Source organism: Nyctibius grandis, chromosome 2 (assembly GCF_013368605.1).
Source record: "Nyctibius grandis isolate bNycGra1 chromosome 2, bNycGra1.pri, whole genome shotgun sequence".
NCBI classification, from domain to species: Eukaryota; Metazoa; Chordata; class Aves; order Nyctibiiformes; family Nyctibiidae; genus Nyctibius; species Nyctibius grandis.
The window spans coordinates 124,709,160-124,842,456 of NC_090659.1; the positions used below are offsets into that span (position 1 = coordinate 124,709,160).

Here is a 133,297-nt window from a genome sequence, read left to right on the forward strand (position 1 = left end):
GTTCTGCAAGTCCCTTTTTAAGAGAGACATGAAAAATACACCAAGACAGACAGCTCACAAGATACCTTGCAGGAGCTGAAGGCTGGTTGCTGCAATTACCTCTGGCACTGGCATGCAGACTGTGTGCCACCGCTGGCAGGTAGACACATGACGGAAAGCCAGAGCCCTGCTGCCAAAAGGCCAAAAATCAATAATTAGAACAAGTGTTAGATTTATTCCCCATCTCACCTCTGCTCAGCCAAGGAAACTACATTTAGTTTCGCCTAAATAAACAGCCTGAACTTGTTTCAGTTACCGTGAGTAATCAATATAGGCGCTCAGCATCAGGTTGAGGGCTGCTGCCCCCCTCTCCTGCAAGAGCTGGCTGGCTGTCCAGGCTCAGAGGCACAGCAGAAAACACAGGTTACATTCTCCTCCACCAGCGCCCTTGGGGGAGTGCTTCCCCCACGCAAGGGCATAAAGCATCTGCTTGCTGTAGCTGGGGAAAGCAGTGTCACTTCACATGGGCTACTCAAGCCAATTCAAGGCTCAATGGGCCCGTGTCAATGAAACCCTTGTAACACCTGACTACTGGAAAGCATTATTTCTTTTAATTTTTTTTTTTGATGGCCAGTGCTTTAGTGGCCATCAAACAAGCCAGTGCAACGCAGAAAGGACCTTTCTGTCCCTGCTAAAAGCAAGACAGAATCACAGAATCAACCAGGTTGGAAGAGACCTCTGGGATCATCGAGTCCAACCATTGCCCTGACACCACCATGGCAACTAGACCATGGCACTAAGTGCCATGTCCAGGCTTTTCTTAAACACCTCCAGAGATGGTGACTCCACCACCTCCCTGGGCAGCCCCTTCCAATGGCTAATAACCCTTTCTGAAAAGAAATGCTTCCTAATGTCCAACCTGAACCTCCCCTGGCGAAGCTTGAGGCTGTGTCCTCTTGTCCTATCACTAGTTGCCCAGGAGAAGAGGCCGACTCCCACTTCACTACAACCTCCCTTCCAGACCAGAACAGATACGGCTGGTTCTACAAGTTGGAAATTCAGAATTTCAAGTACGGTTTTATCAAAACAACCCATGAAAAGTAACATCATAAAGTTAGATTGAAGAGTCCAACAGGTTAAATATCAAGAACATAGAATGGTTTTGGTTGGAAGAGACCTTAAAGATCATCTAGTTCCAACCCCCCTGCCATGGGCAGGGACACCTTTCCACTAGAAAAGATAGTCAAGGCAATACATACAGGAGAAATTTCATCATCAGCAGAGCTGATGTTGGACAATCAGTTACTTAGTGGAAAGAAGGTTTTCATATTATTTAATGAAAAATTGTAAAACAATGTTGCATTTTGCCACATATCAAATAAGCTGACATCAAAATAACCAGCAATTAAAAGAAGTTTTAGCTAGAATTTTTTTTTTCCTGGAAAATTATAGTCCTTTTTTCTGCTGGGGTTAAGACCACCTTGTCTGCAGACAGGAGGGGCTCACAGCTGCCCAAAGATACCAGCTAAACCACATTAATTCAGAGGACACAGAGCATGTGCAAACACTTCCATCGGAAAAAGGTCAAAACCCAGAAAGCGAGGTGAAATACCCTCTTTGGCCATTTCACAGAATCAACAGAATCAACCAGGTTGGAAGAGACCTCTGGGATCATCGAGTCCAACCATTGCCCTGACACCACCATGTCAACTAGACCATGGCACTAAGTGCCATGTCCAGTCTTTTCTTAAACACCTCCAGAGATGGTGACTCCACCACCTCCCTGGGCAGCCCCTTCTAACGTCTAATGACCCTTGCTGAGAAGAAATGCTTCCTAATGTCCAACCTGAACCTCCCCTGGTGAAGCTTGAGGCTGTGTCCTCTTGTCCTATCGCTAGTTGCCCGGGAGAAGAGGCTGACTCCCACTTCACTACAACCTCCCTTCAGGTAGTTGTAGACTGCAATAAGGTCACCTCTGAGCCTCCTCTTCTCCAAAGGTGACAAATGAGGTAGAGAAGAGCCCAAGGTTTATCTAGAACAAGTCCACTCTCAAGCAGCACCTTCAGCTACATTTCAATACAAACCTTCTCCATTCAGAGCTTATTCTTAACTTTAACACACATTTCAATAACGTCGTTCCACGTTGCAAAACAGCTTAAAGCAAAGTTTCTCTCCTGTATCTTCCCACTTCAGCTCCAGGATTATACAGTTGGTGTCTTGGCATTTTACTCTCTGTTGACAGACAGATTGAGTGGGAGAAAAGAAAAGAAAAATAATAATAATAATAATAATAAAAAAAAACAAAACAAAAAGCCTGTTGCACTGATGGTGCCTGGCGAGTGCCTGTAGCTCTCCACATCACACTGCTTCATATCGTGGACAGCATCCTCCCAGGACTTGTGCAGCAGACTCCACTTCAAGGAGAACATCAGCTTTTTAGGTGGACATATGTTGCTTATTATCTCAGATCACAGAAGGTGCTGGATGAGTAGCAATGCCTCCCTGATCAGGGAACACGGCGTTTCCACTATCCATAAAAGCTCTGCAAATCCAGCTGTCTCCCAGCCCCACTGTACACTGTTTTTCCAGCTGCGTGCCATCTTTTTGGTAGGAGCTGCCATAGCATCTTGTGTGAATGAGGATTTGGAACCAACAAGGCAGTCAGGTCTTTTAGCAAATCCCCTCGCCCAAATATTCACAAATGGATCAATATGGGCTTGATGAACCACAAGCTTTTGTGGCTGGGGAGGACACATTGTGGTTCAAATCAGGCTTGTGAAGAAAATAAACACAAAGGAGCCGTTAAGAGAAGACACACAAGTTGAGAGATACTAATCATTTTTATTTTATAAATACAGATGAGCTTTCCCGCAATTACCAACACAGCTTTAATGTGTCATTTACTATGGGACATTCTGGTTTTGCTTATTTTAAATAAGCTGGTCAAGCAAGGATAAGCCAATGCTGTTGTGCTTGCTATAAAAATAGAGTGGGATGTGATCTTCCAAAACTAATATTCTCAAAAATCTTAGGAATTCCTAGTGAGGGGAAAAGATTGCAATGAAATATTTTCTCACTTGAAGACATTTGCAGACATTTAAGTGTCACAGCTGTGCAGGAACTGAAAGGCTCTCGACAGTTTAAAGCACACTGTGATATATCACCTCACCTTCAAGCCGATTTGTTTCTCTCCCACTACACTATTTTCAAAGTAATTTACAGGGGGGAAAAAATAATCACAAAAAAGAAAGCCATGATGTGGCTGCAGTCTGTACAATCCCCCATCCTCACAGAAACGAGAAGCTGGCCAATGCTCTAATTAGCCCTACGATGCTGTCCCCCTTCACACCACCTTCGATATAGAAAGTGATGAAAGTAGAAGAGAAACATGGGGACAATTTAAGGCCTACTAAAGATACATCCATAGAAAGCCCATCAAAGAAGCTTTGTGTGACAGATGCAGAAATCAACCATTGTGTTTGACACATTAACAATTACAGGGCTCAAACAGGAACAGCAACACAACATCAGCGAGGAAAACTAGACTTCATTTGGTCGGGTGCAACCTGAGAAGATGTGCAACTAATGGAAAAAAAAAACCAGTCCTGCTGATGCTCTACAAACCTAATTTCACATGTCACTTAATTGCACTGAGATGCTCCGTGTTTGCCTACGAAACATAGCGACTTCACAACTACTCTTTGGGTTGCTTTGAAAAGTCACCATCACACACAAGCTAATGCCTTTCTGTTAGGACAAACAGGCGGCCTGTGCTGCTTCGAGCGTGCCAGAGCCCATCCCACAGGGTGCATGACTGACTCAGAATTCCCTAATTTCACCTAAAATTATACTGCCATCAGAAGAGGGTGATACAGTGACAGGACAGCGTACCTTATGCTCACTTCATCAATAACTGCTACGCTTTCAGGTTCTCAGGATGCCAAAGCACAGTGTAGATTTCCTACCTATCTCTTCTCAAAGATGATGACAGTGCTTTAAGCTGCTGCAGCATTTCCTTTAGGGAAGTTTTTCATGAGGTTGGAACAGAGGAGCTTATTTGGGGAAGAAGGTACTCATGAATGTAGAGAGCAGCTCTGCAGAGAAGGACCTGGGTGTTCTGGTGGACAAGTTCACCATGAGCCAGCAACGTGCCCTTGGGGCCAGGAAGGCCAATGGTATCCTGGGGTGCATGAGGAAGAGTGTGGGCAGCAGGTCGAGGGAGGTTCTCCTCCCCCTCTACACAGCCCTGGTGAGGCCACACCTGGAGTAACTGTGTGCAGTTCTGGGCCCCCCAGTTCAAGAAAGACAGGGAAATACTGGAGAGAGTCCAGCAAAGGGCTACAGAGATGATCAGAGGGCTGGAGCATCTCTCTCATGAGGAGAGGCTGAGGGAGCTGGGGCTGTTCAGCCTGGAGAAGAGCAGACTGAGGGGGGATCTTATCAACACTTACAAATACCTTAGGGGTGGGTGTCAAGAGGAGGGGACCAGACTCTTCTCAGTGGTGCCCAGTGACAGGACATGGGGCAATGGGCACAAGCTGAAACATGGGACGTTCCATCTGAATATGAGGAGGAACTTCTTTACTGTGAGGGTGCCAGAGCCCTGGCACAGGCTGCCCAGGGAGGGTGGGGAGTCTCCTTCTCTGGAGATATTCATAATCCGCCTGGACGCAACCCTTGCAACATGTTCTAGGTGACCCTGCTTTGGCAGGGGGTTGGACTGGATGATCTCCAGAGGTCCCTTCCAACCCTTAACCATTCTGTGATTCTGTGAATGTGTCCAACTTCATGCCCAAGTTTGCACCTGGAATTACGTTCAATGCCTTACAGAATTAAGTCTCTGTTTCTGAGTACCTCCAGCTAGCACATCATATTGGGACAGACCAAAAATAATCAGTCGCTGTAGAAAGGCTCGATCCAACAGCTCAGTTGCAGACACAACCGTTAAAAGCTAACAGAAGAAATGTGAATATAATTTTAATACAATCATTAAGGTGTTACCTGGAAAGAATGCATATTCTAGAACAGTGCTATTACGTATATTGGTTCTCACACACACATCTTGTTCTGACAACAGATAGTTGAGATTATACATATCCACATTTTAAACAGTTAATTTAGGCTAGCCTTATGGTGAAGTTAGGAAGAAGACTATGTCATTGGTTCAAAAGAAAGCATAGGTCAGGGAGGGGAAAAAAAAGCCAGGCATGATGAAGTGTTTTTTATTCTGCTATATATTTTTATATTTGAGAGCTCCCAACCGAGCCCAAACTCTTGGGTATACAATATAGAAAGCAAGAGCAATGAAACCCAAACTGAAACAAATACCAGGAATCACAAAGCAGGCTGCAAATTGCTTTCCCATTAGTGCAGCTGAACGTGTGCCAGTGGTAACCTACCTAACAGCAAACCGCACCTCCAGCGAACCGCCGAAGCTTCCTCCTTTAAAGCACAGATGGGTGAAAGGATATTAATTTAGGTGAATAATGTTGTGAAGATGTGCTTCACAGCACGCCGGCCCTGTTAGCCACCTCGGAGGGTGGCAGCTGGACCCCGCTTGGGTAGTGCGTTCATTAGGTCTACTGATGAGGTCTGCGCCCAACTGAAGCGGGGAAAGGTCAGGCTGAGATTTTTATGAGAAACCTTAGAGGGGATTTAGTCCTCAAGGCTTCTGCTGGTAGGAACAGTGAGTATGGAGGGAAGGAGGGGAAAAAAAATGTCATTTCTGATTAATCAGGTGCAAGAAACTGCAGCTATCACACAGGTGCTCATTCTCTGGCAAGTTTACACCACCAACCAAAGACCCATCAGTGCAAACTAGAACTTCAAAGGCTACAGCCAAGAGAAAGCTGTCCAATTATAAGGAATTCATGGTATTTCTGTAACACTGGCCACATTGCTCAAGAAAACACAGGAGTACATGGGAGAAGGTAAAGAGGTCTTATCATAAATGTATTTTTAAATTAAACTTTTTTTTTTTCTTCTGGAAAGATTAAAATAAATTTAACTCTAAATAATAATTAAGAAATTAACAATATTCATAGAAGGGTCTGTTCAGCACTAGAAGTTGTTTCCAGGAAACACTTTATAAATGGATTCTGATGCCTAAAAAAAATTTCCAACAGATTATAAATACCAGACATAAGAGGACTGGAAGCAGAATCAAAATTTACCTGGGCTGTGAATATACCATGATCCTGTGTTATCATGCTCAAGTCCATTTGTCTAACACCACAGGAATAGCTTTAGCTTTTTTATTTTTTTTTTTTTTATAATTAATATAAAGAATAAGTGCAATTTTATCTCTATTCCAGATCACTGGTTTCACCTCAATGTCTGCTATCAAATCCCTGTCCAAGCTCACTTGTCCGAGCTTTTACGCGGTCTGCGGAAGCTGGACATGTTCTCATTCAGTGCATAGATCCTTCGAGAGAACTCCTCAAACTCCCCTAGGACTTGTTCATCGCACTCCACTGCCACAGCATGCTCCACCGGGATGGAGTTAAAGTCTTCTAGCTGATCTCCCGTGCTGAACCCCGTCGCCTCCATCCCCATGATCTCCTCCGCTTGCTCCACGGTGCAGCAAAGGACAGGACCGAGCGAGGGACGAAACTCACAGGGTTGCTCGTTGCTTGCAGTGCCAGAGCACTCCCCAGGCAGTAACGCCCCGTTTATTGCACTAGTATGTCCTAGGAAAGACTCCTGCCGCTCTTGGGTATTGCTTAGGCTCCCGCTTTCTCCATTTAAACTGCTGCACAAGTTCTCGCCTGTCTTGGTATTTCCTTTCGAGGAGTCCATAGAGGTATCCAAGGAGGACGATATCGATTCAGGTTTTTTATCTGACTCTCCTCCATGGGCTGTGAGGGCAACAGGCTGCGTTAAAGCAGAGTTGTAACTAGGAGGAGGAGTTTTGTACTGTAGTCTTTCGTTTCCCGTGTTGGCTCGTTTTCGGAGTCCTTTATCTGGAGAAGGAAGCCCACTGGAAAAGCCAATATCCAACCTGCCGAAGCTAGAGCTCTGTCTCTTTGGCACGGGAATTGCACTGGATGTATGGTGTCGATCACTATAAAAGAAGGAAAGGATAAATCACAGCTGGCAGGCGTGCTCACGAGAAATACAGATGTTTAACCAAAGGCTGAAGCAATTATTTTATCACAACTCCGGGCTCCGTTTGGCCAAACTACTTGTAACCTAAAGTGCTAAAACCCCAAATGTGTTTAATGCTGTACGAACTACAGAAGACACCCCAGAGGACAGCTTTCCTGAAAACTGGTAAGATCGTGTAGGAACATTTACAAAGCTCCATGGTTTGAAGAGTCAATCACCCAAGAAACCACCACATTATGTTAATTCGTACTGTTAACACCATTTTATAGGACCAAGCTGTACTTGATGAATTATTACTGTTGACCGTATATTTATGTATTTATGGCCTGTACTGGGCCATCATAAACTCTTCAAAAGTGAGTAATAATGGTCGAATCCTCTATGAGTGACTTCTTCCAACACGATTTCCCTGACAGTTGCACATAGGAGAAAAAACACCCTAACTTTGTTATTTACAGAGGATTATTTTTGCCAGATCTTCTGCTTTTCTGTGCCAATCATTCCAAAACTTTTTGGACAAACTTCAACTTCAGTTTCTTGAGGAACATGAACTAATCAAGCTTAATTTACAAGTTTGATTTTAGTATTTAATACTGTTCCACAGACCACTTACACTGTCTCAGGGTCTCTAATTTGGAACATCCGCTTTATGTCATCTGGGGGGTGTTATGTGAATTTTCCTTCATCGGCTTAATCCTTATCCAAATATAATCACCATCCTATATGCAAATAGTATGTTGTAGTTAACTTATGCAACCAGCTCATTTTCCTTCCAAATTTAAAAAAAAATAAATTAAAAATATAGCTATTACTGATCCACTGAATATAAAACTCCAAGATTCAACTGCTGTCAGTATGAGTCTCCTTCATTAACTCCATTTAAAAGAAACTCCTTCTACTCACGGCCTGATACATTTTGGGATCTGTCTTGCAGATCCTTTTCCACATTGTTGTTCTTTATTTGCTCCCCTTTGTAAATAGGATAAGCTATATCACAAAAAGCCCCTCTGTGAAAAATAAGCATCCCCATGGGAGGGCAGTGTGGAGTGCTACTGTTCTTTAATTTCCTCTCCCATCTTACCTCCTCCCAGGCTGCCCCTTAATACACATGTAGGGTTTCCTTCTCTTCCATAAAAACCTCACATTACCTTAAGGAAAAGTTGCTTTTCAGAATTTACAGTTGCGGAGAGTGAAGTAGAGAGATAAGGGCCACACGCGCAGCCAACAGCAAAAACATCAACTTTCTTCTCACATTTCAGCTGCTGTTTCAGACTGTTTTAATGCAAACTCTGCACAGCATTCACAGCTTTGTTTGCAAAGGTTTAGAGCATTCTTAACAGAGGTGACAAAACAGAAAGTAGTATGTACCACAGATGCTAGTAAGTGCTGTGTATGTGGCCTTGTAGACTAGGCCTCAAGTCCTTTACTGACCAGAGACTTTAAAATCCAGGGGAAGTTCAGGTTGGACATTAGGAAGAATTTCTTTTCAGAAAGGGTCATTAGACATTGGAAGGGGTTGCCCAGGGAGGTGGTGGAGTCACCATCTCTGGAGGTGTTTAAGAAAAGACTGGCCATGGCACTTAGTGCCATGGTCTAGTTGCCATGGTGGTGTCAGGGCAACGGTTGGACTCGATGATCCCAGAGGTCTCTTCCAACCTGGTTGATTCTGTGATTCTGTGAAATACTTTAACCATCCCCTACACAGCCAACCATTTATTTTTAGAATGATGTAATACAACAAACACAAGAATCTGAGGTGGGACACTTGTGAACTTATGCAATGTGAGCTGCAGACACATTGGGGATGGTCTGTTTTCCCCTCCTCTTCCCCCAGCTTAGTGCTTTCAGCCTTAATTCAGAAAATAAATGAACACTTGGTATTATGTATTTGATTAGATCATGTTTATCTTAAATCCTAGGTAAGAAACAAGTTGGGATCATATTACCTCTAGGTTTGCTGAATCTTCCTTAAGAAAAAGCACAGGAAATAAAACAGAGTGCTACGTTTTCAGCTTTAACAGCAAAGTGCAGCAAAACAAGGAGTTTTGTTCTGTATTATTAGAAACTTTACAATTAAATGGTAAGCTTTAGGAATTTACCCAAATTCCAAGATGTACATATATTCACAAAGCCAGATATCATTCAAGACACTTCTCTGGGTCCAACAGTGCATCACCCTATTTTACGTGAACTAATTCCTCACAGACAAGTGATAACTGATTACTATAGATCACTGTTCAAATTACAAGACACTTTGCAATTAAGTAGATGGTACTTTTCAGTACAAGCTATCTAAGGTTTTGCTGCCTTTCCCACTCCAGATATCGAGATGTTGCAGAGCTGAATTATCTCCCTTCTATTTGGACAGGATAACACATAACATGGTGATTTGCACGTCTTATCAAAGAGATGTGGCAAGATTCATGTCCCACCTTGAGGCACAGAAACAAAGACAAGCAGCAGCTGCGTGCAATGGAACTGGACAGGAAAGGCCTCCCTTCTCCCCTCTTCCTCACAAAACCGAGCCCAAAGCACAGGCTGGAACCAGTCTTGCTGCTAAGAGGAGCCTAAGCCTGCCACGAGTCTTGAGGAGCACAAAGGGGAGCCTCCAGGCAGGAGAGCTATGAGCTTTGTGCTACCAGGGCTTGGATATGTGCACTGTGGCGATCCATCACTTTGTGGCTCTAAATGCAGGAGGCTCAAAAGAGAGAGAGGCAAAAAGGAGACATGGGTTCTGTGCTCAGTCTAATATTTTAGACTGGGGAAAAAAAAACCTGTTGCTGAAGTCTGCTTTGTTTTGTTTGTACTGGCTCAAGATTGAAAGGGCAACACGCTTGCTTTTTGCAGCTCTAGAATGAGCTGTATAAAATGTGTTCCTAAGTCTGGACCTATTTGGCAAATCAGTTGTCTAATACGATTTCTCTTCTCCCGGGCAACTAGCGATAGGACAAGAGGACACAGCCTCAAGCTTCGCCAGGGGAGGGTCAGGTTGGACATTAGGAAGCATTTCTTCTCAGAAAGGGTCATTAGCCACTGGAATGGGCTGCCCAGGGAGGTGGTGGAGTCACCATCTCTGGAGGTGTTTAAGAAAAGCCTGGACATGGCACTTAGTGCCATGGTCTAGTTGCCATGGTGGTGTCAGGGCAATGATTGGACTTGATGATCCCAGAGGTCTCTTCCAACCTGGTTGATTCTGTGATTCTGTGATTTAAAATAGGGAGCACGTATGCAATTCAATAAAAAAGAACGCCATTCTCATACAAGCTCCTTTTCAAACTCACAGGCCACTTATCGCCATCCCTTTCCAAAAGAAATGGGCTGTTCCCGGAACTGATTCCAGTATTACATTCCCTTCCACAGTAATGATAAAAATAATTCTGCTTGGTTTATATGAAGATGTCAGGAATGAGTCAAATGGGAATGTATTCCTGCTGAACTGGAGCCCAGGAGGGCTGCAGATTCCATAGAAACAACCCCACACATTTGAAATAAAGAAAAAGCAAGACTAGGAATAATACGAGATGTCCAGTCAGAAAAGGATAACTCCTCCATCCCCCTGTGTACAACAGATGGCAGAGGCATAGATGTATCATGTCAGTTGTTCGGCAGACAGTTTGGGTCCAGATTCACCACAGGACTTCAGCAGCAACAACTGGAAGAGTCTACGTGCTAGCTGCAGAAGTTATGGTACAAGACACTTGTATCTTTGCAAAGTAGAGTTTGATGTCAAAGCATTGGATCTGCAACACCCCGTACAGCAGTGAGGGCTTCCTATCTCCTGATCTAGCCATAATAACAAGAAGGGTTTATAGGAAATTCTGCCATTTCTCTGGATTTTATTCAACCATCCATAGGTTGAAATAGGAATTTAAGAGATTAAAAACTAATTCAGGAAGAATTTCACGCTGTACCTTGTGGATTTAAGTACAGACAAGTGTTTCTCAAATAGTCACAAGGCTATCTACTCTTTAAACAAGATTTTAGTGACAAAAGCTCTTGCCTGAAATGTAAGCAGTCAGAAGAGGGTCCAGACAAGTTACAAACACAGTGGCCTGAACACCAGCCTATAGACAGGTTTGGAGTGGGTCCTCCTGTTGAATGTATCACAGAATCACAGAATCAACCAGGTTGGAAGAGACCTCTAGGATCATCGAGTCCAACCGTTGCCCTGACACCACCCTGTCAACTAGACCATGGCACTAAGTGCCATGGCCAGGCTCTTCTTAAACACCTCCAGAGGTGGTGACTCCACCACCTCCCTGGGCAGCCCCTTCCAATGCCTAATGACCCTTGCTGAGAAGAAATGCTTCCTAATGTTCAACCTGAACCTCCCCTGGCGAAGCTTGAGGCTGTGTCCTCTTGTCCTATCACTGGTTGCCTGCGAGAAGAGGCTGACTCCCACTCCGCTACAACCTCCCTTCAGGCAGTTGTAGACTGCAATAAGGTCACCTCTGAGCCTCCTCTTCTCCAGGCTAAACAATCCCAGCCCAGCATCACCTTGAATATTCACCTTGCAGCACAAGATGCAAGATCTCACATGAGGAAGAGCTATCTCAGATGAAGAGGATGTGCAGGGAAAGAAGAGCGGAAAGCAACCCTAGGCTTAATCCTAGCTCCTGAAGTTGCAGAGGCACACCGTCACGCCAAACACAAGTAATTCCTGGAGAGATCAAACCCAAGGCAAAGCCTCTTCACCATCTGAATGAGTAATACCCGCTAGTCTTATTTGTTGTGCTGGACTGTGCTTCAAACTTGCTCAAATTCATTTCTCTTAGATCAGACTCTTTAAAGGGCAAAGACTTAAGTATGGCGTAAGACTGCCTAATTGGCAAACCCCAAATTACCTTCAGCAAGGGCTGATCAGCCCCATTTAGGCACAACTGTAACTCTTCTATGCAACAGAACAAAGAAGCAGCCACAGAAGAAATTAAGTAAGCCAACGTGAAAACTGTGGTGTCTAATTAGCTCGAGAGAAGCAGCTTTACAAACTGTTCCGGTGGGCATGTAAATTTAAGTTCCTGCTAAAAAGAAACATGCCTAAATTCCTTTGTAAATCTAGGCCTTACAGGCAAGTGGGTGAGAAATTAATTAGTTTGCAGGGCCAGGAGAGTTTTTAAAGAGCTTGTTATGACAAGGCTATTCAAGCTAACACGTTATGTATGCCTGAACAATACCTCTTCAGTCCAGCAGCCAAAAAAAATCTTCCCTTCCTTCGTAAGTTGAACTGGCAGAATGATCTATACTAAGTGATCTAACAGCCCAAACGTAGCAGCAATACAAAGCTAATCTCCCTCGTCTACAAAATAACTTCCCAGTTAATAGAGTACATAAGGGCTGCCCCACAGGGCAGTAAAGCAGGAATGATCTTCATTTATCATACAAGCATTCAAGCTAATGAATTAGAACAAAAAGCACTTGCAGTCAGGTTCTTTAAACTACAAGCAATGAAATAGACCTTACTTAAGACTGAAAAAGCAGGTTTTAAGCTGCTGGAGACATATGCAGGCAGATTTCTCAAACGGTCCATTGCTGCCAATAAATATGCATGGGATGGGCTTAGCTTCAGTCAGGAATAAATACGGGGATAACAGCCCAAATCTGAGAAAGCAGGAATGAAGTCAATAGAATGGCTTAACTGCTTATCAAATGTTATCTAAGGCATTTAGATAAAAGCAAATATGCATGAAGGACTCTGGAGATCAGCCATCTGAGAATTCATCGCCTAGGCTCCTTCCACAGCCACTGGAGAAAGAAAACAAGCACTGGAGAGAAGGGTGGGTAACACCCTCTTGAGAGCCATTTATGATCAGTGGGATAATTGCCCTCTCAGGATGTCTCCTCTCGCCCACAGAGGCAACCTAGACAACTAGTTTAGGCTGAGTGACGAGTGTCTAGAAGGCAAACATGAGAAGATGAATAGCTCTCTACACTTTTAAGTACAACAATGGTCATAGTCTTGCAGGCAAGTAAAATAAAACTAAAATGGCTCTAGGTATAGTGGGTTAAGCAGTTAGGTCAAGGGGTCTTTGCCTGTTCCATCACCTCCCTCCAGGTGAGAATGAGAAGTCAAATTGAGGTTTTGGTTCAAAAGTAATGTTTACAGAGAGGCAGAGAGCTCAGAAATACTAGGTTGCTATTAATCTTCAAGAAAACAAGCAGCTGATGGAGGGTCTCTATTCCATTTGCATTTTCCTTTGCATGCCATTTGCATTCTATTGCATTTCCTGGTGAGACACTGGCCCAGGTTGCCCAGAGAAGCTGTGGCTGCCCCCTCCCTGGCAGTGTTCAAGGCCAGATTGGATGAGGCTTTGAGCAACCTGGTGTAGTGGAAGGTGTCCCTGCCCGTGGCAGGGGGGTTGGAACTAGATGATCTTTAAGGTCCCTTCCAACCCAAACCATTCTATGAGTCTATGACTCCTTGAGGAAAAGGCTGTACTGTTAACAGAATTCATAGCACTGCATCAAGGCGAAGTCCAGAGAAAGAGATGCTTTATCAGCTTCACTCATGGATTTAATAAAATATATATAAAAAAGCAAGTCATGTTAGAAAACTGTCATCCAATTGCCCAGAAACTTTAGACACTGTCAGATATTGTCACCAGTGAAAAGAGTTTGGCTTCCAGGAGCGTAGCCCTTTACTCTAAGGTACAACCTTGACCTGAATTACTAGGGTTGAGCTGGTTCCGCTTCCAGACACAATTACTTGGTCCATCTTCTGAGACAGCAAACAGATGTGGACACCTGTCCAGAAAAGAAAGGTCTGCAACTAGTGGAGCATAAAAGCTGATTTGATGAACTGTCATCAGGCCTTAATGACTTTTACTCATCAAGTTGGATCAGACTAGAACTGGTTACGTATAGGAGTACGTATAGTTCCTATGAGGAAGCGGGATTTCTAAATTCAAAAGAAAAAAAGAAAAGAAACCTCAGATTTATTGGACATTACAGATAAGAGAACTACATCATCACCAATCTCAATGTTTCAATTGCATCCAACTCTCAAAAGCCAATTCATAACAGTCTGACTTCAGCTGTAAGTTTTACTGGCAGCAAAACTACAAAGTAGCTGTTTTCTCCACAAAATATTAGTTTTCACTAGTTAATAATTAGTCCATTTGGGCATTCTTACAGACCTAAGGCATAAGACACAGACTCCGTGCTGTAAACAGGCGAGATAAAGTGATTGAAGTAGGACACAAGCATTTCTAAAGTTATTTTCTTAGTGAACAGATTCTGGCTGTAATCTGCAGTTTTGATAAAAAGAAAAAGTTTCTTCAGTCAGATTCACTTGTGATTATTTAATCTGTCTGCAAGGGGCTCGGAGAAAATGTAAAGCAGTATGAGAGACAGAATACAATTCACAGGCTCAAATATGTATCTTTTCCTCCCCACAAAACGTTTCCTCTGAGGAACATTACTGGATCACAGCTGGTCAAAATACTAAATCTTGATTGTCTGGCCAAAAGCCAAAATCCACAGCTACAGCTCTTTGGTATGAGAATACTTTTTTTTAAAAAAAAAACAAAAAACTTAAGCACCATTTGATCTTTTTTGTTGCAAACTATGACCTCATGGCAGCAAGAACGCTAAATGAAGGTGTTTAAGTTGGTTTATAGCCATCTGAAATGTTTGAAGCTCCAAGTGCAGCTCCGAGCCAATATCATGTCAACCGTGCTAGAAAGCAATAATAGTTTCTCACCTTCTTAGAGATTACTGGTTAAATAACGCACCATAGTGACAGGGCTGCAAAGGGAGGCTGCCAATATGAAGTTAAGGTGAAATTGCGTCTTTTGGCAGCTAAGAAATTCTGACACACGCTTTTTTTTTTGAAAAAAAATCTTCATAAATTAAGCTACCAGAGTTTTCTTAACTCAAACATGAAGTTCCAGCCTCCTCTTGAATGTAGCAGCATATGAATCAAGACATACCTTCGAAACACAAATTTAAGCTTTGGCATGCAAGTATTTTTGGGTAAAGCTTTTAAATGCAGGCTCCAAAGGACATCTCCCTGACTACAGACGAGACTTTCTAAAGGAGTATCTCATATTTGCCAGCATTAGATAAGCCTATTGTCTAATCTATTCACTAGGAATAAAAAAAATCTCCTTCTCACTGGACTGCTCAAATTTGCAGTGTGCTCTTTACTTGCCATTAATAATCGCAAATACTATCCCTCCAGTTACACAGAGTAAATTAAGCTGAAGAATAGGAGAGAAAATGAAAGAGTCTCTTGATTTAATGCAACTGTGATCTAAAGAGCCTGACTTGTGAAAGATAAACCTGAACATGCAAAAAGGAATAAAACATTGTTCAAAAGGTACAGGTGATGCATAAGTAAAGACTTGGTCTCTCTCAGAAGCTGGAATAAACTGCATACTCAAAAAGAATTTAAGAGAAAAACTGCACAGGACCTTTGCATCAGCAAAAGCTAATCTTAAAAAAGAGCTGCTTTTCTGGAAGCCAGTGAGACTCCAGGACTAAAGCACTGGAAACAGAGAGACTTATTCCCAAAAGCAAACAGAAAATATTTGGGGGATCACAACTGAGACAGTCTAAATCAACAACTTTGGCTCATCATCTTTCACCTTAAGAGTCAACATCCAGATTTAATATCAGAAAAATAAGCTTTTGCAGTTCTGTAGCCTCCATAACAGTGTGTGAGGGACCCAACAGATCTGTCTTGATTTTGTCTACGTACAGTACAAATAATATTTTGCAGTAGGGGTGAGGGGGAAGAAAAGTAAACACAGGAGAATATAGGTGCCAGGAGAGATATGAAGAGGGAAGCAGAGCTTGTAGACCTGCGAGCTTGCTGCAATAAATCACGCGTGTTGCGATGTGAAAACACGTATTAATCATTTAAGTGTCATGCCTGAGAAACCAAAACACAAACCTCACCAGGCAGAGGGATCCAGCAGCAACGCAATTAAACCTTGATGCAAAGGCACCGGACTCCGCAGACCTTCAGCAGGGCCAAGGGCTGCCCCAGAGCTCCAGGCAGAACAACGGAGTTCATGAAAGCCTGAAGCAGAGACTTAAAGACAAATTTGCTCTGATAGAAGTATGAAATAGGTGGGCTCTTCTACAAAAGCTGTGGGTTTTTTGTGCTTGTTTTTAATCTGAAGGGGTAAAAAACCCTATTTTGTACTCAAATCTGAACGGATGCTTATCAGAGAAAGAGGTTAAGCCTGAAATAACTACGTATTTCAGTTATATGGAATGAGCTGCTGGATGTGGTACATGTGGGCTCTGTCTGGCTACTCCCAACAGTCTTTTATGTCAGATTCAGTAACAGCTCGATTGCCCTGCAAGTGGGAGTTACCACGGTGCTTTGCCTTTACTTAGCCCAGCTCCCACTGAAGTCAGTAGCAAATCTGCTCAACTGACTGCAGCAATTTGGTCAACATTGATGCAATCTGCAAAATTCTTATCCCAGTCAGAGAAATCCTGTTGCTGGTTTCTTTAGTTCTTTGTTAGCAGTCTCAGCACTGAAGCTAAGAAAGATGTGGGGTACCCAAAAGCTACTAATTCTTGTTCACCTCTTAAACATGATTTCACTGTTCAAGAAATCTTCTCACTGAGGTAAATAATAAGAACATATTCATAAACAAGGAATCAATCGTAATTTTCAGAGACAGCATTTTCTGTGAATAGCAAAAGTATTTAAATAGCATGGAGGAGAAAAAAAAAAACACAGAACAAACAAAGAAAATGCTTACAAATCAGTAAGTTAATACCTTTAGAAAAGATTGTGCATTGTCTTGAAGGTTTCTCAGGCTTATCCAAGTGTGTAGGTTGCTGCGAGTGAGTGAGCACTTGCTGTGCTGACCACTGGCAACAATCAATTGTGGAACAACCAGCCTAAGAAAAATCTCTGCTGCTCACAGTCCTACTCTCTACTCTTGTCTCTTATCTAGGGGATTCAATTCCATTCCAGACTGCAGAGAAATATGTCTCTAGTCAAAAGCAAAAATGAGGACGATGCATGGCCTAGGAGTTAAAAGCAGTCCTGTTCAAAGAGAAACTAAGTACAGTCTAAGTATTGTTTTTTACTAGTGTGATCATGATTGGACAGAACTTAAATTCAACAAAACCCAGCTAAGTGCTAAGAAAGGAAACTGAAGATCAGCAACAACGAAACCAAACAATCGAGGCAGCGCCAGCAAATCTGTCATAAGACAAACCCATCACTGCCTCGCATGTTCCTGCTTTCATCCTGCAAGTAAGAATAACCTGGAAATACTTTAATGATTACAGTTTGTGGCAGAGGGTATCAGATGACTCACCTACAGAATCCTGAAAACAAAAAATTCCTTCATTTTAACAGCTGGTGGCTTTTATTCTTGTTTAAATACATGTAATCAGACATTTATCCACAAGACCACGGGCATCTGTACTCTGCTATGTATGGGCTCAACTGCAATGCCCAATTATGAAAGTCTAGCCAGTCTTCCCCTTGAGCTAGACTCCCTGTAAAGCCTAATTTCCATTTATATTATTAGGAAGTACTAAGAAGCATTGTTTAGAATCATTAGGCTTAAAAAATGTTAAAAATGAACAACTATTCATACAAGTTTTGGAAGTAAGAAGGAAATGAGGCATAAGCATTCATGGGGGGGAAGCAGGGAATGTGATACTCCCGGAGAACTCTGCTTAATATACCTACATGTTTTGAAATATTATCCAGCCAAAAAGTGTTTTGTCTTGTTAATGACTGTGTTTCACCTATAGGAAAAATACCCCTGGTTGTACGATGGCAAAACCTCTAAGGCATAACTAAAGCTTCCACTATCAGTTCCTCAAAGCTAGCACACACCAGAAGGGAAGAACAGATACTTAGCTTTCAAAACGATTCCCATTTAACATGGCCTCTCACTACAAGACAGACATTGAGGTGCTGCAGAGAGTCCAGAGAAGGGCAATGAAGCTGGTGAAGGGTCTGGAGCACAAGTGTGATGGGGAGCAGCTGAGGGACCTGGGGGTGGTTAGTCTGGAGAAAAGGAGGCTGAGGGGAGACCTTCTCACTCTCTACAACTGCCTGAAAGGAGGATGTAGCGAGGGGGGGTCGGTCTCTTCTCCCAGGTAACAAGCGATAGGACGAGAGGAACCGGCCTCAAGTTGTGCCAGGGGAGGTTTAGATTGGAGATCAGGGAAAATGTCTTCCCCCAAAGGGTTGTCAAGCACTGGAACAGGCTGCCCAGGGCAGTGGTGGAGTCACCATCCCTGGAGGGATTTAAAAGCCGTGTAGATGTGGTGCTGAGGGGCATGGGTTAGTGGTGGCCTTGGCAGTGCTGGGTTAATGGTTGGACTCGATGATCTTAAAGGTCCTCTCCAAACAAAATGATTCTGTGATTCTACAATTCTATGTCCCAGAGTCACCCCATCTCGGCTTATTCAAGACTGAAGGAGACATCCACAACCCGTACCCCAGCTGCTCTACTGATGAGTACACAGAAGTGCTACAGAAGTCACAGTTTAGGTATTTCGGCCCTTCATTTTCAGATTTGCTTAGGGGCTACGTGTCATTTAGGATTTTTACATCACAGTGATGGATAACACACAAAAACTCGTGCTAATATTTTCCGGATGAAGACAGCTTTTCTTTATGCATCTTGCTAGGGGATAAGAAGAAAAGCAAGGGGAATCTTTTCAGCTGTGCCTGAAATTACTGACAGAATAAAACTGCACAAGGGACCATGCTTCCTTTTCTCAGGGCCTGTTTACTTCCACTGTTTTGTTGGCTGAGTTGAATTTCCATCAAGCAACACTTTTTACAGTGTTGTTCAAAGATGATAGTTATTCTGCTCCTGGATTTGTCTTCCCTTGCCAAGATTCTCCTCCCAATATAAGCGATTTGGACACTAGATTAGAGTTCACGTGGATCTGCATTTCTGTGCAAGGAATGAAAGATAACAAAGGCAAAGAGCGACACAGAAATAGAATCCCAGAATCAACCAGGTTGGAAGAGCCCTCTGGGATCATCAAGTCCAACCGTTGCCCCGACACCACCGTGTCAACTAGACCATGGCACTAAGTGCCATGTCCAGTCTTTTCTTAAACACCTCCAGAGATGGTGACTCCACCACCTCCCTGGGCAGCCCCTTTCAATGGCTAATGACCCTTGCTGAGAAGAAATGCTTCCTAATGGCCAACCTGAACCTCCCCTGGCAAAGCTTGAGCCTGTGTCCTCTTGTCCTATCGCTAGTTGCCTGGGAGAAGAGGCCTGGTAAGAATAAGGGGTGCTAAGAGCTGTGGCATGACAACATCCCATAGGATTTTCATCACTGTTACCCACTGAAGTAGAATTTTTGTCGCAAAGGTCTGATACATTGAGCTGTGCTACTCTGAGGCACTAACTCTGTTTGAAGCCTGCTCTTATAATTTTAAAATGGAGCAATAACAAAAAACTTGCTGTTATTGCATGAAAGGATGTGTGATCACATACTGTCTTTACAACTGATGTGCTGTTCTTCCCTGCTCTGTGTATTGCAAGAAAAAATAAAAAGGAAGATACTTTTAGAGCTTAGCAACATTTTAGGACCCTACTGAAATACAGCAGTAAGAACAGTAAAATCCTTTAAAAGTTGCAGGAATGGGTACGTAAGAGAAGGCTGAATATCAGCAATCTGCCCACTGTTTTTCAACCCAAAACTATTTATCACACAACACTTTTTCTGCATTCACTTCAGGCACGTATTTCCCTCACTACAAAAACCCACCTTACGCTATGCTGCCTCTATAGCTCTCATGTGGAGCACGGTAAGATACTAGTCTGCATTATGCTAATAAAGGGCTTTGCTACTTCTGCTTGTGTTAATGTGTAAGGAATTCAGATATAATATGAATAGCCCCAGAAATGTTTAACTCCACTGTTAAATAAGGGCCAGTACCACAATGTTTAGTGTCATTTCACAACAGAATTAAAAACTAGTTTAAGCTTGGTTTTGAGTCTCCCCAGAAGCCATATACTAGCCCAAAAATATTAAGGTTTGGCTATTAGTGCTTCGTAGTTCATTGTCTTACTAGGAATGACTAGTTTCTGTTAGGAACACTGGAAGCACTCTTTCACCTCAATTTAGCATATTATGTGCCAGAAGATCAATTGAAGCAGCAAGGGAGCCCATATCCATCACCAGGGCACCACCAGAGCATCTGGCAGCAAAACCTGGTGGGCTTACCTCACACTGCATGATATTTTCAATTCTGTGGAGTATCCAGGGCATCTGCACGGGGCCAGGTATGACACAGGGACCACACAAGACCTGTGCTACTTTGGAGCAGTGAATAATTAACCCAGGGATCCTAAAATGGCACAATGCTATGTTTGGGTGGGATTCATGCACCCAAAGAATGAAGATGAGAATGCAGGACAAAATAATTGCTTAAGGTTGCATGAGCACACACAATTCTAAGACTATAAATTAAAAATATGAGAATACAAAGCATCTAACACCTGCAGAAATACACTTGCCAGTGAATTGTGCCTTCCACATTTACTAAAGTTTATCTCAGTGGGTTTAAGAAGAATTGGTAAAGCCTCATGCTCAAACAGCTGCTGCAAGAGAAGCCTACACTAAATTTAGTCTTATAGAAACCATTCTGCTTTAATTTTCTACACAGACAGTGAGGAGCAAGTCTGGATCCTCCAGAGTGAATCAGAGTAGAAGCACTCAAGATTTCCCTGGAAGGTTACTCTAACCTTCAGTTACTTATGAATGCAGCTTCCCATTTAGCAACAACACTCAACATGTAACAGCTATTTTCAGTAGCAGCAATTATACTCAACACAAATTGTGCTGATTATAATTCACAGATTCCCATGGAGCTCACCTGAATTACACATTTAAAGCAAATGGGAAGCCAGGTACTGACCAGGCTAAGACCTGCTCTCCTAAGGCTGTTACACCTTTCCTTCTGGATTAGCATGATACAGAAGGTGCATCTGCTACCAACCCTTAGATACAGTCTTAAGAGAATGATTAATTCACATCCCTTTAATGAAGAACACTGCTTTTCAAACAGTCTTCCCCCACCCTCACTGCTGCAAGAAGTGTTGTGGGCCCATCACGTGGATGATACTACAAAAGTAGACAAAAACAGTAGAAGACTGTGGACATCTTACATGGCCTGTAAGTGGCTGGAAAGCTGTCTGGCAGAAGAGGACCTGGGGGTGCTGGTCGATGGCTGGCTGAATATGAGCCAGCAGTGTGCCCAGGTGGCCAAGAAGGCCACCAGCATCCTGGCTTGTATCAGCACTAGTGTGGCCAGCAGGACTAGGGCAGGGATCGTCCCCCTCTACTCAGCACTGGTGAGGCCGCACCTCGAATCCTGGGTTCAGTTTTGGGCCCCTCGCTACAAGAAAGACCTTGAGGTGCTGGAGCGGGTCCAGAGAAGGGCAACGAAGGTGGTGAAGGGTCTGGAGCACAAGTGTGATGAGGAGCGGCTGAGGGACCTGGGAGTGTTTAGTGTGGAGAAAAGGAGGCTGAGGGGAGACCTTCTCACTCTCTACAACTGCCTGGAAGGAGGGTGTAGCGAGGTGGGGGTTGGCCTCTTCTCCCAAGGAATAAGCAATGGCACAAGAGGAAATGGCCTCAAGTTGTGCCAGGGGAGGTTTAGATTGGAGATCAGGGAAAATGTCTTCACCAAAAGGGTTGTCAAGCATTGGAACAGGCTGCCCAGGGCAGTGGTGGAGTCCCCATCCCTGGAGGGATTTAAAAGCCGTGTAGATGTGGTGCTGAGGGCCATGGGTTAGTGGTGGCCTTGGAGTACTGGGTTAACGGTTGACTCGATGATCTTAAAGGTCCTTTCCAATCAAAACGACTCTATGATTTTGGGGAAGTCACAATCTTCATCAAGCATGCTTCTCTCTTGTGAAGAGAAGCTGCTTGTTTGTGGAAAAATTTTTACAGCTGAATTTTTTCTAGCATCCACCTCTTTTTAATTATGAATAAATACTTACCATCTAACCATTAGCCCAAGCTCCATGAAGTTTTTCAGGTTAGGAAGAGTTTGCCTTAGATCTGGAGTACTCAGCCCATGTTGATATCTAAGCTACAAGAACAGAAAAAACTAAAATTAGCACATCTTTCCAAATCCCAGATTCCAATTAATATAACATTATGGTCAGTTAATTTATTAGGTTTTCAAAGGAAGTGCAGGATAATCGAACCGTTTCAAGAGATCTATTCCCATTAAGGAAATGTTCCATTTAATACTCATAACCTCGTATTAGCAAAACCCACCCAAGAACAGGGACAAAATAATCAGTCAGCCTGACTGATAAACCTCATTACACTTTTTCCATTTCCTACCTGTAACAGGAGAGCGGCCTCACAGCTTAATATAAATACAGCCATTAAGTGAAAAGACCAAATTTCAACACAATGTTCTGTATTCACCAATTCAAAACATTTATTTGTATGCAAGTGTCATCTGTCACCCTGAGTGTATCAACGTCTGCTGGAATCAGTAGTGGAATTATCACAGTAATATCAACTAGTGAAAATACACAGTCACACAACTGATCTCAGTCTGTGTTCCTTATACAGTTCACATCAACATTTAAACTGCTGCAATTATTCTCATAATTAAACCCAGCATTCAAATACAATGCCGTGTAGCTAAGAGAAAGGCTTTAAACATTGACTCACTTCAATCCAAGTATTAATTCCTACATGGGTGCAAACATAAATGAAAAGATTCAATACACTGACTCCATGCAAACTGCAATTTGCTTTTACCCTCAGATTATCAAATGAAGTACACGACATCACTGATGCTGCTGGTAATTATGAACTACTTATTTAAGAAGTCCTCAAACTAAAAATACCTCCGAAGAAAATGGCACATCACAGAATCAATCAACCAGGTTGGAAGAGCCCTCTGGGATCACCGAGTCCAACCATTGCCCTGACACCACCACGGCAACTAGACCAGGGCACTAAGTGCCATGTCCAGGCTTTTCTTAAAACACCTCCAGAGATGGTGACTCCACCACCTCCCTGGGCAGCCCCTTCCAATGGCTAATGACCCTTGCTGAGAAGAAATGCTTCCTAATGTCCAACCTGAACCTCCCCTGGTGAAGACTGAGGCTATGTCCTCGTCCTATCGCAAGTTGCCTGGGAGAAGAGGCCGACTCCCACTTCACTACAACCTCCCTTCAGGTAGTTGTAGACTGCACTAAGGTCACCTCTGAGCCTCCTCTTCTCCAGGCTAAACACCCCCAGCTCCCTCAGCCGTTCCTCGGCGGTCAGACCCTCCAGACCCTTCACCAGCTTGGTCACCCTCCTCTGGACTTGCTCCAACACCTCAACATCTTTCTTGAAGCGCGGGGCCCAGAACTATGGAAAGAAAAAAGTCTTTCTTTCAAGTTTCAATCTCAAAACTTCAGGGAAACTTTGCAGGGAAGTTTATCCCTTGTGTGGTTAAAATATGGAAAAAAAAAAATCCCTAAATTCCACTATCTTTAAGACTATTGGAATGAAGCAGCATCAACCTGATACGCAGCTCTCAGCGGACGTTAACAGCCTCTAAAAGTCGCAGGGGGCCTCCGATATACACATACAGTAACCACACACATTTGATACTGATAGAGCTACTTGCTGAAATATGGAACAATCCCACTCAAAGTTAAATTTGTTGTTTAGAATGACACACCCGTTTCTGTGATTCATGAAAGTAAGGTGTAGGCAAGCATCTTCTACGTTAGAAAGATTTCTGACTTCTCCCAAACAATGGACCAGTTTTTCAGAAGACAACTGAAATTGGGAATGATTTCTGTGCTTGTCTGAGTTTTAGAAAGAAGAATTGCTTTGGAAGAAAAACATCCTCAGTACTGCACTGTACAACAGGAGGCCATTTATTACACAGTTTATTATTTCCATATGGACACAGTCAAGTCATGTGGTGGGTTTGGATTCGTATTTTCTGCTACAATGACAGAACCTGGATTAAGACAACCTTAAAATATAAATTACTGAACGATCACCACATTCTCCTGATGGGATTACAGTGGATTTGGTTAACCAAAGAACTAGCCTGGGGCAAAAGAAATAAGAAAGAAAAGAAAACAAAATCAAAACCATTATATTTGTTCCTCCAACTACAATCAAATGTTCATAGAACACCCCTTTTGATAGTCATCCTTAAATTCTAAGATTTCAGAGCATGAAAAGAATTGGATTAAGGGATCTCTCCATTTCCTATAGCCAAGATCAGAGGAATGCATGCAAGACTTGTATCAAAACATGAGCAAACCCACTGTTTCTGCTAAAACACATTTTCATCTTTCAAACAGCAGAGAAGCATTGTAAGTAAAGTTAGGATGTAAGTTTTAGGAAACCTCTAGAAAAAAATATGATTTAACTTTATAAACTGCATTCTATTTTGGCTTTGTAATAGGTTAAAAACAAAGCCATGCTGCCTTATGTGTCTGTATCAATACAAGCTGACTGTGATGTATTTACAAAACAGTGTAATCCCAGAAACTCTTGAAAAACTCATCTGCCTTCTAGTGACAGAAAAAATATAATAAAAAAAAAAAAAATCAGTTGAAGCATCAGAGCCATGAGTTAGTTCCCAGGTTTTAGCCTGGTTCCAGAATTACCTTCCCATTAATGCAACAAGGTTAACTCCTACTTCACAATGGTCTGTAGTAGTCTCACATACCCCAAAAAAGAAATCTTTCGACTTCTACCCAATGATGGAACACCCTACACGCTCAGCACACAGCAAATGAGAGCATGGAAGGAGGAAAAAAAGAGATTTCTCTTTTACTTAAGAGAGCAGAACTTGGTGACCTTATTGTAGTCTACAACTACCTGAAGGGAGGTTGTAGTGAAGTGGGAGCTGGCCTCTTCTCCCAGGCAACTAGTGATAGGACAAGAGGACACAGCCTCAAGCTTCGCCAGGGGAGGTTCAGGTTGGACATTAGGAAGCATTTCTTCTCAGCAAGGGTCATTAGACATTGGAAGGGGCTGCCCAGGGAGGTGGTGGAGTCACCATCTCTGGAGGTGTTTAAGAAAAGACTGGACATGGCACTTAGTGCCATGGTCTAATTGACATGGTGGTGTCAGGGCAACGGTTGGACTCGATGATCCCAGAGGGCTCTTCCAACCTGACTGATTCTGTGACTCTGTGATTCTGTAACTCTTCCTCCTGCTCTTGTCCTCTACCAGTGCTGCATCATTAGTAAAGACTGTTCTTTTCCCCAGACTGTAATGCATTTCTTACACACCTTTCCTTAAGTTTATTATTTTTTAACAGCCAACACCACACGTACAGGGACAGTTACTCCACCTCATCCAATAAGCAGCAACACACTGAACAACGGTAATAACCATCACCTGTGACCTGTTACACAAGGATTCACACAAGCACCCTTTAACATCAAAATCAATTTTAAAAAGAGAAACATGTAGGGAGAGGACAGCTGCTCTGCCCATGAGAATTAAAAGGAATTTAAAGACAGAGCTTAGCATTATGGAAGATGCAAACAGAAAAGAGGCAAGAAGGGGTGCAGCGAAACATGAAGTCTGAAAACAAAACCAGAAAGAGGTGACCGTGCTGTCGTGATTCTCCAAAGAAACCGAGTTCACATTTCAATTGCTGCTATTAAACATCACCCAGCTCCACCCGCCCCACACTAAATTTCCAAACGAACAAGTACCATTTGCAAAAGCAGCATTTTCTTTACAAATTAGATTGCTCCTTCAGGATATTACAGAAGTGGCCATCCGAAGGAAACGTGCCTGTTTTAATTTGAGTGAACAAGTGTCCAGGATTTGTGTTCACATTTATGACTCTGTATTCTCCACGGGACTGTTAATCATTAATGATGTTCAAGTAATAAAATATTAATTGCCATTTCCTTACTAATATTTTGCTCCCATATACAGCTTTCTTTTCCCAAGTGCAGCATGAAATGTTGCTTAATTGAACAAAAGCACGTAGTAAACATGAACTGGAAAACAAATAAGCTGAAGACATCAGACACCAGACAGGAGCCTGAGTCTGCTCTCATACCAGTTACTAGCAACACTTACTCCACAGAAACAAGATGTAGCAGGTGAGATGCATCATATTTTATGAACAGTTCAAGTCAGAAAAACTTAAGGGATATTTAAGGGGGGAAAAAAAAAATCTCACTTTGTCATTTCTTTCAATTACACAGATTTATTCCTTTTACTCATCTCAAAGTGAAAGTTTCAACATTTTATTGCACTTTGTTGCTTTGGCTTCTGTGTTAACTGACATCATTCCAAGTTATTTAATTAGAGATGTAAAGAAATGGCTAGTAAACTGTAACTGGAAAAAAAAATATTCATGTTTCTACAAGATTTTAGAAAACAACTCTAGATTCATCCGATTTGATTACTCTCTCAGAAAACTTGTATCCCCCAAAATCTGACACTACAAATCCAGTGTGATAAACTTCAGAATTTCAGTATTATGAAAAGACTTTGAAAAGAGGACAGTATTTATAACTGCCTAGACTGCTTTTGTAAAATCTGAGTTTTCTGTTTGTCCTAAGACAATTTCAGAAAGTACCTGTACAGAAGAATGTGAAGAAAAATGAGATTAAATTTATATTAAGGCCACCTCTACCTCTATAGAAGACCAGTCCATCACCCTAGTAGGTATTTCACATTATACTTGTTATTTATTCCAACATCACAGAAAACCATAAGTGTTGAAATAAGCTGCATTTAAAACAATGGTTGTCAGAGTGAAAGGTAGATTTATTCTTAAAACTTGTATTAGCTTTCTAATAAAATGTTTAAATGCTTAATTTCCATTAGACTAAGAAAATTGTCCCAGCTAATACAACCACAGTATTAGCTGTAGGTGAGGCACCACAAACAAATTAAAGTTAACTCATAACAAGCTGAGCATAATTGTTTTAGATTCTTTAGGAAGAGGGAAAACACCCCCCAAACATTCAGTTGCTCCAGTTTCTACCTGCATTTCCTTCCATGCAACACTTTGAACGTCTACTGGAAGGAAGCTGGTGAAGGGTCTGGAGGGTCTAGTTGACAGGGTGGTGTCAGGGCAACGGTTGGACTCGATGATCCCAGAGGTCTCTTCCAACCTGGTTGATTCTGTGATTCTGTGTGATTCTGTGATTCTGTGACATGGCACTTAGTGCCATGGTCTAGTTGACATGGTGGTGTCAGGGCAATAGTTGGACTCGATGATCCCAGAGGTCTCTTCCAACCTGGTTGATTCTGTAATTCTGTAATTGAAGCTGTCTGTCCTCAGCAGTGAATCAAGTTGTCTGTCCTCAGCAGCGAATCAGCTCCACCCTGAGCTTCTCTAAACCACTCCTGCCATCCAAGCATCTTCCCGGTCATTTATTTTCTCAACTAGACTGTTACACTTTATTAAAATAATGTCAGACAACATAAAAGCTTACCACCTTCCTAAAGTAACAATTCCATGCTAAAACATTCATTCATTAAATCATGACAAGTGTAGCTACCTCATTTGTTAACTAATTAAGATACAAACCTGCAAAGGTTCAGTTACACTCCTACAAAGTCTGTAAGATAAGAAGTACTAGAACTATTAAAGATTTTCAAATAAGTTGGCTTAAAAGGAAACCATTTAGCTATCTTTCTGTTTCTGGGTAAGATCAGATTGCACCCAAGATCAAAATTAGGGCTTTTGCCACTAAGGGATTGCCTCTTAAGAAAAATAACGATATCCTGCATTTACGTGCAAAGAAGAATAGCCCATTTCCTACACTAATTCCTGTAGCAGTATTTAATGACTTATGGTATACAAGCATATACATTTACTTCCAGCCAGAAACCACAGAGTGCCTTGACTGGAATATCCTTTTTTTTTTTGGGAGTGCAGAATGACTCCAGTTCTGAACTCATCTGTTCCTCATTCACCATCCGTCTTGTTTTAAGACATGTGGAAGCAGTCTTACAGCTCAGACTATGTTAATAAAGTTCAAAACACCAGCACTTCAGTGCATGGTGTGCATAATACTGGAGTCTACACTGAAACCTTCGGCATCTTTGCACTTCCCTTAGTCTCTACTGCAGGCAACTGGTCCTTGATGTTGTAGCACTGTCTGTATCTACACGTGGACCCAACCCACTACTACACTATGCAAGCTCATGTACTGTTAGGGCAGTCAAGAGCAATTCTGAATGATTTTCAGTTCAATAAGGAGTTTTTCTTGATAGCATCAAGCATTTAAAAGGACATCTGCTCCACAAATGTGAAAAGCCACAAATGAAAATAGAAGCAAAAGTGTTCTTTCAATCAAGTCTGCAGTGTTGATTAGAACCCAAGCATTTACATAAGGTTTTCAGAGGATGTCAAATGCTGGGACACAAATATAAAATGCAAGTTTTAATAAAATGACATAGTTAATTGTTTTACAAGATCCTGGATGAGTTTTCAGAGTATGAAGGAGCGCTGGCTGGGATTCAGATGACTAAGCACTGCAACAATGAAAACAGAAAGTGTTGTTATAATGCCTGTTGCTATATAAACAACCTTGGGGGATCAGTGAAATAATGCCTGCTGCTATATAAACAGTTGTGTGTGTTTATACCTTTTGGGGGAAATTATAAAATTTTAGATTATTTGCACTCTTAACATGTTGCTTGCCTTTGTTTTATTAAACCTAGCTAGTTGTTCTAGCTCTGAACAGCTACGTGGGTTTCCTGAAAAAACCCTTAAGCTGCAACATCAGTGAAACACATTGTGGTATTAATTTGCTTTTTAGATAGCGTATCTCAAACCTAAACATTTAAAACTCATTTTTATTTTTCATATTGAAAAGACTGTCAGTATACATCTATCACAGTTTGGAAGTAAATCTAACCAAGGCTTTTGTTTTGTTTTTAAGCTTCTTGGGGAAGCAGGAGAGAAAGAAAAGCAACGTAGCAAGTATTGTGATTACAACAAGCCTTTAAGTCCTCAATCTTGCTTTCAGAAGGAGCAAACAGAAGACTGCCACAGTGGTGACAGCCCTCATCCAAACAAGGGGAAGTGCTCAAATACACAGCTATTTTTATGGAAAACCTGACTTGTATCTTGATATGCCAACGCCTGCCTCCCTCTCCCACGTGGATTTCAATGCTGTTCAGAGGTCCACCCTGAAAAGCAGATGTTTACTTTGCAATTCTTCTAAGAGTACTAAACTAACAAAAAAAACTAGTTACATCAACAGCCTTGAAGACCCGTGTCCTTCATTAATCCATTGGGCACACGCTTTAAGGTTCCTCAAGCTGACCCAGCATGCTTAAAAAAGCCTTCATGAAAACCATCTTACAGGACTCCCATCACAATTTTGATTTAGCAATAACAAATAAGGCACACAAACAGCAATCAAAGCAGTAACAGGAGATAACAACCCCATTTTATGCTGTCCCTTCAAAGGCTGCTTATAATCACTGTTACTTTTAAAACATGCTTAGTCTAAACCACCCTGATTTCCCCCCCACTTACAAGGTAGAGGCTGCTATCAATAAGATACTTTCCTCTTCTTTCACTTTGATCTGTAAGAGCAATAACTAACAGCTGAGATGCTGCAAAGTCACTGATCCAAGAAAGTCAATGCCACAGTTAGGAAATGCTGATCTCTGTTATGGCTAAGTGCCTGCACACATTAAGTTATCATGGAGCTCTAACCGATTCAGTTCTCACAAACTGCATCAAATTCACATGGTAACTTTTTCTCGCCCACTCGTTCTTGTTACTCCAAGCCCAGCTTGTCTCCTTTCCTCTCCTCTCAGGCTGGAGAAATTTAATTCACTTCCATCTGAAAGGCAGGGGAAATTCATGCGTGAAATCACAGGGGTGATTCAGCAGTGACCAGGGAAACTATATTCTCCTCTGATAACAGATCTAATTCCCTTCTACCTTCTTTAATTTGCCTTAAAATTATATTAAGCTACTTCTTCCCCTCACATCCACCAAAATACAAAGTCTGATCGTTATTCAAACACAGCAGCAGCCTGGATGCTAATGCTCAGCAACTTGTAATATTCTGCCAAACATTTACGAGGTAGTTTTCTTCTAATTTTTAAAACTGAAATGTGATAATAGGCAATATTTAATACTGGATTTTGGTTTCACAGCAGTGGTGTTTATTGGAGATAGACCACAAGAAAATAAGGAAACAGGAGTACGTGTTTGAGTACATGCAGAACACACTGTAGAACTAAACACGTAGATGAGCCAAAAGCCACGTTTCCTCCAGGATTCTCTCGCTCATATTCATGAAGCCCTTCCTGAGAGTAAACACAATATCCCTCCGGAGAGGTCTCAAACATCAGCTTTCATGGTTCGAGCCTGGTGTCCCAGTAAGGAGATGGGAAACCATTGTCAAAGACAAGCTCGGGGAAACAGCCACTTACATAAGTGAACTATTCCATAAAATGTGGTGGTTAGTGGGCTCGTTATAAAAATAACATATACGGGCCCCCTTGCCCATAAAGGTGCCTCTCATATACCACGACCATTTTACAGAAAGAACAGTAAAAAAAGCAATTTAGAAGACAGAGCAGTTACTGGCCTCAGAAAAGCTTCCCCCTTTCCCCAGTGAAGCACTCAAATAACTAAAACCATGTTTACTGTTCGGCTGTAGTCTTGCTGCATTAGAGCTTGAGGAGATGAAGCTATACAGCACAACCTTTCCAGGTTCAGGTCAGAACTTCTGAAAACACCTCGGTATCACAAAGTGATGTTTATTGGATTATAAGACATGGGCACACTTACTTCCTATGACCTCATTCATCCTGAGCTTTGGTATTAAAAATCATTACATCAGGCAGAGAACAAAAGGTCAGATGTGCAAAAGCCAGAAGGAGAAAGACAAGTAACGTTTTGTACCTACATCTTAAACATGACGTTTTCTTTATGTATTCAGCTCCCCAAGCGTAATTTTGCACTGCACGAGAACACCTGAAGCTTGTTTTTACCTACAGACACCAAAAAGGCAATAGTCTCAGGAGTACACAGGTAGGTACAGAGAATTCACCCACCTTGTCCTGGTTGGAAATCAGAGTGAATATGGCACAGAGCACAAACTCATCAGCCAGGCTGAAAGGCTACACGGCCATACCGGCGCTATTCCATCAGCTCGGGTGGCAGATGAACATCCACACTCAAGCCTGTGAACTTCTCTCTGCTAGTGATGAAGTTTCAGACTAGATATAAGGAAGAAATTTTTTATGCAGAGGGTGGTGAGACACTGGCACAGGTTGCCCAAAGAGATGGTAGATGCCCCATCCCTGGAAACATCCAAGGTCAGGTTGGATGGGGCTGTGAGCAACCTGATCTAGTTGCAGATGTCCCTGCTCACTGCAGGGGGGTTGGACTAGATGACCGTTAAAGGTCCCTTCCAACCTGAACTATTCTATGATCGCTCAATGACAGTTCAGAGGAAAATAATAAAGTTTCCAAATAAGTTTTTGGAAATTTGCATATGGTCCTAATTAATCCTCCTACATTCATTAACTTCATATTTCAATAAATCCACTCCAAAACCAGGCAATTTTCCCATTTGGCATCAGTTCAGCTTTACCTTGTACCTTAAGATGTTGCAGGAAAGGAACCTGCAGAATTATTTCAGCATGCACGAACAACCCACTCCATAAGGTATTGCAAACACAAAGTCTTTCAGCTATTTGTTCTTTTGTGCTATGTTGGGAAAGCCCTTGTTTCAAAAGGGGTAAAATTGAGCTTCTGGCAGTTTTTCTGAAGTATTCGTCCAGATTTATGAAACCTCTTCTTTCAAGTGAAAAGGCTCCTGCTTCAAGAAAGCATTACTCAAAGAGCAAGTGATTCAGTCCACGCCACAGGGCCTAAACATAGGAAGAATTCGGGGATTCTCAGCTCCCAGCCCCATGTTTCACCTAAGCTGAACTGCTTCCCAAGTATCCATTATGCTTTTAGTGGGCAAAAGAGATTGTCATAGAATCACAGAATGGTTTGGGTTGGAAGGGACCTTAAAGATCATCTAGTTCCAACCCCCCTGACACAGGCAGGGACACCTTCCTCCAGACCAGGTTGCTCCAAGCCCCATCCAACCTGGCCTTGAACACTGCCAGGGAGGGGGCAGCCACAGCTTCTCTGGGCAACCTGGGCCAGTGTCTCACCACCCTCACAGGAAAGAATTTCCTCCTAATATCTCATCTCAATCTCCTCTCTTTCAGTTTAAAACCGTTCCCCCTCGTCTTCTAGTCTTTCTAGTCCAAAAAAGACTAGATTTTGAATCAAATGAGAAAACCTCTCATTCAAGGAGTAAAGAAACAATAGTTTAACCTGTGCTGCTTCCTATTAGAATAACATCATCATTCAGCAAACAACAAATAGCACTAAGACACCCCAATAACGGAAATAATTTCCAGGTACTTCCAGTATCTGAAGGGCCTACAGGAAAGCGTGAGAGGGACTTTTCACAAGGGCATGGAGTGATAGGATGAGGGGGAACGGTTTTAAACTGAAAGAGGGGAGATTGAGATGGGATATTAGGAAGAAATTCTTGCCTGTGAGGGTGGTGAGACACTGGCCCAGGTTGCCCAGAGAAGCTGTGGCTGCCCCCTCCCTGGCAGTGTTCAAGGCCAGGTTGGATGGGGCTTGGAGCAACCTGGTCTAGTGGAAGGTGTCCCTGCCTGTGGCAGGGGGGTTGGAACTAGATGATCTTTAAGGTCCCTTCCAACCCAAACCATTCTGTGATTCTATGATTTCTCATACGATGGAGCATATTTGAAACTTAAAAGCTGAGGTCAGGGAGCATTAAACCAACATATATTCCTGAAAGCAACTAGCAACTTACATTGGCTAAATTGAACCAGAGTTTGTTCTTTTATATTTACACAATATTAACTTGAGAAATATACACAGGAATTACGCACAAGGTCAGAAAAGAAAGCTACAATAGCCCCTTCAGTATTTCAAGTCTCTTTAAAAACAAAATACTATTAAGCTCTGGATTTCCAAGCATTCTGGACTGATCAAAAAGTAAATGAGCCAATATATATCAGACACTTTTATTCCTTTTGCTCTAACTTGCTCTAAACTTCAACCACAGTATATAATAAGCCTGAACAGCATTTATGAATGATTAAGCAGCTGTGATACCCAAATCTTTCAAAGTAGAATTTGTGCCCTGATGTGCCAAATCCTATGCACAGGAGTACGAGAAAAATCCTGCCTCAGGGAGCCCAAAACATACATATTAAACTATACAACAGAAGAACAAAAGATGTGAGTGGATGGAGAAATGAAAATAAGAGAAGCTTAGCAAAAAAAAAAAGAAGTCACAGCTTGTCACTTGCTTGCTAATGACAGATAAAGAGTATTTTTTACGCATTAAAGCAAGAGAGGCTTCAGGAAACGCTCTGCATTATAGCATGGTTTTTTTTCCCCATTAAGAGATGGGAACATGGCAGAAAGTGTGAAAGCTCCTGAAGGAAGAGACAGGCTCACAACTGAGGTCCTTAAATTTCACAGGTGTTAACACTTTATTTCTGAAGGCCCAGCTTTGTCCCCAGAGCACACATCTTACTCATTAGGAACAAATTACACACTACATCTTTTTCCTACACTAACACGTTGTGCCATGGCTTGATAACAGACTTCCCACTTTCCTATCTCTTTCAGTTTCAAAATGTAGTGCTTATATATACACCACGAAGCAGTTTAGCTTGGCAAATCACCCGTGTTTATGTCAGCTTAACTAGATCAGGAATCCATTTTCCTTTTGATTACTAAATTTTGGTTCTATTTTAAACGCATACTCTTTTTTTTAAAAAAACCCTGAGTGGGCTGAAGAGTTAACGCACCGCGATGATGACAGCTACATCGTACACAAGTGATCTAACACACTGAGCATGCTGGCAGGGGGTGGTCCCCAAAGTTATTTGGGAGAAGTGATCTAGGCACGGCCGCTGGTGCCACCCCGCCTATTCCACCCAACCACGTTGTTCATGAACATGAACATGAGGTTCAACAAGAACAAGTGCCGGGTCTTACACTTCGTCCACAACAACCCCCTGCAGCGCTACAGGCTGGGGGGAGAGTGGTTAGAAAGCAGCCCAGTGGAAAGAGACCTGGGGGTGCTGATCGACAGCTGGCTAAACATGAGCCAGCAGTGTGCCCAGGTGGCCAAGAAGGCCAATGGCATCCTGGCCTCTATTAGGAATAGTGTAGCCAGCCGGTCTGGGGAAGTGATCGTCCCTCTGTACTCGGCACTGGTGAGGCCGCACCTTGAATCCTGTGTCCAGTTCTGGGCCCCGCACTTCAACAAAGATGTTGAGGTGTTGGGAGCGAGTCCAGAGGAGGGCGACCAAGCTGGTGAAGGGTCTGGAGGGTCTGACCTATGAGGAACGGCTGAGGGAGCTGGGGGTGTTTAGCCTGGAGAAGAGGAGGCTCAGAGGTGACCTTATTGCAGTCTACAACTACCTCAAGGGAGGTTGTAGTGAAGTGGGAGTCGGCCTCTTCTCCTGGGCAACTAGTGATAGGACAAGAGGACAGAGCCTCCAGCTTCGCCAGGGGAGGTTCAGGTTGGACATTAGGAAGAATTTCTTTACAGAAAGGGTTATTAGACATTGGAATGGGCTGCCCAGGGAGGTGGTAGAGTCACCATCTCTGGAGGTGTTTAAGAAAAGACTGGACATGGCACTTAGTACCATGGTCTAGTTGACATGGTGGTGTCAGGGCAATGGTTGAACTCGATGATCCCAGAGGGCTCTTCCAACCTGATTGATTCTGTGATTCTATGTGATTCAACCCACCCTGTCTACTCTGGACTCTTCTGCAACCAGAGCAAGAAGCACAGCCTCCAGCGCTGCCTGGGCTCAGGCTGCAGGTGCGGTGATCAGTACAGGCTGGAGAGCCAAGATCTGCTCCTCCGCAAGTTAACATTGGCCTTTGCTGATCAGTACAGATTGCCTACGGGCAAGGATAGGCAGGCTTTCATCTGAATGAAAAGGTGATTGTTGTTACAGCTAATCCAGTCTCATTTCAACCTATTTTATCTTGGCATGGGTGATAGGAAAGGAAAAAAAGAGAAAGCCTTCCAACAAGTTTGCAAAAAACATATGTAAATTCCCCAATTCTAAATGATCTGGCTAGGTATCAGCCCATTGCTGCCCTAGGAGACTTTCAGGAATGAAACATCTCCTAAAAGCTCTTGGCTCTATGGAGCTGTAGAAGGTACTTTGTGGTTTTTCAGGTGCAGTCCCTTCCTCTTAACATTAAAATGAATGCTTGGCACTTTACAAGATGAGGACTCGGCTCTGGCTTCAACCTGTGCTCTTTCAAGAACACTTTTCCCTACGCAGTTAAATTGGCCACAAATTCAGACAGTGCATTCTTTCTGAACTGTACATTTTATGATCTTAGTTTAGGGGCCTCATAAAAGATGTAGTGTGTAAGTCACAGCATCGTACGCTCAAAGGGTCATAACCACTGCATCTACACCGATACCCACAGAACTCTTAAAGACACTTCTGCTCCGTAGTGTTTATTGCCAAAACAAATTTCTAGTCCTAACATTTCTGCCATTCAACTTCCCATGGAAAAGTTTAATAGTTTCTATTATAAAGTTGATTTTCTCACATGTTAGATAGTCTAATAGAGCCAGGAACTGGACATCTTGCCCCATTTCATGTTTAAGAGCTGAATTTCAGTTCATTTTCTTACTTACGGCACTAGTACATAACCATTCAACTTTTATTCCATGCAGCTATTAGAAAGATATCAGTTTGACTGCAACTAAAATACATCCAGAAGTATTTTGCTTTTCTTCTGTGCTTCTGTGAATGTTACTTACCTCATGATTAGACAAATAACTGAAACAAAAAGTGCCATTCCCATGACAGCAGCGTTGGCTGATCAACGTCTCTAGCAGGTTTCATAAAGCACGTAAATGTTGTCTGCCACCATGTGGACACAGCGACTCTGGACACATGAAAGGATGGCTAGACACAAAGTTCCCTGCTTGGATCTCTAGTGCACTGATGTGAAAACAAACATCCTTGGGGGAGCTGACAAAAGCTTGTTTGAGTGATTTTTCTCGTGTCAAACAGCAAAGTTCATCTGTTGCTAATGACTGTCAGATGAAAGCAGAACTATTCTTTGGCCAGGGCTGAGCAAATCCTGCCAATGTGAACAGGAATATCAGACTAACATCACTCAACAGTTGTCTGACAAAACAAATCAAGGCTGAATCAGAAGTGAAGCCTTGCCTTGCAAGGCAATTGTGAGCACGCATTCAACATGAACACAAAAAAATCCCCTTAATTCATGCAGTGTGACAAATTAAAAAGATTTCACAAAACCTGGAAGTGATGTCTGACGAGGTATGCTCTGACTGCCACCGACTGCAGAGTCTCCCTGACAAACACCAGCAATGAACTGGGGTAAGACTAGACACATTCATAGAATCACAGAATGGGTTGGGTTGGAAGGGACCTTAAAGATCATCTAGTTCCAACCCCCCTATCACGGGCAGGGACACCTTCCACTAGACCAGGTTGCTCAAAGCCCCATCCAACAGAATCACAGAATCAACCAGGTTGGAAGGGACCTCTGGGATCATCAAGTCCAACCATTGCCCTGACACCACCATGGCAACTAGACCATGGCACTAAGTGCCATGGCCAGGCTTTTCTTAAACACCTCCAGAGATGGTGACTCCACCACCTCCCTGGGCAGCCCCTTCCAATGGCTAATGACCCTTCCTGAGAAGAAATGCTTCCTAATGTCCAACCTGAACCTCCCCTGGCCAAGCTTGAGGCTGTGTCCTCTTGTCCTATCACTAGTTGCCCGGGAGAAGAGGCCGACTCTCACTCCACTACAACCTCCCTTCAGGTAGTTGTAGACTGCAATAAGGTCACCTCTGAGCCTCCTCTTCTCCAGGCTAAACAACCCCAGCTCCCTCAGCCGTTCCTCATAGGTCAGACCCTCCAGACCCTTCCCCAGCTTGGTCACCCTTCTCTGGACTCGCTCCAACACCTCAACATCTTCACTTCTTAGCTTATCTCTAAGAAACCAAAGAGTTGTAGAACAGTCCAAATTATTTGATACCTGGTTTTGCAAGTCTCCTTTCAAGAGCCAGTAATTTAGATAAGCACAGCACACCACCATTTCTGAGGCCATGTCCACCGAAGCCAGAGGGAGGGAGCAACCAAGGTCACAGTAGCAACAAGACTAAAAGCAACAAGACCAGAAGACTAAACTATGATCACTCTCGCAGTGATCACAGTTCTGGCCTATGGTTCTATGGCGAAGCTGGGCTGAGACTCAGAATAAGAAATCCAGAAGATCAAGAGACAAATTAACTTCCACCCCCTTCGGTGGCCGACTGAAATACCAAACATCATTTGATATCAGGGTTGCAAATAAGTTGATTGTCCCATGCAAGAAAATAGTTGCAATAAATCCCCTTCTGACAAGGACCAGAAGAAACTAGTTCTACAGCTATAATGCATTATTTCCTCTTCAAGCAATCTTGCAACTGGACGAGGAACAGTGCCTGTCAAGTATCGTGCAAGAGACAACCCCTTGAATACCTAATGGAATTGGAAGTTTCAAGAACAAGACGGTCACGCTCTCTTCAATGGCTATACATCATATACACACGGGTTAGAAATAATGACCAATTCAGGAATGAAACCATGTAATATCATCTGGTATACGACTTGGGGGCAGCTATTCTCCAGGAGTGACAGCATGTGTGCTCATTAAGGACTCATCTCAAGCAGGATGGTCACTAAAATCATGGTTAATAAGATAATCTTTTCATATGTAATGAAGAACTTAGAAGGAAGTCAGGCCCAAGCAATCAAGGCTCTGGCAATGGAGGAAAAAGGTAGCAAAACAGACAGTAAAGCAGCAATAAAGTTTCTTTCTACAGGCCTGAGATCTGCAACTCAAAGCCACCACACTCTCACCACCTGCATCCTAAGGTTAAAAAAAAATTTTTACAGAACTGAGAGGAAAAAAACTTGGAGCACCAAGACCACTGGTGAGGGACTTGTGAGAGCTCAGCTTAGCAAGGTCCGTGTCTATGCCCTAGCATACCACATGCATTATACGTTCAGAGTGATGAGAACTCTCCAAGAGATGCCACCTTGCCCATGCTGTGTGTTTATCACCCACAAAAACACCTCACAACACTTCAGTGAGTTCCTAATACTCATCCACTATAACAGGAGATTTTCACGGTGTAATCTCAAGTCCTCTACTGTGAAAATCAATGCAAGAGTTCATGTCATTCTCCTACTAAAGCCTCATCTTCCTCAGATGCTCCATATACATCTACAACTTAGCAGCTGCAGAGTTTGTGGGGCCAGCTACCTACTGAATGATCTCCCAGTGCCTAATGCTTTTTGAGACCCAAGCAATTCACTCCCATTTTTAGCAACCGTATTGTGCTTCACCTTTGACAACGCTCTGGAACGACAGTGATTTTTTTTCTTGATATTATTAGACATAAGTCACTAATTTCCCTTTGAAAAAAATAACACGTTTGTATGTTCGTTAGAGTCAAAGAGCTGAAATCTTAACTGGAAATTTATGGTCTTACCTAACATTACCCAACTTAAAAAGCTACTCTGTGAACTTCGTGAGGGATTCAATTTTACAGATAGAAAATATGGGGATTGAAACAATTTGTGCTCACGTACAGATGGAAGCTATTATGAACTCTCAGAATTAAGACACATTGTTTTGACTTCGGAATGTAACAGCAAAGCAAGTTTCTCCAAATAAATGCTCTACCAAGCTAGCACTGAGCTGCTTCTAATTCCAGCTGAATTCTCCTGAGTGCAAGATGTGGTTTTCATTGTTATTATCCTGCTGTTTTACAAAACAGTACCACTTTATCTCTAGAAGAGTTTTTATTTCAGTAATTTTACTTAATATCAACCCTGTTTCTCTTCTTCCCCACTCACGTTTCTCCTTGCTACCAGAACTCCAGGTAATTGTTAAAAGAAAAAAAAGAAAAAAAAGAATATATAAAAATCTGTGAAACCAGGGAAGTTTATACAAATCCTTTCAAGTATTTCTTTAAGTTGATACAAGTTTTTCTAGGCTCTTCGTTTCTCACCCACAGTGATCAAGACTTGCATGAATGATTCAAGTAGCTGATGGAGACCCAAGCTCTTCTCTTAATGCCCCAGTAGAGTCAGCACTGCTCCTCCCAGACCCCTCCGATCTTCCCACAGCAGCCAGAGGGAATTAAGCAACTGATCCACATTTATTCACAATGGAATAATTTGCCCGCCTGGTTCTCTGAATTAAAGCCAACACCTTTGAGCCTTAAAAGGATTTCCACACAAGTTGTGATGGTCTAGAGATAAGGAGGAGGCAGCTACTCACTCTCCATCCAAACTTAATTATTTTGATGCATTCACATGAACTAAGCATATCTGGAAGCTTTTTTTCTTGAAACAACATTAAGATCTTCTAAAAGCTACTTAAATTCAACAGTTCCAGACTCCAAAGGAACACACAAAGGATTCAAACAATCTCAGGTTGTTAGATCAAGTCACCCCCTGAGTACAGAACTTTTGTGATGTGTTTCTGCTTGCTATCTACCTGTTCTGCTTTCACAATGGAATTTCCCCTGGGCAGAACTATAAAAAGCTGCAATATTTGACCAAGGATATCAAAACAAAGGTGACTACAACAGTTTATATGGACTTCAGTAACACTTTCCTGATTAAATAAGTAGTAGAAGACCCCAAAAAATTCCGATTTACTTTTATTATGTTTTTATATCCAACAGCACACAATCTCAAGCATTAACATATGAACCACTGGTGTTGTACAAACCACTTCAAAGTTTGGCCACTGACTACTCTAGCTTGTACCAGAACCAGTGACCCCATTTAAATTTGGAAACTTTTTTATACATATACATACTTAAAGTCTTCATTTACTTTTATGAGCTTAAACACACGCCAGCAATTTCAGAAATGAACTGCAAGGACTTGGAAGGCAACATCGGCAAGTGACCATGTGTTCAACTGTTCATAGTCCTTTAGAAATAGGACAAGAACAAAATCAGAACGAGAGATTTCGGTAGGTCCAACAGCGGCACCAACTCAGAGATGACAAGTTAAAAACATGAAAACAAGTGAAGTGCTGACAGTTCCTATACAAAAATACTACAAGCACAAGTGCCAACTAACCCAGACTACAAGAACTGGAAAGACTACTAACTTGGGCTCAATGAATCACAGAATCAATCAGGTTGGAAGAGGCCTCTGGGATCATCGAGTCCAACCATTGCCCTGACACCACCATGGCAACTAGACCAGGGCACTAAGTGCCATGGCCAGTCTTTTCTTAAACACCTCCAGACATGGTGACTCCACCACCTCCCTGGGCAGCCCCTTCCAATGGCTAATGACCCTTGCTGAGAAGAAATGCTTCCTAATGTCCAACCTGAACCTCCCCTGGCAAAGCTTGAGGCTGTGTCCTCTTGTCCTATCGCTAGTTGCCTGGGAGAAGAGGCCGACTCCCACTCCACTACAACCTCCCTTCAGGTAGTTGTAGACTGCACTAAGGTCACCTCTGAGCCTCTTCTTCTCCAGGCTAAACAACCCCAGCTTCCTCAGCCGTTCCTCATAGGTCAGACCCTCCAGACCCTTCACCAGCTTGGTTGCCCTCCTCTGGACTCGAAGAGTTCATAATTTCAGTCAAGGAAGAAGCACAGGGCGTTTGTATCCCATAACTGAACAGCAAACTCCAGAATAGGAACAAAACCATGAAAGGCTGAAAAGCAAAGCAAGCAGCATCACGACTCACAAGTTACGGAATGAACTAATGTATTTACATAAGTACAGATTACGGAAAGCATTGATTTGATAGTAATGGAGAGAGAAAACTATCAAAGCATTTGCAGAAAAGAGTATTTAATCCCTTTTTCTCACTAGTCCTCCCTATGAAAGTCAAGTGTGAACAGCAGGCTGCCATCATTAATACCAGCAACAAAGAGTCGCAGTCTAAGTTACATTAACAGCTCGATTAAGTGAATTTCCAAGATTAGCAGGACTTCATTAACTTAATCTGAAGATATTTTAGCCTTTAAGCAATTTCAGAGCCATTGGAGGTTATCTTCCAAAATACACTAAGCATGGGCAAGATACCAGAAGTCTGGAAAATTGTAAATGCAATCCAAACTTAAAAAAACAAACAACACAAAAACACCCAGAAGCTTTACTTCAATTTGGGATAGCAAAAGGGGAAAAAGTGGTGAAAGACAGAACTGGAAAAACAACCCAAGCAACTAGAAATTAAGCATAAAAAAAAATCAGATTTTTCAAGAATAAAACTGTCAGACCAATCTAATTTCAAGCCTTACAAACAGGTTAGAAACTGAAATGTCACATTTCTGTTGGAATTTAAATAAATCTCTTGGCACTTTATGGTATAATATGCTCACAAGCATGCTGGGGAAATGGGATATTGATGAAGTATGAATGAATGCAGATCAAGTAAGTACTCTTTGGGTGTAGTTAAACAATGGGTCACTGCTGTAAATGGAAGTGTTAGTGAAGCGGGGCTCCACCTGGGTCTAGGCTTTACCCCAGTTCTATTCAGTATTTTAATTAGGTGAGCAGGATAAAGAGTAGGCTGCGATGCAGCAAAAAGCCAAGTTCTCAACCTACCTTTCCCCATCTTCTAGAGCTATGTCACCAAATCAGAGACATGAATAAGAAGAAAAAGGAGTGCTTAAGGTACATTCAGAGCACACATGTAAAATATGAATGAGTCACCTGCACAAATTCAGAATGGATTACTTTGTTGCTGTGCAGAAGAGACTTGGGATTGCTGGTTGTGCTGAATCACAAAATTCACCGTGTTAGGCTGTTAAGAACACAAACCTACCCGAACATAAGGAAGTGAAAAAAAAATGACAAGACCCGTGAAGCATTTCTCCCACCCTACTCAATGTTTTGAAGGCAACTGTTGCACACTGTATCCAGCTTTGGGCACTGCCCTTCAAGAAAGATGTGGATTCAGATGGAAAATAGGAGACAACAAGAATGCTCAGAAATTAAGAGATGTGACTCATGAGATAACACTTTAAAAAGGAGAGGTTGACTTTCAATGCATAAAGGTTTGCAAAGGGGAAGAGACTTAAACAAGTATATTATTATAATAAGTGATTATGTGATTAAACAGAAGCAAGACAGATTTGAATTAGATGTCAGAGAAGAGTTTAATGGCCAAGACAGTCAAGCATTGGAACTAAGTGGTACTTAGATCACAGGCTTTCCTTCGGGGAAAGTCACACAAACATCTAGCAGGGATGGCATAAGAGCAGCTGACCCTGCCCTAGGACTAGTTAACAGTCTAAAAGGCCTCCCCAGGTCCCTTTCAGACCAGCTTTTGGAACATGTTCTGAATTCCATACCAAATGTGTTAGCAGCAGGTATTACTACCACCTCAAATACAAGTCTGTAAACTTGCAAACTCTCATGTGTTTGCCAAAGGATTATTTTTAAAATACATTAAGAGTAAGGAAGGATGATTATATTTTTTAAAAAAAAGAATCCTCTGAAGTCATGCATTTGCAAGATTTAAGATTTTCCAGCTTGTTGTATTTTCTTATCATAAGTACGGAGGTATAGTACTAGTTAAAGCAATAATACAGTAAAATTAAATACACGGCAATGAGAATGACTTGAATGGATCTCCAAGTATGATAGAATAAAAATAGCAGAAAACATTTACAATTTTCAAAACAGTGTGTATAGACTTAAAGCATTTACTATTTGAAAAGGAAAAGATTCATTATTAGCTGGCAAGCCCTTCTCGAAGCACCACAGAAAATCTGAAGCACAAAGCTGTAAAGTAAATGAAGACAAGATCTGAAGAACACCTCCACTAGATCACAAATGTTCACCATAGAGAACAGCATCACAGGACAGTAGATGTAGACTCATGCCATACCGACACGAGGCAGACAGTAGATATAAATAATAATAGAAAAAAACCTCAGTGTACCAACCTGTGCTATATTTTTGTTGAGAAGATATACTCCGTATTCAAACTGAAGCTTCTCCCCTCCTTTTGGATATAAAGGAAATCTGATGGGAAAGACAAAAAGGAAAAAAAATAGGCATTTAAGGTAAAATTATTCAGATGCTTCAGTAAACTTCAAAAAGCCACTGACTCCTATTCTGAAAAGGTAAAGACTTAAAAAGCCTCCCTTGCTGACTTCTCCCAGGAACCCCTTCCACAGGATGGACTTAGGAACCCTCTGCAACTCCAGTCAATCAGCCTTTTAAAAACTGACGTCAGAATTCAGCTAATGAATTACACTTTCTAACGTATTTTAGGTTTTGTAAAGATGCTTTATGACTCTCCCAGTGCTGCAACATTCCACTAAGTGAAGCATATTTTAAGCATATTTTAAGCAGTGTACAGAATACCAGATCCCACGTTATCCCTTTGTATTCAGCCATTCACATTTGGTTACCTCATTTCGAATCAGAAATAATCTTTTAAGAAAGGTGTTCTCTTTTGATTAAACTGTTATTTTGTGATTGAAAGTGCACAAATCTCTTCACCCACAGAAGACATTTGCAGGTTCATTCCCCAATGCACCAGAAGAACACTTAGAGGGTACAAGTGATTCCTTTCCTTTCAACAAGCTTCACACATGCACCAAAGGCTCAAGTCAGTTACAGCATCATAGGTCACTGCAGCCCGTGCAAATAAATATAATATATATTATATATAAATAAACATATATATGTTTATTTCTCCTACTTAATACATAAAGCATTTTTCACAATTTTAAATATCTAGATGTAGCAAGTGGCTTATAAGAAAGTACATGGCTTAGATCAGAGAACCAAAACCTGAGTCTCTAAAGTATTGAAACTGTTTGACAGTACATTAAAAAATATAATTTTATGCGTTATGTTCTAGGAATCTTTGCTCAAGTGAAGCAGTTCTCAAACAGTTTTAATATTTTTACGCTCCGTTTCTTAGGATTGTCTTTTGACTCTTCCTTCCCACCAGAGGTTATGGGGTCGTCACCGTCAATACAGTAATCTTAGTACAATCTAAAAATCTACGTTTATGGGAACTACACCATGAAACGAGCTTTTGCCTTTTCAAGAACCTTATGTTCTGTACCTCCTAATCAAGATGCTGAGCATATTATCTATACAAAACCCACATTACATCAGAAACCAAAGTCTCTCTCAAATATGAGATAACAAATACAGGAGAGATCGGTATCTACCAGAAACAACACATTCTGGAAGGGTGATTACCCAAAGTGCATTTTATCATCAATCAGCCCCACAGCAGAGGACATTTGCAACTTTTAAGGAGAATTATATAGCGCCATTAAAGCTGAAGGTTAACAGGTCATGATCACAGCAGATCAAATATTAAGATGTCAGCTTCAAGTTTTATGCTACTTTCAAACTCGCTAGGTCACTTCAAGTTGAGGAATATAAAAATCACTGTGAATAGTATATATCTAGCTCACCTTGCTTAATAGATCTATAAATCCAACTAGTTCCCCATGCAAGAAAAAAAAAAACCTAAGTGAACACATGCTACAAAAATTCCACGACACATTATCCTAAGTGTAAAATACAAATCAAAAGGAATTCATTTCAATATCTACAATTAAACTACCCAAACAGAGCAGGATTTAGATTTAAAGGATACCTTTACAATTAACAGTATTAAAACTCACTCAAGCTTGACAATAAAAGAACCATCAGGAACACAAGCCATGTTTCACTAGAAGATAGTATTTCATTAAGTCACTAGTAATGGGAAACATTTATTCTATTATTAGACACAGAACTCTTTGATATACGCAGTACAGAAAAGAGGGTAAAACCCGTTTTACAGTGCTCGCTACCATCTCCCACACACAGTTTCTTTCAAGGGGTAAAGATTAATCTTTTCTGTTTATCACCTTGGTACTGCTTCTTTGCTGATATTCACATTTCTGTCCTCTTAACTTCCACTAATTAATCTTGAAAGACTCTAAACTACATACACCCTCGTGTCAGCTTTCATAACGTAATCATTTACATGAAAGTCATGAAAAATGTCAGTGGATGTCTTTGTGTATGCACATTTATGACTCAGAGGAAAATATTCCCAACTTTTATGTCTCTTTCTTTGTGTTATCTTGCTTGCCCGTTAAGCCTGGTCACAAGCAATAAACTCAAGGAAGAGGAACGACGACATTTTATGTAGTAGTTCATTGAGTATAATTGAATGCAACTTTGCTGGCTCCCTATGTGCAATTCCTCTTGCCTGCTCCTCAGAAAAGCACGACTGTAAGCTAAATCTCTCACTTTGGCATGCTGCAAAAAGTCAAGTCTGCTGTGTAAGGTTTCAGTTATACTTGTTCAAAAAATACATTTCAAAACTACTATTTTAGTGTTTTTATCATCGCAAAGCACTCAATAAAATGCAAAATGGCATCCGCCTGCCCATTCTCCTCCAACATCTACCTTCCTTGTTTCCATTCTTGCTGATACGTTTGGAAAAAAAAAATCATTAAACTCCTTTAAAGCAGACCAGAGATACTTACTCTAAGGTGACAAATTCAAAGGAATAAATGTGATATGTTTAGTGGAAAGAAAAAAAACCCAAGCCACAAGTGTCTGTTGTGTAATCACCAGAAGAGATCATCTGAGAGAATCACAGAATCAATCAGGTTGGAAGAGACCTCTGGGATCATCGAGTCCAACCATTGCCCTGACACCACCATGGCAACTAGACCATGGCACTAAGTGCCATGGCCAGTCTTTTCTTAAACACCTCCAGAGATGGTGACTCCACCACCTCCCTGGGCAGCCCCTTCCAATGGCTAATGACCCTTGCTGAGAACAAATGCTTCCTAATGTCCAACCTGAACCTCCCCTGGCCAAGCTTGAGGCTGTGTCCTCTTGTCCTATCACTAGTTGCCTTGGGGAAGAGGCCGACTCCCACTTCACTACAACCTCCCTTCAGGTAATTGTAGACTACAGAGTACCAAGAAGTTACCAAGTAGTATGAAACTTGTTCTGAGTACACTCAGAAGCTGAGCTCTGGTCCTCCTCACAGCAGTTCACTTACACTCTGTAAGGAAACCTTACACCTACCATACTAGCAGGCAGTAATTATGAACAAAACACCTCCTGCTCTGTGAGGTTCAAAGCGTGCCCTTGTAAAAATACATTGCTATTTATCTTATGACTATGGAATATTAGTTTTCAACAATGTGTAGACTTCTTAAAACACAGCCCTAATACACCCTGAGTTTATAGTAGATATTTTATTCCTGTATATATAAAGAGCACACTGCTCAGCTGGCACAGAGCAGTTATAATTTTAACAGTGACTCACAAAGAACATCTTAGTTCAGAGAACATCAACTTGATGCAGGAAAAAAATCGCAACACTTAGTAACTTATAACAGGTTAACCTCACTTGGAGTTGTTTCGGCACCTCTTGTTTCCACTGTACTCACAGAATCAACCAGGTTGGAAGAGACCTCTGGGATCATCGAGTCCAACCGTTGCCCTGACACCACCCTGTCAACTAGACCATGGCACTAAGTGCCATGTCCAGGCTTTTCTTAAACCCCTCCAGAGATGGTGACTCCACCACCTCCCTGGGCAGCCCCTTCCAATGGCTAATGACCCTTGCTGAGAAGAAATGCTTCCTAATGTCCAACCTGAACCTCCCCTGGTGAAGCTTGAGGCTACTTAAGGCTATTCTTGCTTCACTTAAGACATCTGACATGTCAGCCATGATAAGAGCCTGTGCTGGGAAAAAGCACGAGGACTAGTAGTGATAAAGGGAATAACAAGCTAGCAGGCACGTGGAAAGGCAGTTTTAGGATCTATGACAACTGTGCCAAAGATGCTGAAATTAAACAAGTCCCACTCTGAATTCAGAAAGTGGAGAGCACTGTATAAAAGTGATCCAAACTGTACAGCACACTCACCTTAACGAGATGGTCAATATGTACCTTTAAGATCTAAGAGAACAAAAAGAGGATTCTCAGTCTTAAAAGCTTGTTTGTTTTTGCAAATTTTATGTATTGCTTATTTAATCCCGAAGGCCTGTGACAAATGCAAAGTTTTTATTAATTTCTTTGAGTCATGTGTTCTGTTTTATAGGACTCATTGGGATACATATCAGATGACCAGTGTTACCCAACTGTACCACACCACAGGAACAGAGGCAAATCCATAATAAACCACAAAAAATACACATGCACGGCGTTTGTAGACACGTAGCTCACCTCCCCTTTTATGGCATGTTACTTTGGACAACAGTTGTGTTCTTCTACTTGTGATACCACAAGGACAGAACAGTTTCTTTCACAGTGAACCAGAATAACATCATGCTTACAGCCTCAAAGGACACACAAGGCTTCCTCTAACATTACAGAGTCACAGAATCACAGAATCAATCAGGTTGGAAGAGACCTCGGGGATCATCGAGTCCAACCATTGCCCTGACACCACCATGGCAACTAGATCATGGCACTAAGTGCCATGTCCAGTCTTTTCTTAAACACCTCCAGAGATGGTGACTCCACCACCTCCCTGGGCAGCCCATTCCAATGTCTGATAACACTTTCTGAAAAGAAATTCTTCCTAATGTCCAACCTGAACCTCCCCTGGCAAAGGTTGAGGCTGTGTCCTCTTGAACGTTAGTATGTTCAAGACCCAAGTCTTCCCAGTCTCACAAGGAGAGGTTTTGATTGGCATCTCTCAGGAGTGACAGTAAAAAAAAAAAAAAAAAAAAAAATTAAAAAAATCATAGAAGTAGTTACAAGGCACTTCTAATCATCTCTGAATAATTTAATTTTAGCAGAGCTTAAAATAGAGATGGCAACTCATCTGCCCCCACCTTACCTCTCTCCCATCTCTCCTGCCTGGAGGGTTCCCAAGAATAAGCATCTCTTCTCTACCTGCAATCTTAATTCCAACAAGTCAACATCAACTGCCTTATTTCAACCTATCCTCTGTTAGTTACTGCCACACTTCCTAAGCAGACTTCAGCTGGATAAAGAACTCCTCAGCTTAAATGTGGTCCAAGAAAAACTGGCATGGAAGTTGGAAGGGAGCACACTATTAACAGCTAGGCAAGAAACTCTCCTCTTCCATCGAAGGCACCTAATGTTCAAATCAGATACTATTCTTAGCACTGAAATCCTGTGTTTAACACAGCTGGATGTCACTAACTATAAGCAGTTCTAAGAGCAAAGAAGGGGGTTTTGAAGTACATAGGGCAAGTGATTTTTAGTCTATTTACACATAAGGAGGTTTTGCTGATAGGCAATGAGTAAGCAAACAAGTACGAGCAGGTCAAGGCTTAGAGAACTGTTGATCTACATAACCAAATACATCTACTTGTAAGAAACTCAAGTGAGATCGACAAATCAAAGCGTGTACTCAAGTGGATACAGATTAGTGCAAGCATAAGAGGAAGAATCTCTGATTTCCTTGTAAACTGCCCAGGCAAACAGGGGTGGAAAAGGAAGAAATCCCAGCTAAAAGGAGTGGTTCAGTGAAGTGGCAACATTGGTGTTATTTTACACTGTAGACTCTATGTGAAAGTTTCTGGAGTACTAACCCTCATTAAACCCTCCCAAAAGAGCTGTGAAAAGGAAAAAGTGAGGCAGAGGTTACATGCTTTGTTCACAGTTACTCTGATGGGGAAAAGTAACCCCAAGTCAGCCTTTTAAATAAAAAACAGGGCTGAAAGTCTACCTCTTCCCCAAGCTGAAACGACAGAACCAGCACCCTACCATCAACAATGGGAATTAAGTTTTGAGTTCTTCAAGGATCTTGCAACACTTCACAAATGCTAAGTTTTAAAATAAATAGTCAGTTTGAACATTTGCATAGGAAATACCATTCTGGTGGGCATCAAGCTTACAGGTACCCAAATACACCATCAACAGGTCTCTTAGGGAGCTGTAACTTTGGAGTTAGTCTTCACTCTAATGATATTTTCTCTAACACAGGATTTGGTCAAGTAGAACACATCTCAGATGTAACAAACACGCGTACCTCTAAAATGGAAAAGCAAAGTATAATCTTACTACAGTAAATCATGTTTTAAGGTTACAAAGAATGTAGACAGGGTACTAAATTGTCAACTCTGGCTTAAAAGTCTTTTATTAAAAAGAGAAACCCAATATATGCATTTCCAGTCAATATGGAAAACTAATGGTGGCTGGTTGCCACCATTTCCATTCCAGCTGAATCATTAAGACACAAACAGCTAAACAGAAATATCAGAGTTAAACCAAGGCAGATTTCAATTTTCAGTTCAAGATGTAGTCTTGAATATAGCTAAAAACATTTGTGGTCTGGGAGCAGTATAGGACGAGCAGACAGAGTTTCAGTGAACGCCTTTGCCAGCTGCACCTGTCCAGGGGCCTGAAGACATTTCTGCAGGCAGTAGACTCTGACTCTATGACATCTCTGCAGCAATCTGATCCACAAGCTGCAGCGTGCCCCCTGAGACCACCAGCCGTGTGGCTGAAACTACCTGCTCATCCAGATACAAGCAGATCATCTTGTAATCATAAAGCTACAGGCACAAAGAAGTCTAATGTATCGTCTCTAAGGCAAGTTCAGACCAGCTGTGGTAACACTTCCCTCTAAATAAACTTCATCCCTCCTTGGGGTAGGAAGACTGTCTAAATTACTTCCCAGTGTTGTCTTCAGCCTTATTTTCTATGATTCAAGGCATAATGAAGGAGACTATGCTTATGTGCTGCTGAAAGGAAGTCTGAGAAATTTCAGTGGTAGATGGTAGAGAAAAGCCTCTTATAAGGATTTTTCTTTTTTATATTCACAGTTTAAGGTGACATGGAGGGTCTGACCTATGAGGAACGGCTGAGGGAGCTGGGGGTGTTTAGCCTGGAGAAGAGGAGGCTCAGAGGTGACCTTATTGCAGTCTACAACTACCTGAAGGGAGGTTGTAGTGGAGTGGGAGTCGGCCTCTTCTCCCAGGCAACTAGCGACAGGACAAGAGGACACAGCCTCAAGCTTTGCCAGGGAAGGTTCAGGTTGGACATTAGGAAGCATTTCTTCTCAGCAAGGGTCATTAGCCATTGGAAGGGGCTGCCCAGGGAGGTGGTGGAGTCACCATCTCTGGAGGGGTTTAAGAAAAGCCTGGACATGGCACTTAGTGCCCTGGTCTAGTTGACATTGTGGTGTCAGGGCAATGGTTGGACTCGATGATCCCAGAGGGCTCTTCCAACCTGATTGATTCTGTGAGATACCTACAGTTCAGATCAATAAGGTCTGGTGGGTTTCTCCCTTATAAGAAGTATTCATTATTCTCAATAAAAGAAAGGGTTTTAACCCATCTCTTACTGACCTTTGAATACATGGACTAAACCACTGGTTTCGATAAGACAGCATGGGCAGGAAGCTCACCACTACAGTGTCTCCAACCAAAACTGCTCACTAATACTCATGTATTTAAAAATCAGAAAACTGACTACAGAAAAAAGGTCTTTTAAAGATTGCTTATATTGCCCACACATATTGATTCTGGAAAACCAGAGGTCTGTTTCAAAGCTAAAAATGTGATTAGTCTAATTTCAGTTTCAAGCATTAGACCACCCTTTCTACAACTCATAAATAAACTGTGCTAAATATTCTACTAACCACTAAGAACTTCTCTTCACTGTCTTACCTTTTTCAGCTGACCTTAGACAAGTACTTATCAGCCATTAAGACCTCGTTTGATTTTATATCCTCAGCTAATCTTTAGGTATTTTATATAGTAAGTTCAGCGTTTGATGAACATGCAGTAAATCACCGCAGGACTCTTGGTTCAGTCAGATGGTAACTGTTAGGAAAAGCTGAAAGAATCCCTGTTCCATACATTTATTTCAGACTTCAAGTATCTCTTATGAATTCAAGTCCAAATACATTTACTGTTGTGTTCTGTGATTTATGAACTCCTCTGTATCCAGAAAAAAAAATCACACATGTACCAATATATTGGTGGCCAATTTTTATTGTCTATAACCGCCTGTCTTTAATACAAACTATTTTTAAGCTTAAGAAATTGCTTCATTTTTAACTGCTTTCACCTGCTTCTACTTTGGTATTAGACCATATGTTTTAGATCTTTTATTCTCTTCTCTGTTCAGGCTTCTGCCATATCCCAAATTATATTAAAGTCTCAAAGTTTAATCTCTACTTCAGAAATCTCTTTAGGGAAGAAGTCAGTACAATAATGATTTTTACACATCACATCTAACTGTTTTCCACAGGCTGAAGTGTGGCACAATTTAAATAGCACATTACATCCCATTTGGGAAACGAAAGTAAAATTCCAACTCTAGTTTGGAATTGTGTTAGATAACCTTAACTTTCAAAGTGATGCAAAAGTTCAAGGACCGCTAATATTTGTAGCTCTGCAAGCTAAAGTAACAGCAGGGACATCCATGTGCTCCATGTGCAAGCTGGAACACAGGAGGTTCACATAAATATGAGGACAATCTTCTTTACGGTGAGGGTGACCGAACACTGGAACAGGCTGCCCAGAGAGGTTGTGGAGTCTCCTTCTCTGGAGACATTCAAAACCCGCCTGGACGCGTTCCTGTGTGACATGATCTAGGTAATCCTGCTCCGGCAGGGGGATTGGACAAGATGATCTTTCGAGGTCCCTTCCAATCCCTAACATTCTGTGATTCTGTGATTCTGTGACATTCATGTTTTAAGAACACTTAATTATCCAGTAGTTAACTGAAGATCAGAAATTTAGTCCACCGAATAAATGAAGCTGATACACTATATTTTCACATCGCCGTTACTTGCAATACCTTTGATGGTGCAGTCACCATCTCTGGAGGTGTTTAAGAGAAGACTGGACATGGCACTTAGTGCCATGGTCTAGTTGACATGGTGGTGTCAGGGCAACGGTTGGACTCGATGATCCCAGAGGTCTCTTCCAACCTGATTGATTCTGGGATACTTCCTGCCCAACTGCATCCACCCAATCTGTCAGGGAACAAACCTGACATGGCTTTTTCCTTCACTTCTTATTTTCAAGGACAGTAAGCAGAAGGGCTGCAGGGAGATGACTGTAGAGCAGACTTGGCAGAATGCAGCTGAAACTCAATTATTCACTATTATACAGATAAAGAACTGATGTAATTTCTGTGACTGTAACAGTCACTGGTGTGATAGCAGAGTCATCCATCACATCTAGGGAACAACTGTGCCTCACGCAACACTACTAAAAAATAGGGCAGTTTAGAAAATTATGAATTTCAGGCTTAAGCCCATGGATAGGACACTCTATATGAGGATAGACCTAAATAGCCCAATCCACATAAGATAAGGACCTGAAAAAGTCACAAGTTATTGCTTGATATCATTGAAGTATGAGGAGTGCACAAGAACAAGGTTTAAATATTTACTGAAGTTTGAGTTATTTCAACCTCACCCCCTTTTGGGGGGCTGCAAGGGGGACAGGCAGGGGAGGAAGGAGCTAGTGTTTTCCCTCCAACCTAACCACATCCTGTTTGCTCATTGTAAAGGAATGTTGTATCCAGAGGAGAAAGCTGGCGTTATTCAAAAGTGCTGGGGCTTTTCTGAACGAGAAGAAAGCAAACCTTGAAAGCCTTGTAAGTGAGAAGGACTATCATTGTCCAGCCAGCTCACTTGGAATCACTATTTCCCAGGACACTTTGAATCAAGTACTAGGAAAAGTAAGCTGCTGAAGAGCCATAGGCACCAAAATAACCAGCACTTCCAGCCTCTTAGCACTCCACCAGAAGACCAAGGCACAAGAAGCTTTGGCTGCACAGCTTCATAACCTGTTTCCTTCTCAGATAAGCTACACTGTGGTTGTATTACAGAATCACAGAATAGAATCATAGAATCGTTTTGGTTGGAAAGGACCTTTAAGATCATCAAGTCCAACCGTTAACCCAGCACTACCAAGCCCACCACTAACCCACATGTCCCTCAGCACCACATCTACATGGCTTTTAAATCCCTCCAGGGATGGGGACTCCACCACTGCCCTGGGCAGCCTGTGCCAGTGCTTGACAACCCTTTCGGGGAAGACATTGTCCCTGATCTCCAATCTAAGCCTCCCCTGGCACAACTTGAGGCTGTTTCCTCTTGTCCCATCGCTTGTTACCTGGGAGAAGAGACTGACCCCCCCTCGCTACACCCTCCTTTCAGGCAGTTGTAGAGAGCGAGAAGGTCTCCCCTCAGCCTCCTTTTCTCCACACTAAACACCCCCAGATCCCTCAGCCGCTCCTCATCACACTTGTGCTCCAGACCTTTCACCACCTTCGCTGCCCTTCTCTGGACTCGCTCCAGCACCTCAAGGTCTTTCTTGGAGTGAGGGGCCCAAAACTGAACACAGGATTTGAGGTGCGGCCTCACCAGTGCCGAGTCCAGGGGGACGATCCCTGCCCTAGTCCTGCTGGCCACACTAGTGCTGATACAAGCCAGGATGCTGGTGGCCTTCTTGGCCACCTGGGCACACTGCTGGCTCATATTCAGCCGGCCATCAACCAACACCTTAGCTTCAGAGCAGAGACTGGCACAGATCTTAAGTTGCAGACCCAGGCAGCTGAGTGCTTCTTGGAAGGCACACAACTAAAATGCAACAGTATGAAACTGCCTTCACCACCAGACTTCTCAGTTACAGAGATACAACACAGAGCACTTCAGATCCTTTTCTGATCAAGCTACCAGTTGATTGCGGAGGCCACAAAACTGACCTAAGGGTGACTACTAGCCTATAAGAAACAGCTAACTAGTCTGACAACAATCAGCATGATCGGAAAAGTTTTAAACAAAAAAGTAAGACCCCCACCTGTTGAGAAACGCTGAAATCAAAAGGAAAGGCAGAAAAAAGGATTACAAGTGTGCACTTTGCTTTGTTAGAGATGAGATTAAGACATGAATATGAATCACAAATCACAAGTGAATTCAGATTTGATTACTATATGGTTTGTAGTTCCTACTTGAGAGAAAAAGCTATACTTGTAAAACAAACGTGATGACAAAAATACAGATTGCCAAGGGAAAAAAAGCATATCCTCATTGAAGCTTTACACAACACAAAGATAATTAGTTTACTGGGAAAGGAAAACATATTGGCAGTTGAACTTTATGAAATGTATTTTCAAAATGTCTATTTGAACAGCTCAACAAGAAGATAATCGAAAGCAGAAGCACTGCCATCTCTCTGTCAGGAAGTGTAACTGCTGTGATCTTGTTCTTGGAGAATGCACAATAGAATGGGCTGCCCAGGGAGGTGGTGGAGTCACCATCTCTGGAGGGGTTTAAGAAAAGACTGGACATGGCACTTAGTGCCATGGTCTAGTTGACAGGCTGGTGTCAGGGCAACGGTTGGACTCGATGATCCCAGAGGTCTCTTCCAACCTGGTTGATTCTGTGATTCTGTAATAGCTTCAATATGTACAGGCTGTACACAGGAGGAGACAGCCAGATTATGAAAGTCAGGCAGTTCTTGATAAGACAGTCATCAATTTATACAAGAGGGTATCATTCTACTAGTTCAGCAAGTAATGCTTTCAAACACCTCAAAAACACAGCTAGCAATCCACAGAGCAAGCATCACCGATGGCTTTTTGTAGATTGTACATTCCTGTGATATATTTCAGCTTGAAGTCAAAGCTTGCTACATACACGCTGTGATGGATACCATAACGCAAGGACTATCTGTAAGGACAGAGCATTCAGCCTCGCTATCAGGACTTTAAATCTCCCTGCCACTGAAGGATCATTTTTAACTAGAGGACATTTTATACAGGTCAAGTCCCTGCTTATTGAAAAATGAAGTAATGTTTTGAAAAATAATCTCATCAGGAGTATAGTGTTCCAATGGGAGTAAACTAAGACCAGTATGCCTTCACAGAAACATTTCTCAGCTGTAGATGTCTGGGGTCAGCGGTCTCATCTACTGCAGTAAACAAAATCTGCTTTCTCAGACTGGCCAGGAGCATGTAAAAGTTTCTAGTTCCCAGAAATAGTATTAACAGTACCTAAATTTATTAAAGAACACCTGATCTAATTCTTAATCTATGCACAGTAATATTTGCTGACCCAACGAAGGCAAAAGCATTATTTTGGTGATCAAGAATAAAATAACCCTGGATTCTAACTGAATATCCTCAAGAATGTGGAACATAAAAATACAGTTCAAGACAAGTTCATGGCAAAAAGCATTCTTTGAGCAATATAGTTGAACACTTAACACACACTCAATCTACCACAAAGAATCAGCTTTGCTTTGACAGCTATTAGATTTCTCAATAAACCATCTCCCTCCATCTGATTTAAGTTTGCCAAGATTTCTTCCCAAAGCTGCCATTTTATTATCTCAGCCGAAGTACCAAATATGAATAAAGACTTCGCAATTGAGTGGGAAGATGTTAATGTCAGTGAAAAGTTATTCTTCACTTGCTTGTGACACGATTTTTCAGATTGCCTTGTTGCAAGTGGCTGATCTGTTAGCAGGCACAAAGCAATAACCACCTTCAGTTGTAGTAATTCTACAACAGCTGAAACTCTGATTTTCCCATTCTTCGGAATAGGAGCAAGGCCACAGCAGTGAGGACAACTTTTAGACTACGCTCATTCAACAAGTGGTTTCCAAACGCTCCAAAATTATCCATATGCCTGTTCAGCAACACTTCACAGAATCACAGAATCAATCAGGTTGGAAGAGACCTCTGGGATCATCGAGTCCAACCATTTCCCTGACACCACCATGGCAACTAGACCAGGGCACTAAGGGCCATGTCCAGGCTTTTCTTAAACACCTCCAGAGATGGTGACTCCACCACCTCCCTGGGCAGCCCCTTCCAATGGCTAATGACCCTTGATGAGAAGAAATGCTTCCTAATGTCCAACCTGAACCTCCCCTGGCAAAGCTTGAGGCTGTGTCCTCTTGTCCTATCGCTAGTTGCCTGGGAGAAGAGGCCGACTCCCACTCCACTACAACCTCCCTTCAGGTAGTTGTAGACTGCAATAAGGTCACCTCTGAGCCTCCTCTTCTCCAGGCTAAACAACCCCAGCTCCCTCAGCCGTTCCTCATAGGTCAGACCCTCCAGACCCTTCACCAGCTTGGTCGCCCTCCTCTGGACTCGCTCCAACGCCTCAACATCTCTCTTGAAGTGCGGGGCCCACAACTGGACACAGGATTCAAGGTGCGGCCTCACCAGTGCCGAGTACAGAGGGACGATCACTTCCCCAGACCGGCTGGCTACACTATTCCTAATAGAGGCCAGGATGCCATTGGCCTTCTTGGCCACCTGGGCACGCTGCTGGCTCATGTTTAGCCGCCTGTCGATCAGCACCCCCAGGTCTCTTTCCACCGGGCCGCTTTCTAACCACTCTTCCCCCAGCCTGTAGCGCTGCAGGGGGTTGTTGTGGCGCAAGTGTAAGACCCGGCACTTGTTCTTGTTGAACCTCATGCCATTAGTCTCGGCCCATCTATCCAACCTGTCCAGATCCCTCTGTAGGGCCTTCCTACCCTCCAGCAGATCGACACTCCCACCCAGCTTAGTGTCATCAAAAAACTTATCAAAAACTTATCTCTACTTACTTGCAAATCCAGCTTGTCACGCTTAAAAGAACTGAAAGACAACACAGTTCATCGAGAAAGGTAATTTGGAAGCAGTCTTGTAGCAGAACTGGTTTTGATAAAAACTTTGCTTTACTCACAGGCCTGAGAAATGAAACTTTTTACATCAGAACTTATGCTGTCAGTAACTCAGACTGCCTGACTCAACACTGTGTGACATGTACACATGGGCTACAGCAATGAAATGAAACTGGCCTACAGCTATTTTCAAGTGCCTCTGCGATATAAGAGGTTGGATGCCCTCAGAGTTTGTTTCCAGATCAAGTCTGATGCCAGCAGATCTTCACAATCGTGGCTCAGAAATTCTACTTCTAGAACACCTACCTAAATTAAACATCAAGACAAAAAAATATTCTATGCTTCTATGAAATGATTAATAAATACAATCTTATGGCATGCTCAAAGTTCACAATAATGAGGAAGCTGAGCTCCAGAAAAATACAGTTTTGAGATATTTCCCCACTCACAGAAATAGTTTCTAGAGAATTACTTCAGGATCGGACTTATCACTTTTAGCTGCCAACACAACATACATTTTGATCCTGTGTTCTATGAGAACACAGTACAGCAACTGAGAGATAATTCCTAGTGACAAGAGAAGGTGTTCAGGCAGGACAAGGAGTAGCATAATTTGCAAACCCAAGCAGAACAGAAGTCATTCCAACTAGACAAGTCAGGGCACTAATCATGAAACTACCTACCATGGCTATTTGTGCCATTCCTACTCTTATGCTATAAAGTGATTTCTTCAAAAATGAAAAATGCAAATACTTTTGAAACAAATCCATGCAAGCTAACAAGTACCTCAACTGTTGCTCAATATTGTTATTTTATACAGAAATTCAAACAGCTAAAGCTATTTGTCCAGAAAAAAACAAAAATTAATTGTTCTCAATATTTAGTTCTCCTGAAGCTTGATTTCAGTCACAAGACAGAGCTCTGGCAATGAATCACAGAATCACCTAACCATTATGTGAAAATCACAGAGTGGTTGGGGTTGGAAGGGACCTCTGGAGATCATCTAGTACAACCCCCTGCCAAAGCAGGGTCACCCAGAGCACGTTGCACAGGGTTGTGTCCAGGTGTGTTTGAATATCTCTAGAGAAGGAGACTCCCCACCCTCCCTGGGCAGCCTGTGCCAGGGCTCTGGCACCTTCACAGCAAAGAAGTTTTTCCTCATATTCAGATGCAACTTCCCATGGTTCAGTTTGTGCCCGTTGCCCCTTGTCCTGTCACTGGGCACCACTGAGAAGAGTCTGGTCCCCTCCTCTTGACACCCACCCCTAAGGTATTTGTAAGCATTGATAAGATCCCCCCTCAGTCTGCTCTTCTCCAGGCTAAACAGACCCAGCTCCCTCAAACTCTCCTCATAAGAGAGATGCTCCAGCCCTCTGACCATCTCCATACCCCTCCGCTGGACTCTCTCCAGTAGTTCCTTGTCTTTCTTGAACTGGGGGGCCCAGAACTGCACACAGTTACTCCAGGTGTGGCCTCACTAGGGCAGTGTAGAGGGGGAGGAGAACCTCCCTCGACCTGCTGCCCACACTCCTCCTACTGAAAGTGGTCTAGTTCAATTCTTCAAGTGTCCCTGATACCTAAGCCTCTCCAAGTGTCCCTGATACCTAGGCCACAGGTAAATGGCAGCATGTGCAAATTCATTCCACCTTACACCATTTCACACAACTGTCTGGCTCCCAAGGCACATAAATCAGAAAACAGAACTGGAAAGAGGTCAGATGCCTTTGAATGCAGATGTCTAAGACTGCATCGCAGCTGTTTGTGCATCCTTCGGCCTGCTGGTGTCTGTATTTGTCAAATAGAGTGGAAGAAAAGACTTTAAATCTTTCTATAAACTATAAAATGCCAAGGAAACCTTTACAGTAGTTTACTGTTATCTCAGGTCAGCTAATGCCAAATATTACTGCAAAAAATACACCAGACTTGATCAGCCTTCTTCCATGACTGTCTAGGACCTGTTTGGTGTTTTTTATTCTATTCTTTTATTTTTAAACTTTATATGTACTTTTGTCCTTTATAACATTAGATGGCAACAAGTTCAATATTTAAACATACAACACAAGAAAAAAATAGCACCTCTTCAAGATCAGACAACTGAAACACCTGTCTGTGCTCCAGTAGCTATGCTTGAAAACTACAGTGTTCTTTTTGCCTTTTAAATACAAAAATCTTTTTAGATCATGTATTCTACTCCTTTATTTTTTTCCCCCAACCTGAAATATGATTTTGAGGTGATTACTTTCTTACAACTGTTATTTTTCTAAACATCCCTTAACACATTTTGATGGGAAGAACCTGTAGCATGAGCCAGAACATGCTGCATGTAGTATTTAATTTCTCTTTACTATTATTACAGAGAAACAACATTAGCAAAACTATTTCTTAAAACCATTTTTGTTTGCAAATTACCTAGCAGGTAAGTAAGAGTTCTTGAAAATCTTTTAAAAGACACAGTGTGAATGAGAATGCAAAAATATAACAGAAATTATTGCTCTGAATGTGCATTTCACTTGTCCAGATACATGTAGGGTACCAGAAAGGTGATTAAATATTATTTTTCTTGGAGGAGTATGCATATTTCCAAGCTACTAATGTGATTTGATTAAACGAGTATTCTATTCTTAAATATTCAACTGGCAGGTTGTAGAAGTGTCACGGGAAGTTTCAATTATAAAAAGCAGCAGCTGAGCATAGCTTTGAGTCAACAGAGATGCCAAAAGACTCCCAAACAGATGGTATAAGTGGGCTTTACTGTACTCACTTTAAAACAAAACACGGAGACTGATATTGTTTCAAAAGGTCACAGAACAGAATAAATCAGGTTGGAAGAGACCTCTGGGATCATCAAGTCCAACCGTTGCCCTGACACCACCATGGCAACTAGACCATGGCACTAAGTGCCATGTCCAGGCTTTTCTTAAACACCTCCAGAGATGGTGACTCCACCACCTCCCTGGGCAGCCCCTTCCAATGGCTAATGATCCTTGCTGAGAAGAAATGCTTCCTAATGTCTAACTTGAACCTCCCCTGGCAAAAAAACTGGAAGCTATTTATTTAAAAATCTGGGAGCAGACTAACAGAAGCATTAAATGCAGGGCTTGACAGATGCTGTCAGACCATATCATTAATAGTTTAATCTCAGCATTCTTAGTATGTTTAGGAGGACGTGATGAAGTGCTAGGTTTCAGTTCCGCAACAACAGTGCCAAGGAATTTAGGTGGTTTATTCAGCAAGCATGTTTGTTTGTCACTGGAGTGGGGAACAAGCTGCTGTCCTAAGTAGCTTAAATTTGGGAGTTATATATCCATCATTTGCTTTGAAATCTTTCAGACTCCAGAACTTTTCAGGAATTTCTTGCTTCTTATGTATTTGATGCACTCTGGAGATGTTGAAATACACCATCGCAGAAGTGCCTTCGTAAGACAGTTAGTGGAAACCATATTCTTGCCTTACCTTGGTGGTTCAGAAAGTCATAAAAGTAGATTTATGGGAGAAAGCTTGCAGCCTTTTAGTAGTACCAAAACTATTTTATGGAATACAAGAAGGAAACAGATGTTGAATAGATTATAAGCACTAATATCTCTACTATCTCTGCTTTGAGACCATTTACCACAGCATTCTCCTGGAGAAGCTGACTGCTCATGGCTTGGACAGGAATACTCTTCACTGGGTAAAAAACTGGCTGGATGGCCAGGCCCAAAAAGTTGTGGTCAATGGAGTTAAATCAAATTGGTGGCTGGTCACAACTGGTGTTCCCCAGGGTTCAAGTGTTGGGGCCAGTTCTTTTTAATATCTTTATCAATGATCTGGACGAGGGGATCAAGTGCTGCCTCAGTAAGTTCACAGACAACACCAAGCTGGGTGGGAGTGTTGATGTGCTGGAGGGCAGGAAGGCTCTGCAGAGGGGTCTGGACAGGCTGGATCGATGGGCTGAGGCCACTGTATGAGGTTCAACAAGGCCAAGTGTCGGGTCCTGCACTTGTTGCACAACAACCCCCCGCACCGCTACAGGCTGGGGGAGAGTGGCTGGAAAGTGCCTGGGGGAAAAGGACCTGGGGGTGTTGGTCGATGGCAGCTGAATATGAGCCAGCAGTGTGCCCAGGTGGCCAAGAAGGCCACCAGCACCCTGGCTTGTATCAGCACTAGTGTGGCCAGCAGGACTAGGGCAGGGATCGTCCCCCTGTACTTGGCACTGGTGAGGTCACACCTCGAATCCTGGGTGCAGTTTTGGGCCCCTCATGACAAGAAAGACCTTGAGGTGCTGGAGCGAGTCCAGAGAAGGGCAACGAAGGTGGTGAAGGGTCTGGAGCACAAGTGTGATGAGGAGCAGCTGAGGGAACTGGGGGTGTTTAGTCTGGAGAAAAGGAGGCTGAGGGGAGACCTTCTCGCTCTCTACAACTGCCTGGAAGGAGGGTGTAGCGAGGTGGGGGTTGGCCTCTTCTCCCAAGGAAGAAGTTGAGCCAGGGGAGGTTTAGACTGGAGATCAGGGAAAATGTCTTCACCAAAAGGGTTGTCAAGCATTGGAACAGGCTGCCCAGGGTAGTGGTGGAGTTACCATCCCTGGAGGGATTTAAAAGCCGTGTAGATGTGGTGCTGAGGGACAATGGGTTAGTGGTGGCCTTGGCAGTGCTGGGTTAACGGCTGGACTTGATGATCTTAAAGGTCTTTTCCAACCAAAAGGATTCTATGATTCTAGTACAAAGCTGCCCATATATTGTATGCTACTGGCAGGTATTCTATACCTCATTCTACCTTCAGTAATGTGGCCAGACAAGTGGTAAGTTCTCACCACAGCCTCCTATTTCTTTTGTACACTCTTAAGTTCCAATATAACAGTAACTGCAGCAGATAAAATTGAATACTTCTACCAGAACATTTGAGATTTAAGTGACCGGGATCATCCAAGTAAACAAATTTGAAACGAATAAAGTTTCCCAAACATAACTGAGATTCTGGAAGCTCTCAAAACATTTAACCATCTTATACTAAGGGCTTTTTAAAGCTAGCACAGAAACCTGAAAGTAAAATGAGACATTTACACAGTATAACATTAAAAACAAACACGTGTATTTATGAAATTGCTCTCGAGTGAAAACATCAGTGAAAACCTCAATGCACGATTTTTAGAAGCTCTTAATATGGATCTCAAGGTGACCCTACAGTCCGAAAGAAGAAAGTACGAAGCCAAGTAAAATGTTTAACCTAGTCAATAATCATGATGCTATGTGTTATAATAAAGACTGAGTATAGAGAAAACCTAACTGTAATTACTCAACAGTTTATATTGGAGTTTGAAAAGCTGCTAAAGGATGGAATCACAGAATCAGAATCAATCAGGTTGGAAGAGCCCTCTGGGATCATCGAGTCCAACCGTTGCCCTGACACCACCATGGCAACTAGACCATGGCACTAAGTGCCATGTCCAGTCTTTTCTTAAACACCTCCAGAGATGGTGACTCCACCACCTCCCTGGGCAGCCCCTTTCAATGGCTAATGACCCTTGCTGAGAAGAAATGCTTCCTCATGTCCAACCTGAACCTCCCCTGGCCAAGCTTGAGGCTGTGTCCTCTTGTCCTATCGCTAGTTGCCTGGGAGAAGAGGCCGACTCCCACTCCGCTACACCCTCCCTTCAGGTAGTTGTAGACTGCACTAAGGTCACCTCTGAGACTCCTCTTCTCCAGGCTAAACACCCCCAGCTCCCTCAGCCGTTCCTTGTAGGTCAGACCCTCCAGACCCTTCACCAGCTTGGTTGCCCTCCTCTGGACTTGCTCCAACACCTCAACATATTTCTTGAAGTGAGGGGCCCAGATAGATTCCTGAAATAAAGAAATTTAATAATGCCTGTTAATTGCTATGTTAAATACGGTTAGGAACAGGTGAGAAACACGAGCTATTATTTTAGAAAGAAAACTGCAAGTTAAGACATTTGAGGTTTTCTATAGCAACTGAAATCCTCTGAGAGTCGGTAAGATTGACTCTCCAATAGCTGGGAAGAGAAGATCTCAGGCAGGAGCTAATCCTGAAAAAATCTTGCAGAATACAGGTAAATGACCCAACAGGGATTCATGTACTTAGCTAAGCTTTCTCCTTTTCAGAAATCTGTTGTGAAATTAAGTATTAAGTCATGAGAGTTTGGAAGGCTATAGCCTGAAGGACTAAACCTTTAAATCTGTCTCAGACAACAGGAAATTGGTTAAATCTTTATACACCCACACACAGGCAGTCAACTCCTCAGAAATTTGTTTTGCAGATAAAAATGTTCTAGTTTGCCACCCTTCTGAAAGTGATGTACAGGAAGGAGTATGAACATATGCTTAGAGACCTAAACTGAAGCAAAACAGATAAATGTTCTATTAAGTTACCCAGGAAGTGTTTGGACAAGTTATTATAACGGTACCAAAATTAATTTGCAAGACATAATCACTCTAGTCATATTTTATTGTGACAAAACAGGAAGATCTCAGCAAGTTTAACTCTTAAGGCAAGTTACCTCTGCTGTCCTGCCACATGTCACTGAGCTTCAAAAAGAAATCAGACATTTCCAAGCATCCCAATCCTCTCAATCATGCAGAGTAGAACCTTTCCACCTTGATTGGGACTGTTAGGAATTAGTATTAAAACATTATAATACTTTGACTGCATACTTCTAAAGAGAAAAGGCTTTTTACAAGCTTCATGTCATGCACACACAGGATCAGAGCAGAGCAGCTGGTCTCCCACAGCTGGTCAGTGTTGCATTCCTTGGAGTTCTGCGGTTGTAGGCTACTAAGTGAAGCTTAACCAATAATTGCCACTATTTTCATATTAGAGCACACAGGTGCAAAGAGAGTGGGAAAACAGGCAAGTGCCAAAACGCTGGAGAAGGCATTCAGCGAGTGAATTTAAGGACAGCAAGATCGTTTCCTAGTAGCACAACAATAACAATAGTATAGCTACATGTTGAAAGACAACGATTACAGGACAAATGAAAAACTCCTCATTGAATATTAAGTTGATTTATAGTAGGTAACAGTTTACAGTGCTCTTTTTCAATTGATTAAAATCCTCTGCATTAAAGCAAGCGATTTATTTTCTCATGTTTATCAACCACTACCCCAGTACTGGCAGTAACTCCTCAGTGAAGCTACACTTGCTATCTGCAGTTTATTCCCATATAGCCAGTAGCAAAAAAACAAAGGCAAGTTTTCCAATCAGCAGCCAAAACTTACCTATAAGACACACTATTTACATTTTTCTATCATTATTAGAAGCCTAATCAATGGTATATATGCCAACGGACCTAGAATGACAAAGCTGGACCAGCTACTGTGTTAGGTCACAGAATTCCAACACGAGAAACTCAAACAACTGTCCCATGGCTACTGAAAGCAGTGACAAATAACTTCAAAATCTGTGTCACTTCACAGAATCAATCAGGTTGGAAGAGACCTCTGGGATCATCGAGTCCAACCATTGCCCTGACACCACCATGGCAACTAGACCATGGCACTAAGTGCCATGTCCAGGCTTTTCTTAAACACCTCCAGAGATGGTGACTCCACCACCTCCCTGGGCAGCCCCTTCCAATGGCTAATGACCCTTGCTGAGAAGAAATGCTTCCTAATGTCCAACCTGAACCTCCCCTGGCAAAGCTTGAGGCTGTGTCCTCTTGTCCTATCACTAGTTGCCCAGGAGAAGAGGCCGACTCCCACTCCGCTACAACCTCCCTTCAGGTAGTTGTAGACTGCACTAAGGTCACCTCTGAGCCTCCTCTTCTCCAGGCTAAACACCCCCAGCTCCCTCAGCCATTCCTCATAGGTCAGACCCTCCAGACCCTTCACCAGCTTGGTCGCCCTCCTCTGGACTCACTCCAACACCTCAACATCTTTCTTGAAGTGCAGGGCCCAGAACTGGACACAGGATTCAAGGTGCGGCCTCACCAGTGCAGAGCACAGAGCGACTGGTACTTCAGACTACTCAAACTGTTCAAGGTTTTTTTTTTGTTGTTGTTTTCAAGAAAGTACGTAGGCATATTTACAACATACTTACTCTCGCTCTTTCTCCGTCAGTTTGTCATTGATATTGTCTTTGATTGTAGACCGGGAGCCCTTGTGAATGATAGGATACCTGAGTGGCACTTGTAAGAAGTAGGATATCATCGAAACCAAGTGAGCGGTGTAGCCCAGGGCAACGGCAATGCTTCCGTCATCTTTTGCTGTCAAAACCAAAAAGATTCCGTTATTTAATCAACTGGATCTCAGCACAAGTTCACCCTTATTGCTTAGAGAATAATATAACTAACGAAGCTGTCATAAGTTATAACTTAAGAATAGATTAAGTCTGAAATAAATTTAGACTGCTTTACAATTTTTTGCAGTTCACTATATTTGCCTCTTTCATTAAAGAGCAATGCAAAGTGGGTGATGACTTTTCTCCTTCCAATTTTACACTCAAAGCTAAAAGTTACTCTTCTCAACATTTGGCTGGGTGGGGGAGGGTAAAGAAGAGATGGGAATTTTGTTTCACTTTTCCCAAGATAAAATTCAAATTTTAAACTTTCTACATTTCTCTAGATGTAGCTGACATATCTGACCGGGGTCAGGGAAAAGCTGCATTCCTCCCTAACTTTATTCACTAGGGAGATCAGCTGGAGAGACACCGACCCCAGGGTATGAACTCTGTTCTCTGCCAATAACTGGAACAACTTAGATTAACCCATTGCTTTAAAGTATCATTTTAAATTTGACATTTAAGGTTTCAACCTTAAAGATTCACCTGCTGGGAATACACACAGATCTTGCGATTCAAATTACATCCTTTAGCCGTGTAAGGGCTTTTCCTTTCTGTTTTCTCTATTTTTCTTCTTTGTAAGTGAACAGATCACAGAAATCACAGAATCAACCAGTTTGGAAGAGCCCTCTGGGATCATCAAGTCCAACCGTTGCCCTGACACCACCATGTCAACTAGACCATGGCACTAAGGGCCATGTCCAGGCTTTTCTTAAACACATCCAGAGATGGTGACTCCACCACCTCCCTGGGCAGCCCCTTCCAATGCCTAATGACCCTTGCTGAGAAGAAATGCTTCCTAATGTCCAACCTGAACCTCCCCTGGCAAAGCTTGAGGCTGTGTCCTCTTGTCCTATCACTAGTTGCCCCGGAGAAGAGGCTGACTCCTACTCCACTACAACCTCCCTTCAGGTAGTTGTAGACTGCACTAAGGTCACCTCTGAGCCTCCTCTTCTCCAGGCTAGAACACACCAGTACAAACAACATGACAGAGTTATCTCCTCTAAGGCACAAGGGAGTCCCAGGAAATCAACTAAACAGAGGATCTTCTAAGAAAGCTTATGATGATATGCAATGACAACTATGAAATTATACTGAGCTCTATTAGAACGTGTCAGGGCAATGGTTGGACTCGATGATCCCAGAGGTCTCTTCCAACCTGATTGATTCTGTGATTCTTGTGACATGATATAAGGACTTAAAAGTTGCACCCCTTTCAAAAAGGATTTTGTAAAAAGTCCTCAACATTTGCAGTAAAACTGGCTTTTCAGGGAATAAAATTTTTTGGTACTCCAGATGCCTTTTTTAAATATTATTATCTACTAAGAGTCTGAAGTAAGATACATATCAGACAGCTAGTTTTCACGTTTGACTAAGCTGAATATTCCTCCTCGTAATATAATATTTCTAGACACTTCAATATAGAATTAGTAATTCTTTTGTAAGGAATGAACAACAGTAAACTGAAAACAGGTCAAAAGGTGCACGCCGCTGATTTCTCAAGAATTACCAACCTGAGCTCATTACCACACTTAATGCAATCAGGAAAACAAAGCAATAGACTGATTTTTGCCATATTGACAAATTAATTTGCTTTAAAGATTATTCCTCCATTATTCTAGCATCCATTACACATGTTGTTAGCACAAGTTAATACCTATGGGACGGCTTTGAAGAGTTAGACAATTGATTGAGGTTTTTGCCCAAGAAACCACATGCCTTGCAGAGGGAGCAAGTACTAGGAGCAAGAAATTCTCAAGGGGATTTCAATCAAGTTCCAATTCACGTCAAACATCTGTAGATGAATGCATGTAGTTACCTGTACAACTGTTACACAGACAGGCATATTATATATTTCCTTCTGCAACAGAAGCTGAGTTGTAGAATACTCCATACTGTCAGGCAGCTTTGAAGCCCTACTTATGCAAGATATTTATCTGGCAACTACAGCAAACTGAGTAGGGATTCGTGAATATCACCCCATCAAGATTTATGGGCTGAAAGTAGCCACAATGGAACTTTAGGTCAGATACAAATATTTTCCAGAATCAGTAACTTTGGAAGGCACCTCTGGAAATTGCATAGTCCTAGCCCCCTGCTCAGAGCAGGGTCAGCTACAGCAGGTTGCCCAGGACTGTGTCCAGTTGGGTTTTGAGCATCCCCAAGGACAGAGACTCCACAGCCTCTCTGGGCAACCTGTTCCAGAGTTTCAGTATTTAGTCTTAGAATACAGAGGTACTTTTCTAAGAGTCAACAGTCACTTCCTTCATACTAGCTAGGAAGTAGGAATAAATAATGTTTAAGTTTTCTTCTAGTCTAGATCTTTCCAGTCAGAAATTTGGATCCTAAGCCATTGCTATCAGTTAATTTTATGAAGTTTAGAAGCAGCGTGAACTGTAACAACTGAATTAAGAATATCCAGCTACCTTGAAAGTCTTCAGAATTAGGAAGCTTGACTCCACAAACAAAGTAATCCTTTTGATCATTCTGTAAGTTTAAAATCAACAATGGAAAGTGAGAATGAAACAATAACATCCAGAAAATAGAAACCTGCACAAAATCTGATGACAACAAAGTATTTTTTGTAAAGAAAAACCGAAACACTCAATTAAACCCAGAGTGACTTTGACATAGTATTTTAGTCCATATTTCATATAATTCAGAAATTAATGATTTTTTTTTTAAATTAAGAGGTTCATCTTAATCAATTCATTATATAAAGGTTCTGGAGCTCACTATTTTGACATCTATTTATGAGCACTCTGTTAAAAGTTCAGCTAACCTACTGTCAGGGTTACTTTATATAACTGTAAACAAAATGGAAAGTATCCATTAAATTATAGCTACAGTTATTCTACTTTTATACTGGAGACTATTTGAGAGATGCTGGTGCAAGTCCTTTCCCTGCAAGATTTGCAATCTAAGGACCAGACCCAAGAAAAAGCTGCAAAAAGCAGCATGAGTGAAAAGCAAGTTTCATCATGAATAAAACAAGGTATTTGCTCACAGAGTAATAAATAGGAAGTTCATTTCACATCAAGTAGATTTTTAGAACGTTAAAAACATACCAGATCAATAGGGTAGATATAGGATAGCTCCGACAGCAATTGCTTGCATCGAATAGTCTGCTGGGCGTTTGTCTTCAAAAACAGTTCTCTTCGGGGAAAGAGATCCCAAAACCATTAGTTTCTCCAAAAGCTTTAAGTAAAGATATCAAGCTCTCGTATCTCTTCTGCATCTTCCCAAGTATCACCCTCCCCTCCCCAAAAACCCTAGGTAATTCCACCAAAAAAAATACATAAGACAATGCTAACTTTTCATTTCAGTTGTACCTCATATTACAGGCATATTTTGACTACAACAATTAAGTATTACAAAGCTGTGTTTCACCAAAACAGACCTAGAAGTCCTATCACAGCCAACACATGCAACCAAGCATCTGTTTTCTTCTCTTCTAGACTTGCCACTGTTAATTATCACTTCAGATACCTACAAATTGTAGCAGGGGTGTCTTAACAGAAGTTTTGAGGCCACATTAGGAAGAATTTGGTGCCAGGAGTCCCACTTCAAATGTCCTACTCTCAAGCCTGTATTTCCTTTGCAGCTGCAGAAAAAGCATAGGTCCTTTTACCTCTTAGCAGTGCATTCCTTTCTTAATTCATGCAGGGATTCGTTATGCTCTTGAAGTTTCTGGCATTCAGTCTCAAATGCATTTTCTAAACAAGATGAGGAATCGGGGAAAAAATTAGTATCAAATATTTTCTTAGTTACCTGTAGTTTTAAAAGTAGATACTGACACAAGTGTTGGCAATAATCCTCCATTTACTCTTAGATGCCTGTTTTTCACGTTATGCTGCCAAACTGGGGAACGACAGTGTGGAAGGAACACAACTCATCACACACTACACACCATTCACCAGCCAAATACAACCAACAGAACCTCATTCTCCTTTAACACCTGTCTCCCTCATGTCCACAGCAGTGGAGTAATTCAGTCAAGGCATCTCAATACTTGCACAAGAATTAAGTGAATGGCAAAAACCTCATTTTCAGTAGTGACTAATTATTTTAGACTCAACTAGGTATTAAAAAAAAAAAGTCCTGCAACAAGAACAAACATCCGTGTAGCTTCGGTCTCTGGTGAGCTCCAAAGAGACAATGATGCAGCATTTTACTATAGGTCATTTTCTCAGTAAAACAAAACGCCGAGACGACTGAGCACTTCACCTTTCACTTATGTAATAAGCTATTAAGAGGGTTTTTGTCTTCTAACACTTCAAATGGGATCCTAATCACAGGTACAACAACAGCCCTCATGACATTATAATGTGCCTACATCAAGCCACTGGTTACTGAATTACAGTGCAGCTCTTCTGATTTTCTCATAACATTTTAATTAAGCACAGATTTAAGATTGCTTTAGAGAAGTGTCATATTAAGAAGTTATTTAGAGACAGTACACCAGGAACTGCTGTGCAGAATTCAGTATAACACAGATGGTGAAGAGATTATACCTGGCTACAAACTTTAGATAAAGAAAAACACAAGCACATTAGAGCCAGACCAAAGAGCAAAACAGCACCTTCATTTTGGTCACCATGATCATAAGCTAGGCTACTACTCGTCTGATCAGTGGATTATGAATATCTGCAAGAGAAGCAGTAACAATCCTACACTTACCTCTGTCATGCAAAGTATTTTTTTCCTTATGCAACAAGGCTACTTCTTGACCAAGGGCCTTCTTCTGCCTCTCCAGTTCATTACGTAGCACCAGGATCTTCAACTGTAAACATTCACTCTCCTTTTTCTATAGGAAGAAAAACAGATTTAAAAAAAAAAAACACAAAACAAAACAAAAACTTTTCTGCACACAATCAGTTCCATAAAAGGGGTGATAGGAGGGAGAGGAAAAATAGGACAAGCCTAGTGTCTGCAAGACTAACAGCTGAGCTCAGATTACCCCAGGCAATAGATCACCAAAGACCCTAATCATCTGGCTGCTTTGGAAGGAGAGAAACTCAGCTGTGTCCCACAGTGCTTGTTCCTCCTGTGAAACGCATCTCCTCTCCTGTGCTCAGTGATGCAACCTGTCCCAGGGCAGAAATTAAGAGAGGAAGAAGAGGTGGGAGGAAGTTTCTGCACGACAATTACGTAGAGACTAATAGCAGAGCGCCAGCAGCACGATGAGCACTCATTCCCTGGCAAAGGGTTCAGCAGCAAGAGGGAAGATAAGCAATGAGGAGTCTATACTAAATTAAGGCAGGGAGATGGAAAAAGGTTGGAAATGTCCGAGCTGCACTATTAGATCCAATTCCCAGCTTCAGGGTGATGAGAAAAAAAAGGATACAAAAGGAAGGAAGACTAGGAGGGAGCAGATTACGTCATTACACACAGTTATATTGGAAGGATCCAGTCTTTAAAAGTTCTAGGATTTGTCCTGTACCTACTCTAAATCAATTCCTGTGCTTAAAAAGAATCTGTTTTTTGATTTGATGCACTGTCTTCACTAAGAAATTGTGCTGCCATGTGCATAGTAAAGCAGAATTTTCTACGATAAGTGGGTTTTTTTTTGTTTTAAGGAAGGAATATCTACCATGTTTAATATATACTTGCAGAGAATAACTGAAGACAGATTCAAAACGGAAAAGAGAAGTTACATCCCTTCAGTCCAGTCATACCCCTGACAAAGTTCAAAACCTGAAGGGGCAGTCGGGCATACTTGTGAGCAAGTCTTGTGTAAGTACTACCAGACGCTGTCACTTTGGATAACTCTGCCAGCTTTCACTTTTTCAAGCAGTTAATGGAAATAATGTTACTTCAGCGCCAGCTGACTGAACAACAGTCGGCTCTTGCTGAATGCTTCCCTCCACTTTGCATTTGCTTCAGTTACACACGTATGCTCAGCCTTCTGGTTCAAGACTGCATAACTCAATATTAAGGAATGAAACTGTACGTTCACACCCTTACAAAGGGGAATGGAAGCCCAACAAGAGTTTCCACTATTGAACAAAGGAAAAGAAAAAATAGGTAATTGTTTCCTTATACCATAGACCATGGTTGCTAAGAAGTTGCATCACATGCACAATCATTGTCATTTTTGGTTTTAGTGCTCTTCGTATAGTTTTGCTCGCACATATTTATAAAGGAAAAGCCTTTGCATGGAGGGACAAGGATACCCATAACTGAAATAAAAGATAGTTAAAAACCTTTTAACAGCCAAGATACTAGCAGAAGGCAAAGAAGTTCTGGGTTGGAGTCACTCACAGGAGATGTTTTATTGCCCCTTAAGGGAACAGACTTCTTTGCTTCTTTGTCTACAATGCAGCCCTATAATTAGAGTGGGTAAACAAACTCCAACCAGTTTGACACTTCTGGAAATAAGATGAGTACTCTCAATCCAGAATCTACCTTACAGCAATAAAGTAACTTCACAACACAAGTTTGCACTTTCCTATACAAGGCACCAGACAGGTGCCAGTGAGTACCAATACAATGAAGTCACCACAAGCCACTCTTGTGCTGTCAACTTACTGCTTTGAATGGAGCTCAGCCTTTCTGGGTAGAAGGTAGAAACTAGTGCCAGTACACTTTTTTTGGAGAGGGGAAAAGGACAGACAAAACAACCTGTCAAAAGCTATTGCAACTTCTAATACAAATCCTGTTTAAAATGAATGTGTCACTTGAGTGACAGCTTTTGCATGAGTTCTGTTCACCCAAAGGGAGCAGGGGTGCAAGAAGATACAGCCAGTAGACTCATCTCACTCTAAAACCACCATAGGTTCCTGTCATGATTTATCTAAATCATTAAAAGTTTGGTTTTCCTGATAGACCTCTTTCATGTGCTGTGCAATGTTTATGCTTTTATAGTATAAAAGCAATTATACAAAATAAAGGTAAAAATAGGATAAGCAATCTATCAATTCATCTGGGTAACCCACACAAATCTTAAATCCACTACATTACACTTCTCAGATGAGCTCCCATTTGAAATGACAGGTTTAAATAAAGATTTCAAGTTCATGTGTTAAAAAAAACAAGCTTATGGTCAAGACATCAGCCAGATGCTTCAGCAAGCCTGTAGAACACGGTTTTAAATAATCAAACTTACCAGTTCGTTGCTTGTAGATGTACATCTCAGCTTTTCTTCGATCTCCCTTCCTATCTTCTGAACAGTTACCTGAGTCTGTTTAATTGCACACTGGGCTCTGTGAAGCCTGTAAGGAGAAGTTACAGCTGTACTAAAGGTTCCCCACACGTCTCCTAACGATGAATGTGCCAACCGCCTCAAAGCCAGCAGCAGTAATGTGAATTCAGATTGACAGCTTCTATTAAATAAAACATTAAAAGAGGAATCATAACTTGCAGTTTATCAATGAGTACCCAAAGCAAACTGGGAAGTCTCTAAATTGATCAAGTACCAAACGTCCTTTTCAGTTGTTAAATTCAACAGATGCCAATAAGGCAAAGCTGTAGGTGAGAGAGAAGGTAATTACATAGATATCATCTAACAATTAAGTAATAACACTATTAATATCAAGCTAGATACACACGACAGTTACAGTGAGCGTTGTTAACACAGGCCAGCTTTCAAAAAGTGCAAGTATCCTTTAGATAACACACAGGTACCCATGTCAAGAGCACAAACTACCCTTTAGTATCTCGAAATATGCTATGGGCCATTCTGTAAAAAAAAAAAACAAAAAAAAAACAAAAAAAAACAAACCATGGGTTTCTTACTGAACCATGTTTGAAGCGTGAAAAGATGATGGTGATGATGTGTTTCTGATCATTAGCCCTGGCTTCAGGGTGAAGAGTGAAAACTGATTATTTGCCACATTTATTGAAAAAAAAAATAAATCAGGCAGAGGAAAGCAATGGCAAAAACAGGTCTAAGAGAGGCATTAACATCTTTCTTAAAATTAACATGGCGTGAAAATTAACATATTTTCTGACCTACGAGGAATGGCTGAGGGAGCTGGGGTTGTTTAGCCTGGAGAAGAGGAGGCTCCGAGGTGACCTTATTGCAGTCTACAACTACCTGAAGGGAGGTTGTAGTGAAGTGGGAGTCAGCCTCTTCTCCCAGGCAACTAGCGATAGGACAAGAGGACACAGCCTCAAGCTTCGCCAGGGGAGGTTCAGGTTGGACATTAGGAAGAATTTCTTCTCAGCAAAGGTCATTAGCCATTGGAAGGGGCTGCCCAGGGAGGTGGTGGAGTCACCAGCTCTGGAGGGGTTTAAGAAAAGACTGGACATGGCACTTAGTGCCATGGTCTAGTTGACATGGTGGTGTCAGGGCAACGGTTGGACTCGATGATCCCAGAGGGCTCTTCCAACCTGGTTGATTCTGTGATTCTGTGATATTTCTTAGAAAAAAAATGATAGCTGGTCTGCAGACATACACAAGCCATGCAAACCGAGGCTTACTTTTCCCATTCATAGTTTCACTACTAATGGCTTCTCCTTCTGTAAGGATATTCTTCAGGCAGCCTTGCTACTGGGATAAGCATTTAACTCGACTAAGGTCTAGTCAGAACAGCAAAAACGTGGTCAGATAACCTACTGTACGACATCAGTGCTCTGCCAGGCAAACACAGTGGAAAGACCAAGCCTGTTTCAACGCATGCTTTAATGACCATCTCTGCTTTGCCAAAATTAAAAATCTCTGCCTCTTCATAGGAATGCTTAATTTTACTAAAGCAAGGCTACAAATTTGCTGTGAGCCAAGGACCAAAGCACTAGAGCATATAAAAGAGGCTACTCAGCTCCTTCCTTTTACATTCTCTAATCTCTTCCAGGTTTACAAGCAATTGAGGCATTGCTATTTAAAGTTTTTGGCTAACAGTTTTTAATGGTCTGTATGCAGTTAGACCAAGACAACCAGGCTACATGCTCCAAGTATGAGTAACCACAAAGCATTACTCCTTCTCACACCATCTCCCCTCAGCATCCCATCTCAACCCAACAGCACACATTACATACTGGTTAATCAGTGTGAGGACAGTGCCTAAACCACAGAATCACAGAATCAATCAGGTTGAAAGAGACCTCTGGGATCATCGAGTCCAACCATTGCCCTCACACCACCATGTCAACTAGACCATGGCACTAAGTGCCATGTCCAGTCTTTTCTTAAAACATCTCCAGAGATGGTGACTCCACCACCTCCCTGGGCAGCCCCTTCCAATGGCTAATGACCCTTGCTGAGAAGAAATGCTTCCTAATGTCCAACCTGAACCTCTCCTGGCGAAGCTTGAGGCTGTGTCCTCTTGTCCTATCGCTAGTTGCCTGGGAGAAGAGGCCGACTCCCACTTCACTACAACCTCCCTTCAGGTAGTTGTAGACTGCAATAAGGTCACCTCTGAGCCTCCTCTTCTCCAGGCTAAATAACCCCAGCTCCCTCAGTCGTTCCTTGTAGGTCAGACCCTCCAGACCCTTCACCAGCTTGGTCGCCCTCCTCTGGACTCGTCATCAGTCACCTTTAGTTCCTTCACACTATCGCCTCTCCTAAGCAACACTCTGTAGTAGATTTTTGTTTGAAATTATACTAAGTGATTCCTTTGGTTTCTTTAGAGCTCCTCATAGCACACACAGCCTAGGAGCTTTTTGGGGGTAGCTGTACCCAATCTAAATCATATATCAAGCAGCATGGCTCTGGTGGCTGCTAAAGGCTTCTGGGGGTGGAAAAAGACCTTGGTCACCCCAGGGCTTGATCTCACAGCCCTAATGGAGTAAAGACCTCCCAGAAAAAACACTTATTTCCTAGTGGGAACTACTACTTCTACCTCCCACCTTCCCAAATGCATCTTGAGGCTGTTGGCTGTGTAACATATGGTTACATGGGTCAAAGTCAAGGTTTGCTGACCACCCTGAACCTCATTCAGAGCTCTGCTGTCACACCATACAGCAGGGTCTAAGTTTCCTACTTCAACAGTTTCCAGTCTGTCCCTTTCCAAAAGTCTGGAACATTTTCTTTCCAGACATAAGCAAGCCTTACCCAAAGCTAAAACTTACAGGTGAAGAGTATTAACTGAGTGACATTTGCCTTCCCCTTTCTCTCCCCTTCATCTAATTTTATGCTGGAAGAACATTCTTGATTTAGTTTGTTAAGGGATTAAGAAAGAAATTCTACAAGTCTTCATGTCACATCACGTAGGTAGCAAAATCTGACTGCTGAAAAGTGTTTTACTCTTTGAAAAAGTATTTATGAAACTGATAGATTGTTAGAAGGGTGATTTGCCATATGAATTCCTCACAGTGATACTCAGCCAACAACCTACAAATTTTATAACAGCTTCAAGTTCTTCTGCCTGTGCCCAAGTATAAGGAACAAACATCTCTTCAGACTGACTTCTGAAACCATCTTAAGACCTTAGGACACTTCTTCAATTTGGAGAATCTATATCTAAAAGTATATTCCTAACCTATAAAAACTGCTATACAGAATAATTCAGCAATCAAGTCTGGTTTTAATAAGAAATGGTTTTCTTTTTAAGCCAAACATCATCCAGTCATTTCTTGCAATATAAAAAAAACCACTACAGTTAAACTTGGCTGCCTTTGATGCCAAATAGTGCCATTGACATTGAATCCACTGGTATCAGTAAGTTTTCTTTCTTGCAATCCCAGTATGTTCACTGTTGTTCCGAGAACTTTAAAATGGTAACAGTAAGATCATGACCACATCCGAAGTTAAGCCTTCCAAGATTTAAAATTTTAGGGACTTCATGTCACAAAAGCAGCAACTATCAACAGAAATCTCCTTTCCCCAGCCAAAAAAAAAGCCCCCACTGCACCCACACGGAAATTTTTGGTCATCCAACGACGGGAATACAAACTAAGCCAGAAGAACATCAGCATGGAAATTTTGTCCATCATTTCTGCATGCACAAGGCAGATTTCAGCGGAGGCAATTATGATTGCACCAATGAATGGAGATCAGCAAGTTGAGGCCATAAATCTGGATTAAAAATTATACATAATGAATGGAGAGAAACTTCAATGCTAATTGACTGCATGTTGTTTCCATTTCTAGTCTGAATGCAAGTCCAACGCTACAGCCTAAAGTTAGCACAATTTGTCCTTCAAGTACAATCTGGCTTGGTTTAGTAATTGACACGATGAGCCAACTGATGGCATAATCTATGTGCTATCAGTCAATGCAGGATTCTTCCCAGATTGTTCAAGAAGGTTTTTTATTATTTATTATTAAAATTAGCACTTCCATAGCACTTTAAGAGCTAATTCAGGGCTTTAAGAGGCCACTGGCCTGCTACCAAATTTCCTTTGGCAGTCAGGAAAGCCAAGCTAGTTACAGCAGAGACTCAAGCCTTTTTAAAGAGAGAGCTTAGCCAACAGTGTCGTCACCCTGTGTCTGCAGGCTGTTCTGGTGTCCCTGCCGCAGCTCACAGCCATTGTCAGCCAGCAGCAGGGTAATATGAACGTTAAGTGTGACAGATTTACTGCTCTTGCTTGGGACCCTGAGAGCTGCTGTGCAATTGTCCAGCATCAGGTGAGTTGCATTCTGCTGCCTGGGAAAGAACTGGAAAGCGAAGCAGACATTAAAATTCCTTACCACCCTAACATACTTTGGAGGTGGAGATCCATGAAGCTGGATGTGTTTAGGAAAAGACTGGACATGGCACTTAGTGCCATGGTCAGTTGACAGGGTGGTTCAGGGCAACGGTTGGACTCGATGATCCCAGAGGGCTCTTCCAACCTGGTTGATTCTGTGATTCTGTGTTGTTCCACTTCCATTCTCATACCACCTGTTTTCTGAGATGAGGCAGACTAAGAGGAAACAAAATACTCTCCCCTTCCTTTGCAAGTTTAAAAGACAGTGGGATAGGTACAAAAACATAAGCTATGTACTGTAAGCTAAGACCAACAAAAGTTGCATCTCTAATTGATCTAGGAAGAACCAGCAGGCAGAAATTCAACATCTCTCCTCTTCACTTGCTAGCTCCCCAGTTGCTGAAACACAGGCTATTTGGGGTAGTTCTTCAAGGCTTTTCAAGTCTGAAATAAAATTGTTTCCTCTTCCTCCCCCCCGCAAAAAAACCCTACTTTCTACCTTGGCTGTAACATTTGAAACAATTCTAGCATACATTGTTCTGTCAATCAATTCAACGTGGGTACCGACTTGGAGGAAAAAAAAAAGTTGCCAACTTTTGGACTTCTTCACCATGACATGATTTCTTTGCAATAACATCCTTGTTTGCAAGATCAGTTTCCCTGACTTCCCAACACTGCACAACACAGCAGTCCAACATAACTTGACTTTACAACTTGGGAATGTGCTGTAACAACACATTTGCTCTCTTTCAGTTTGCAGGACGTTTGGGGCAGTGTTTGAAGGTTCAGCTGAAGCACGTTCCTTTAAGACACGCTGCAGTATCCTGCAACTGAGATATCCCTCTTGGTCATGAATTAGTCTAGTGATTTACTGGTTTATACAGCAAGTTCACTCCTGGCTGCAAGCTTTAAAAAAACTGAAAGCTGGAGGATAGTGACAGTTGTGCCTTTTAAGCCAATATATGCTTATATTTACATTAATGAAAGAGTCTCGACTTTATTAGACATTTGATACACAATTTTGTAGTTCTATCATACACTCCAAATATCTATTTGCTTCTATCAGACACATCTGGATTTTTCATGTACAGAACTTTAAGCCATAAATACATCAATTAATTATAGCAGTCACATAATAGAGCTACTTCTCACAAGAGAAATAAATGCCTACGGTCTTATTTGCCAGAACAACCTTAGTTTAAAATGAGACTAAATTTAAACTGAGAATTACTACCAGGGATTTAGAAAATAGAATAGAACACTTTGGCACTAAGCGAGATGTAGGATCCTGGAACTAAAATATCCAAAACTACTATTAAAGTAAAAAATAATCCAAGATTTTCCTATTAAATACAAAAAATGGAACACATACTGCTTTATATCAGTCCAGAAATTAGATTATGGGGAGTGCCAGCCAGCTATAACATATTTTTTACACAGCCCTTTAAACCATCATTTGTACATCTGCTTTCCCACAAGAAAAACTTTTCTAATTTATAATCATACACTCCCTTTCCCAATTTCCTCGGAAACCTATACCTACAATTTGTCAAAAGCAGATGCAGGGCGAGAGAAGACAGTAGGGAGTAAGAAGAGAATAAAATGCAGTCTGACCTCTTCATTTATGGCATTAAACCTCTACAAGAGCCAGTGCTGTAAGGAACTCAAACAAGACAGTGCTGTTGAAAAACAGGCACTTTCCATCATTCTTTCAAACAGTTTCGAATCGACTTACACATGTGAGACTCAAATGAAGTTTCTGAATAATGAAGTCCATGTGGACACTGCAACACTGGATACTTTGAGCTATTGGAGGAAAAAAAAAAAGGAAAAACCACGTCTACGAGACTGGCAGCAGGGGAGATGCTGGTCTCCAGCGTGAGGAACATCTAAAGGAGCTAGATAGTATATAGATCACCTTCAATACACACGGGGCATGAACAGAAGAGGAGAGTCTTAATGTGAAGCACAATTTTTTTCCAGAAATGAAGTCACAAAACCTGAGATGTCTGTAGTCCTCTTCTTCCAATTCATTCACTCCAGCACTGGGATGGATTTACGGCTTGATTTTTTATTCAAAGAACAAATGTATTTGTGGCAAATAACAGAGGAATTGGGGGTTTTTTTTGTTCTTTATAGCAGTGCTTATCAGATTGTGATTACAGAAACCTTGCTGCCAGGGCAACAGACAGAAGCACATTCAAGATGCTGAACACAGCAGAAAGGTGAATTACATACAAATACAAATTTCCAAAGGGCATAAATATGTAAAGATGACTCCTACCAGGACAGTGACACTGGTATAATCCAACAGCCTTTTGCTGACACGTAACTTGCCAACAAATCTTAATAGAAGATTCAATTCTCGCTCTGAGACCGTGAGCGAGGCTAAGACTGGAGCTGGCTGCACAATGGAAAAGGAAGATGAATAAATTCAGGTTGAATGAATTACAGGCTCCACCCAAACAGGGAAACAGCTGCTCTCCAGTTGATTGTGTTCTTCCCATCGCAGCCCACACAACTGATAAGGTGTTTGTGACAACTGAGCACAGCCCTTACCCACTGGAGGGAGAAGGAGGATAACAGCAGTCAATATTCAGGTGACTCATTTTTTCAAGCTGCATATGCTGCCCTTTTTCCTGGAAGCCATCCCCAAACTCAAACCAAAGTTTACTTCCAAGAGAACTAGAATTCTGCAGCTGCGTTCGAGAAGCGAGATCTCCCACCAGACAAAGGGATGGTCGTAACGCTCACAGGAGCATTCTGCATCTTCTCAGTCACTGGTGCGTTCCCCATCCTGCCCTGTTTTCAATTATCAAAGAGATTAGAGCATTTTCCCTGATGTGAGATCTTTAATCCATTGTATTTGTTCTCAGTCAAAATGCAGTATTGACTTTCCCTGGTGTGATTAGGTATTTCTGTGCATTCAGGATTCATGACTGCATTCACTGAAATCTCTGCCAAGGCTGAAAGATAAAGCATTGGCAGCACCATTCGTATGGCCATAGCCAGGACAAAGTTGTAACAAAAAAAAAAAAAAAAAAAAAAGAGTCCTCATGCCACTCCTGGAGACAAGAAGACTGAGAGGGGAACTTATCGATACTTACAAATACCTTAGGGGCAGGTGTCAAGGGGATGGGGCCAGACTCTTCTCAGTGGTGCCCAGTGACAGGACAAGGGGCAACGGGCACAAACTGAAACATGGGAAGTTCCATCTGAATATGAGGGAAAACTTTACTGTGAGGGTGCCAGAGCCCTGGCACAGGCTGCACAGTGAGGGGGGGAGTCTGCTTCTCTGCAGATATTCAAAACCTGCCTGGACCCAACCCTGTACAACTTGCTCTGGGTGACCCTGCTTTGGCAGGGGGTTGAATTGGATGATCTTTGAGGTCCCTTCCAACCCCAACCAGTCTGTGATTCACTTTTCATAAAATCCTCGTTCTTAAAAGACTTTCAGGTATCTGTTAGAAAACTCATAGAATCACAGGATGGTTTGGGTTGGAAGGGACCTCAAAGATCGTCTAGTTCCAACCCCCTGCCATGGGCAGGGACACCTTCCACTACACCAGGTTGCTCCAAGCCCCATCCAAACTGGCCTTGAACACTGCCAGGGAGGGGGCAGCCACAGCTTCTCTGGGCAACCTGGGCCAGTGGCTCACCACCCTCACAGACAAGAATTTCTTACTCAGATCTCATCTCAATCTCCCCTCTTTCAGTTTAAAACCATTCCCCCTCATCCTGTCACTCCATGCCCTTGTAAAAAGTCCCTCTCCAGCTTTCCTGTAGCCCCTTCAGGTACTAGAAGGTGCTAGAAGGTCTCCCCGGAGCCTTCTCTTCTCCAGGCTGAACAGCCCCAACTCTCTCAGCCTGTCTCCAGAGCAGAGGGGCTCCAGCTCTCTCATCATCTTCGTGGCCTCCTCTGGACTCGCTCCAACAGCTCCGTGTCCTTCTTCTGTTGGGGGCCCCAGAGCTAGACGCAGCACTGCAGGGGGGGTCTCCCGAGAGCGGAGCAGAGGGGCAGAATCCCCTCCCTCGCCCTGCTGGCCACGCTGCTGGGGATGCAGCCCAGGACACCGTTGGCTTTCTGGGCTGCAAGCGCACGTTGCCGGCTCATGGTGAGCTTCTCATCAACCATCACCCCAAGTCCTTCTCCTCAGGGCTGCTCTCCATCCATTCTCTGCCCAGCCTGTGTTTGTGCTTGGGATTGCCCCGACCCACGTGCAGGACCTTGCACTTGGCCTTGTTGAACTCCATGCGGTTCGCACAGGCCCAGCTCTCCAGCCTCTCCAGGTCCCTCTGGATGCCATCCCTTCCCTCCAGCGTGTCACCGCACCACATAGCTCGGTGTCATCCCAAACTCGCTGAGGGCGCGCTCAATCCCACTGTCCGTGTCGCCGACAAAGATGTTAAACAGGACCGGTCCCAATCCCGACCCCTGAGGAACGCCACTCGTCACTGGTGTCCACTTGGACATCGAGCCCTTGACTGTAACTCTTTGAGTGTGACCATCCAGCCAGTTCTTTATCCACCGAGTGGTCCATCAATCAAGTCCATGTCTCTCCAATTTAGAGACAAGGATGTCGTGCGGGACGGTGTCAAATGCTTTGCACAAGTCCAGGTAGATGACATCAGTCTCTCTTCCCCTATCCACCAGCGCTGTAACCCCATCGTAAAAGGCCACCAAATTTGTCAGGCACGATTTGCCCTTAGTGAAGCCATGTTGGCTGTCACCAACCACCTCCTTAATTTCTGTGTGCCTCAGTATAGTTTCCAGGAGGAAAATTATTTAGCTAAGCATCAAAAATTATTTAGCTAAGTGACATGCTCCGTTTTTCATCAACTCTAATAAAGCCAGAAAAAAAGAGGACGGGGTTATGACTTCTAATCTAATTGAACATTGCTTCACTGATACGGTCTTTCACATGCCGACTCAAATAAAGAAGAATAAAGCTATTTTTGAAGTTCTGCACAGCTCTGTGTAATCACTCTTCTAAACTGTGCTCTCAAACCAAATTTGACCAAGAGCTAGCAACGTGCTTATCACGCTTAAAATCTGCCACTGTAGAGGTGTTTTATTCCATGTGGCATATTAGGGAAGCTGAAGATAAGAGCAGCAGCAGAGCACTAACCCTGCAGTTAAGTTAACAGACAAAAAAACCCACCTCTCTCTTATGCTTCATGGACTGTTTCAACTTGCTATGACCCATGCTGCTCTCTTCTACAGATTTTGGCATAAGTCAGGCTTGTAAATTGACTCTTCTGATGACTGATTAGCCTCAGTTTCCATATAGCTTAGCACCACACAAGTAAAATGCCTGGGAACAAATCTGTCCAAAAGTCTGATCCACAGATCAAAATCCCTACGGAACCTCACAAAAAAACCTCAGTTTCCATCACCATCACTGCTTCCCAGGAAGACACCACCCCACAATTCCAGCCCACGTGGTTTTTAGGCCAAGAGAGATGACACTTGTTATACTTTTCATCCATTTCTGTACTGCTTATTAAAGCATACAGAGGCACTCGAGAGGTCCAATTACAGTTCATATTTATTTATGCTGGCCTTAGGCCACCTGGGTTTTCATCTCCAAAGCCAAGGGGATGCCTGCCTTGTCTTGGCTGCCTATATAGCACAAAGAGCCAAGTCTTCCAGGTGGAAATCTTTCCTAGTTACAAACATCAAGCCCAGCCATCACAGAAAAACAACCACACTTATCACTAGCAAAGGGAAGTTTTAGCAGAGGAACTTACTGATTTAAGAGCACAAGTCAGGCTAGGAGGAATCCCACTACCCATTCCACACCCGAGACGGCCTATTCCCACGTCTGCTGGGAGGGGGGGATGGCAGCAGCAGTAGCAACATTAAATTCTGAAAGTCTGCAACTTGAGCCAGCAACTTGATTGTTAAGATACTCACAGGAAATGCTAGAACAAGGAACTGCAAGAGCATCAGGCTATTAGTGACAGCCTTTTCCTGCCACCTTCACAGGATGTGGCACTGCTCCTACTGCAGGAACATCCATAACTACAGCATTTACAGAGGTTTTGGTTGCGGCAATGACTTGGGATCCTTCTCTGAGGAAAGAGCAGCGAAGGAAAAAGCTAGAAACAAAAGACTTAACTGTCAGTGCACACTTTAAAATGAAAAAAAAAATCTTTTGTACCTTTCCTTATCTCTAAATATCACACAGAATCACAGAATCAATCAGGTTGCAAGAGACCTCGGGGATCATCGAGTCCAACCATTGCCCTCACACCACCATGGCAACTAGACCATGGCACTAAGGGCCATGTCCAGTCTTTTCTTAAACACATCCAGAGATGGTGACTCCACCACCTCCCTGGGCAGCCCCTTCCAATGGCTAATGACCCTTTCTGAGAAGAAATGCTTCTTAATGTCCAACCTGAACCTCCCCTGGAGAAGCCTGAGGCTGTGTCCTCTTGTCCTATTGCTAGTTGCCTGGGAGAAGAGGCCGACTCCCACTCTACCCTTCAGGTAGTTGTCGAATATGATATGCATCTACCAGCATCCTAAAGGGAAGAGCGTAGCAAAGAACAACTCTCTATTTCCATGCAGTCAGAACTGCAGAGGCTGAAGGTTGAATCCTACCTACTGCACAGCTCCACAGAGTTCACTTTGCATGGAGATGAGGATGGAAATAGAGGAACTCCAGGGAAGTTCAAAAGACAGTACAGCTTTATGTGGCTTACCTCTGCCTGTGTTATAAGATGCTGCACAACAGAGAGCAGCTGACAGCACGTTTTCTTCCTGCTTTCCCTCCTTATCACCCCACCAAACATTTGGAAGCCTAAAGCTTGGAATTGCTGCTTGCAGCAACTATACAATAGCAAAGTCTGACTGAGCTACTGGCTGTCAAAACAGGACACTCTGGCATTGTTCAAGACTGACTTGTCTTGTGCTTCTCCTTAGCTATAAACAGGTCAATGTACCCCAAGATATACCTTAGCACAAAGCAGTTTAAGCCCATAAAAACTTAGCTCACTCCATCATTCCCCACTCAAAGAGCTTATGAAAACCAGCTTCAAGTTTAGCATAATTTCCATGTGTTAAAAATAGCTGCCCAAAGGCAGTTACTACATTTGGCATGTGCAATTCCACTCTCTCTGTAGTCTCAGAGAAACTACTCTGAGCTCCTAATGATTTTTTCAACACTACAAGTGCTCACGTTGACGGTGTACTTTTGTCTCTATTTCTAGTTTCAGTGGTCAGCTTGTGGAAGTTCTGTTCATTCAGTAAGACTGCTAATAAAGACAGAAGAATTTAAACACACAACCAATGTATTTGTTAAAAAGTTTCTTTCCTAAGGTGGGCAGAGCTAAACAAAAGCTGATTTTATATTGTGTCCTATGTTCTAGTCTTGGTCACTTAAAATAGCTGATATTAGCAACCTCTCAAGGTTTCACACTGCAGAGAAACACTACCTACATTTGTATTCTTAAATAATAACTCTTCAGTGCTACGACATGTGCTCCTCTTTAAATAAACACTTATATTACAAATGGCAAATCCTGAAACAAAGCCTGTCACCTGAAGCATACCCCTGGCCTATGATTATAACACAGCCTCAAGCTTCGCCAGGGCAGGTTCAGGTTGGACATTAGGAAGCATTTCTTTTCAGCAAGGGTCATTAGACATTGGAAGGGGCTGCCCAAGGAGGTGGTGGAGTCACCAGCTCTGGAGGTGTTTAAGAAAAGACTGGACATGGCACTTAGTGCCATGGTCTAGTTGCCACGGTGGTGTCAGGTCAATGGTTGGACTCTATGATCCCTGAGGTCTCTTCCAACCTGGTTGATTCTGTGATTCTGTAATAAGAAATCTGAAGACAATGGCATATTTTAAGCCATTGGGACATGAGACGATGTCTAGTAACTAATATTTCTACTTGTCATGTATCAACACACCCAATGTTCAACAGTGCCTAACCTAGAAAGTAGTAATTAGTTGCTAGTTCAGAAGTTGAGCTCTGGTCCTCCTCAGAGCAGTATCTTGTCACTGGCAATCACTGAACCTGGGCCATCATTGCTGTGATGTGAAATACAGGGAAATTGTTCACTTAATGCTATGGTTTGAAAAGTCATGTTTACCTGTCCAGGGCACTGCAGCCAGATTTATTTGCTTACCACCAGAACTGTGAGAACCTGTTGTTTTTAATGAAGGCACAGACTGTGTGGTCTCTGGAGTTGCTTTAGTTTTCAAGATTTAATCCACTAGATCAGACGCACATGTGGCAGCAGCAGAGGAAGCCCTATAACACCTAGAAGTATTATTTAAATCAACTTCAGACAGATTAGATATAGCAAGATTACAGCAGTTGCCTGGAGCCAGTGTTTTCCTCATCTCCAGCACTCTGTACCAGTATCAGATTTTGTTGTTCTTAAAAAACAGTATTTTTTTAAACAAAAATACAACCAAAATGTTTTCAATCTGCACTAACTAGCTGGCCAAATAACACAAATGTGCCATCCCATCACTGAAGGAATGGTTAAACCATATAGAAAGAGGTTTTGACAGGAGAGAGAAAAATATAGGAAGAAAAACTTCAAAGGGGCGGGTTTCACTAGTTCTTAGAGCACTTTTTGTCTCCAGGCAGAATTTGAGAGGATTTCAGGTACTTACATATCTAAAGGCACAAAAACTATCAGCATGCCAATTGCTCTAAGTGTCACAATACCATGAAAAGCTGTTGTAGAATACAAGATATTCCATATTCTGTTTAGGAACTCAATTAAAATTTTAACATACAGGATTTTAAGCCCTTTCTTTAGTGATTGCCAGCACATCCCATCTTCCCAACACCACTTAATGCTGAAAGGTCTATTTTTCAAAGTGTAAAGAAAAGAAAGGATAGAAAACTAAGAGAATACTAAATATAAATCTATTCCCATTAGTGCTGCAAACGTGCTGAGAGCTTGATTATGGAGACATGTCCAGAACATGACCTCAGACGTATTTGGCCCATCCTGAGTGTTATGTGAAAGGTGAAACGTGTTACTCCATAACCTATTACTACCAGCTACATAATATTTAGAAAGCCTTTAAGTGACCTCTTTTCAGGAAATCTGACAATATGGCCAAGGGACAAAAAACCTCCAAATTTTAGCTTTACAGTTGGGGTGGTTAATTTTTGTTAGTTAGCCTTTTTAAAACAAATGGCTGGGAGAACATTCGTCACTTCCATATGGCATAAATAACTTATTAGCACCACTACATTTGCCCGAGGATCTTGTCCCTGCCCCAAAACAAGAAGGCTCATGAGCTACAGAGGTGCAGAGAACTTCCTTGTGTAAAGCTGAGCTGTCTGGGTACTTAAACTTTTCCTCCTGCTTAATTAACTTGTAAATCCATGCAATTAAGCATCTGAGCACACAGGCACTATTTTAATCCAACACTCAAAAAATTTTCTACTGTTCACACACTCTGGCATTCCTAATTAACTTTTTTAATCAACATAATTTGAGCCAAGCACGTGCTTTTCATTAGGGCCTATTCACAAGCTTCAGGTTGAACATTAGGAAGAATTTCTTCTCAGCAAGGGTCATTAGACATTGGAAGGGGCTGCCCAGGGAGGTGGTGGAGTCACCATCTCTGGAGGTGTTTAAGAAAAGACTGGGCATGGCACTTAAGTGCCATGGTCTAGTTGACATGGTGGTGTCAGGGCAATGGTTGGACTCGATGAGCCCAGAGGGCTCTTCCAACCTGACCGATTCTGTGATTCATAATTTTTAGCTATTCACTTCTGAGAAATAAAAAAAAAAAAAAAAATTCTTTCCCAAAATGCAGTTTTGATAGCAGAGACCAACCATAGAAGTTCTCATTTTGCAGATTTTCAAGAGTTAAGGGTTGAACTAGAACATGCTCTCTCCATCTTTACACTGTACAGCTGATCACAGTGGCTAATCCACACCTGGCAGCATGGTACCATCAGAGTAACTGGGATGCAGATACCACCATCATCAGGACTTGCTTCCTCTTTTTGGAGGAGTTTAAACAAAGCCAGTACAAGCTGTTCTTCATATTCATGTGTCGTGAAAACATTAGGAAACCACATGTGCAGCTTGTGAATTTTTACTACAGACAAATATCATATCATGAGAAAGTCTTCAAAATGTGGGATTTATGTGACCAGATGCAAACCTTTACGGTGTAGACACCTCCCTATTCTCTTTATAGCCAATGGACAGGAGCAGGCAGACAGCAATTCATTTCCTCCCAAAGTACATGTCCTGTCAAATGAATCACAACTCAAATTATGCCCATCTCTCTTCTGGTTATAAGTGGAACATGCTCTCACAAAAACTATCTTTGGAAAAAGTTCACAGGCTAGTTCCTCAAGCCTGGGCTCCTGGCAGAGGTGGCAAACCAGACTGCTTGGTGGGAGAAAAAGGACACATGACAAAACGAGACTAGAGATTATTTTAAAAGAAATAAACACTATCACCAGTCTTTGAGGCTAGATATCAAAGGTAAGCAGCAGTAGAGAAAGTGTTCCTGTAAAAAAGCAGAGTTAACATGAGAGGGAGTAGAAAGGATTCAGGACTACATGGAGGACTTTGCCTCGGTTCCCAAAGAACTTTCCTGGCTAGGAAGGAAACAGACAATAATAGCACCTGGGTATGGTCACAAATTATAACTCCTGACTTTTGCTTCAACTAGACAATGCAATATATTCTCCTTGATAAGATACATAGAATCAACTGAAATATAATCAGCAGCAGGCGTGGTGCTGAGGACTGGAAAAAAACTGTTCCTTTTAGGACAAAGCAAAAAGAAAGGAGGATGTCTTAGCTCAGAGGCAAGGCTAAACAGGAGCTACGCCCAACAGCATGCCTAGAAATTGTGAGAGACAGTGCCTGGACTCTCACCTTCCCAAGACTGAGCAAAGCACCTGGCTCCAGTAGTAATCAGGTTTCAAACCAGCACTGGTGAGCATCCAGCAAGGGGAGCTTTATCAAAGCTGACATCTTCATTTCTTGTCAGCTTTATGACAGACAGTCAGACAGGTTCAGAACAAGGACCCCAGTTCAGATTAGACAGGGTTAGACAGGGCTCCAGTTGGTCAAGTTCATGACCAGCCGGTATAACAGTGAGTGTTTTTTTCTGGAGCGTGCTTCATACTACAAAAGTGCAAAGGAAATGTGAAAAAAAACATGAACAAAGCAATCGGGATGACCGGCACACATTTTCTTCTTTCTATTTAACAAAGACTTAATGTTGGGTAGTATAAGAGCTCTTTTCTAATGAACTGTGCCAGAATGGAACCAGAACTTCATAACAGGCCCCCTGGTTGTTTTCTACTAAAAGTACAAAGACAGACATTTAGAAAGCAGCCTTTACTTTAAATATGCTTTACAGAATCAAGAAACAGCATACTTAAATTTTAAGAGAGCTTATAAAATAAAGACTTCTGAACAAGCAACCTCGAGTTAACTTTTCCTACCACTTTCTTCACTGTAGAATATAGAGCTGAAGCTTCACACAGGCAACAGTGACACCTACTGCTAACACCATCAAATGGCTTCAACTTTTACAACTGATAAAAAAAACAAATGCATTTTTCCAAAGACACTTGAAAGTCTATTAAACATTTCCTTCTTGAAGGTTTCCTTTGTAGCACATCTACTGCTATCACTGCAGAACTGAAGTTATCAACCTGTCTTGTAGAACGCCTTTTAGATACAAATTCCTCAAAACCAACCTACTGACAGTGTTTAAACCTCTATTATATTTCCCCACAGCTAACATTAACTATTATAATTAAAGCAGATCTGAAAAAGGCCTTTTTGTTTACCTTCACACCAGCATTTTGTGTTTTTCACCACCAGAGGCACCTAAGTAACCACCCAAGAGTGCAGTTACCATACCTTTCTTACACCATACATGTGTTGGAATAACTGAGTTCTGACTATGCAGTGCCTCTTTTCTGGATTACAAGGGAGAATTATGCAAAAGGTAAATTCAATTCAGTGGTTCAACACTAAAACAACACACTCAGGTGTGTAGCTGTTTTATTTCAACTACAGCATCTTTCTACCAAGTTAAGTTTTGGCAAGTTGCCTTTTTTCCAATTGCTCTAATTTATTTAAATAGATTTTATTTTTGTTGAGGAGAAGAGAGTAGGAGCTTTCCACAGAAGCTCTCTAACAGAGAAGCTCCATGATTTCAACATTTGCAGGGCAAGTCCGTGGGCTAGCTCCACAGCCAGCTCTAGTTCAGAGCGCTCAAGCATCCACATAGCAGAAGCCTAGAGACCACCAAGGAACGTACATCAAGGCCCATCTCCCCGCTACCAGCAGTAAATCAGCACTACCAAGGTATGTCCCCTGCGTGTTCCAGTCCAGAAGGGTTTTTTATATTTGGAAAGGCTCCTTCCACACATGCTAAAGAAGTTACAATAGCTACACAGAATATTCTCAAAAGCCTTACCTAAGCAAAGAGAAGACATCGTAAGAGTTACGAACACAGTTCTGATCCACCTGGAGAAGACTATTCTTCAGGGTACCTGAGTGATCCTTAAGGCAAAGAAAGAATGTTAATTTAAGAATCAAAAATTTTTCCATCTTGACTAAAAGCATGCACTTTTGATAGGAGAACAAATTATCTTGCATTTAATGTATTTTAGATCTGTCTTCATACAGTTTTATGTACAGTAGGTAGAAACAATTTAGGCGGTAATAACACAAGTCCAAGTCTGGCCTACAACAAAACTTACCTATAAAGACGTTAATGACCTATCCTTTTATCTGTATTCTAGACACAGAGTGTTTTCTTGAACTTTAGCATCCACTACTGCACAACTTTTATGCACAGAAATACTCAAGGATGCAATTTACAGTACTGCCATTCTTCAGCTTGAGATCTGAGAGCCTGTTCAGTGATGTGCTAGAGATGCACAAGACCATCACATAAAGGTCTATTCTTTATCCATGCTGTAATATGTTTAAAAGATCAAAGCAATCTTACTTTTGAATGATGTGAACAAGTTTCTGGCAGTTACAAAAAAATGTATGTCATTCTTAAGAGATCAAAGTGTATATTCTGCACAAGAGGCATCAAAACAGTGACAGAAAAACAGCCATTCTTCATGCTGCAAAGGTCAGTTACGGAGCTTTTCCGTATCAGGCACAGTCACACAAATTCCTAGAGTTCAGAACTGTTTCTCCACATGATAAAGCAAATTCTAAGGAGGTCAAACCACCTGGCAGCATTGTCAGAAACGTTATGGATTGTAGGAAAAAAGGCACTTATTTTAGTGTATGAAGTAGCCCCAGCTGGTACACGTGATCAGTTAATTCTCCAACAGTGATCCAGATGTACTCCGAGTACCACCATTCCTGCCTACGAATTCTTTCCTGCCTCAACTGTTTCCATATAGATGTTGAAATGCAGCTACGTGTCAACACCTACCGACACAACTGTGTTAGCCACCAATGTGCAGCAGACATTCCTTTCCACCAAAAATAAGGTTCCACCTAAATAATTGTGAGACCTACGCACTACGTTATGCATCATATTGCAACAGAGGCACCATTATCAGCAGCTGTCTCAGCTCCTCATTTCCATTCTCAAGATGTTGGATCCTACATGCTGAAATCCATACACGTATCCCCTGAAAAAATACCAAAATAAAGACATCTTAATGACTAAATGAATCACAGGATGGTTTGGGTTGGAAGGGACCTTAAAGACCATCTAGTTCCAAGCCCCCTGCCATGGGCAGGGACACCTTCCATGTGTCAGCTTCCACCAGACCAGCTGGTTCCAAGCCTCATCCAACCTGGCCTTGAACACTGCCAGGGAGGGGGCAGCCACAGCTTCTCTGGGCAACCTGGGCCAGGGTCTCACCACCCTCATAGGAAAGAATTTCTTGCTAATCTCTCATCTAAATCTACCCTCTTTGAGTTTAAAACCATTCACCCTCATCCTATCACTCCATGCTCTTGTAAAAAGCTCCTCTCCAGCTTTCCTGTAGGCCCCCCTCAGGTACTGGAAGGCTGCTAGAAGGTTTCCCCAAGCGTTCTCTTCTCCAGGCTGAACAGCCCCAACTCTCTCAGCCTGTCTCCATAGCAGAGGGGCTCCAGCTCTCTCATCATCGTGGCCTCCTCTGGACTCGCTCCAACAGCTCCATGTCCTTCTTCTGTTGGGGACCCCAGAGCTGGACGCAGCACTGCAGGGGGGGTCTCACGAGAGCAGAGCAGAGGGGCAGAATCCCCTCCCTTGACCTGCTGGCCATGCTGCTGGGGATGCAGCCCAGGACACCGTTGGCTTTCTGGGCCAAAATGAACTAGGGCAGTGGAAAACTGAAAACACACAGCTATCGGCATCACCATTTTACATCATGAAGTTGATGTCGTTTCAAGAAACACTGTTGTCTTCAGAAAGTGAAGTGTAAAATTTTTCAGAGAACAAGTGGAGTGGCCTAGAATAACCAGTTTCAGGAGGGAAAGAATTTGGAGCAGCAACATATTTTAGTCTTTTCTTTTTCCCCTGTACTACAGTGTGTTGAAAGGAAATTCCCAAAGTCAGACACTAGTGGTCTATACAAACTGTTCTACCCTGAGGAAGCTTGCAATGGAAGGGTTTCAGACTTAGTTATTAAATAAGTTTGCCCTTTGAAAGGGGAGTTTGTCTACTTCTCTGCCACTGCATTCCTTAGATTCAGGCACGTGTATTTGTAAACACACAATAAGGCTTTGCTTGTGTGAAGTGGCCAGGATATGGCCAGTTGAAGCTGTGACAACAAACAAAAGCATATGTGGGGAAAGACTCTACCTGCATTGATGGAGATCACACATTGAGGAGAGAGAGAGATGCAGCTTTCCAAAGATAAGGGTCCTTCCTGCTTGATGGCTAAAAAAGTAGCTACAATTTAGTGTACCTGAAGAATATAACTTATTCTTCTGTTCCCCCATATCCTTGACCACAGCCAAATACTCTGAGTTATGGAGAGTTGTATAGACTAGTTCTGGTTTTATTTCTTCACGAAGACAACAGAAAGCCTGCCATTAACTAAAAGTTATACTTGCTTCCCTAAATGCACTTTCTGAAACGATATCACTGGAAGAGCAAGGGCAAGTCTTATCACGTAGTAGCACCAAGCATAAAATGGTTGAAAGAAAATTTAAAAGCCAAGAAGGCACTGAGGAAACCAGAGAAGGAGAAATCTGTGTTTAGGAAAGCCAATATAGCAGTCAGAACTGATTTTGTTGAACCTGGGTAGAAAGTGGTTTCACACACAAGCGTGCAGTCTCAGACAAAACTAAGTAGATTCATAAAACTGCTAAAGGACTGGGAATACTTTAAGTCCAGGCTTCAAAAAGATCTCTGAAGCTCTCATCTATCTTATTCAAACATGAGTCCAGTTCAAGGAAATTCACTGTATGATTATTAGAGAGGATGAAACAGAGAGGAACAAGTACTTCAGTGGTTCCATGCCAGAAAGGAAACAGGAAAATAAACTGGACATGTTTGTGACAAAAGAAGCAGAATCCTGCCGAAATCTTCTATCAAAATTACTTCATAATTTACTACAAAATAATAATAAAACCAACTTGAAATAAAACAGAAGTTGGAGGTACAATTATGTGAAAGTCAAATGTAATTAAGAACAAACCAGCTATGTTGGCAGAACACACTTGTATTTACACTGAGAAGAAAAGCTGTAAACGCTAGAAGACGAGTTACATGACCACTGTCCAACAGAATCACAGGATGTTAGGGATTGGAAGGGACCTCGAAAGATCATCCAGTCCAATCCCCTGCCGGAGCAGGATTACCTAGATCATGTCACGCAGGAACGCGTCCAGGCGGGTTTTGAATGTCTCCAGAGAAGGAGACTCCACAGCCTCTCTGGGCAGCCTGTGCCAGTGTTCGGTCACCCTCACTGCAAAGAAGTTTTTCCTCATATTTATGTGGAACCTCCTGTGTTCCAGCTTGCACCCATTGCCCCTTGTCCTGTCAAGGGATGTCACTGAGAAGAGCCTGGCTCCATCCTCATGACACTTGCCCTTTACATATTTATAAACATTAATGAGGTCACCCCTCAGTCTCCTCTTCTCCAAGCTAAAGAGACCCAGCTCCCTCAGCCTCTCCTCAGAAGGGAGATGTTCCACTCCCTTAATCATCTTCGTGGCTCTGCGCTGGACTCTCTCTAGCAGTTCCCTGTCCTTCTTGAACCGAGGGGCCCAAAACTGGACACAATATTCCAGATGCGGCCTCACCAGGGCAGAGTAGAGGGGGAGGAGAACCTCTCTCGACCTGCTGACCACACCCCTTCTAATACACCCCAGGATGCCATTGGCCTTCTTGGCCACAAGGGCACACTGCTGGCTCATGGTCATCCTGTTGTCCACTAGGACCCCCAGGTCCCTTTCCCCTACACTGGTCTCCAACAGCTCTGCCCCCAACTTGTACTGGTACATGGGGTTGTTCTTGCCCAGGTGCAGGACTCTACACTTGCCCTTGTTATATTTCATTACATTTCTCCCCGCCCAACTCTCCAGCCTGTCCAGGTCTCTCTGACATCTACAGATGTCAGACATCTACACTAAAGCAGTAACACCCTTCAGGGCTCAGAAGGCACACACAAAGGCTTTGGAAACCTCATTTCCCATCTTTTTTCTTGCCATGAGCTAAGTATCCATTGCAGCAAGAAAATTGCAACTTGAATATTACCCAAAGAAAACGTTCATTTTTTTTCATTGCATATTAGCAACAGCCAAATTGCTGCTGGACAGAAGAGATGGAAGAAAGGTAAAATTCCAACTACCTAAATATTGCCAAGGATACAGAATTTAAAGGCTTTCTGACATTCAATAGAAAAAAAAGTGAAGAGTCATTAACAACAATAAAGAGGCCCTGGGTATGGTTCTTTTATTCTGTTAAGACAATAATTGCTATACTATAATTCCTTGCTTGCTTAGAATTTCTCCACCAGTATTACTGCTAGTTTTCTGCTCTGCTCCTTTATATGACAGGAGTTTCCTACAAAGCAAGTATTTCGAGAAGAAACCTGCATTTTGAAGGTTTCCTTAAATACAAGTGGGCTTGAAGGTTCTAAAACAGCAGCTAAAGTGCTGTAAGCTTCCAGTGCATCGATTTTAAATTAAACAATTTAGCAATCAGAATATTCCTATTTGAGCATGCTGCTCTTGCTGGTTTTGTTTACCAGGGAAATACCCGTTTGATCAATAAATCTACAATTTTCATCAATAAAAACAACAGTTGTGACAGTCCCTAATGTTCCCATCCTACTTCAGTTTAATCTGCTACAATAGCTTTTAGGCTCCCCCCTCTCTTTTCACAGGTTAAGTTCACAGGGCAGAAAAATGGGAATTTGTATTTAGTTCCAGATGGATCAAGCAATGCTCAGAAGTAAATCTACAGTGTGTTTGGAAACTCTGAGTTCACGAAATATTGCCAGAATGGTTTAGTCAGCTTCCAATAATTTTCTTATTTTGGCTCATAAGTGATCTTAATTAATGACAAAGACATTTAATACACTAATAAAGTGCACTTTATTGTAAGATTTATTAAATCTACTTTGGAAATTTAATTTGTAGTCCAAAGAATTATTGAAGTAACAAGGGTTATTTGGAGCAATGGGGAAAAAAAAAAAAAAAATATAAGAGTACCATACCTTAACTTTGGTCATACTGAGATGTGCAGAAATAGAGGACACTTCCAAGATGGACTGAAGTGTCTTTGTACACGAGGTTTTCATTAGACTGCAAAATGGTATTTGTACACATCTATTTTCACAATGAGGTTTCATATGTGTCAGTGCAAAGAAACTAAAACTGCTATTGCATCCCTGTATTATCTCAAAAATTGAGGCTTATGACTAAGATGTGTTGAAGTATTATGAAGATCCATCACCACCATCCATAAAGAAAAAAGCACCCCAAGAGATCAGAAAATACCCACGGAACCAAGCACAAAAGCTATTGTATTGCAGTTTCCACGGGATCAGAGCCACACAGCTAACACCAAAATCCCTTCCTACCAAAGATTTCAGGTGGCACTTAAATAATATTTAGTATAATCACCAAAGTGGGACTGTATAATATAATATATTATATTTAGACTATTCAGCACTGACATGAAAATTATAAAGCAAGACCAACTAAGAGCAGAAATACCCCTCAGGTGCACATAGTTTCTGAAGGTTACAGGAAGAGTTTGCTTGTGCCAACTAGTTTGGCTTGAATGGCAGATAAATCACTTAAATACAGGAGGTATGTGCTATACAAGAAGAGATTTAGGTCAAGGAACTGACAAAGAAAGCAACTGGAAGCTACAGAGCAGGGTGACAAAATAAATTTCTAGCTTTTTCAGCCAGAAAGAGCTGAATAAATTATAGGGAAGGAGAAAGGAGATTATTTGTGCTCTACATACATAGGCTACGACTGTATTTGCACTTTGCTACAGAGCATGCACAAGAACCAAAACCAAGAGGTACTTTTAAACCTTATGAGCCAGGAAGCAAGTCCATCAGAAAAGGGGATAGCATTGCCATCACTGAATTCAGGCCCAAATTATTAATACTGAAATCATGAAAAACTAGAATTGCATCCTGCTTCAGGAAAACTGAGTTAACAGCACCAGAAAGCAGAGTCTGAGCTGTGCACCAAACCATCTACAATTTGAAAGATGATCATCAAAATATCAAACACAGTTTGGAGGCTTGCATACAGCCAGAGAGTTTTGCACCCTTGCTCCACTCTCCCCGTGGCTACCCGTGTTGCTGACTAGAAAGTCATTTTCAAATCCCCACAAGACTGGACTTGTTGGTTGTGGCTAATGTGGAAACTGTAGCTGTGTGTCAAGAGTCGTGTTCTCAGCCAGGGAATCCTTATCCAACCTATCTATACCACAGTAGTGCCACCAGCAATTTGGGATTAAAAAAATACCTGTCAACTGCGCTATTTACAATAGGTAAGTTTAAACTTTTTCGTCATTGATCAGCATTGCCATATAATTAATTTGTCTGCGGTCATAATATTGGCAGAACAAGCACAAATACTACAGCAGAGTCTTTGGAAAAAAAAAATCATGGGGTGAAACAGTTGCAACACAGAGCAAATAAATAGCTTCCCATTTAGAAGCTACAAACTCTGGTTTTAAGGGTGAGAACCAAATGAGTCTTAACAGCCACATTATTTTCAAAACGTTCTATGTTTGAATGAAGTGTCTGTCTCAAAGAATGAGGTCAAGGCTCATTTTCAGTAACCAGGTTTTTTTTGGACTTAAAATGCTATGCTTTAAGTCTTCCCAGAACAGCTCAGATGTCGGTGCAACAGAGGCGAGATAACAGTTCTTACCTGTCATGTCAAAAAAGTATTTCTTCTCAAAACTAAGCATTTTAATGTTCTGAGCATCCCAGTGTGAAAAGGAGTTGAATTTCAGCTTGCCACCAGTATTAACAAGCCAGAACAAATACGAGACACCCTTACCTTCTGTTCAAATGAAGCTCCGTAATAACCATCATTGAGACCAAAAATAATCTCATTCGGGTTTCTTGCATGTATCTGTAAGAAAACAAATCATTTTATGGTCAGCTTATTTTGACTTTACACTGCAAATGAGCATAAACTGCTCTGTTTGATAGTCAAATGCAGTTTTTCAGCACCTGTAATTCCAGACACACATGAAATCTAAGAGAAAACTGAATTTAACCATAGAAAACGCATTCGCTTCACAGCTTTAATAACAGCCACTGAGCATGTTGAGACATTCTACCTTGAAATCAGAAACACTGGCCAGAGTATCTTTCCTATTGTTGCATTTCCAGATGACAAAAATAACTGAGAGACCAGGAAACTATTCAAAGAGATAAGTCTCAAGAACAATTAGCTGTCACATGATATTACCTAAAATTATACTTGTGTTCACTGTATTTGTGTTCACTGTTACAGCTAATATCCTGCTATTAATATAAAGAACATTATTTCAAATAAAACAATGCACTAGAGCATATTATTTCGGGAGCTATTCCTTCTGTCCAGTAAAAACAAATGGAAAGAAAGCTGCAATATGAAGGGTACTGAGTTTGGCTATGATGGAGCTTCCATACTATATAACATCATGCTCAGCAGTAAAAAACAGGGGTCAGTCTTTGCAAGGTAGCTGTTGCTCGGGGACTAGCTGAGCTGGGAGGTAGCGAGTGACTACCTTCACATCACTTCTGTGTTGTTCTCCTCCCTTGCTTTGTTTAATTTTGTTTTAATTTTTTTTTTTTGCTTTCAGTTATTAAACTGTCTTTATCTCAACCTACGAGTTTTTCCTCACTTTTGCTCTTCTGACTCTCTCCCACCCCACCAGTGCAGGGGGTACTGGCCAAAATAAATGCACCATGTGAAGCTACAGCAGTCATTCCCTATAAAGCTTTCTTCCCAAGTTTTGAAACATCCCAATTAAAAAAAAAAAAAAAAAAAATCATGGTTTTAAAGTGAGAAACAAACTATGATCTATTCTAAATAGAAACTATCAATTAATCAAAAAGTTAATCTTCCTTGGACTGAAGATCTTTGATGGGATGTCATTACCATGAGAATGGATTAAAACTGTAATACACACAAACATTATGACCTATGTTCATTTAACTATAGGCACAATCATATCACTATTTCCTTGAATCAAGGCATTTCAATCTAAAGCACCAAGTGCTAGCAGTATCATTTAAGAGGCTCAGTCAACAAAGGCAGCTTAAAATATTCAGCTCGTCAAGATTTAAATCTCTGAAGGTAACATGAATCTCTTCAATCAAACTTCAAAATACACCCTACAAATGCATTCATTTCCTTTCTTAGCATTCCATATTTTGTTCATCCAGATGTTTTGTTTCCATAAGAAAAAACTGTTTTCTCATTACCTGCTGGCCCAAGTACTTTAGCCCATCTAGATTGACCTTCCATTCAATCAAAAGCTGGAAGTGCTCCTTCTTGCCACCCCAGATCCTCACAACAAAACAAGAGACAGAGGTATCAAGACGATCAGGCATTATTCCAAAGTCCAGACTCCTCCATGTTGGATTCTGTAGGTATTCAAAGAGGGATAAAAACAACTCAAACAAGTTGAAAGTAGTCCTAAAATCTAGTGACAAATCAGAAAGTAGCAAAGTCCATGTCAAAGATTAAAAAAACCTTAAGAACAATGAACACCAGCCATTTCAGGGTTTACACAGAGATGAAGCCAACAGCCTCTGCTGCTTCCTTATTCTGTTTTCTAGAGAGAATTCCTAGGTTAAAAGCTACATGCTGTAAAGTATTTCAGAAACTCAAAGTGGGCTCTGCTTCCTTCCCTTACAAGATGCTAAAGAATCTACTAATTAAATTTAGCCAAATCAGGAACTTAAAAAGTGGAAGTAACATTCCTTTCCAAGTTATAATTCAGCTTCTGAAAACTAGGGTATAGCTTACATTGCAAAAGCTAAATTTAAAACGTTGATCTATTCCCCAATAATTAAGCTTGCATAATTTATTGGCAGGTTTGTTCACATTCTTCTTGACTGATGCTGATGGCAATCCTCAAATGTTGTCACTAAGAGCTCCTCTTCACTCCAACAGATCAGACTTGCATCTCAAGCTTTACAGAAGCAGCATATGTTAAGCTAAACCACAAATATCTATTCCACTAGTACTCAAGATTTGCACACATGAGGCATTCCAAGAACTTGCACTCACCTCTGATAACATCTAAATTAAGGATTTATGGGAACTGTTGTAATTGGCCCAAGCTGCAACCACACCAAGTCGATCCAACACCACCAGTGCCAAGAGCCAGATACCAGCTTTAGGACTTCCACAGGCCATAAATCACAGGATGTCCAAGTGCAGAAGTGGGAAAGTGCTTTTTACACATATCTCTCTCCTCTGCTGCACACAGAAATGGTAGCTCCTCCAAAACAAAAGGGAGGAACCCACCATCCCATGTAAGAACAAGCCTTTCCTTCTAGTGCTTAAGCAGCTTGGAACAGGCCAAGCATCTCTGAACTGGTATTGGGCAATTTAAAATAAGATACCTCTGAAAAGAAGGGAGGGGCAAAGTTACCCAGTAAGTATTACAGAAGGAATGCATTAATCAAGTTTTCCTCAGGAGAAGGGATATTTGGTAGCTCTTCAGACACAAGAATACCAGGTCATTAAAATACCCACAGATGATGTACGGAATTTGCTCAAGACATCTTTTATTTAGATTTTTGTCATTCCATCTCATATTCCCTTTGGTTAGATTCCCTTTTTGCTATTCATTTTCCTGATTTAGAATAGGCAGAATTCAACATTCTAAAGTCTCAGGGAACTTGTCTCTTGGACAAGTTAACAGCCCTGAGGATGTAGAAAGCTTTTCCTCCACTCAGGAAGTTTTCAAAGCATTTACAGCCCAGTGTGCTATAAATGGTACAGTTCTACCTTGTTAAAGCAGACATTAAAAAGTCTGTTTACCAAGTTTTCAAACTCCTTTACCCAACACTTGCAATATCCTACTCCCACAAAGAGACCTACCCCTTCTCAGTAGTAATAAACTGTTCAGTTCTGGTCCCTTCACTGATCTGAACTGGAAAATTTAGAAACTCCAAGACGTTTGCAAACCTCAGTTTCTTAAAGCTATTAGCGCTTCAAAGAATGTATGTGTTTAAATATGCAGGTACATTTTCCTTACTGTTCACCTATACAACGAGATGTTCAAAGAAATCAGTGGTATATTCTGCAACACAGTTTGACTCTGGCCCAGGTTGCCCAGAGAAGCTGTGGCTGCCCCCTCCCTGGCAGTGTTCAAGGCCAGGTTGGATGGGGCTGGGAGCAACCTGGTCTAGTGGAAGGTGTCCCTGCCCATGGCAGGGGGGTTGGAACTAGATGGTCTTTAAGGTCCCTTCCAACCCAAATCATTCTATGATTCTATGACTCTCCCTTCATTTTGAGTGTTGCAAGCAGGGTCTTTGCTTCTACACCAAGGTTGCACAGCGGGAGCTTCTAATCAGTCTGTACACCCAGCAAAGTAATACCCAAGTGCTCCTTGAATAAGCAATTCACAGACATTTACATAAAAGCAGCTATTTCTGTTGCTAACATCAGCAAGAACAGCAAAAAAAAAAAATGAACTGTAAACAAACCTGAGTTATTATGCATACAATACTCAGATACTGAAAGAAGTTAAGCCAGTAAAAATCCAGCTAACATTACCTTGCTTATTTGGTGTTCTCAATATTTAAAATGGATATATATTGTAAAGCTTCACCTGAGCACTGAAGGGTTTTCACATGAAAATGCCCTACCCTTGGAGCATTTATTCCTGTCTGCAGGAGTACCAACAGATCATAGCTCCACAGCTGTCAAAATGAACTTGCATTTCTACTATTTAATAACTCACTATTCCAACCCTTGTGAAAAGAATCTGAAAAGGAGGAGAAGACCGTGACGTTTCTACCAGAACTGAAGAGTGGAAATACACATTTAACCATTATGGTATTCAGCAGAGAAATCAATATACTGCAGTAACAACACAATTTTAAAAAGAAAAGTTTTTCCATATTGAAATAACTTACCAGAGAATTCTTGATCACCTCACTCTTATAAAATTCTAAAGAAAAATGAGTAAAAAAACACCTTTAGATTAGCTTAAACACTGATATAAATCTTAGTATTTGAAACAGAAAAAGCTAAAATAAGTAACACTCATGAAAGACAAATGCTAGTGGGTCTAGTTTATCAGTAACAGATTCATGAGAAAGACTTTAAAATGCTGTCATGCTTTTGACTAAAAGTACTCACTCACACTTAATTATTAGAAGTCATTATTTAAATTTAGCATTTCATCTCTATACCCAAGATAATCCTCAAGATTTACCGAGGCTTTGGTTTCTGGGGGAAGAACGTGCCCCAGTACTTTATAATATTTGGATGACATTTGCAAAGTGACTAGTTTGTCATACGACATCCTCCTGGAGGAGTGCAGCACGGGTAAACTAATTGCTCTGCTTTCCTGAAGAGCAAGGGTGACCTGTTCCAAATGCTTAGAAAGTGAACAGCCAAATCACCTCACAGAGATGCCAAGAACCCTGTATTTAAATGGAAAGAAGCAACAGCTGACACATGGACCTTGGCTTTCCCAGCCAAAGTAAGAGCTTAAAGTCTTTAGGTAGACAGCTCTGGAGGCTGGAATATAGATTTTGTACAATATCCCTCAGTCCATTGGAGCCCAAGGATAAAGCTTTGATGAACAGTCCCGTACACTAAATACCATAGAAACAGTGATCAGTTACAGGTTCAACCAACCACCACAAGGAAGTCCAGGTAGCAAGCTCAAGTTATGTATTCTTATTGTCTAAAACAGCGACCTTGAAAAAAGCTAAGGCTCAACTACACTAGCTGAAAATTAAAATTAGGAGAAAAACAAAACTCGCTTGCAAAACTACAACTGTTGATCATATCAAAAGGAGCATAAAATACTTTTAATAACATCTCTCCACCATGAAGAACTATACGTTGTAGTGGAAAGCAAAGCATTAAAGAGAAAAGAGACCTAACACTCAAACACAGCTATCAAAAGCAGAACAGATGCCTGGATGCTTCGTGTCATTGGCTGAGAATTCTATTTTTGGAAAACTTTGATGATAGTAAGTGCTGATTTATGCTCCATAAACTAACGGGTACACACAGAGCAGAACGCTCTCCCACACAGCAAGCAACTAATGCTCCAAAAGCTTTAACTCTTCTACGCTCCTGGAAGTTCCCAAATTTCTTAAACTATCAGTGGGGGCAGAGGAGAGCAACAACAAAAATAGGCTGATTTAACAGTACCAAATCTGTTAACTGGTTTGCTTCCTTGCCTGCTAACACTGAAAGCTTTTACGAAGTTCAAGAAACTAAAGAGCTCGTCTCCACTGTTAGTATACGCGATGCAAGCAATGGCAGCAGGTTGTCAAGGCCAAAAAAGGACAGAGAATTCATAACATAAGAATTCAAAGATTAACTAGCAAAAAAGTTGATGGCAAGCCTGGTTTACCTTTGTATATCTTGGCGTTATCACACAAGTGAAGAGTAAAGTACGTATCCAAGAGGCGATAACCATTCTTATTGATGATGTTACGTGCGGCGATATTCCGAAGATGACGAAGCCGGCGCTAAAAATAAGAAAAAGACCTAAATAGTTAAAAAGATTTCTTAAATTGAAATTGAACCCTTTCTTTTTTTTTTTTATTAAAGCATTTTAATGATTTCCAAAGCACCATTGTCAAAAAAATCCCAGCAAACACTCAATTTTCTTTGGCAGAAAGCTAGCGTGAACAATAAGCGTTCAGCAAAGCCATAGGAAACCGACTGAACAAGCCACAACTAGCACCTACGAGCTCAGATGAAGCAACACTGATATCCAAGACAAGCTATTCTTACTCATGTCCTATACATAATTTTTATTCCACATGTCTAAAAACACGCCAACTAGCCGAGCAGCTTCAAGCAAATATGTGACACTATTAGCATCAAACAGCAGCAGTGTCACCCAGGTGTTTTGCATCATCACACTGGGAACACTTCCTAGCCAAAGGTATTTTCAACAAGCACTACTGGACAAAGAGCTCCAACATAAACCATCACCTAATCCAGAGCCATAAGTAAGTGGCTGAACAAAGCTTCCGGAATTCACAGTAATCCTGAAAACTGCTGTAACAACCTTAAATAAAAGTAAAATACATCACAACGACATATCCAGATTTTCAGGGAAAATTAAGGGCACAGTCAAATTTGTGATGTCTGTCAGCTACCTTCTGCTTGGATAACCGAGTCCCTTTCTCTTGGATAACCGAGTCCCTTTCTCTTGGACTGCATACACTGGAATACGTCACTAAGATCTTCAGTTTAAGTGATTTCATCCAGCTCCAACACCTTTAATAGTTGTGGCTAAAATCCTCAGCTTCAAAGCCTCTGACAAATATTTAACATTACAGAATCAACCAGGTTGGAAGAGACCTCTGGGATCATCGAGTCCAACCGTTGCCCTGACACCACCATGGCAACTAGACCAGGGCACTAAGTGCCATGGCCAGGCTTTTCTTAAACACCTCCAGAGATGGTGACTCCACCACCTCCCTGGGCAGCCCCTTCCAATGGCTAATGACCCTTGCTGAGAAGAAATGCTTCCTAATGTCCAACCTGAACCTCCCCTGGCCAAGCTTGAGGCTGTGTCCTCTTGTCCTATCGCTAGTTGCCTGGGAGAAGAGGCCAATTCCCACTTCACTACAACCTCCCTAGCTTATAGTTACTAGCTTATTGTTAAATTTAACTAGTTAACAAAGCACGTTTGTAGGACTGTCCAGTCACTCTGAAATCACTGCTTAGCTGTGGTTCCTATTTTAACTTTGAAAACCCCTGCATGCTTCAAACAGACTACCATGAACTTCGCACTCAGCAAACTGACACTTCAAATATACAAAGTTCTCGCCAAATCCTTCAGTATCATATTCTACCAACAAATCTCTCAACCTACCAGGAGTCTAAACCTACCATCGGGGTGTTGACAAATGGCTCCCTGCCCTTTTTGGATCACCACAAACCACCACCAAGCCTCAAACAACTGGTTTAGTGCATCCTTTGACCACAGATTTCATTTTACAGCATACTACTTTTTCCCCAAAAGCTTGTTAATTTGTAAGTCTGGATCCACCTTAAAAGAAACACGCTCACATTGACCAAAAAAGCAGCTTTAAAATGCTTTTGAAACCAAAAGACAACTTTTCTGTTTGCAGTTTGTCCTAAAAGGCTTTTAACAAGAGTTGAAAGGCCATCATCTGTTTTGGAATCACACTGTGACACTTTATATCACTTAATATCACTTAAGTGATACATTAGTTTTCCTTCCTGGAAATATATGAGGAGTATTAAATTTCTGTTCATGTGACAGAGTCAAAACCATCAGTGGATTCATTCCTGCCAAGTCAATTTATGAGTTAGACTAAAAGCAGAATCTGAGATGGGATGCCCAGATACCTCTAGCATGTCCATGCAATACAAAATTAAAAAACAAAATAGTAACCTTCTAAGTTGCTTAATTGCAGAACTACATGGTCTTACTTTATTAGAAAATAGTATCAAAAATGTCAGCAGAAAGACTAAGCCTCACTTAAAAAAACTATATGGACCTCATACATTATTTAAAATCTAACCTTAAAGCTGTGTACTTCTGCTGTCCGTTTTTACAAGCAACTCAACCACCCCTTAAGAAAGGGCTTTGAACATACACTGTACTCTCTATAAAAATGATTTAAGGGTTTTATGTGCCGTCTCTCTCCCTTAATTAATTTCAGTAGCTTACAAATCAATCATCTACCACGCACATTTCCCCCTTCATTTTTTTATGTATTTATTTTTTTAAATCCCTTACAAACCAAGAATAGCCCACAGAGTATCTAACAAAGGGCAATTTTCTCCAAGTCTTTTTAGGATTGCAAACTAATTGTGTGACTGGTTTAAGTAGTGAGTTACAATGATGTAGCCCTTAAGCAAAGCAAAGTTTCTTGTCTTTCGCTATATGCAGTGAGGTTTGGAAAACGCTGTAGAGTCTCATAACCTACAGCTGCACCTCTGGACAAGAGCGGAGTTCTTATCTCCATGGTTTGACACTTTTTGCACCCTTCAAAGCCTGGAATTCATCCCAAAGTCTAAAGTCTCACTTCTCCCAAACCATTTGGAAGAGGAACATTAAATCTGGGGCTATGAGACCACAACACAGTTCAGGACTCAACATGCAACAGCTAATGAATGTCTATTTATATCACCAACTTCGTCATCACTTTCCTCCTCCCTCCTGTCCCATTACTTCTCCATTTAGCCTAGCTGATAGGAAACAAGTTTCCAATTACATGGCGAATTTTCTTGTCCAGGTTCTTTAGCATGAGGTCATGATGACAGAGGGACTTGAATCCAGAAAATAAACCTTCCCGTTTGCCCACTGCATCGTCGCTGACATTACACTGCATTATTCAGATTTCCTCAGAACTCTACAGAGGCAGCATTCAGAGTTAATTAACCTCCCCTGACTGAAGATAATAGGCTTTAACCAGGAGACCATCAGCTACAAAGACACATCCAAAAGATAAATCATAGAATCACAGAATCGTTTAGGTTGGAAAGGACCTTTAAGATCATCGAGTCCAACCGTTAACGCAGCACTGCCAAGGCCACCACTAACCCATGTCCCTCAGCACCACATCTACACAGCTTTTAAATCCCTTCAGGAATGGGGACTCCACCACTGCCCTGGGCAGCCTGTGCCAGTGCTTGACAGCCCTTTTGGGGAAGGGTTATTTTCCCTGATCTCCAATCTAAACCTCCCCTGGCACAACTTGAGGCCGTTTCCTCTCGTTCTATCACTTCTTACCTGGGAGAAGAGAGTAACACCCACCTCCTTATAACCTCCTTTCAGGCAGTTGTAGAGAGCAATAAGGTCTCCCCTGAGCCTCCTTTTCTCCAGAATAAACACCCCCAGTTCCCTCAATTCAAACAGGCTCTAAAATTCTTCATCAAGAGCTTGCAGCTGTTCTGTGACAAACCACAAGTATTATTTTGAGGGAATTTTCAAATCTCTAAGTGTTACCTCCTATGTGTTTCGTATCATTTTTGCTTGAGATGTTAGAATACACAAAACAAAAACCCCACTGTGTTGTAGTTCAGCTATCACCAGCACCAGCCAAATCGCCCTGATGCCAGTCCTCACTGCTTATTCTCACTGCTGCATCACCCTCCTCGTTTGTACCACCACAAATAAGCACTTGTGCAGCTGCTCAGTGAATCATGCCGGGGAACTGATCAGGATGAAAACTAACCACCTCTCTGTTTTGCTGGGTTAGTTTCACCAGATCAGTTCCTCAACATGGTTCACAATGTGGCTGTACAAGCAGCTGTGCTGATGAAAGAGGGGACAGTGCAGCAACAAGCAGCCCAAGGCAGACAGGGCCGCTTACGTGAAATTGCCAGCTTAAAATATGTGCGGAGCTACACAGAGCCTGGCACTTCTACAAGCAGAGTGAAAAGCGGTTCACCACGAGGTATGAGTGCATTTCAAACTGCAAAAGCAACTCTTTATGGAGAAATGACCCACAGAATCACAGAATCAACCAGGTTGGAAGAGACCTCTGGGATCATCGAGTCCAACCGTTGCCCTGACACCACCATGGCAACTAGACCATGGCACTAAGTGCCATGTCCAGGCTTTTCTTAAAGACTTCCAGAGATGGTGACTCCACCACCTCCCTGAGCAGCCCATTCCAATGTCTAATAACCCTTTCTGAGAAGAAATTCTTCCTAATGTCCAACCTGAACCACCCCCGGCGAAGCTTGAGGCTGTGTCCTCTTGTCCTATCGCTAGTTGCCCGGGAACAGCAACTAGCCCTACCGCAAGTTGCCTAAGTAGCTGCAAATAATTCTGAGACCTTTCATTTCCTTTTTCTTTTAGATGAAGTGGGAAAGAGTACTCACTTCTAATTAAGGATACGTTTTAGCTACTTGCTCTTTCTATAAAAGTATCAAGAAATCTTCATCACAAGGAGGGATCCCCACAGATGAGATGCTGTGCAACTAGAACAGCCATTCCAAAAAGCCCAGTTTAAAAATCAAAATACAAGTGCTAAAAAAAAAACATAATAAGTGTTTTGGCAGCCTCATGAGTCACGTAACTTAAAATAGGCCAGCTGTGTTTGCAAGCTGATAGTGCAGGATCTGCTTTCATAAAAAAGATAAGCAAAATATGCAGATGAGTAGAGATAATTCTCACCGCTATCTCCTCAAACAGTTGACAGTCTATCAGCAACACTGTGCTGAAGATTTCAGACACTACACCAGGCACCTTAGTAAGTTATTTGTCAGCAGAGCATTGGTTTAGGTAAGCTCTGACAAGCAGAACTGATACTATTAAAAAGGGTATTTACCTTTACCAACAGCTCTGAATGTCGTGCAGGCAGCCTGAACGATGGTGTGTCTGGATCACTGCTTAGCAGAGTAGCAGAGCAGGTTTAACAGCTCCTTCTAGGGGGTTTGTGACACACAAGTTATTTTGATGACCACAATTGTTCTAGTCCTTTGCACTTCCCAAGAAAGCCAATGAAGCAGTGAAATTGCATGGTAAGCCTCGTTATCATTTGATTTAATTGCCAGTCTAAGTTGTAACTGAGTAAAAGCAACACAGCAATTCTGCACTGATCTACATGAAAGAAATTAGCATTTCCTTCCACCTTGAAAATAAATGACTACAAAGCAGAAGAGATCCACCAGTTTTCCCTTAGAAGAAATCCTGAGTAGCAGCTTATATTTTAAAAACACTGCTGGAGGTAAAGATATCCCAGGCTACAAGCCTTCAGCTTCCCCAAAGATACACAGACAGGCTGATGAGGAAAGCTTTAGATGAGATCAGGAGAGCAGATCCTACCATCAGGTTTCACCCCTTACGCCTGCAGAGCCACAAAACTGGCTTCTGGAATTCAACAGCAGCATCTTGACAGAGCTGCAGTGAGACCATCCATGCTCAGCAATGACCAGCTTCTCTCAAAAGTCAGGGGTCTTTTTTTCTTATTGAAGAAAAGCACTCAGTTTTCATCATTCTAAAGAACTATTATCAGCTGTTTAATGTATCTAGTTCTCCCATTCAATGACTTTCTGGGAACCTCTCCAGATTTACCGCAGGTCATAAACAAGTCAGGCTGCTACAGAATAAAGTATTTTGATCAACATCCTTGTTAATACTTTGCTTTATCATCAGATGTTCCCAGAACTCTTCAGTCTACCAAGTCTTCTGAGGTTTAAAGGACTGAAACTGCACAGACCCTTCATGATTTAGTTCCCTCAATGCTAAGATACCATAATCTTTCACTACCTCTGCCTAAAATACCACCTTCTGCATCTAGACACTTGTTCCCATCCCATACAATGTTTTCTTCCGCATTTGTGCAGTCTCATGGTGAGGGTCAGAGAATTTATCCAAGCTACAGCTGGCAAAAAAAAAAAAAAGTTAATTTTAAGTTCCTCCAACTCAGCTCACTACAGCTACACAGATGTCCCCAGCACAAAAGCAGGGCTGAGCAGGCAGGAGTAGAAGGCGACAGTGGTTAATGGTGCAGTTTCTTGGTGTCTTAAACTTAACCAGACACCATGCTCTGCTTCCCTCTGGGCCTGAGAAACTGAAGTGACAAAGTTTCAGTTCACTTGGGTTTTTGTTGGGTTAAGTCTAACAATCTAAGTCTAAAAATCACTGCAGAGATGGCGAGTGGGGAGGAATGGAAGAAAAGGGAATAAGTGAAAAGAAGAGAGAGAAGTGCACTGTTAACAAAAGGTCTGCACTGTTCGTGGAACCACAAGAACAGCGACTACCTACAGCTGCCTAAAGTATTCGTGGAATTTCATAATTATTCGTTCAAGGTCACATAACAGGTAGCAAAACGAGCACAGAGAGTTCTGACTCCTATCTTAACCACTTTATTATTCTCATACAAGACTCTGATGACCCTGGGAAAAAAAAATAACAATGTAAGTATATCCAAGTTGGATGAGAACACAGCCAAACACCCTTCTTCTGTCTTTGCTACTGATTTACCACACTTACTAGCTCAGGCTCCAAGTATAAATTGTGAAGCTTAGGTCATTAATATAGGCAACAGCTAAGCCTTATTCTTTATCACACGGAGCCTATCATTTCATTAGCAGCTGAGATGATCTAATGGCTCACCGGTGGGAAAAGGGGGAGATCTGTCTTCTTTTTGTCCCACATCTGCCTCCTCCCGCCCTCTCCCCCCATTGCATGTCTGCCCTCTTTAGCACTGGCTCTTTCAGCAAAACTATTCAGGAATTCTTGCTCCCGGCAGAAACACGAGTACTTTGACACGTTAAATCAATTTGCAAACGTGTCAAAGGAGCATCTAAACTTAAGCAAGGCAGGCAGTTGAGTTTCTGCCAGCAACAGGCATCCAAGATGCTGTCATACAGCCCCTTCTGTGAAAACTCCTTCAAATGTTAATAAAAGAATGAGGGTGAGCCTACTGCATCCATGCCCATTTGAGATATTCTGTTGGAATAGTCTAATTTTAAAAGAACTTAGTAAATTTGAATACTTTTTTCAGAATGATGTTTAAATTCAATTGGCCAGGAAGAAATGTTTATAAATCTGTGGCTGGATTGGAAAAAGGCTTTTTTTCACAGAATCACAGAATGTCAGGGATTGGAAGGGACCTCGAAAGATCATCTAGTCCAATCCCCCTGCCGGAGCAGGATTACCCAGATCATGTCACACAGGAACGTGTCCAGGTGGGTTTTGAATGTCTCCAGAGAAGGAGACTCCACAACCTCTCTGGGCAGCCTGTGCCAGTGTTCAGTCACCCTCACTGTAAAGAAGTTTTTCCTCATATTTATGTGGAACCTCCTGTGTTCCAGCTTGCACCCATTGCCCCTTGTCCTGTCAAGGGATGTCACTGAGAAGAGCCTGGCTCCATCCTCATGACACTTGCCCTTTACATATTTATGAACATTAATGAGGTCACCCCTCAGTCTCCTCTTCTCTAAGCTAAAGAGACCCAGCTCCCTCAGCCTCTCCTCAGAAGGGAGATGTTCCACTCCCTTAATCATCTTCGTGGCTCTGCGCTGGACTCTCTCTAGCAGTTCCCTGTCCTTCTTGAACTGAGGGGCCCAGAACTGGACACAATATTCCATGCGTGGCCTCACCAGGGCAGAGTAGAGGGGGAGGAGAACCTCTCTTGACCTACTAACCCCACCCCTTCTAATACACCCCAGGATGCCATTGGCCTTCTTGGCCACAAGGGCACATTGCTGGCTCATGGTCCCCACACCACCACCCCTGCATTCCTGGTGACATCCCATATAACCCATGTAAAGTGGAAAGGATCTTACAGGTTCAAGAGGGTATTTGTGATTCAACAAAGAATGAGTAGAGGAGGGAAAAAAAAGAAAAAAAACACCTTCCTTTTGCTTGAAGTGTAAATACAAGGGTAAAACCAGTGCAAGAAGGCTGGGAAACCATCTTGTACAAAGTCGAAATTTACAGAAATTACTTTAAAAGCCCAAAGTTGTCAAAAGCAAATCACCGCTCAGGGCTCTCACAAAGGCCTGATTACCTGAAAAGCAATCATTTTGTCTCCTGAAGACATACTGTACAGGCCTTTCAACGCTGGCTACAATTTCAGCACCAATTCTCCTTACTTAGCCTTTAACAGAGCATCCTACCTATCAGATGGTTTTTAACATAAACACCAAGACATAGTCGTCATCTCTGGACACCATCTCTGATTTTCAGACTGCTGCCCTCCTCCTGATTGTTTCGGGGGAGAATATTTCATACATTCTTTTCAGGTCAGGATCAGCTCTGACCTCTGTACAAGCTGGGACATATTCTGGTTTTACCTGACTTTCACAAGAGTTTCCTAGCTCGCTTGCTTTATGACCCACAGTAGCTCTGGAAGAATTTAAGCAAAATCCTTCCAACTATTCCAGCATTAAAGCAGGGTGCAAAGATTAGTTAGCAACACCGTTACTACGGCAAATCTAGTTGTTTCAAACTTAACCAAACTGAGCTTGCAAGGTCAGGGGTGTGGGTCTCTGAATACTTGTCATAATTAAGTCACAGAAACACAGGGCTCTGTGTGCTTTGTAGCTCATAGAAGTCAGGCTGGTGGTTTTTTTCTCTTCTTAAAAAGCATAAAAGCTCTAGCTTTAAAAAAAAAACAAACCTCTATCAACATAAGAACTGTATTTAGCCAACATGAGCATTATTTATTATCACAGCACTGCTCTACACCTCTTTATTACAACCTCCTACTTCCTCAGATCTTCACTAACTACTTGCTTTCAGCTATCTGTACCAGTTTGAATATTAAGTAGCAATCATCTGATGTGAGTTCTTGGAAGTTAAATGGTAAAAAAGAATTCAGACTTAATTAAATTTTACATAAGTTTTCAAGCTGCCTTGTTTTCCAATTTGATACACTCCACTACATAAATAAAAAGGTCCCTCACCGAATGTTTGGGTCAAGTCTACTGCAGTACGCAAAGCTCTGAATATCAAAGGAACGTACAGTGGGAAGCTGAGATACTATTCAGATGTGTTGTTACTTCAAAACACAGGAAGGACAAGAGAATGCTTGTACTCCAATTTACACGCTTGCTAGGAAGATTTATTTAGAAGTTCTGTAATTAAACAGTTTTCCACAGTTCAGCTTTTGACAGCTCATAGTCAAGAGAATCACACGTGATCTCAGATTTACTTCAGAAGCAAAGCAGAAGCATTTGATATGCAATTTTGCACGATATAACATAAAGAATTTTTGGAATTCTATTTTAATGTCCTTCCAGCACATACTTGAAGCCCTCAAAGCTACACAACCATCATTAGTTCAATGAATCGCTTGTGGATCTCCTTATAATTGCAGCCCCTTCGTATCTCGATTTCCTCACACCAAGTGATGGGATTCAAAATCAGTTCAGTAACTCATTTCCCTTTCTAAGATTTAACTACTTTCTGGCAACAGTCTTTCAAAAGTTATGGCTGCCATGAATCCTACCTGAGGCCAACACCAGTTCAAAGATGCATGGTAGGAATGTAACTGCATTTTTTCCTGTGAAGATGCAACACACACACATACAACACTTTATTCCCTGACATTCCTAAAGATTTAATGCAAGGAATGAGACATATTGAATCTCTGCAGCATGATTTACCCAGACTAAACGGCCACAAGAAAAGTCAAAACTACTTTCACCAAGACAGGCTCAAAGTTTTCACAGACATGCAATTGTGGATTTTAGTTTACACACAGAATCACAGAATCAACCAGGTTGGAAGAGACCTCTGGGATCATCAAGTCCAACATTGCCCTGACACCACCATGGCAACTAGACCAGGGCACTAAGTGCCATGGCCAGTCTTTTCTTAAACACCTCCAGACATGGTGACTCCACCACCTCCCTGGGCAGCCCCTTCCAATGGCTAATGACGTTTGCAGAGAAGAAATGCTTCCTAATGTCCAACCTGAACCTCCCCTGGCCAAGCCTGAGGCTGTGTCCTCTTGTCCTGTCGCTAGTTGCCTGGGAGAAGAGGTCGACTCCCACTTCACTACAACCTCCCTTCAGGTAGTACAGTTCCTTAAATCAAGGTGCTTCCTTTCCTTCACACTTATGGGCATCTGAAAGGCTTTTAAAAGGTTCACTTTAGACAGAAAACACTTATGAAACTGTCACTTGAACATATGAAGGCTCAATACAGGTTTCTAATCATCCATACTCCACCACAACTACTCTTGTTTCTGAGAGTTTCAAATGGAAGATGTGGTCCAAAAGGCATCAAGTCTTCCCTAATTCATACAGGGAGAAAGTGAAAGAGGAAGTATAAGGAACATCTCTATATTTGACATGGCCCATGTAGAACTATTATTATTCTACAGCTACTTGAATGCAAAACAGCCCTTCATTAGCTCAACTCAGAGTTAAAGAATGCAACATGTGCAGACAATGTTGTATCTAACAAAATATGTCAGTATGGCACAACCTGGTTCTTTAATGCTAATTAAAACAGCAACAGTAGTAGTAGAAAATAATTAAGATAGCTAATTACATAATAACTGAAAAAAAAAATAAGACTACTACATATTACTCTTAAAAAGTACTCTTAAAAACTTGTCCTTTAGTCTCCCTTACACCCTCTCTCACTAGCTTGCCCACTAAACTCTTTCCTGACTAAATAACTGAATTTACACTGAGGAACAACTCAGAACTCAACTTCTACCTCAAAGCAATAATGTAAACATCTGGTAACTGTTCAGCAGGAGCAAGAAATCTTCTCTTTGTACATCATAACCACATGCAGAAAAATCTACACTGCTATTTTAGAGCTCAAAACCAATAAGGCAACCAAGACCAAAACTGATATTCAATACAAGCCCAGAGCGTTCACGCTCTTCACTAATTTTCTGCATCCTCGTCCTTCTTTCCACACCCAAAATTTGTGCTCATCTCTGCAGAAAGACTGAAACAGCCAGTTGTTTAAAACATAAGGTAGGGGACAGGTACAGGACACATGGGTATTCAATCGTAGGATACAAACAGGATAGCTGGTTAGGTGTGACAAAACAAGACTCAAAACCTAGAACTTACTTAAATGTAACGTTAGCAGGAAGGGTTCAAAAGCAAAATCATAAGCCCATGCACAGACTTCGGCAAATCAAGTTCCTTCTGTGTATTGTTTCAACAGCTGTGTTTGGTTATGGTCACTACATCAAGAGCGACAGACCAAGTGAGCTGGCAAACACCACAGCTCTGAAGAATAAAAACTGTCAGCACAGCCTAAAAAATTGCTCTAAACTGGGGTTACGAAAATCTTACATGCACTGACCGCTGGCCAGACAAAGAGCCTCTTGCTAGGTGTTTAGAAAAGATACAAATAACAAGGAACTGACTATACAGTCTTTCCATCTTTAACCAAGACCTTTTAGCTAGAAATACCATCTTACCTTATGGATGTTTTCCTCTGAGTTTGTCTAAATAAATATTTACTCACTTGCAAGATTAAAGACCAAAACTATAACTGCTTCTTTGACATACCATGGGAACTACGCCATGGGGTAGAAAAGAGAGCATTGGGGTGCAAGTCCCACCTCATTAATAACACACAGGAGCAGTTCAGAGAAGTCCCTTAAGCCTCTTAACATCACCTTGGGCAAGAGAGCATTAGTCCATATTAGCTGTGAGAATGACCTGGGAATGGCAATGTAGCAATGGAAAACAAGATGATGCTCAGAAAGAAGGACCCAAAAAGTAAACAGGGCCTTATGGAATAAAGCATCAACAAAATCAAAGCAAAGGCACTTTTGACTTTAAAGAGCCACGTCATTTTACGTCTGCACCAAGCTGCACAAGCAAACACATACGCTGATTAATAACCTGAAGCATATTAATGTTTATCATGTTACTGGATGACAAATCAAGTACAAACCAGTAAGCCTCTCTTCATAAATAAGAAATGAGTCTTTAGTTACCAGCTACCAAGACCTTTCCTTCACTCAATTAAGAATATTCCCTAACCCCCTACAGATCTCCTGAATACAGCACCAAAACTGATTTACTACAGCTTTCTGACAGAATAGTCTCTAACTTATGGACAGATCATTCAGTCTGCAAAACACACTTGCATTCCTTAGGGGGAAAAAAAGAACAGTACACTGCAGAGAGCAAAAATCTAGTCCCAGATTAACCCAACCTCTTGGGCTAATATTACAATTTTACAGTAACTTTAACAACTATTTCCTCCTAGTTGTCTCTAACAAACACTAGACATTGATACGGCTGGCCATGGATACAACTGTCTAAGATCACTAGATCAACACTCACATTGTGGTGTTGTACTGGAGCAGCACTTCCCTCCCCACCCGGCGTTCAAAGACAGTGAATGTCTAAGAGAAGTGAAAGCAATATTCAAATACGACACTTTCCATCCACTATTCTGATTTCCCTCAGCATATTTAGTAGGAAAGAGGAAGTAAAATATTTAAGAGTCAGTCCTTGTTTTCATATTACTCAGCGGAATACACAGCAATAGCTATACAAAATTATTTCAAAAAAAGATGCTCTTTTCGCACTGGTTTAGTTGAAAAACTAGTTCACATGTAGCCCTGAGCCCGTACAGTAGCTTTCTTCACTTCTCCCACATACAAGACTTCTCAAACTCATTTGCTAGTGCACTTTGAATCACCCATTTCTGTCCTGTTACCCATGTTGTTGCATACATCTTTAAAGAAAGTAACTATGACATTTTAACCTTGTTCTAATTCACAGAATCACAGAATCAATCAGGTTGGAAGAGACCTCTGGGATCATCGAGTCCAACCATTGCCCTGACACCACCATGTCAACTAGACCAGGGCACTAAGTGCCATGTCCAGTCTTTTCTTAAACACATCCAGAGATGGTGACTCCACCACCTCCCTGGGCAGTCCATTCCAATGTCTAATGACCCTTTCTGAAAAGAAGTTCTTCCTAATGTCCAACCTGAACCTCCCCTGGTGAAGCTTGAGGCTGTGTCCTCTTGTCCTATCACCAGTTGCCCGGGAGAAGAGGCCGACTCCCACTTCACTACAACCTCCCTTCAGGTAGCTGTCAAAAAGGTCACCTCTGAGCCTCCTCTTCTCCAGGCTAAACACCCCCAGCTCCCTCAGCCGTTCCTCGTAGGTCAGACCCTCCAGACCCTTCCCCAGCTTGGTCGCCCTCCTCTGGACTCGCTCCAACACCTCAACATCTTTCTTGAAGTGCGGGGCCCAGAACTGAACACAGGATTCAAGGTGTGGCCTCACCAGTGCCGAGTACAGAGGGACGATCACTTCCCCAGACCGGCTGGCTACACTATTCCTCAAGTATCTAAACATATACCCAAGGTACTGGATCACACTGGATTGTCACTTTCAACTGCTGAAAACATGGGTTTATTTATTATTGGAATCCAGAAGTACTTTTTCTTTTTTTCCTGAGAAGTTCTTTCCAGAAATACTTTCAAAAGAAAGAAACATCTTTTGCTTTAAAGTTCACTTCACTCATGACTTCCATTGCTTTGCGTCCTGAGTTCAAACAGTGTGGCAATGCAAATTTCTGAAGCGTGTACATTATTACAATAATAATTGTAATTATTAATTATAATTAATAAAATGGCAGAAGCTCAGAGACTGTTAAATGTTCACTATATATCATTTCTTTAAATGTAGCTCAATGGAACAATTTCTCATACAAGAAATGTTACAGAATGGTCATCAATGAGATATTCAGATCTCATCAACAACTTCACATTTCTTTACAGGAAGGACCACGGAATAAGAGTATAAACCTGAAAAGGACCTTCACAGTCTTTGAATTCAATCCCTTTGTTACGGGCAACCAGTTTATGGAAGGTGAACACGAAACCACGCTGTAATGTTTAATGTAGATTTGGGGGGATTTTCTTCCTACCACTTAGGGGTCTGCTCTGAAACTTTGCTTGGTTGACAAAAGTTTTTCAATTCCTAAATAAGATTTTCATCTTTGGTGTTCAAAACAAAGGACCCTTCCCTGCCAAACTGGTTTAGGACAGGGATAACCCATTGTTTGAGCAGCGGTGGGATGGGAGAAAACATATCCTGGCCACATGATACTTCAACTCAGCTCCTGGAAATGCCAACATGCATTTAATGAAACCAACACACATCTAGTCTGACAAATCTGTATCAGCACCGAGTATAAAGAACTGTGATGCTCTGCAGGTTGCTGAAGTTCTGAGTGCAAGGAAGCCTCGCGTGGCTTATCATGGAACCAGTTCGTGTCCCTTGCCCTTATCACCTCAAACCTCTGTCCCGCACTAGGTGAGCTAAACTGCTCCCAGAGTTAAGCTAACATGGAAGCCACAGCAGACATGTTTGCTAAGCGTTGCTCTCGGGCTCCTAAAAACCCACCAAACTCCAACTGGTTCTTTATGAATCCCAGTCTCAAAGTGAACAGAGGCTACAGAGCGTCCTTAGGAAGTTTCAGTAACTGTTTGTTCTGTTTTGCTCTGCCCTGAACACCTACTTCTGATGTCTGTGGCTGAAAGGTCATCGCTGCTCCTTTCCACAGAAAATTTCACGATCTGACAAGAGACGACTATGAACTGAAAGATATAGAAAATATTGGGTCACCCGGACTTTAGTCTAATACTACCCACGGCTGTGCATAGCAGCAGAGTTAACCCCTTCCCTTCCTACCACCACGTTCCTATTCACCAAAGCATATCTAACTCCCTCACATGCAGCCTCCCACGCAATACATGCAAAGTCTTTGAGCACCTCATCTTGGAAACCCACCCTGGACATCACTACACAGGGCATACTGAACTGGGATTGACTGACACTGAACTGGAACTAAAACTTGTGATGGAAAAGACCTAATTCCATGTACATGTGTATCCCCTCGTATCTGTAATATCTAGGTTTTTTTCCCCCCCTGTTACCCAGACTATCTCCAGTGAGCAGAAAATTGCTTACATCAAGATATCAATAATACAGGTCTAAGAGTTGAACAGCTTCCTGGGGAAAAAAACAGATATAGATGGAAGTGGTCCATGGTCCCATTATAAGACTGCCTTATGTACAGTCTAAACATCACATATTGTTTTCCCTCTATATTTTGGAAGTAAGACATAGATGACCTTCAGAAGAAAGCTTCTTGCAACTGAGCATCAATCACGCCAGTGGAAATCAGCAACATGAGCAGATCAAACTTTTTAGCTTACAACTGGCAAGTACTGGTGGACATTTTTCTCATTTTCTAAAATGGTTCTAGCCCTTATTTCTGAGGGATTCTCCTCTGCTCCACCCAAAACCAGTCATACCTATAGTTTATTCATGCCCTGGTTAGCCATCTAGACAAGAGGGATGCTTCAGTCTATAGACACGGATCTGACTGAATGCCTGAACCACAGACTGACTGGAAATCATGTGTTTAAAAAAAAAGCACAAGTTCTTTTTCTTCCTTACAACTCCCTAAGGAGCTGCACTCCTAAGTGAGTTGCACTCACTACAAACTGTGCATCAGTACAGCTGTTTGTACAACAGTACACACAGCTCAGGTTCAAGCTTGCAGGTCTTCAAACACTATCCCACCGTTCATTAAAAGCTTCAGTGTCCCTAACGTTGGAATTGATAGTAAAAGCTTCTCAATTTCAGCACGAACGAGAAGTTTGAAGTGCTGGAGGCAATGGTTCTGGAGTTCATGAAGATGTGCTTTCCTGTCTCTAGACAACCACACATGACATCTGTTTTGGTCAGCAATTAGCACAGTAACATTCAACAGATCATTTGACTGCAGCATGACTGGCTCTCTATGTTAAGACTGCATTTTTTTTGTCCAATCTCTTCCATCTAGAATGTAAGAGTCTGAAAGGTTTGGCTCCCCCACCCCCCATTGCTTTGAACTACTTATAACGACAGGACTGAGAAGTTTGGTTTGAGCATTTAGAAATCAGTAAGTTATCATGACACTCCTGGCTTTCTTGCCTTGAGCAACTAGGAAGAAAGAATGCTAAAGAATCTCTGCTTTTAAAGTGAAATTATTTCACGATGCGTTTTCAGTTCTGTTAGACTCACTCAGCAAAAGAAAACTATATCCTGGCAAAATTACTTAGGGATACAAATTGGAATTTTATGCCTAACCAGATGCATTTCTTTACAGCCACATCCTCTATTTCTCCCACATAAAATGTGGGATACAACAGCAAAATGCATTCTTAGGCCAGGTCGTCCTGCCACCAATGAATTAAAGAACAGACAGACACAAGCGTGGTTCATACTGGCAAAAGGTTTTGGACATGACTTCTCACTCCTGCAAATGCGTCAGTAGAAGGAGCTTTGTTTTCTAATCAATGTGAATTTCACTGGCACAATTAAATCTAGACTAAACCCAAATTACACTTTCAACATTTCAGTCGTTAAAAAGTCACTTCAGTCATTAAAAGCACTCACCTTAAGTTTACATTTGAGAATTTGGTCTTTAGAGAGATTTATAGCCATGACTCAGACCATCTTACTCTCATCCTTATAGTCAAAAAATGCAGCACTGGGTGTCCTAGAGAAAATTGCCTACTAAAACAAATCACCAAGTTGATTTCTGTGCTGGCAGGCAGCAAACAGTTACCTTGCATTATGTAGCACCACACTTGGATCAGCCAGATTTCTGCGTTACAGAAGCGGTACGACAGACTGGCACGACTTTTCCATTCTTTTTCATGATTCTGCAGTAAAATATCTCCAGGGTGATAGCCCCTTCAAGGTATCTTGCAATTCAGTAACAGACTTTTAAGCTCAGATAATACAGCAAAAGAGGATGATTTGTTATCAGTGTACTTGACCGTAGTTTCAGAGCTTCTTGATTTGGTTGTAAGCACTGACACAGCATACAGATGCCTCAGCTCATGGTCCTTATATTTGCAGAGCACACAGCAAAACAATACCTCAGACTTTGTCACAGCCTTACACTTGCTACAATTAACATTTCTTCAGCACCCATACAAGCATCCTATATGGCTTAAACTAAATATTTACTCTACTGGAGATGATTCAGTTTCTGCTCTGACAAACTCCTACAAATGTTTCTGCTCCTAGAAAAAAAAAAAGACTGGTTTGGTCTCACTTTCAGAAATTAAGTCCAATGACTAATAACTAAGGCTTCTCCCCACAGCGTTCACTTGGTTCTTGCACAAGCCTGGGAAAGAACAAAACTAAAAATCCAGCAGGGAGAAGGCCATACTTATCTCCTGAACGATTTGCTGCTCCCTGTGAAGTTCATCCAAAGTAGTGCTCATGTTTATGTTCATTAACATAGAACAGACCCACATTTTAGAGTAAGTACTTGCTCTCAAATTAGAGAGAGCAAGGGTCAATACTTGCACAGCTCCAGTGGCCAAGAGCCATCTCCATTCCCTCACTTTGCCCCTAAGTGGATGTCTGGTAAATCATGTTTATCTGAGGAGAAGTTATATTTTCATTTCAAGTTGACATCTATCGATTTTTCTCCAGTAACTCTTCATTTTCACACCTGGTAACACAGAGCTCAAGTAACTCAGATCATGTGTCTACTTAATAACATCGACTGCACCAAGGCAACAAATCAAAACTTCAAGCACAGACTCACATCTTGCAGTATTTCTAAAGAAAAGCAGGCTTGTGCTAAGTAATTATTCCCCCTGCCACCGTCACTGCTTAAGCCGACTAGACCAGTACAATAAAAGTCACTGCATGCAAGAGGGGAAAGGGCACAGACTTAGTCTGATACAGATTGCTAAATCCTCACGCAGTGCCTAGACTTCCTCGCTTAACCTTGCTCCTAATGCTCTCCAAAATTAAAACGTGGGACGGTTGCCCAGTAAACCAAAAGCCAACTATCAGCAAACAGGAAAAGCAGAGTTAGCTGAAGGAAGGATGTGATGGGGAGGGAACATTTCACCACCTTTCAGAATACACGGTACATTTTATCCATGCTATCACCATTAAGACACACCGCAGGAGAGAAGAACGCACCCCAACTGCTCCCACCTCACCAGTTACCCAAGCTTAAAGCCAATTTATCTCTGTGTTATCTACGCTGCGACTCCCACCTTCAGTTTGCACCCAGCACCTCTGTGGGCACAGAAGCAGCCACTCATGGAGAGGGACCCCCTGTCCCAGGACTCTCCAGTACTGGCAGGAGAGAGGCACAGACCGCTGCCCCCATGCAAAGGGGGCCTCACCCTCTTGTCTTCCTATCAGCCCAAGAGAAGGGTGCTCAGCACCCCTTGCCTCAGGGACCCTCCTTCCATCTGCTCAGGGACTCTGCCTCATGCACCCCCATACCTCAGGGAACCCCTCCTTACACGCCAAGGAGGGCCCCCGCTCCCCCTCACCTCCAGGTGCCCACACCTCAGGGAACATCCCCCTTCACCTCAGGGCACCCCCACACCTCAGGGAACATCCCCCCTTCACCTCAGGGCACCCCACATCTCAGGGCACCGCCACAGCTCAGTGAGCACCCCCCTTCACCTCAGGGCACCCCCACACCTCAGGGAACATCCCCCTTCACCTCAGGGATCACCTCTCTTACCTTACCCCACACCTCAGGGAAAACTTCCCTTCACCTCATGGCACCCCCACACCTCAGGGAGCACCCCCCCTTCATCTCACATCACTCCACGTCTCAGGGCACCCCCACACCTCAAAGAGCATCCCCCCTTTACCTCAGGGCACCCCACAGCTCAGGGAGCACCCCCCTTCCCTTCACCCCACACCTCAGGGAACACCACCCCTTCACCTCAGGGCACCCCACACCTCAGGGCACCCCACACCTCAGGGATCACCCCCCTTCACCCCACGTCACCCCACACCTCAGGGATCACCACCCCTACGCCTCACGGCACCCCCACACCGCAGGACAGCCCGCTCCCAGCTGAGGGCCGCCTCCGCGCCGCCCTTCCCCCGAGGCCCCGCCGTACCTGCTGCGAGGGCAGCTCCACATGCAAGGCGCGGGTGGCGGAGCCCGGGGGTAAAGCGGCGGGGCCGGCGGCCGAGCTCATCCTCACGGCAGGGCAATGGCCTGAGCCCCGCGGGCCGTTCCCCCCGCGCCGCCGCCGCCGGGCACGCAGGGGTTAATGGCGGCAGCAGCACCGGCCCGCGCCGCTCGCTACGGAGCCATATTACCGCAGTGCTGGGGGGCGGGCGGCGGGGGGCGGGAGGGAGGGAGCGTCCCGCTCGCTCATTGGCCCTCGCTCCACAGAGGCGGGAGCCCGGGTGCGTGATTGAGACGCTACTGGCTGAAACGAACGCCAATCAACGCACCCCGCCGCGGCCTCTGTCAAACCGTTGGAACGGGAGCCGGAGCCGATTGGAGCGCCGACTTCCGGAAGGCGGGACGACGCTGAAGGAGCAGCTGATGATTGGAGGAAAGCGGTTTTGATTGACATCGCTCGTCCTCCGTCACGTGTCGGAGGGGAGCTGTTTTTATCACGTGGTGGGACGGAAATATTTTGCTGGGTGGAAGCGGGGGGGGCGCTGTCGCCATGGCAACGGGGAGCGGCCTGGCCCCGCCGCGGCCCGGGCCTTGCTGGGGGGCGCTGGGGGCGGCCGGGACCGGGGACCGCGAGAGGCGGCGGCCCCTGGGCCGGGCCCTCACGGTGCGGCAGCAGGCCCGGCATCACGCCAGCCTGCCCTGCCTGTAGGCCAGCCTGCCCCACATCGCGTCCACCTGCCTCGTGTCGCGCCAGCCTGCCCCACAACAGGCCAGCCTGCCCCACATCGTGTCAGCCAGCCCTACACCACCCCAACCTGCCCCACACCACCCCAGCCTGCCCCACACAGAATCACAGAATGGTTAAGGGTTGGAAGGGGCCTCTGGAGATCATCCAGTCCAACCCCCTGCCAAAGCAGGGTCACCCAGAGCACGTTGCACAGGGTCGCGTCCAGGCGCCTTTTGAATATCTCCAGAGAAGGAGACTCCCCACCCTCCCTGGGCAGCCTGTGCCAGTGCTCTGGCACCCTCACAGCAAAGAAGTTTTTCCTCATATTCAGATGGAACTTCCCGTGTTTCAGTTTGTGCCCATTGCCCCTTGTCCTGTCGCTGGGCACCACTGAGAAGAGTCTGGCCCCATCCCCTTGACACCCACCCCTAAGGTATTTGTAAGCGTTGATAAGATGCCCCCTCAGTCTGTTCTTCTCCAGGCTGAACAGACCCAGCTCCCTCAGCCCCTCCTCGTAGCAGAGATGCTCCAGTTCCCTGATCATCTCCGTACCCCTCCTCTGGACTCTCTCCAGTAGTTCCTTGTCTTTCTTGAACTGGGGGGCCCAGAACTGCACACAGTTACTCCAGATGTGGCCTCACCAGGGCAGTGTAGAGGTGAAGGAGAACCTCCCTCAACCTGCTGGCCACATCATGCCAAGAAACTCAACATCATACTAACCGATCCAACATCAGGCCAACCCATCCCACACCAAGCCAACCCATCCCACGCTACACCGACCCACCCCACATAATGTTCACCCTTCTCACATCATGCCAACCCACCCTACACTGCGCAAACCCACCCCACACCACACCAACTCACCCCACATGGTGCCAACCCACCTCACATCAGCCCAACCCTGACGCCAACACACGCCAAAGCCCAACATAGCCATGCCCCCAGCACCCATCTCCATCTCACCCCACCCAGGTAACATCCATCCTGGCCAGAAGGACCATCCCCACCAATGTGGCACCATCCCCACATACCGCGCAGCACCGGGAGCGCCAGTCCTGTCCCCACGCCCTGCCAGGGCCTCCCGTCCCCACAGCACCCTGCAGCACCTGCCCGGTGTAGGTGGCCATGCTGGAGACACTTGTCCCCATCGCACTGCTGGGGACCGTCACGGGCTGTGCTGAAACACCCGTCCCTGCACCTCCGGGAACGCCCATCCCACCACCCCAGCAGTGGTGCTGGGAACGCCTGTCCCCAGCGCACGCCGCGGCACTGGAAATGCCTGTTCCCACCTGGCTGGGCGACTCTGGAAGGGTTGAGAGTGGCGTGCAGTGCTGGAAAGTCCTGTCCTCCTGTCCTCTTGTCCTCTTGTCCTCCTTTCTTCCTCTCTTCCTCTTCTCATATCCTCCTGTCCTCAACCCCATGCAGCTCCCACACCATGGAGACCTTCCCCACTGGAAGCCCACCAAGCCTTCATTCACCTGCAGTACTAATGGTTTTACAATACTCATGCTACGTTGACGTGCATTGTAGCGGTGTTGTCTTCAGCATGCATTTTGGTCTTGGGTATTCAATGGTGAACTCATTAAAAAGAAAAAAAAAGAGGAAGAATAGTGAAAAGTGGAGTGGAAAGTCAAGTTTTGTCCACTTTTGTTGACAAAAGTGGAGTTTGATGGCCAGAAGTCATCCTCTTCCACCCTCTTCCATCCTCACCCTCCCTTGCAGATGCTCACCATGGTCTGCCTTTCCCCAAAGTATTTCCTAGGAGTGGAAAACAGAGCTGCCAAACTCTCCCCCTCGGTAATTCTCCATTTCACCACAGAGTGACACATCATGAGTTCTGGATTTGCTGTCTCTGATTAGGAGTTATTTCAACAGTGACCTTTTTTTTTCGAAAATGTTCTGAGAATCAGTGCATCTTTTTTTTCTTCTCATGGAAAAAAAAACCCCACAATTATTTCAGTGTTTTCATTAGCAAAGTGTGCTATTTTTAAGCGTGCAGACTCCTGAGCCATGTTGTGGAGATCAGGAGGTTCAAACAGTAATTTTGGACTTGTTGTATCAGTTTGATTCACCTCCTGGTTTCTGGTTCATTACAATGCATGCGCTCCTTCCTCTTGAACTTTCCATCTTCATCTTGGAGGATCGAAACTTTCTTTTTAAGATGAAATTTGGGGGTTTTTTTGCCTGAGGTCTGAAAAATGCACTTGGAATGACAAAAAATGATCATAAAATCAAGAGATTTGGGAATGCTTTATGAATTTGAAACTCTTTAGATATGCTTCATCCAGTGAGCAAAACTAATTCTAGCTTAGAATTATACATGAAATCAGAGAAGATCACAGTTGTAAGAACAGTTACTCCTGAAATAAATCACTAAAAACAATTTATGGAAACAGCATGAAGATGCCACTGCTTGTTTACCTAAAATATCAAATGATTTTTTTAAGAAAGTCAGTCCTCGGATGATGCATGACTATTCTGTGACCAACTTATGCTTATTTGGTGAATTTAAAGTCCATATGACACTACTGTAGCAGGATTTTCCTATTTTTCTTCATTTCCACAGGAGCAGATAACTATCTCAAAACATTCTTAAAATACTGATGTTTAGAAGAGTCAGATGAATTACTTAACATAGCTGCTCGCATGCCCTATATATGGAGATTGCATTTAATTTGCTGCTTAATGTACACTCAGAGGTCTAACCCATAATTCAGTGACTAAAAAGCAAAATTTCCCCTGGAGGAAAATTCAAATATGACCCCAAATCCCATGTTAATTTATTAATGATTTTACAGCAGTGGAACTGACACAGCTCCAAAGAAGTCCCTGCAGATTTCCAGCTCATGCTAGCTAAGGTTTTAGCCTCATATTCTAAATCTCAGACTTAGCTTTGCTTTTTGCTGTCTTAGCATGACAAGGAACTGTTTGCAAGAGCATTATAAAATGAGGAGTTTCTAGGGATAAGGTTTCAGTTTTACATTTGATTTCCATCAGCTTTGAGAGGTTAAGTCCATCCCTTGCATAGTTGACCACAGTGACCATTCAACGGTGGTGGTGGAGTCACCATCTCTGGATGTGTTTAAGAAAAGCCTAGACATGGCCCTTAGTGCCCTGGTCTAGTTGACATGGTGGTGTCAGGGCAATGGTTGGACTCGATGATCCCAGAGGTCTCTTCCAACCTGGCTGATTCTGTGATTCTGTGATTCTGTAGCACGATGAGAGTCATTTAGTAACCCAGATTGTGCCTGAATTTGAACAAAATAATCATCCCTTTTGGGCTTAAAATAATGAATTAATTAATAAGGATTGGTGGATTATTTTAACCAGAGTATTTGCAAGATGCAGGCGGGGAGGACTGTGGTTTATGAACAGTCACTCAGAGCAGTAATGCTGGAGCAGCACTGCCAATCTCACCTGCATACATGGCATTACGTAGGACCCTATGCAATTTATTGATGCCCTAGGAAATTGTCATTTGAATTTTTTAACCACATAAAAAGGCCAGCATTATCCATCTGCATCGTTTTGAAGATCACAGTGTGACCTTCATTACGTCCCAGCGGATGTTCCTGCGGCTGATTATCACAAAAGATTAAATTCACGTGGCTGCAGCAAGTGCGTGAATGCATGCAGTGCTCCCACCGCCATGACCTGCCCATCTGCCCAGGCTGAGTGGCGTGGTTGATAGCCTAGTGGGAAGGGATGGCATCCAGAGGGACCTGGACAGGCTGGAGAGCTGGGCCTGTGCGAACCGCATGGAGTTCAACAAGGCCAAGTGCAAGGTCCTGCATGTGGGTCGGGGCAACCCCAAGCACAAACACAGGCTGGGTGGAGAATGGATTGAGAGCAGCTCTGAGGAGAAGGACTTGGGGGTGATGGTTGACGAGAAGCTCACCATGAGCCAGCAACGTGCGCTGGCAGCCCAGAAAGCCAACCGTGTCCTGGGCTGCATCCCCAGCAGCGTGGCCAGCAGGGCGAGGGAGGGGATTCTGCCCCTCTGCTCTGCTCTCGTGAGACCCCTCCTGCAGTGCTGCATCCAGCTCTGGGGCCCCAACAGAAGAAGGACAAGGAGCTGTTAGAACGAGTCCAGAGGAGGCCACGAAGATGCTCAGAGGGCTGGAGCACCTCTGCTATGGAGACAGGCTGGGAGAGTTGGGGCTGTTCAGCCTGGAGAAGAGAAGGCTCCAGGGAGACCTTCTAGCAGCTCCAGTGCCTGAAGGGGCTACAGGAAAGCTGGAGAGGGGCTTTTTACAAGGGCATGGAGTGACAGGACAAAGGGGAACGGTTTTAAACTGAAAGAGGGGAGATTTAGATGAGATCTTAGGAAGAAATTCTTGCCTGTGAGGGTGGTGAGACCCTGGCCCAGGTTGGCCAGAGAAGCTGTGACTGCCCCCTCCCTGGCAGTGTTCAAGGCCAGGTTGGATGGGGCTTGGAGGAACCTGGTCTAGTGGAAGGTGTCCCTGCCCGTGGCAGGGGATTGGAACTAGATGATCTTTAAGGTCCCTCACAACCCAAACCATTCTGTGATTCTGTGATTCTATGGTCTTCAAGTGAATCCAACAGGCAAACAGGAAAAAAAAAGAGTTTTCAAAAACATCATCTGACTACCGAGCATGTCGTGTGTTCATATGTGGTCTAAAATCACACCAGCAGCGCCTCACTTTGATCTTATGGAAAGCCAGAAGCAGTTTCTTCTGGATATTTTTTGTGGAAAGCAAAGCCAGAAAAACAATTAAAATTATTATTAACAGAATTTCAAATGGCAGTTTTAACAAAATAGGGCAAAGAGTCTTGCAGAATGAAGCACATTTTCAAAAACCCTCTGGAGAAAGCTGGATGAAATACCACTCAGGAACTGTCAGAAATGCCGTTTGAAAACTTAACTGCCGTTTCTTGAAGCAGTAGTATATCAGTGCTCTTTTGTTTGGTGGCACCGAATTTGGACATACGGGCTAGTGTCCTTTCAAATGACATGTGATGGAGAGACACTGCCTGCAGGCCATTATGGAGATTTTTTAATAGGCTTTATTGTAAGTTTTGGCATGCTAGAAGCTTTGGGAAAGGAAGCAATGACCTTGTGGCTAAGGGTAATTCCTATTTCTGACATAGATTGGTTAAATATGCTTCTTATTGGGGTATGAGCTCACTGCAAAATCACTCAAATGAGCAAACATGCTTTAGTGATGGATGAAAAAATTCCAAGTGCAGAGCAAAATACTTCAAGTTTGTGAGCTATTTAAAGAAGAGGAAAAAGCTTAAGTTTTGCCACTGAGTGCCTACTAAATAATGTAATTTAGAGCCACGAATGTGTGGTTAAAAGAGCTCGTTTAGCTTTGCCTTTGGAGAGATCAAGCTCAAGCAACAGAGACTAACATAAGAGACTGGGTTTGTGGGCACTAAACCCTGGACACTTTTATGCCCAAGGTATTTCTGAGTGTATTTCTAGTTGAAGATTAATAAGTTCCAAAACTGTGTTCAGTTTTGGGCCCCTCACTACAAGAAAGACCTTGAGGTGCTGGAGCGAGTCCAGAGAAGGGCAAAGAAGCTGGTGAAGGGTCTGGAGAACAAGTGTGATGAGGAGCGGCTGAGGGACCTGGGGGTGTTTAGTGTGGAGAAAAGGAGGCTGAGGGGAGACCTTCTCGCTCTCTACAACTACCTGAAAGGAGGGTGTAGCGAGGGGGGGGTCGGTCTCTTCTCCCAGGTAACAAGTGATGGGATGAGAGGAAACAGCCTCAAGTTGCACCAGGGGAGGTTTAGATTGGAGATCAGGGAAAATTTCTTCACCGAAAGGGTTGTCAAGCATTTGAACAGGCTGCCCAGGGCAGTGGTGGAGTCCCCATCCCTGGAGGGATTTAAAAGCCGTGTAGATGTGGTGCTGAGGGACATGGGTTAGTGGTGGCCTTGGCAGTGCTGGGTTAGCGGTTGAACTTGATGATCTTAAAGGTCCTTTCCAACCAAAAGGATTCTGTGATTCTGAGTTTGCTTTATCCCCAGAGGTCGTTTTAAACTGTTGTAAGACACTGCAGCTACCTAAGACTTCCTAGTCATCCCTATGCAATATATCAGAGGCTCACGGTGAAAAGCACAATAAGGGTCAGATCATTTTGCTATAAAGGCCTTTGGCTTTGAAGTAAAAGCAGCATATGTCTGTCAGCATCAGTTGAAGAGCCATTAAGATATGAGCTGGTACTATAAAAGTACTGGTCTACATGAAGATATTCAGAAAAGTGATGAAAACGTGTGGTGAAGTTATACCACATTAAACTTCAAGGAGAGTTTATTAATTTGCAAGTAAATAGGTCAGTGCTTGCACTTCACCATCTCTGTCAGCTGCATAAATGGTTTTGTTCATCGATTTCATTAATTTATCACAGGTTTCCTGAGAGTCCAAATATAGCTAAACCTTACATCAGATAGAGGGACTTCATTGCATTTTTGATACACCATCAAGTTATTCTGGTCACATTATGTGCATAGAGGAGATCCCCTTTCAGTAGCAGACATCTTCAAGTCAGCTCACAACCATTAGAGACAATTTCCACAGAGGACATGGAAGGGGATTCCTGGTGCTTTGAAGTGCAAATGATGCTTAGAATATCTATTATTATCCTGGTGCTTAGAAGAGCTGTTATTTTCATGGAAAAACTTCCTTCTCCAACTCAAATATATATTTTAAATGAGATAGGGAAAAAATATATATTTTAAACGAGATAGATGATAGAATCATGAAGGAGAACAGCAGCACTGTCTCAGAACGAGGTGATGCCCACATCAACCTTTACAAACCAGCTTTATTCCCATACCAGCTAGGTTGTAAATTGGTAATTCTGGTAATTTCTTTAGGCACTGAGAGTTTTTTTGCTGTGTGGACTTTAGCATTTGGCACCTGGGCTCTTCCCCTGTCAGAGTCTTCACAGCACAATTGCAAAATATGGAGCAACAGCCTGTAAAACAAACCTAATTTCTGGGAAAACACTTATTGCTTTAAACCATATTGCTTTAAAACCACATGTGTATTATTTCTTTGAAGCTTCAATATTTTAAAACATTGTGGTTTGGGGGAAATGGTGTAGTTTGTTTTGTTGTTTTTTTCTGGGTAGCTTGAGAAACGTGTTGGTAGATTGAAGTCACCCGACAAAGACAGGCTGATCTCAAATCCACTGAAGTCAACAGATTACATTTAAGCATCTTTGGTGGCTTTTTGATCAAGCTTATGGTGAGGGTTTGCAAAAAAAACCCCTCATCAAGTTGTGCTGGCTTGGGATGAGGTTCACCAAATGGCCGAGACATCCTGATGCAACTCAGTTCAGCGATGAACGCTGTAGCAGTAGTTATACCTGAATTAGCCCTGACGTACTTTTTTTCACTAACCTGTGATGTAGTCAATCTGTTCCAACCTTCTTAACCATCCTAGAAAGCTTTTCTTTAATGGCAAATCCATTATTTTTTTCTGCTGCCTTTAAAATCTGTTCTTAGAATCAGAATCGTTTTGGTTGAGGCCTTTTCCTCTTGTGCTATCATTTGTTACTTGGTAGAAGAGACCAACACCTGCCTCGCTACACCCTCCTTTCAGGTAGTTGTAGAGAGAGAGAAGGTCTCCCCTGAGCCTCCTTTTCTCCAGACTTATTTGCCTTATTTTCAGGGAATGATGGATGCATGGATCTGAGATACTGGCAAACTTATGGATATTGCACTCAGTTTTGCCACAGGAATCTCACCCACCAGTTATAGTGCAACCTGAGTAGATGAACTTAAATTTTTTTCTTTGGAAAAGATATTTTAGCATGTTTACTCCTGTGAGAGCATTGCCAATTAGTTTAGAAGTTGTTTGAATTAGCTTGTTGAAAAATCCAGACAAAAGCTTATTGTCCAAAATAGCTGGAGGGGGGTCAAGTGGCAGGGGGTTGTAACAACGGCCTTCAGAAGGACGTTATTAGCTCATCACTGTGGCCATAAAGAAAAGCTTTTACCAGAAAAAGTTTAACAAGTTCAATAAATGTTCAAAGAACCTCACAAAAGCTTTTGGGTTTGGAAACAACACGAGCTATTTCTTGATGGGTTATGCTTTGAGTGTCGTAAAAGAGAATTGCTGCCATGTGAAGTCGTGCTGTGATCTCCCCAGGTTTCACAAGCGAGGCAGAATCAGGCCAAGATAGTTTGAGATGAGGATGTTTTAAGAGGCCTCCTGGAAATGGCCTTTGGGATTAAAGCCGTGCACCTGCAGTGTGCTTACTCAGGGACATGCCTGCATTAAACACAGGTGGTTTTGGCTTTGTGGGGACTATGAGTGAGGGAGTGCTTGCATCCTGCTTAATCAACGCTTGGCAAGGTGCTGTTTTGCCCTTTGAATTGCTGTTGCAATAGTTGGGAAAATGTTATTTGGGATCAGATATAAAACCAAAACCCCAAGTCATTAAATGTGCTCTAGGATGGAAGATGATGTACAAATATACATGATTACTGAATGTGCTTTGTAAGTGAACAGAGGCAGCTGAACTGATTTATTTAACCATAGAGACAATGAACTAAGGGGCAGAACAGGGGGAAAAAAATAAAAGGAGGGTTAATCAGCTTGGATAAGGAAGCACAAGTGTGATGAGGAGTGGCTGAGGGAACTGGGGGTGTTTAGTGTGGAGAAAAGGAGGCTGAGGGGAGACCTTCTCGCTCTCTACAACTACCTGAAAGGAGGGTGTAGCGAGGTGGAGGTCGGTCTCTTCTCCCAGGTAACAAGCGATAGGACGAGAGGAAATGGCCTCAAGTTGTGCCAGGGGAGGTTTAGATTGGAGATCAGGGACAATGTCTTCACTGAAAGGGTTGTCAAGCACTGGTACAGGCTGCCCAGGGCAGTGGTGGAGTCCCCATCCCTGGAGGGATTTAAAAGCCGTGTAGATGTGGTGCTGAGGGACATGGGTTAGTGGTGGCCTTGGCAGTGCTGGGTTAATGGTTGGACTCGATGATCTTAAAGGTCCTTTCCAACCAAAATGATTCTGTGATTCTGATTCTATGATTCTATTGTGTCTATAGCAAACTCTAGTCAGAGAACTTAATATTTGGAGAACTAAGCTAGTTCCCCCAAAACTCATTCTCTCAGGGTGGGAGAATAGAAATAAAAGTCAGTCCAGCTCTTTCTGATACCTGACTTGGAGAAGTTTATGAGAAAGGAATGTTTGTATTAAGAAACCAACAGAGTGTTTTTGGGATGCCACGCAGTGGGAATAGGAGATCCTGGCACAGGGGCTAATATTCAGCTAAGTCAAACATGATGGGAGGGCCATCCTGCACTGTGCAACCCCGAACAAAGCACAACAGAAATCACAGAGCAAAGCCAGGAACTATTTGGGAAAAAAACTCCCGATGAGTGATCACTAGCAAGGGTGGATCAGATCTGGGAGAAACCAGGGAGCCAGTAAATAAGCAGACCATGGATGGAGTTCAAATTCCCACCAGGCTTCCTTACAGCCTTTTATAGCCTGTTACAGAATCACAGAATCAACCAGGTTGGAAGAGACCTCTGGGATCATCGAGTCCAACCATTGCCCTGACACCACCATGGCAACTAGATCATGGCACTAAGTGCCACGTCCAGTCTTTTCTTAAACACCTCCAGAGATGGTGACTCCACCACCTCCCTGGGCAGCCCCTTCCAATGGCTAATGACCCTTTCTGAGAAGAAATGCTTCCTAATGTCCAACCTGAACCTCCCCTGGCGAAGCTTGAGGCTGTGTCCTCTTGTCCTGTCACTAGTTGCCCAGGAGAAGAGGCCGACTCCCACTTCACTACAACCTCAAAAACCTGTTAAAACATTCTCACCCGCAAGTCCCCCAGCCCAGGAGAAGAAAAGTTAACCACAAAGCAAAGCAGAGAAAGCTCTGCATCGGCATTTTTCTTCCTGCCCTTCAGCTGCAAAAGGTGGTCCCTTGAACCCCTGTCAGAAGTAGTCAGGAAATTGCCCATTTTTGTGATGGTCAGGATTTTCCTTTAGAGGGGAAAAAAAACCTCATTTAACGGAGCTGTTGCCAAATAGCACCATTGTCCCGAGGATCACTTTACAACCTGAAGCTCAGAAGGATTTGCACTGTAGAAATGCATTTGTTATTCCATGTGGTACTGCTGCTTGGGATAAATTGAGAAAATATTTATCCAGAGGGTAATGCATCCATTTCTGCTCTGTGCCTCCTCCTCGTACAAGGCTGTTCCACTCTGGGTTAGTGGTTTCTTGGCATTGCTACCTGGCATTTCCCCAAAAATGCTTTTTTTTTTTTTTCCTTATCATGGAGTTACTGACAGACACCTCATGAGGGCAGCATGTCCTCTCTTTTTCTTTTTTTCCCCCTTTCATCCTGCAGTCTACAACTACCTGAAGGGAGGTTGTAGTGAAGTGGGAGTCGGCCTCTTCTCCCGGGCAACTAGCGATAGGACAAGAGGACACAGCCTCAAGCTTCGCCAGGGGAGGTTCAGGTTGGACATCAGGAAGAATTTCTTCTCAGAAAGGATCATTAGCCATTGGAAGGGGCTGCTCAGGGAGGTGGTGGAGTCACCATCTCTAGAAGGGTTTAAGAAAAGACTGGATATGGCACTTAGTGCCATGGTCTAGTTGACAGGGTGGTGTCAGGGCAACGGTTGGACTCGATGATCCCAGAGGTCTCTTCCAACCTGGTTGATTCTGTTGATTCTGTTGATCAGACTGGATCAAAAAAAAATGCTGTGTATGCACTACAAATGACACTATTCTGCTTATGCTACTTGAAATAACGAGGGTCTTAAAGCAAGCTGGTGACATGCCACCTCGTGATATTCTGGTGCTATAGAAAATATTGCTGCCCTGCTTTGCAGATGGGGAAAAAGCAGCTAAATAAACCCATGTAATGTGTTCAGGATGCCCTATGGCTGGCAGTTGAGGAAGGAATAAATCATTGTAGGTGGTCTGCACCCAAGTGCCATGCTTTTTACATAAATGTAGTCATGTACCTTTTCGCTCCAGTTCTGTTTGCTGGAGGGAGAGCTCCAATTTAAGGCAAAGGGGATAAAATAGGATAGAAACAATGTAAATGCATGAGGAAGAAGAGGTGACAGTGGAAAGTCCCCTCTCCCAGAGTGTAAGGAGACACAAACAGGTACAAAACTATGTTCAAAGTTGCCCAGCTACTTTCCTTCCCTTTTTAACAGGCAAAAGAAGAGAAGGCTCTAGGGAGACCTTCTAGCAGCTTTCCAGTACCTGAAGGGGCTCCAGGAAAGCTGGAGAGGGGCTTTTTACAAGGGCATGGAGTGATAGGACAAGGGGGAACAGTTTTAAACTGAAAGAGGGGAGATTTAGATTAGATCTTAGGAAGAAATTCTTGACACTGAGGGTGGTGAGACACTGGCCCAGGTTGCCCAGAGAAGCTGTGGCTGCCCCCTCCCTGGCAGTGTTCAAGGCCAGGTTGGATGGGGCTTGAAGCAACCTTGTCTAGTAGAAGGTGTCCCTGCCCATGGCAGGGGGTTGGAACTAGATGATCTTTAAGGTCCCTTCCAACCCAAACCATTCTATGAGTCTATGATAAGTTTGTGAGCCCACTCCCAGACAGAAGAGAGGAGAGATGCATCTGTCAGGAAGGGGCAAATACAAGAATGGAAGAAGACTGAAACCAGAAAGGGCTGGTAGAGCCCCATGGAGAGGAAGGGACAGGGTTGTCAGGACCCTTGCAGGTATAATGAGAATGTGAGGAGGGAAGGGAGGTCTTAAAGCACTGGAGAACTGCAAATGCACTTTAAGGTCAAGCTAAACAACAGCAGAGGAAGGGAAGGTTGCTGAGTTAAAGGCAAGACAGGTCCACAGGAAAGAAGAGACGCCCATTTCTCAAAACAAGACTGTAAGAACAGCTTTATCAGGGCTGGTCTATCATGGGCAGGAGCCTACCTCTTGTTATGCCCAAGGGAAGACACCTGGACAACAAGGTGGCAAGAACATAGTGATAC

At 42.6% G+C, this 133,297-nt stretch overlaps 1 protein-coding gene across 2 annotated transcripts; it reads right to left on the bottom strand.

Moving 5' to 3' along the window:
• Nucleotides 1-5,186: 5,186 nt before the first annotated feature.
• Nucleotides 5,187-120,795, bottom strand: UVRAG (UV radiation resistance associated). Of its 2 annotated transcripts, XM_068395242.1 has the most exons (15): nucleotides 120,599-120,795; nucleotides 101,603-101,720; nucleotides 100,143-100,177; nucleotides 97,473-97,634; nucleotides 96,055-96,129; nucleotides 89,027-89,112; nucleotides 72,119-72,224; nucleotides 69,691-69,817; nucleotides 68,642-68,726; nucleotides 68,079-68,166; nucleotides 67,437-67,497; nucleotides 64,771-64,936; nucleotides 43,085-43,163; nucleotides 22,046-22,137; nucleotides 5,187-7,042 (listed from the first exon to the last, which is right to left on the bottom strand). In XM_068395242.1, exons 1-15 carry the CDS (start codon nucleotides 120,677-120,679, stop codon nucleotides 6,340-6,342), a joined length of 2,064 nt encoding a protein of 687 aa, XP_068251343.1. In that variant the 5' UTR covers nucleotides 120,680-120,795; the 3' UTR covers nucleotides 5,187-6,339. The 2 variants fall into 2 exon arrangements, with proteins under 2 accessions (XP_068251343.1, XP_068251344.1); XM_068395243.1 differs by lacking the exons at nucleotides 100,143-100,177; nucleotides 101,603-101,720; nucleotides 120,599-120,795 and adding an exon at nucleotides 98,284-98,325.
• Nucleotides 120,796-133,297: the final 12,502 nt, after the last annotated feature.

Bases quoted from the DNA above. Each gene is read 5' to 3' on its own strand.
- UVRAG (XM_068395242.1), bottom strand. From the start codon at position 120,679: ATGAGCTCGGCCGCCGGCCCCGCCGCTTTACCCCCGGGCTCCGCCACC. The intron at 67,498-68,078 runs GTATGTTTTTAA...TTAAACTTACAG, and splicing joins ATATCTACCCTATTGATCTG to AATGATCAAAAGGATTACTT. The intron at 43,164-64,770 runs GTAAGTATGTTG...CTTTCCCATCAG, and splicing joins CTGACGGAGAAAGAGCGAGA to ATTTCCTTTATATCCAAAAG.